Source organism: Canis lupus, chromosome 2 (genome assembly GCF_048164855.1).
Source record: "Canis lupus baileyi chromosome 2, mCanLup2.hap1, whole genome shotgun sequence".
Classification (NCBI taxonomy): Eukaryota; Metazoa; Chordata; class Mammalia; order Carnivora; family Canidae; genus Canis; species Canis lupus.
The window spans coordinates 33,041,864-33,163,759 of record NC_132839.1 but is presented as its reverse complement, the minus strand read 5'-3'; the positions used below and the strand labels follow the sequence as shown (position 1 = coordinate 33,163,759).

Genomic DNA, 121,896 nt, shown 5'->3' with positions numbered 1-121,896 from the left:
TATTTCTTTGGTGTTGGGTCTTTTTTTAAATCCATTCTGATACTCTCTGTCTTTTGATTAGAGGTTTAGCCCATTTACATTCAGAGTAATTATTTAAAGATATAAATTTAGTGCCATTGTATTGCCTGTAAAGTCACTGTTGCTATAGATTGCCTCTGTTCCTTTCTGATCTTTGTTACTTTTTGGGTCTCTCTTCATTCAAAGGATCCCGTTTGATATTTCTTTTTTTTTAAGATTTTATTTATTCATTCATGAGAGACAGAGAGAGAGGCAGAGACACAGGCAGAGGGAGAAGCAGGCTCCATGCAGGGAGCCCCATGTGCGACTTGATCCTGGGTCTCCAGGATCAGCCCTGGGCCAAAGTCAGGTGCCAAACCGCTGAGCCACCCAGGGATTCCCCCCTTTGATAATTCTTGCATGAGTGGTTTAGTGTTCACAAACTCCTTTAGTTTTTGTTTATCTTGGAAATAACCTTTCTCTCCTTCTATTCTGAATGACAGCCTTGCTGGATAAAGTATTCTTGGCAGCACATTTTCCCCATTTAGCATGTTAAATATATCATGCCAGCACTTTCTGTCCTGCCAGCTCTCTGTGGAAAGGTCTGCTGCCAGCCTTATGTGTCTACTCTTGTAGGTAAAGACTTCTTGTCCTGAGTGGCTTCCAGGATTTTCTCTTCATCTCTGAAATTTGGAAGCTTCACCATTGTATATTGAGATGTCCTATTTTTATTGGTTGGGGGGTTCTCTATGCCTCCTGGACTTGAATGCCTGTTTCCTTCCCCAGATTGGGGAAGTTCTTAGCTATGATTTGTTCAAATAACTCTTCTGCCCCGCCTCCCTTCATCTTCTGGGAGCCCTATATCTGGTTGTTATTTCAATTTATGGAATTGCTCATTTCTTGAAGTCTCCGTTCATGATACAGTAGTTGTTCTTTTATTTCTATAATAAGGGATTCTCTAATGTCTTCTATGCTTTTTCAAGCCCCACTAGTATCTTTATAATCATTGTTTTATTTTTTTAAGATTTTTATTTATTTATTCATGACAATACACATAGAGGAGAGAGAGAGGCAGAGACACAGGCAGAGGGAGAAGCAGGCTCTATGCAGGGAGCCTGACATGGGACTCGATCCCAGGTCTCTAGGATCATGCCCTGGGCTGAAAGCGGTGCTAAACCGCTGAGCCACCCGGGGCTGCCCTAATCATTGTTTTAAATTCTAGTTCAGTCATCCTATTTATATCCAAATTGATTAAATCCCTGGCAGAGTGTGCTCTCTCCTGTTCTTTCTTTGTGGTGAGCATATGGGGAATTTAAGAAACAAAACAGATAAACATAGAGAAAAGGACGAAAAAATAAAATAAGATGAAATAGAGATGGTAACAAACCATAAGAGATTCCTAAATATAGGAAACAAACAAGGTTGCTGGAGGGATAGTGGGTGGAGTGTGGTGTAACTAGGCGAGGAGCTTTAAGGAGAACACTTGAGGGAGTATATAAGAATCTGGCAGATACAAAAGAAAAGGGATGGTTTAAAAATTACCCGCACATCCTTGGACACTTGTCCCACTGGGGGTGAAGTTTAGTTTCCTTCTCCGTGAATATGAGACCTCAGTGACCTGCTCATGATGAAGGAAATGCAGGGAAGTGATACTCTGTGACTTCCGTGGCTGGCTTTCTGCTGTCTCTCTTGGGACACGTATCCTGGGAGCCCTGGGCCACTACCTGAGAAACCAGGCACTGCGAAGGCACCGTGCTGCAGAGACCGCGTAGAGGCCGCTATGCCTTGTGTCTCCCCAGCCCAGATGTCGGGCACGTGGACGAGCCTTCAGATGCATCCTGCCCCAGCTTCCAAAGGCTGAAGCCTAAAGCAGGGGGAGGCAGAGACAATCCTTGCCCCACCCCAGCCCTGCCCAGGAGATTGCGTCCTCAGAAACATAACAAATATTTTATTGTTGTTGTTTCAAGCCACTGAGTACTGCAGCGGGGAATCTGCAGTCCCCGTATTGGACCTCAGGGGAGTGTCATTAAATCAGCAAAGGTGCAGGGACGTGTTGGGATGATGAACCCTGATTCGAGATGATTTGGGTTTTTGTAGAGGTTCTGACATACTTCCACAGCTGACAGCAAGACTCTGGGGAAAAAAAAATATTACATGGCTTGTCCTTTTTTTCCCGGAATTTAAATATTATGTAGAACTTCAGAGAATAACATATTCCAGCACCTGGGGGGGAAAAAAAGGAGAACACTTGAAGTAATGAACATTTGGTGTTATGCAACTGGTGAATCACCAAATTCTACCTCTGAAACTAACAATACAGTATATGTTAATTAAATTGAATTAACTTCTAGAAAATATTTTATTTATAATGGGCAGCCTCGGTGGCTCAGCGGTTTAGCACCACCTTTGGCCCAGGGTGTGATCCTGGAGACCCGAGATGGAGTCCCACATCGGGCTCCCGGCATGGAGCCTGCTTCTCCCTCTGCCTGTGTCTCTGCCTCTCTGTGTGTGTGTGTGTGTCTGTCATGAATAAATAAATGAAATCTTAGAAAAAGAAAATATTTTATTTATATATTTTAGAGACAAAGAGTGAGAAAGAGTATGAGTTGGGGGTGGTGAGGGAAGTCAGTGGAAGAGGGAGAAGCAGATCCTCACTGAGGAGGGAGCCTGGTGTGGGACTTTATCCCAGGACCTGAGGTCATGACCCAAACCAAAGGCAGTGGCTTAACCAACTGAGCCACCCACATGCCCCAATGAAATTGAATTTAAGTCAAAAAATTAAAAAAACCTCAATTGAGGAATGGGCAAAGGAGTTGAATAAATATTCTCCAAAAAAAAAGATCTGCAAATGCATAATATGCACAGGAAAAGATGTTCAACATCACTAATCATTAGTGAGATGCAAATCAAAGCAACAATGAAATTACACCTTACACCCATTACCAAAATAACCACCTGCTCTTCCCACTCCATAACCCATAAAAAGAGAAAATAACAAGTTTTGTGAGGATGTGGAGAAATTGGAACTCTTGTGCACCATACGTGGGGATGTAAAATGGTACAAACACTGTAAAAACAATACGGAGGCTCTTCAAAAAATGAGTCATAAAATCATCATATGATCTAGCAATTTCACTTCTGTACATATATGCAAAATAATCGAAAACAGCGTCTCAAAGGGATAGTTGTACAACCACGTTTATATTAGCTTTTTTTTTTTTTTAACCATAGTCAAAAGGTGGAACTAACCCAACTATCCATTGACAGATGGATAAACAAAATGTGGTATGTATATACCATGGAATAATATTCATCCTTAAAAAGAAATGTGAATTCTGACACATGCTATGTGGATGAACCAGGAAGACAAAATTCTACATGAAATAAGCCAATCACAAAAAGACAAATATTGTATGATTCCACTTTCATGAGTTATCTAGAGTAGTCAAATCCATAGAGCTAGGAAGTAGAAGGGTGGGATAAATGGGATTTATCCTAGGAATGCAAATATTTAAACATACAAAAATCAACTAACATCACTATTGATAGATTAATACAAAAAATCACACAACCAACTCAATGATACAGAAAAAACATTTGATCAAGCCCAATAACCTTTCATGATAAAAAACATTTAACAAACTATGAATAGAAGTGAACTTCCTCAACACAATGAAAGGCATCTATAGACATCCCCATACAGACTGGATACTTTCCCTGTAAGATCACTTCTATTCAACATTGTACTTAAATTCTACCTAAGACAATTAGAAAAAAAGAAAAGGAATTCACATTGGAAAGGAAAAAATAAAAACCATCTCTCTTAGCAAATGACATAATCTTGTGCGTAGAAAATCTTAAAGACTCCACTAAAAAAATTACTAGAACTAGTAAATGAATTTAGCAAGGTTGCAAGATACAAAATCTGTATCTAAAAATTAATTGCATTTATATACGCTTGCAATGAACGATCTGGAAAGGAAGTGAAGAAAACAATTCCATTCACAATAGCATCAAAAAGAATAAAATACTTAGGAGTAAATGTAACAAAGAGGTTAAAGACTTGTACACTGAAAAGTTTAAAATGTTGATGAAATGAATTAAAAATAATCTAAGTAAATTCTATCAAGGCATCTGCTCTAGGATGATGGGCAACATGATAGAATCAGTTAAACCTATGAGCACAGGCACATTTTGTTTTTGTTGTTGTTCTAAAGTGAGTTCCTTGATCAGAAAGAATGCTGTGTGTAATACCATAATGTCAGATAAGGTGTGTCTATTGTGGAAAACTTTGGAAAAAAGACAATTTGCATCCAGAAAACATTTTCCTTATTGAAATATTTTTGCATCCTTTCCTTCTATTTCTCTTGGCCAGACCTGTGTCAAACTTACTCTTGTATATTTCTGTCTTGCAGGCACTGGACTCAAACATTCTTTAAAACTGTTTTCACCTCTGCCTCCCAAGCTCCAAATCTGCTCAGCCACTTTTATCACCATCTCATGGAAGGGTACCACTCTTCATCCAGTTGCTAAAGCCATATAATGAGGTCTTGTTCTTCTTCTTTTTTAAATGAAGACACATTCTTGACTCCTCTCCTCATCCTCCATTTGTAATCAAATTCTGCTGAGATTTGAGTCTAGTATATAGGTTTAGATGGAAAGAGCAGTTTGGGGGTGTAAGTCCTGACAAAGATCATCAGTGCCTCTCAACGCAACTATCTCAGGGGGGGACTATTACAGATGTCCCTTTGGCTCATTCTTTACTTTACTTTCCTCAATTTCTCTGTGCAGTTAGGAGCAATCATTTAACTCCATTTTATTCTTTATTTTTATTGAAATATTCTAACAAGCACTTGGGCACCTAGAAACTCACCTCCTAATGTTATTCAATTATAGATATCCAGCAGTGAAATTTGAGTAACTGTCCTGCCACATGATTCTATGGATTACAGAGTCATAATCAGGGTTATCAGTGCCTTTAAATCTAACCAGTGGATTGCCTGGGTGGCTCACTGGTTGAATGGTTGCCTTTGGCTCAGGGCATGATCCCGGGATCCGGAATCGAGTCCTGCATCAGGCTTCCTGCATGGAGTCTGCTTCTCCCTCTGCCTATGTCTCTGCCTCTCTCTCTCTCTGTGTCTCTCATGAATAAATAAATAAAATCTTTTAAAAAATCTAACCAGAGAACCAATTCCAGATAACCCAGAAAACAATTCAGAGAATTTAATCTTAAGATTCTGTTTCTTTGGAGCCATGTTTAGTATCAAAATATGTATCAATCAGAGTTAAATCAGAAAGGCAGAAACACTAGGAGATATATGTGCATATATAACACCTAGATTAAAAGATTCATTACAAGGAATTTGCTTACCTAATTGTTCAGACTGGAGCTAAACAAGTCCAAAATGTGTAGGACAGGCCATCAGGAGGGGAAGTTAGCTGGGAATTCTTGGGCATGGGCCAATGCTGTTGTTCACATACTGTCAGAAAGAGATGATTACAAGCAGACAAAAGCTGAATTTGGTGTTCACAGGTAATTGGCAAAGGAAGTGACAGCTAAGTAAGGGAGAACAAGTGCAGAGTTACATGCTAAGAGTCTAGTTCAGACACAGGGGAAGGGAAAATAACATAAGATGAAATCAGATAGAGACAAGCCTCAAGAGACTCATAACTATAGGGAACAAACTGAGGGTTGCTGTGGGGGAGGTGGGTGGGTGGTGGGGTAACTGGGTGATGGGCATTAAGGAGGGTACTTGATGTAATGACCCTGGGTGTTATATGCAAGTGATGAATCACTAAACTCTAATTCTGAAACTAATAATACACTATATGTTAATCAAATTTTATTTTATTATTTATTTATGTATTTTAAATATTTTATTTATTTATTCATGAGAGACACAGAGAGAGGCAGAGACACAGGCAGAGGGAGGAGAAGCAGGCTCCATGCAGGAAGCTCGATGTGGGACTCTATCCTGGGACTCTGGGATCACACCCTGAGCTGAAGGCAGACGCTCAACCACTGAGCCACCCAGGCGTCCCTCAAATTGAATTTTATTTTTTTTTTTTTTTTTTTTTTTTTTTATTTTTTTTTATTTTTTTTTTTTTTATTTTTTATTTTTTTTTTTTTTCAAATTGAATTTTATATACAAAACTAACAAAAAGAGTCTAGGTCAGAGAATGTCTAAGCGTCTTTTACAGGTCTCCCTCTGATTAAGTAACGCCCACAAAGATATTCTCCTTTACTTACAGTCAACTAACTAGGAACTTTAATTACATCTGCAAAATTATTTTCATCAAAATAAATTATTTACATCAAAACTCATCATACTAAAATACCCAGACTTGGGACCTTGGATTCAGCAACAGTAGAAAGGCTGAGCTCAAAGTTGAAAGGCACGGGCAAATTTTATTGGGGCAACAGCTACAGGTAAGGGGTGAGGCATAATCAGGACAGAGGTGTCAGACTCGCTCCTCCAAAAATAGCCACAGAAAGTTTTAAAGGGGCTGAGGTGGGAAAGGAGTGGTGTGTAAGCATGTAGGGGTGGGGAATACAGGAATTGGGCATACAGTTGTAGTTGACAGAACATGCTTCTTCATAAATTGTAGGTTTCATTTGCATGTTAACTCTCCACCTTTGGGTGTGATTTTTAACATTAAAATGAGAGGAAAATATCAGAAAGGGAGACAGAACATGAGAGACTCCTAACTCTGGGAAATGAACTAGGGGTGGTGGAAGGGGAGGAGGGCGGGGGGTGGGGGTGAATGGGTGATGGGCACTGAGGTGGGCACTTGACGGGATGAGCACTGGGTGTTATTCTATATGTTCGCAAATTGAACACCAATAAAAAATAAATTTATAAAAAATAAAGAAGAAAATAGAAATAGCCTATAATTCTATCACCCAATGCTAATCACTGTCAATGTTTTGATTTGGTATTATTTCATAACCATTTCTCTACTATATGTAAATGCTTTTCAAATATTTGGATCAAACTTGAAAAAAAAAAAAAAATGAGAGGAAAAATCAAAGAAACGTCAGATTTGGTGACCATCCTGTCTCAGATCACATAGAACTTGTCTGGGCTTGTTTCTTGGTTCCAGCTCTGCTCTGCCAGAAAAGCAGTAACAGCCAGCAGGGAATGCCCTGGGTATATAGAGGCTTGTTCTCAAGGTCCTTGACTATATCATTACCATCGTCAAAGTCTTTATTTCTTCATTCCAATCTCCATAACTGGAATAATCAGCTACATGAAATTTCTGTCTCTCCTTTTCATTAATTCTGCATGCTACTCCCAGATTAATCTTTCTGAAATGTTGCATTTCTGTGACTGTAGTTACAAGTCAAATTTCAATTTGAGATGTATAGACAATGAATAATGTAGCTTAAATATAAATATGCTTGGAAAATATTAATGAAAAAAATCAGAACTATCAATTAATAGAGCAGTTTTCTAAAACTTTGAATTAGTACTTTTTAAAATTTAGGATCAGTTTTTTTTAATTGGGTTGAAATTCACACAACATAAAATTTTTATCAAGAAAGAATGCTGTATTTTGTCAAATGCTTTTTCTGCATCTATTGAGAAGATTATATGGTTTTTATCTTTTCTTTTATTAATGTCGGTTATCACATTGATTGATTTATAGATGTCGAACCACCCCTGTGGCCCCAGGAATAAATCCCACTTGGTTGTGGTGGATAATCCTTTTAATGTTGGATCCAATTAACTTGTATCTTGGTGAGAATTTTTGCATCTAAGTTCATCAGAGATATTGGTCTGTAATTCTCCATGTTGGTGGACTCTTTGGTTTTGGGATCAAGGTAATGCTGGTCTCAGAGAATGACTTTGGAATTTTTCTTTCCGTTTCTATTTTAAAAAATATTTTCAAAAGAATAGGTATTAATTCTTCTTTACAAGTTTGGTAGAATTCCTGTGGGAAGCCATTTGGCCCTGGACTCTTGTTTGTTTGGAAATAGTTGAGTACTGATTCAATTTATTTGCTGATTATGGGTCTGTTCAGGTTTTATACTTTTTTTAGGGTGAAATGCACTGTTTCAATTTTGCTAGTTTGTAAGTTTCTAGGAATTTGTCCATTTCTTCCAGATTGTTAATTTGTTGGTATATAACTGCTCATAATATTCTCTCAAAATTGTTTCTTTTTCTTCAGGGTTGGTTGTGATTTCTATTCTTTTATTCATGATTTTTTACTTGGGTCCTTTCTCTTTTATTTTTGATAAGTTTGGCTAGGGGTTTATCAATCTTGTTAATTCCTTCAAAGAACCAGCTCCTAGTTTCATTGCTTTGTCTTATTGTTTTTTGTTTTTATATCATTGATTTCTGCTCTAATCTTTATTATTTCTCTTCTCCTGCTGGATTTAGGTTTTATTTACTGTTCTTTTTTCACCTCTTTTAAGTGTAAGATTAGGTTGTATATTTGAGACCTTTCTTATTTCTTGAGGAAAACCAGGATTACTACATACTTCTATCTTAGGATGGTCTTTGTTGCTTCCCAAAGGTTTTGGACTGTTATGTTTTCATTCTCATCTGCTTCCATGTATTTTAAAAATTCTTCTTTAGTTTCTTGGTTAACCCATTAATTCCTTAGTAGGATGTTCTTTAGCCTCCATATATTTGTGGTCTTTCCAAATTTTTTCTTATGGTTGACTTCAAGTTTCATAGTGCTGTGGTCTGAAAATATGTGTGGTATGATCTCAATCTTTTTGTATCAGTTGAATCCTGATTAGGTAACCCAGTTGTGATCTATTCTGAAGAATGTTCCATGTGCACTTGAGAAGAATGTGGCTTCTGCTGCTTTAGAGTGAAATGCACTGAATATGTCTGTGAAGCCTTCTGGTCTAATGTGTCATTCAAAGCCTTTGTTTCCCTGTAGATCTGCTTAGATGGTTTGTTTGGAAGATCTGTCCATTGTTATGAGTAAGGTGTTAAAAGATTATCAGAGTATTATTGTATTATTATCAATGTGTTTCTTTAATCTTATTATTAGTTGGTTTACATATTTGGGTGCTCCCAAGTTAGGGCCACAAATAGTTATAGTTCTTTGATCTTCTTGCTGGAGAGTCCCTTTTATTATGAAATAGTGTCCTTCTTTATTTCTTATTACACTCTTTGGTTTGAAATCTAGTTTGTCTAAGGATGGCTATTCTTTCTTTTGATGTCCATTAGCAAGGTAGATGGTTGTCCAACCCTCACTTTCAATCTGGAGGTGTTATTGGATCTAAAATGAGTCTTTTGTAAGCAGCATATTGATGGGCCTTTTTTTTTTTAATCCATTCTAATACCCTCTGTCTTTTTATTGGGACATTGAGTTCGTTTACATTCAGAGTAATTAATAAAAGATATGAATTTACTGCCATTGTATTACCTGTAAATTCATTGTTCCTAGAGATTGTCTCTCTTTTGGTCTTTGCTCCTTTTTGTCTCTTTCTGCTCAAAGGGTCCCCTTTTATATTTCTTGCAGGGCTGGGTTAGTGTTCAGGAATATCTTTATTTTTTGTTTGTCCTGGAAACTCTTTATCTCTCCTATTCTGAATGACAGACTTGCTAGATAAAATATTCTTGGCTGTATAAATTTCTCATTTAGCACATTGACTATATCATGCTAGTCTTCTCTGGCCTTCCAGGCCTCTGTGGACTGGCCTGCCACCAGCCTTACATGTCTACCCTTGTAGGTTAAGGACCTCTTGTATTAACCTTCTTTCTGAATTTTCTCTTTATCTTTGTGATTTCCAAGTTTCACTATTATATGTTGTGGCATCCAAGTTTCACTGTTATATGTTGTTAATTTTTAGGGGAGTTCTCTGTGCTTTTTGGACTTAAATGCTTGTCTCCTTTTCCAGATTAGGTAAGTTCTCAGCTATATAATTTGTTTAAGTAAAATTTCTGCCCTCTTTATTCCACTCTATTTTTTCTGGGACTCCTATAATATGGATATAGTTTTGCTTTATGGATTCACTGAGTTCCCACATCTACCTTCATGATCTAATAGTTTTCTTTCCTTCTTCTTTTCAGCATTATTTTCCATATTTTTATCTTCTATGTCAGTGATTCACTCTTCTGCTTCATTCATTTTATGGCCTCCACTTGAGACTGCATCTCAATTATAGCATTTTAAATTTTGGCCTGACTAGATTTTCATTCTCTAAGCTCTATAGTAAGGGATTCTCTAGTGTCTTTTATGCTTTTTTTTCCAAGCCCAGCTAATATCTGTATAATCATTGGTTTAAATTATTGTTCAGACATCTTACTTATATCTGTATTGATTAAATCCCTGGCAGTGAGTACTACGTCCTATTTCTTCTTTTGAGGTGAATTTCTCCATATTCTCAGTTTGTTCAGAAATTAAAAGAGGAGAGAAAAAAACAACAACTAAAACAAGAAGAAGAACAACAACAAAACACACATAGAAAAAGCTGGATCCTTGGGTATGTCTTGGTATGCTTGTTAAACAAAACTGGATATCATAAAGAAGATATAGATAGATAGATAGATAGATAGATAGATAGATAGATAGATATAATATTGCTTAGCCATTGAAAAGAATGAAATCTTTCCATTTGCAATGGATATGATGGAACCAGAGGATATTATGATAAGCGAAATAAGTCAGAGAGAGACAAATACCATATGTTTTCAGTCATAGTGGAATTTAAGAACAAAACAGATGAATACAGTGGAAATGAAAGAAAAATAAAATAATAGGAAGACAGAAAGGGAGGCAAACCATAAGAGAATCTTAACTATAGGAAACAAACCAAGGGTTGCTGGAGGGGAAGTGGGTGGCAAGATAGTGTAATTGGGTGATGAGCATTAAGGAGGGCACTTGAAGTAATGAACACTGGGTTTTGTATGAACTGATGAACCACTGAATTCTACCTCTGAAACTAATAATACAGTATATGTTAATTAAATGGGATTTGAATAAAAAATTAAAAGAAAAACTGAATCCCAAAATAAGAAAGAAAACTATATCTACATCTATATATAAAGAAAGAACAATGAAAGGAGACAAAATAGTAATAATGTATAAAGTATATATAAAATAAAAATTAAAAAAGAATAAAAAATGGATGAAATAAGAAAATAACTGAAATAATAATAAATGACTAAAGAATAAAAATACAAAGAATGCTAGATGCTGTTTCTCCCTAGAGCTGAATGTTTGCAAGCCTCTATGATCAGTAAACTCACTGGAAGTGAGTTGTTTGTGCTGGTCTGCTAGGAGAAGGGCCTGTTGTGCTGATTCTTGGGTGGCAGTGCACCTCCAGGTTGCAGGGAGGCATGACTTGGTGTAGGCAGCTCCAGATACCACTAGATAGTGATATTTTGCTCCCTGAAGGCTTTCAGCACTGATAGGTGAGATGAATCTAGTGGCACCTGCTTTCTAGCCCTGGAGTTGAAAATTTGCACTGCCCACTGTTCAGTGAACCCTCACAGAAGACCAGTCAATAACTCTTGTCTCCCCAGTTGCCATCAGAACTCTATGTTCACCCTGCATGTGTCTGAGCATTTTTATCTCAGGCATGCCACTGAGGTTCAAAACTCCAAGTTTTAGAGACTCTTCTGGCCAGTCCTGCACTGTTCCTTCTGGGGAAGTTCTTGCCATGCTTCTGCCTTTTGCTGGAGCCATCCATGTAAAACAGTCATGGGACCGTGCAGCAGTTCACAATTTATGGCAACATGGAGCAGAAAGCAGGCACCTAGACTTGCTGTTCTCAGCTGGCTTCTATGATCCTATGCTTGAGAACTGTGATGCACTTAGGCATCACCCTCTTCTTTCTGGCACCCAGGGAATCCTGAGACCACGCTGCCATACCTGGGATTTCACCACTCGAGCACCTTTAAGCCAGTCATCTCTCCTATTGTAGCAGACTTCTAAAAGTTCTGATTTTGTGCTCCATTGATTATAATACTTTGTGGTAGCCTCCTTAAGCAGTCCCCTTCCCCACCACTGTATCCTCAGCTGTATCACACTGGATTCAAGTCTCTGCACCTCCTGCCTTCCAAATGGTGATCACTTTTCTACTTGTAGACTTGCAACATTTTTCTGAAGCCTCTGATTTATCAGGTATTCAGAATGATTTGATAACTGGTTGTATTCAAAGGATGAATAAATGGATGGGTAAACTTATGGTCCCCCTATCCCTCCACCATCTAACTCCTACCCCTGTAAGTTAAGGACCTTTTGTCCCTAGCTGCTTACAGAATCCTCTCTTTATCTTTGTATTTTGCAATTTTCACTATGATATGTAATGGTGTTGATCTCTTTTTATTGGTTTTGAGAGGAGTTTTCTGTGCCTCTTGGACTTGAATGCCTGTTTCCTTTTCCAGATTAAGGACGTTTTCAGCTATAATTTATTGAAATGAACGTTTTTCAAGCCCAGCTAGTAGTCTCATGACTGTTGATCTGAATTCTTGGTTCAGATATGTTGCTTATATATGTTTTCAGCAAGTCCCTGGCTGTGATTTCTTCTTGACCTTTCATTTGGGGGAGAGTTCTTCCATCTTGTCATTTTGGCTAAATTTCTGTCTTTTGCTTGTCATGAAAACTTGTTACCTGCATCTGAGAGTAATACTATATTAAAATGGGGTTCGAGTATCTGAGTGGCTCCGTCTGTTAAGTGTCTGACTCTTGATTTCTGCTCAGATCATGATTTCAAGATCATGGGATTGAGCCACACGTTGGGCTCCCAGTGGGGAGTGTGCTCAAGATTTTCTCTCTCCTTTTGTCTCTCCCTCCTCTCTCTCTCTCAAATAAATCAATCAAACTTTTTAATAAGGGGGAATGGTGTCATACACTGTCCAGGGCCTGGTACTTTAGGAATTTCTGGTGTATGCTGCAAGCACTCTGCTGTTGCATTTTGGCTGTTATTTCTCACTGGTCAATACTCTGCATAGTTTCCCCTTGCTTGCACTGTGGAGTTTTTGGAATTTTAACTAGGTGTGCTTTATTTGTTGAAATAAGCCTGGAAAAAGAAAAGAAGGAAAAAAGCCTGATCCAAGAGAGAGAGAGAGAAAGGGAAAAGGAACAGCAGCAGCAGCAGCAGTAACAGTAACAACAACAACAACAACAAACCCTAAACTGACAATCAAAAAATAGCCTGATTCCAAGGAAAAAGAAATCTGATCCCTTATATATATGGTAATATATATATATATATATATTCTCTCTCTAGAAAGAGAGAGAGAAGGAAATGTAAAACTAACAAACAAAAAACTATAGCCTTATTTCAAAGCAAAAAAAAAAAAAAAAAAATACAGCTTGGTCCCACCAGAACTGCAGGTGATGATTTGAAGCACTGTATGATCAGTAGACTTGGTGCATGCAGGTTGCTGCCTGTGATGGTATTCTGAGGGAGAGGCCCACTTGCTGGTTCAGAGTTAGTCCTGCTCCAGTAAATATGCACTTTCCAGGCACTGGGGGATGAGGTTTGGTATAAGGAGCTCCCACTTCTATGGGGAGACACTGTGTAGTTCTCTATATTTGGACCATGTTGGTTGGGAGGGGAAAATGGTGCCACCCCACTCTTGTCCCTGGACCAGGGATCTCACACCTCTCTGCTGTACAGGAAGCCCTCCCAGAAAAGTGAATGCTGTTAGTGTACCTGGTGCCACACCTCTCGTGTGTTTTATCTTTAGCACGTTGTTGGATTCAAAACTCCAAGTCTTAAAGGACTGGCCACTTTGCAGATTTGCTCCTTTCTCTGGAGAACAGCTTCCCTGCCATGCTGTGTCTAGTGTCCTTTGTCCCAGAAAAACAGTCCCATGCCTGCATAATGCACAGAATGTATGTTGTAGCACTGCAAAAAGCATTGACCAGATTAGCCACCCTCTACGCACACCTCTGTCCACTGCCAATGAAAGGCTGTTTGCTGGCACCTGCGGGGTCTTTTGTCCTTGGAGGGGCAATATACCCTCTTCCAAATGTATTCCAGGAGGGGGAATGTTCTCTACTATGCAACTCAGGAGATCCCTGCATCACTTTGTGCAGGAGCCACAGCTCTGTTCCAGCAAAAGTTTAACACTTCCAAAATTCCAAAGTCTGAGCTCTACACACTATTTGCAAAAACCCTGTGACACTCAGTTCTTACCAGTTGGTGGTACAGACAGGTTTCCTCCTTATGTGGACCCAGTGCCATACTGTCTCAACTACTCTTTCTCTCCCTTTTCTCTCTGTGGAAAGGGCCCCATCCCTTCCATGGTGTGGCCGTTTTTCTCCACCTCAATTCACTTCTACATATCTCACACCTGTCACACTGTCTCCCTCCCACCAAGGAAATCTTTCTTCCAATCCTCAGAGTTATTTTCTGGGTGTTCCAAGTGATCTGACCTCAACACAGCTTTGTTCAAGGGGCAAGGAAAACCCAGGGTCCCCCTACTTCTCCACCATTGTAACTCCTCTCTCTTAAATAAAGTTTTACATGCTGTCTTCCCTAAAGGTTGACAGATTAGGCTGTCTGAAAAATGGATTTTTACGTACCTGGGAAGTTTAAAAATGGAAAATAACTTTAACCAATATCAATAAGTATAAAGTCAGATTTGACCTAGGTCAATTGTTGGTACATAACATTAGTTGACATTTCTGAGCAATTTTTGTGAGCTAGCCAGTAATATCTTAAGTAAAATTATGCTTCCTCTTTAAAATTTCCAAATTTTCTTTGTAGACTTCTTGGCATGTTTCTAGTACTAGTGACTCAACACTATTTATACCACTTACTTTTAAAAGAAACCATCGGACCCCCAAGTAAACTCAGAGCTGAGAACTAGGATTCCTGCCTACCTAAGATACAATCTCAGTCATCTCACAGCATCAGTATTTTCAGCATGCAGACAGCAAAGCCTGGGAACAACTCCTCCTGGGAGTCAACTAAGATATGGGGCTTTATTTACCCTGAGGTTTTGGAAGAAATTTGGTGGTGGGGGGGGGGGACCTCAGATGTCACAGAATGAACAACTACTTCCAGGTCTCAAGAAAATACTTCGTATAGCCTAGCAACTGTAAGGTATGTGAAGTTTCTTATGATCTGGTCCTATTAAGTAAAAATCTTCCATTTAGCAGTCATGATGGATTTGAGTTTTAAACGATGATAGGCTGACTCTTCCGGTAAAGTTCTTTTTATTATTTATTTATTTATTTATTTATTTATTTATTTATTTATTTATTTATTTATTCATTCATGAGAGAGAGAGAGAGAGATGCAGAGACAGGCAGAGGGAGAAACAGGCTCCATGCTATGCAAGGAGCCTGATGTGGGACTCGATTCCTGGTCTCCAGGATCACACCTTGGGCTGCAGGTGGCGCTAAACCACTGCGCCACCGGGGCTGCCCCTGGTAAAGTTCTTTATACAGACAAACCTCATAGATAATCACAGGTTTGGTTCAGTCCACAGCAATAAAGCAAATTTTGCAATAAAGCAAGGCAAATTAATTTTTATTTCCTAGTGAACATAAAAGTTATGTTTATACTATCCTGTATCTTTTAAGTGTGTAATAGTAATAGGATTGAGTCTAAAAAACCCAGTATAGAATATAAATAATAGTGAAAGGGAATATAAGGGAAGGGAGAAGAAATGTGTGGGAAATATCAGAAAGGGAGACAGAACATGAAGACTCCTAACTCTGGGAAACGAACTAGGGGTGGTGGAAGGGGAGGAGGGCGGGGGGTGGGGGTGAATGGGTGACGGGCACTGAGGGGGGCACTTGACGGGAGGAGCACTGGGTGTTATTCTGTATATTGGTAAATTGAACACCAATAAAAAATAAATTTATTAAAAAAATAAAAATAAAAAACCCAGTATATATGTTAAATTTATTTAATTTTAAAATTTAAGTTAAATTAATTAACATATAGTGTATTGTTAGTTTCAGTGTTAGAAGTCATTGTAAGAAGTCAGTGATTCATCAGTCTTATATAACACCCATGCTCATTACATACATGCCCTCCTTAATGTCCACCACCCAGTTACTCCTCTCCCCTCCATCAATACTCAATTGTTTCCTACTATTAAGAGTATCTTATAGTTTGCCTCCTTTTCGGATTTCATCTTGTTTTATTTTTTCCTCTCTCCCCCTATGATTGTTTTGTTACTTAAATTCCACATATGAGTGAGTGATTTCACATGATAATTGTTTTTCTCTGATTGACTTATTTCACTCTAATACCCTGTAGTTCTATCCACATCATTGCAAATGGCAAGATTTGATTTTTTTGATGTCTGAGTATTCCATTGTACATATATAACATATCTTCATTATCCATTCATCTGTTGATGGACATCTAGGCTTTGTCCATCATTGCTGCTATAAACATTGGGGTGCAGGTGTTCCTATGGAGCACGACATTTGTATCTTTGGGGTAAATACCCAGTTGTGCAATTGCTGGGTCATAGGGTAGCTCTATTTTCAACTTTTTGAGGAACCTCCAAAGTGGCTGTACCAGCTTGCACTCCCACCAACAGTGCACGAGGGTTCCCATCTCTGCATACTTACCCACAACTATTGTTTTCTGTCTTGTTAATTTTAGTCATTCTGATTGATGTGAGGTGTTATCTTATTTTTTTTTATTTGTATTTCCCTGATGCTGAGTGATGTAGAGCATAATTCATGGATCTGGTGGCCATTTCCATGTCTTTTTTGGAGAAATATCTGTCCATATCTTTTTTTTAAAATTTTTATTTATTTATGATAGTCACAGAGAGAGAGAGAGAGAGAGGCAGAGACACAGGCAGAGGGAGAAGCAGGCTCCATGCACCGGGAGCCCGACGTGGGACTCGATCCCGGGCCTCCAGGATCGTGCCCTGGGCCAAAGGCAGGCGCTAAACCGCTGCGCCACCCAGGGATCCCATCTGTCCATATCTTATGCCCATTTCATGACCGGATTGCTTGTTCTTTGGGTGTTGACCTTGATTACTTCTTTATACATTTTGGATACCAACCTTTTATCTGATATGTCATTTGCAAATATCTTCTCCCATTCAGTAAGTTGAATTTTAGTTTTGTTTACTGTTTCCTTTGCTGTGCAGAAGCTTTTTATCTTGATGAAGTCCCAATAGTTCATTTTTGCTTTTGTTTCCCTTGCCTTTACAAACTTGTCTCACAAAAAGTTACTATGACTGAAGTTGGAGAGGTTGCTGCCTCTGTTCTCTTCTAAGATTTTGATGGATTCCTGTTGTAGTTAGGCTTTTCATCCATTTAGAGTTTATTTTTGTGTATGGTGTAAGAGAATGGTCTAGTTTCATTCTTCTGCACGTGGCTGTCCAATTTTCCCAGCACCGTTTATTGAAGAGACTGTCCTTTTTTCCAGTGGATATTCTTTCCTGCTTTGTTGAAGATTAGTTGACCATAGAGTTGAGGGTCCATTTCTGGGTTCTCTCTTCTGTTCCATTGATCTATGTGTCTGTTTTTGTGCCAGTACCACACCGTCTTGATGATCACAGCTTTGTAATACAGCTTGAAATCCGGCATTGTGATGCCCTCAGTTTGGTTTTCTTTTTCAACATTCCTCTGGCTATTCGGGGTCTTTTCTGGTTCCATACAAACTTTACTATTATTATTATTATTATTATTATTATTATTAGTTCCACCTCTGTGAAAATGTCAATGGTATTTTGATAGGAATTGCATGGAACATGTAAATTGCCCTGGGTAGCATAGGCATTTCCACCATATTTATTCTTCCAATATGGATTGGAAGCATGGGATGTTTTTCCATCTTGCGTCTTCCTCGATTTCTTTCATAATTATTTTATAATTTTTAGTATACAGATCCTTTACTTCTTTGGCTAGGCTTATTCCTAGGTATCTTATGGTTTTGAGTGCAATTGTAAATGGGATTGATTCCTTAATTTCTCTTTCTTCTGTCTCATTGTTAGTGTTTAGAAATGCCACTGATTTCTGGGCATTGATTTTGTATCCTGCCACATTGCTGAATTGCTGTATGAGTTCTAGCAATCTTGAGGTGGAGTCTTTTGGGTTCTCCACATAAAATATCATGTCATCTGTGAAGAGGGAGAGTTTGACTTCTTTGCCGATTTGAATGCCTTTTATTTCTTTTTGTTTTCTGATTGTTGAGGCTAGGAACACAGGGGTGAGAATGGACGTCCCTGGAGTGTTCCTGATCTTAAGGGAAATGCTCTCAGTTTTTCTCCCTTGAGAATGACATTCGCTGTCGACTTTTCAGAAATGGCTTTTATCATACTGGGAAATTTTCCCTCTAACCCTACACTTTGAAAAGTTTTAATCAGGAATGCATGTTGTATTTTGTCAAATGCTTTCTTTGTACCTACTGAGAGGATCATATGGTTCTTGTCTTTTTTTTTATTGATGTCATCTATCATGTTGATTGTTTTATGAATGTTGAACCACCCTTGCACCCTTGCATAGGGTTGTGATGAATAATTCTCGTAATGTACTGTTGATCCTATTGGCTAGTGTCTTGGTGAGAATTTTTGCATCCATGTTCATCAGGGTCTGTAATTCTCCTTTTGTGGTGGGGCCTTTATCTGGTTTTGAGATCAAGGTAATCTTGATCTCTTGAGAGAGAAAGAGAGAGACAGAGACAGAGACATAGGCAGAGCGTGAAGCAAGCTCCCTGCGGGTAGCCTGATTCAGGACTCGATCCCAAGACCCCCAGATGAAGACCTGAGCCAAAGGCAAATGCTCAACCACTGAGCCACCCAAGTGCCCCAGTAGAATAGGTATTATTTCTTCTTTAAATGTTTGGCAAATTCCCCTGGGATGCCATTGGGCCCTGGACTTCTGTTTCTTGGGAGTTTTTTGATGAATGCTTCAATTTCCTTGCTGGTTACTGGTCTGTTCAGGTTTTCTATTTCTTCCTGTTACAGTTGTGGTAATTTGTATGTTTACAGGAATGCGTCCATTCTTTCAGATTACCTAATTTGTTGGCATATAGTTGTTCATAATACATTTTAAAAATCATTTGCATTTCTTTGGTATTGCTTGTGATCTTTCCTCTTTCATTCATGATTTAGTTAATTTGAGTCTTTTCTATTTTTAATAAATCTGGCTAGGGGTTTATCTATCCTATTAATTCCTTCAAAGAACCAACTCCTGTTTTCATTGATCTGCTCTACAGTTCTTCTGATCTCTATTTCATTGAGTTCTGCTCTAATATTATTATCTCTCTTCTGCTGGGTTGAGGCTTTATTTGCTCTTTACTCTGATTCCTTTAGGTGCGAGGTTAGCTTGTGTATTTGAGATTTTTCTAATTTTTTGCTTGTAATATATTTCCCACTTGGACCACCTTTGCTGTATCTCAAAGATTTTGAACAGCTGTGCTTTCCTTAGTTTCCATGAATCTTTTTAATTCTTCTCTAATTTCCTTGTTGACCCATTCATCTTTTAGTAGGATGCACTTTAACCTCCAGGTGTTTGAATTTCTTCCAAATTTCTTCTTGTGATTTGAGTTCTAGGTTCAAAGCATTGTGGTCTGAAAATATGCAGGGGACAATTCCAAACTTTGGTATTGATTGAGACCTGATTTGTGACCCCATATGTGTTCTATTCTGGAGAAAAGTTCCATGTGCACTTGAGAAGAATGTGTATTCTGCTGCATTAGGATGGAATGTTCTGCATATATCTGTGAAATCTATTTGGTCCAGTATGTCATTCAAAGCCCATGTTTCATTGGTGATGTTCTGCTTAGAAGATCTGTCCTTTGCTGGGTGTGCCTGCTGAGTGTGTTGAAGTCTCCTACTATTAATGTATTATTACCTATGTGTTTCTTTACTTTGGTTATTAATTGATTAATATACTTACTTGGCAGGTCCTACATTAGGGGATATATATTCATAATTTTTAGGTCTTCTTGTTGGATAGACCCTTTAAGTAAGATATAGTGGCCCTCTTCATCTTTTACCACAGTCTTTGGCTTAAAATATAATTTATCTGATATGAGGATTGCTACCCCAGCTTTCTTTTGAGGACCATTTACATGGTAAATGGTTCTCCACTCCCTCATTTTCAATCTGAAGGTGTCCTTAGGCCTAAAGTGAGTCTCTTGTAGACAGCAAATAGATGGGTCTTACTTTTTTGTCCATTTTAATACTTTGTGTCTTTTGATTAGATCATTCACATTCAGAGTAACTATTGAAATATATGAATTTAGTGCCATGGTATTACCTTATACAGTCCCTGTTTCTGCAGATTGTTTCTTTGGGCTCCCTTCTTCTCTTATAGGGTCCCCCCTTAATATTTCTTGCAGAGCTGGTTTGGTGGTCACATATGCTTTCAGTTTCTGTCTATCCTGGAAGCTTGTTATCTCTCCTATTCTGAATGAGTCTTGCTGGATAGAGTGTTCTTGGTTGCATTTTTTGTTTTGTTTTGTTTTAGGACCCTGAATGTATCATGTCAGCCCTTTCTGGTCTGCCACGTCTCTGTGAAGAGGTCTGCTGTTAATCTGATATTTTTCCCCATATAAGTTAGGAATCTCCTGTCTCAAGGTACTTTTAGGATTTTCTCTTTATCTTTGAAATTTGTGAGCTTCACTCTTATATGTTGGGGTGTTGATTGGTTTTTGATTTTGTGGGGGGCTCCTCTCTCTCTCTTGGATATGAATGTCTGTTTCCTTCCATTGATTATGATTTGTTCACATATACCTTGTGATCCTCTCTCTTTCTTTACCTCGTCTGGAATCCCAATAAGACGAATATTAATCCTTCTCAAGCTATCCTTTATTTCCTGAAGCCTTTCCTCATGGGTTATTAATCGTTTTTCTCTCTCAGTCATTTTTGAGAGACACAGACTGAGAGAGAGAGAGAGAGAGGCAGAGACATAAGCAGAGGGAGAAGCAGGCTCCTCACAGGGAGCCTGATGCAGGACTCAATCCTGGATCCTGAGATGATGACCTGAGCCAAAGACAGGCACCCAACTGCTGAGCCACCCACCCAAATAAAATCTTAAAAAAAAAATCAACCATGACTTAAGTAAACTATAACCTAGACAATTCTATAGGGGCCAGGGACAAGAAAATTAAAAAAATGAAAAAAAAAAAAAAAGACCATGAAAGTGAAAAACAAATTTTAAAAAAATAGTAGAAATTAATTTAAAAAAGGGTGGGGAGGAAGTGCTAGGGGAGAGAGAATATAGTCTCACAGAGTGGAACAAGGAGGTGATCCTCTTGATTCTGAGTGTATTTGGTTCTGTATGTTGGAAGGTGCTAAATTCCAAATTTATATAACCAGTAAGACTTACCTAGAGACACAACAGCAACCCTGAAACAGAAACAAGATAAAAGTGGGGGATGGAAATGGAAGGAAGAGAGAATATAATCTCACTGAATGGACCAATGTTGTGCTCCACTTGGTTCTGAGTGTAGTTTGGTCCATATGTTAGAAGATACTAAATTCCAGAATTATAAAACAACACAAGACAACCCCCCATAATTTATATATTTAGAAAAATTAGATTGAATACATTATCGGAATCCAAAAATGAAGAATATATCTAAGACACGTAATTGGAAATTATGGAAGTCAAAAAGGAAAAAATTTAAAACTGAAGAGTTGATAAAATACTATAGTTATGGCAGGCAAAGAGAAAAAATATTGGAAAATTTTAACCTGAAATATAAATGAAAAATAAGGAAAAAAAACTGGAGTTCTATATACTATTTTCCCTCAGTCCTGGAGCTTTCCAGTGCTGCTCAGTCAAGAACTTGCTCTTCCCCTGTCCTTCCAGCTCGTCTTCTGGGGAAGGGGCCTGCTGTGCTGATTCTCAGGTGTGTGTACCTGGAGATGCCCCGCCCCCTGCTGAGTGCCGGGCTCAGTGGGAGCTGTTTACTCCATGAGGCCCCTGTTCCCTGGTGGCCCTGCCTCTCCCAGGTGAAAAGAGAGAAGAAAGAAAATTAAAATGACTGTGGCCAGATCTCCAGCCTGGGAGCCAAGAGGTCCCTGCACGCACCAAACTGCAGTCTGTCAGTGCACACTGGCCTAGATCCTCCTGGGGGTGGGCACGGGGCATTGATCTGTACAGACTGAAGGGTGCCGAGCGGCATAACTTTCACTGTCTTGTGCCCTCCCTAGTTCCACCTGTCTCGGAGGGAACAGAGGGTAGTCCGCTTCTGGTCACTCTCTCTCTTGGGTAAAGAGAGCTCAGCTGCTGGCCCTCGAACCCAGCACACTTCTCCCAGATGCCCTGACGGGGTTGCCGTGTTTGAGCTCTTTAGGGAGATCTGACTGTGTTTTCCAGTGTGCTGTCTTCCTGGTGCCTCTATTCTTACTGTGTCTCTGGGAACATTGAAACCTCACTGCCCCTCCTAAGATTCTGCCCTATTTCCTCACTGAGCACTTTTCAGTCAGAAGACTTTCTTAGGTGCAGGTTTCTAAAGGTCCTGCTTGTGTGCTGCACTGCTTTCCTAGGTTCCCTCTTCCGCCATTTATCTTCTGATATATCCCCTCTGTTCCTCTTCTCCACCTTCCTACCCTGTCAGAAGCGATCACTCTTCTCTGTCGCATTCCAGCTGTTCTCTCTTTACATCTCAGATTGAATTTGTAGGTGTTTAGGATGGTTTGAAAGTTAAGAGGTAAGTTTGGGGGACCAGGTGAAACGAGGACCCTACTCCTCCACCATTTTGCCTCCATCTCTCTACCTCCTTTAGATGTAATGTTAGTTTGTGGTTTTGAGACCTTTCTTGTTTCTTGAGAAAGTCTTATATTGCTCTATTCTTCTCTCTTAGGACCTTTGCTATATCCCAAAAGTTTTGGACAGTTTTTTTTTTTTTTTTGACAGTTTTGTTTTTCATTTGTTTCCATGAATTTTTTAAAAAAAATCTTTAATTGGCTTTGTTGACCCATTCATTCTTCAGTAGAATGCTCTTTAACCTCCATGTACTTGAGTTTTTTTCTCAGGTCTGCTGCCAGTCTAATATTTCTATCCTTGTGTGCAATAGACATCTTGTCCCAAGCTGCTTTCAGGATTTTCTCTTTGTCTCTGAGACTTGCAGGTTTCACTATTATCCTTCAGGGTGTTCGCTTATTTTTATTGATTTTGAGGGAGGATTCTTGGTACCTCCTGGATTTGGATACCTGTTTCCTTTCCCAGATGAGGTAAATTCTCTGCTATAATTTGCTCCACTATACCTTCTGCCCCCATCTCTCTTTCCTCTTCTTTTGTGGTTTCAATTATCCTAATAACGTTTTCCTTTATGGCATCACTTAATCCTTCGAATTCTTCCATGATCCAGTAGTTATCTTTTTCTCAGCTTCTTTATTCTCCATCATTTTATTTTCTATATCACCCAGAATCATACATTACAGAGAAAACATTTTAATTTTTTTAATAAATTTATTTTTTATTGGTGTTCAATTTGCCAACATACAGAATAACACCAAGTGCTCATTCCGTCAAGTGCCCTCCTCAGTGGCCGTCACCCATTCACCCCCACCCCCCGCCCTCCTCCCCTTCTACCACCCCTGGTTCGTTTCCCAGAGTTAGGAGTCTTCATGTTCTGTCTCCCTTTCTGATATTTCCTACCCATTTCTTCTCCCTTCCCTTCTATTCCCTTTCACTATTATTTATATTCCTCAAATAAATGAGACCATATAATGAAAACATATTAATTTTAAAAGATTTTATTGCTGGGCAGCCCGGGTGGCCCAGTGGTTTAGCGTTACCTTCAGCCCAAAGCCTGATCCTGGGTTTTCTCTCTGGCCAGTCTACCTTTCCCCTCTTTCCACTGGTAGTCTGCATGTCTAACTCCATCTTGGAGGCTGCTTCCCAGAGAAACTAAGTGGTGATGGTTACGGTGTATTCTTCTAGTTTTATTTTTAAAAATATTTGTATTTATTTGAGAGAAAGAGAACATGTGCATGAGTATGAGCAGGGGAGGAACAGATGGAAAGGAAGAGGGACAAGCAGACTCCCTGATGATTGGGGAGCCTGATTCAGGGCTTGATCCCAGGGCCCTGAGATCATGACCTGAGCTAAAGTCAGACACTTAACCAACTGTGCCACACAGATACCCCTTTTTCTCCAATTTAAACTTGCTAATATTTCCTTGGAAACTCTTAAAATCATAAGAATAGGTCAAATATTACAAGTTTTGTAACAGACCAAAATCCATTTCTGTGAAGAAAGTAGTATATAGTGCAGAGATCAGAGGGTCGTTCAGGGTGGATCAACACCATGATGTTGTTCAGAATGCAGGTTCCTTATGGCTTGTCCTGCCACTGCCTTTGATGCTGCCTTGTTTCCATGATCAAACCTGGGTGGCGGGTCTGCCCACAGGAGGGAAGAAGAGAAGAGGCAGAGGGCAAGCAAATTTCTTACATGGTCATATCATAATCTAGTTGTTAAGAGGCTGAGAACTTGGTTAAGGTATTTGCAGTTCTAGCCTTTTTGAAATGCTGAGGTATAATATATCTACAATTACTCACTTAAAAAAATGATTTTATTTGAGAATGAGTGAGCCAGCATCGTGGGTGGGTGGGGGGGGGTGGGGAGGACAAGGGCAGAGGGAGAAGCAGGCTTCCTGTTCAGCAGGGACCCCTATAAGGGCCTCATTCTCAGGACCCTGGGATCATGACCTCAGCAGAAGGCAGATGCTTAAGCAACTGAGCTACCCAGGTGTCCTAGAATTACTTATTTTTATCAGAGATTTGTCTGAGACTTGATTCAAATTCTATCTAAGAAAAATTTCTACATTACTTCTCTACTTTGGGTTAGGATACAAAAGACACTAAAGACCTTCACTCCTGTGGTTACAAGAAAATACAAAATACAATTTATATTTTTCTGTGGGATTAGTGCAGACTGTCCATACAGAAAACTTGAACTGAATTCCAGAGAGAAATAAGTCCTTTATAAGAAAGTGAAAGGCTTTGCAACTTCCATACCCTAGGATGGATGAATGGTGAATGTGTGGGTTGGCAGTAGGACCTAGTCTGCCATCGGTGCAGGGAATATACTGGGATGAGAAGAAATCAGTTGAGCCTCTGACAAGCAATGTGTTCTGCTAGGATGGATTAGAATGTGAAAATTGCAAATACAAAATCAATCACTTGTTCCAACAATTCCACCCCACTCCCCCAATCCTCCCCAAATTTTGCTAAGGTGGCAGTAAATAGAAACCTGGGACTATAGTCCTGTGTGTTCTCAGAGTGATTGCATTCTGGAGCCCTAACAAACCTAAATCCAAAGGTTAACCAAAAGCATCTGAAAATGCAGCTTAATCCTTCCTACTTCAATTACTCATGAGATAAAAAGGTAGTGATAGTGGAGGTTAGAGTCTGGAAATCCAGGTCAATTCAATATAATTAAAGCTGAAGTCCAGCTGCAATTCAACCCAAGTCTAGAAGGAATCTGAGGAATCCTTTCCTGTCACAAACTACAGGATTCAGATTCTATATTCCAATTCTGATGTGTAAGTGTTTTTTCCCTAAATTAAGTAATTCTCCAACACCAGCTGGCTGCCCCCCAGTTCAATTCTGACACTATTTATCTGCAAGTAGTTTTTGTGGGGACTAAACCCCACAAGAATGCCTCCCCACTCCCACTTCAGACACCAATTGCAAGTCCAGATTGTCACTTCTTCTGACTCACCAGATATAGATCAGAAGTTCCAAAAACCCCCTCCCTATCTGGGTTTGGTTAGTTTGCTAGAGCAGCTCACGGAACTCAAGAGAAACATTTTCCTTTAGTAGGTTACCAATTTATTATGAAAGGATATAATTCCTCAACAGCCAGATGGAAGAGAGCACAAAAGATATATGGGACGGGGCAGAGTTTCTGTACCCTCTGGGCACTCCACATTCCTAGCACCTCCATATGTTCACCAACCCAAAAGCTCTCTCCGAACCCTGTTGGTTTTAGGTATTTAAGAAGGCTTTGTTACATAAGCATGATTGATTAAATCTTGGCCATTGGTATTTGAACTCAATATTCAGCCCCTCCCCCTGCCCAGAACTGGGAGGTGAGACTAAAAGTTCCAACCCTCTAATCACACCAGTTCCTAGGTAACTTACCTGGTTCCTCATCCTTAGGTAAGTTACCCAGGAACTTTACAAAAGTAATCTCATTAACATAACAAAAGACACATTTATTGCTCACATTACAGGAAATCCCAAGGGTTTTAGGACCTCTGTGCCAGGGATAGGACAAAGACCAAATATATGTATTTCTTGTTATAAATCACAATATTGCAAGGACAGACTTGTATTCTCTGGGAAAACAATCTTATACTACAGTGTCCAATGTTCTTTTATAGACATCTAGAATAAAATCTCAAAACCTAAAGACATGTAAGTATGACACATATAAAAAAAATGTCATAATTGAGGAAAAATAGCCAATAGAAGAAAACCAATAGTTGATTCAGAGTTAGCAGACAAGTACTTTGAAATAATTATAGGTGTGTTAGGACGCCTGGGTGGCTCAGCAGTTGAGCATCTGCCTTAGGCCTAGGACATGATCCTGGAAGTCCTGGGATTGAGTCCCACATAGGGCTCCCTGCATGGAGCCTGCTTCTCTCTCAGCCTATGTCTCTGCCTCTCTTTGTCTCTCATGAATAAATAAATAAAATTTATTTAAAAAAATTATAGGTGGGTTGAAGAATTTTCAGGAATAGATGGCATACATGGCAAAGAAAACAGTTATTTCAGGGGCATCTGAGTGGCTTGGTTGGTTAAGTGCCTGCCTTTGGCTCAGGTCATGATCCTGGGATCCTGGGATTGAGGACTGCACAGGGCTTCCTGCTCGGGCCTTCTCTACTCGCTTCTTCTACTCACTTTCTCAAATAAATAAACAAAATAGGTATTTCAGGACAGATATGAGAAATAAAAAAAAAAAGGAACCTTTAGAACTGCAAAAGAAATTCTAAAATTTAAAGCACCATTCTGACTAAAGGTTAATAAACTTGAAGACACGTTACTATAGACATGTTACTATAGACTTATAGTCTATACTATAGACTATAAGAAGAGAGAGACTGTAAATGAAAAAGTATCCATAGCATAGAGGATAAGTTGGTCTAAGGTATGTGTAACTGATAACCAGAAAGATAGGACAGAGTGAATGTGCCAGAAAAAATATCTTAAAAATAGTGGCCTAACCTCTGGGGCATGGGTTCTCAGTCCAAGCAAAGGGAAGACTCATCCAATAGAGAGTTAGTAACTGTAGAGCTTTTGCTACTGCTTTATTACTAAGGACCTGCTCAGGTTGGGTATGGGGAGGAGGACCATAATAAGGGCTGATCAGTGAGAAGCCAGAGAGCCTATTTGTATTCCCAGGAGCCAATCCTGTACTGTTTTGTAGTCAGGTGACTGTCAGGGGTGGAGGGGTGGGGGCTCTATTCACTCCACTGGAAGATGAATGTAACCTACATGGTAATAAAAACAATCATTTCCCCTCTGATCCCAGAAGAGCTGGCTCCAGAAAACTGGGATCATTCTGAATGGAAAATATGTTATGAGTCCAGCATAATGCTGATAACAGAAATTTATAGGGGATTGCAAGAAAATAAAATTACAGAAAAACATCTCTCATAAGATAGACCCCAATTCCCTAATGAAATCAAGTCTTTAAGTAAATTGAATTCACCACAGATTTATCCCAGATTTATCTATCTGGGATAGATAAATATCTATCTGGGATATTTATCCCAGATTTATTTATCTGATTTATCCCAGAAAAGCAGGTTTGGTTCAACATTTGAAAATCAGTTTAATCAACATATTAACAATGGACAAAAACCATCTAGTTGTCTCAATAGATGTAGTATATGAAAAAAAGCCAACGACCATTCACAATAAAAGCTCTCAACAAACTAGCAATAGAAAAGTACTTTCTCAACCTAATAAAAAACATCTTTAAAAAATCATACTTAATGGTAAAAGATCAAATGCTTTACCCCTAAGGTCAAGAACAAGGCAAACCTGTCTGCTCCCAACACTTCAATGCAATATTATACTGGAGGTTCCAGCCAGTGCATTAAACAGGAAAAAGAAATAAAAGACACAATGATTGGAAAATAAGAAGTAAAATGTATTTATTCCTAAGTGACATAATTGTGTATATTGTAGATACAAAGGAATCTCAAACTAGTAAAACTAATAGATGAATTTAATAAGTTCACAAGATTCAAGGTCAATATAAAAAGTATTTATTAGAAAAACAAACTGAAAAATTTTAATTAAGCAAATATAATAAAGTGGTTTATTTGTAGGATAAAACTAGGTGGTGGGTTCATTATAAAATTCTTTGAACTTTCCTGCATGTTTGAAATTTTATAGTATTAGAAGATAAAAGACCATAAAATATAACATTGAAAATATTAAAGGAATGCATTTAATACAAGATACATAAGACCTTTATATCGAAAACTATAAAGCATTGCTCAGAGAGATTAAGGGCCAAAATGAAGATATACCATATATATGAATTAGAAGAGTCTATGTGAATGTCAGTTCTTCCCACCTGACCTATAAAATCAGCACAACCCAAATTAATTCCAGCAGGCATTCTATGACAGGCTGATTCTAAAATTTATAGGAATATAAAAAGGGCCTAGAATAATCAAAGCGATCTTGAAAGACAATATTATAGGACTTTCATTACCTGATTTCAAGACTTTCTATAAAGCCACAGTCATCAAGATTAGTGTGGTACTAGCAAAAAGTACTGGCAAAAAGATAGACAAATAGATTAATGCTATAGAAGAGTCCAGAAATAGACTTATATTGTCTATTTTTTAAAAAACTAAAATATCAAAAAATGTAATGGGGAAAGGAAAGTTTTTAAACAAATGGTGTGAGAACAACTGGATGATTCGAACTATATGACATTCTGGAAAAGGCAAAACTGTGGAGACAATAAAAAGATTTGGGGTTGGAGAGAGGGGAATGAATAGATGGAACACTGGATTTTTAGGGCAGTGACACTATTCTGTAGGACCCTGTAATGGTGGGTACAAGTCATTAATACATTTGTCAAAAACCACAGAATGTATAACACCTAAAGTGAGGACGCCTGGGTGGCTCAATGGTTGAGCGTCTGCCTTTGGCTCAGATCATGATCCCAGAGTCCCAGGATTGAGTCCAACATCGGGCTCCCTGCATGGAGCCTGCTTCTCCTTCTGCCTGTGTCTCTGCCTCTCTCTGTGTGTCTCTCATGAATAAATAAATAAAATCTTAAAAACAAAACAAAACACCAAAAGTGAACCCTAATGTAAAGAATGGATTTTGGGTGGTAATATGTTAATACAAGTTCATCAACTATAGTAAATGTACATAGCTCTGTACATGATGTACAGATGTTGATAGTAGGGGAGAATGTGCATGTGTAGGGCCAGGGAGTATATGGGAAATCTCTGTACCTTCCTTAGTGAATTTTGCTGTGAACCCAAAACAGCCCTAAAAAATAAAAGTCCATTTTTTAAAAAGTAACACATTGCTGACACACATAATAAGCATTTCAAGATCTTTATGTTGAAAAAAAAGAAGCCAGACTTAAAAGGATTCATGATATATGATTCCATTTATATACAGTTAACAACAAACAATTAATGTATATTGATGACTGGAACGGTGGATGCCTCAGGCAGGCATAGTGCCTGAAAAGGGTAAGGGAGAGCTTTCTGGGGTAATGGAAATGTTCTGTAGCTTTTTTTGTTACACAAGTATCTACATTTGTCAAAACATATATAGCTTTAAGATCTGTGCAATTTACTGTGTAAATTATACCTCAATTCTAAAAAGTAAATATTTTAAAAAGTTCAACACAATTAGGGGCACTTGCTTGGCTCAGTTGGAATAGCATGTAACTCTTGATCTCAGGGTTGTGAGTTTGAGCTATACACCAAGTGTAGAGATTACTAAAAAACATTAATTTAAATTCAGCACAATTACATACCATTTGCACACTTATTAAAACAGCAAAATAAAACAAGAAAGTGATAATATTAAAACCTGACATAGATGTAAAGCAACTGGAATTTTCATACTTTGCTGGTGGGAATACAGAATGGTATAACCACTTTGGAAGAAGATTTTGTTGTCTTCTTTTTTATATAATATTATAAATATACTTTACATGGCCTAGCAATTCCAGCTCTAGCATTTACCCAAGAGAAATGAAATTATGTTCACACAAAAACCTGTACACAAATGTTTATAGCAGCTTTATTTGTAAAGGCCAAAAACAAGAGACACATGTCTATCACCTGGTCTATGAATTAACAGCGCCAATTCAAACAAGGAAATACTGTTCAGCAATGAAAAGACATAAACTTGTAACAACCTAGATGGATCTCAAAAACAGTGTTAGGTTAATCCATCCCTAAATGGCTACATATGTATGGTTCCTTATATTCTGGAAAATCAACATAATATGACAGAGAACAGATAAGGTGTTGCCAAGGGCTGGGGCTCAGGGAGGAGACTGACACAAAGGGGCCTGCATGAACTTCTGGAGATGACAAAATGGTTCTCTATTTTGAGGGAGTGGTGGGTACATCAGGATTCATAGACCTGCATATCTAAAAAGAATAACTTTTTTAAAATTACGTTTATTTATTTATCTATTTATTTAACTTATTTGAGAGAGAGAGAGAGAGAGCGCACAAATAGGAGGGAGGGGCGGAGTAGGATGGAGAAACGGACTCCCTGCTGAGCAGGGAGCCTGATGTGGGATTCAATTCCAGAACCCCCGGATCATGACCTGAGCTGAAAGTAGATGCTTAAACGACTGAGCCACCCAGGCATCCCTAAAAAGAATAACTTTTACCCCAAGTTTTACCTCAATAAATTTGACTTTAAAAATAGAAAGTAGGAAGCTCAGGGGGGCAAGATGGCAGAAGAGTAGGATCCCAAGTCACCTGTCCCCACCAACTTACCTAGGTAACTTTCAAATCATCTTGCAAACTTACGAACTCGGCCTGGGATTTAAAAGAGAACAGCTGGAATGCTACAGTGAGAAGAGTTCACGCTTCTATCAAGGTAGGAAGACAGAAAAAAAATAAATAAAAAAAGCATCCAGCGGGGGAGGGGCACTCGCAAGGACCCGGGCTAAGGCTGCAGGGCAAGAGCCCCCAGGACTAGAAAGCCCAGGCCTGGAGAAGCAGGAATTTTACCAAACTTCCCGGATGGAAAGGCGCTCGCAGAGATCTAGGTAAGGATCCCAGGAGGGGCAGTGGAGCCCCTAGGTTCCCAGGGTCACTAACAGAGGACCTGCGTCCTGGGGGAAAGCGCACCACACACTGAGGGCCGAGATCCATAAAGGGATGGAGCGCGCACCCGGCGGGGTCTTGGGAGCAGCTCACGTGGTGGCTCCTGCGGAAGAGGCTGCATAGTCCTGAGAGTAGTTCAGGCTGCGGCTACGCATGGAGGGGGCTATGCGGCCCCAGGAGCAGGATTCCAGCAGCACAGGCCCCAGAGCCCAAGGTACCGGGGGACACAGCCCAGGATCTGGCGCTCCCCTTGGGACAGGCAGAGGCCAGGAGGACACAGGACAGCAAGGACTCTCCTGCCACGGGCACCCTAAGTAAGCTGTGCAGGCCAGTGCCCTCCACCCCCAGGGGCATCCAGGCCAGTGTGGACTGGGAGCTGCAGTAGTTACTGCAGGAGCTGACTCCAGAACTGGAGAGCTGGCAGCCACCAGTGTTGTTATTCCTCCTGGGTCACCCTGTGCCTGGGAGGAGCAAGGCCACCAGGGAGCAGGGGCCTCACAGGCTAAACAGCTCCTACTGAACCTGGCAGGGGCGGGGCAGCTCCCCCAAGTGCACACACCTGAGAATTTGGCTGGAAGGACAGGGGAAGAGCAAGTTCTTAACCAAGCAGCGCTGGAAAGCTCCAGGGGAAGTCAAGGGACTTACAGTATCTAGAATCAGAGGATACCCCTCCTTGTTTTTTTTCCCCCTTTTTCCTTCCTTTTTCCAGTACAACTTGTTTCTAGCCATTCTGCCCTGAGGAAAATGACTAGAAAGAACTCACCACAAAAGAAGGAATCAGAAACAGCACTCTCTCCTATAGAGTTACAGAATTTCAATTACAATTCGATGTCAGAAAGCCAATTCAGAACCACAATTATAAAGCTACTGGTGGCTCTGGTAAAAGCATAAAGGATTCAAGAGACTTCACGATTGCAGAATTTAGATCTAACCAGGCCGAAATTAAAAATCAATTAAATGAGATGCAATCCAACCTGGAGGTCCTAACGTCGAGGGTTAATGAGATAGAAGAACGAGTGAATAACATAGAAGACAAGTTGATGGCTAGGAAGGAAGCTGAGGAAAAAAGAGAAAAAGAATTAAAAGACCATGAGAAAAGGTTAAGGGAATTAAATGACAGCCTCAGAAGGAAAAATCTACGTTTAATTGGGGTTCCAGAGGATGCCGAAAGAGACCGAGGATTAGAAAGTGTATTTGAACAAATCATAGCTGGGAACTTCCCTAATTTGGGGAGGGAAACAGGCATTCAGATCCAGAAGATAGAGAGATTTCCCCCCACCCCCATGAATGAAATAGAGACCAGAAGAACTGTGGAACAGATAAACAAAAACAGGAATTGGTTCTCTGAAAGAATTAATAAGATAGATAAACCATTAGCCAGCCTTATTAAAAGACAGAAAAGAGTCAAATTAATAAAATCACGAATGGAAAAGGAGAGATCACTACCAATACCGAGGAAATACAAACGATTTTAAAAACATATTATGAGCAGATATATATATATATATATATATATATATATATATATATAAATTAGGCAATCTAGAAGAAATGGACGCATTTCTGGAAAACCACAAACTACCAAAACTGAACAGGAAGAAACAGAAAACTAGAACAGGCTAATAATCAACAAAGAAATTGAAGCAGTCATCAAAAACTTCCCAAGACACAACAGTCCAGGGCCAATTGGCTTCCCAGGGGAATTCTATTAAACGTTTAAAGAAAAACCATACCTATTCTACTAAAACTGTTCCGAAGGATAGAAAGGGAGAGAATACTTCCAAACTTGTTCTTTTTTTAAAAAATAATTTATTTTTTATTGGTGTTCAATTTGCCAACATAAGAATAACACCCAGTGCTCATCCCGTCAAGTGCCACCCTCAGTGCCCGTCACCCATTCACCCCCACCCCCCGCCCTCCTCCCCTTCCACCACCCCTAGTTCGTTTCCCAGAGTTAGGAGTCTTTATGTTCTGTCTCCCTTTCTGATATTTCCTACCCATTTCTTTTCCCTTCCCTTCTATTCCCTTTCACTATTATTTATATTCCCCAAATGAATGAGACCATATAATGTTTGTCCTTCTCTGATTGACTTATTTCACTCAGCATAATACCCTCCAGTTCCATCCACGTTGAAGCAAATGGTGGGTATTTGTCATTTCTAATGGCTGAGTAATATTCCATTGTATACTTAAACCACATCTTTATCGATTCATCTTTCGATGGACACCGAGGCTCCTTCCACAGTTTGGCTATTGTGGACATTGCTGCTATAAACATCGGGGTGCAGGGGTCCTGGCGTTTCATTGCATCTGCATCTTTGGGGTAAATCCCCAGCGGTGCAATTGCTGGGTCGTAAGGCAGGTCTATTTTTAACTCTTTGAGGAACCTCCACACAGTTTTCCAGAGTGGCTGCACCATTTCACATTCCACCAACAGTGTAAAAGGGTTCCCCTTTCTCCGCATACTCTCCATTTGTGGTTTCCTCTCTTGTTAATTTTCCCCATTCTCACTCGTGTGAGGTGGTATCTCATTGTGCTTTGAAAGAATTAGTAAGATACATAAACCATTAGCCAGCCTTATTAAAAAGAAGAGAGAGAAAATTTCAAACTTGTTCTATGAGGCCAGTATCACCTTCATTCCAAAACCAAAGATCCCACCAAAAATGGAGAATTACAGCCCAATATCCCTGATGCAAAAATTCTCAACAAGATACTAGCCAATAGGATCCAACAGTACATTAAGAAGATGATCCACCATGACTAAGTGGGATTTATCCTCGGGATGCAAGGCTGGTTCAATATTTGTAAAGCAATCAATGTGATAGCTCATATCAACAAGAGAAAAAACAAGAACGATATGATCCTCTTAATAGATCAGAGAAGGCCTTTGACAAAATACAACATCCCTTCCTAATGAAAACTCTTCAGAGTGTAGGGATAGGGCAAACATTCCTCAGCATCTTAAAAGCCATCTAGGAAAAGCCCATAGCAAGTATCATTCTCAACGGGGAAACATTGGGAACCTTTCTCCTAAGATTCGGAACAAAACAGGGATGTCTACTCTCACCTCTGCTATTCAACATAGTACTAGAAGTCCTAGCCTCAGCAATCAGGCAACAAAAAGAAATGACAGGCATTCAAATTGGCAAAGAAGAAGTCAAACTCTCCCTCTTCACAGATGACATGATACTGTACATCGAAAACCCAAAAGACTCCACCCCAAGATTGCTAGAAGTCATATAGCAATTTGGCAGTGTGGCAGGATACAAAACCAATGCCCAGAAGTCAGTGGCATTTCTATACACTAACAATGAGACTGAAGAAAGAGGAATTAAGGAGTCACTCGCATTTACAATTGCATCCAAAAGTATAAGATACCTAGAAATAAACCTAACCAAAGAGGTAAAGGATCTATACCCTAAAAACTATAGAACACTTCTGAAAGAAATTGAGGAAGACACAAGAGATGGAAAAATATTCCATGATCATGGATTGGCAGAATTAATATTGTGAAAATGTCAATGTTACCCAGGGCAATATACACGTTTAATGCAATCCCTATCAAAATACCATGGACTTTCTTCAGAGAGTTAGAACAAATTATTTTAAGAATTCTGTAGAATCAGAAAAGACCCCGAATAGCCAGGGGAATATTAAAAAAGAAAACCATAGCTGGGGGCATCACAATGCCAGATTTCAGGTTGTATACAAAGCTGTGGTCATCAAGACAGTGTGGTACTGGCACAAAAACAGACACACAGATCAATGGAACAGAATAGAGAATCCAGAAGTGGACCCTGAACTTTATGGTCAACTAATATTCGATAAAAGAGGAAAGACTATCCACTGGAAGAAAGTCTCTTCAATAGATGGTGCTGGGAAAATTGGACATCCACATGCAGAAGAATGAAACTACACCACTCTCTTGCACCATACACAAAGATTAACTCAAAATGGATGAAAGATCTAAATGTGAGACAAGAGTCCATCAACATCCTAGAGGAGAACACAGGCAACACCCTTTTTGAACTCGGCCACAGTAACTTCTTACAAGATACATCCACAAAGACAAAAGAAACAAAAGCAAAAATGAACTATTGGGACTTCATCAAGATAAGAAGCTTTTGTACAGCAAGGGATACAGTCAACAAAACTCAAAGACAATCTACAGAATCGGAGAAGATATTTGCAAATGACGTATCAGATAAAGGGCTAGTTTCCAAGATCCATAAAGAACTTATTAAACTCAACAGCAAAGAAACAAACAATCCAATCATGAAATGGGCAAAAGACATGAAGAGAAATCTCACAGAGGAAGACATAGACATGGCCTGCATCAGGCCATGAGAAAATGCTCTGCATCACTTGCCATCAGGGAAATACAAATCAAAACCACAATGAGATACCACCTCACACCAGTGAGAATGGGGAAAATTAACAATACAGGGAACCACAAATGTTGGAGAGGATGCGGAGAAAAGGGAACCCTCTTACACTGTTGGTGGGAATGTGAACTGGTGCAACCACTCTGGAAAACTGTGTGGAGGTTCCTCAAAGAGTTAAAAATAGACCTGCCCTACGACCCAGCAATTGCACTGCTAGGGATTTACCCCAAAGATACAGATGCAATGAAATGCCAAGACACCTGCACCCCGATGTTTCTAGCAGCAATGTCCACAATCGCCAAACTGTGGAAGGAGCCTCGGTGTCCATCGAAAGATGAATGGATAAAGAAGATGTGGTCTATGTATTCAATGGAATGTTACTGAGCCATTAGAAACAACAAATACCCACCATTTGCTTCGACATGGATGGAACTGGAGTGTATTTTGCTGAGTGAAATAAGTCAATCGGAGAAGGACAAACATTATATGGTCTCATTCATTTGGGGAATATAAAATTAGTTAAAGGGAATAAAGGAAAGGAGAAAAAAATGAGTGGGAAATATCAGAATGGGAGACAGAACATGAGAGACTCCTAACTCTGGGAAACGAAATAGGGGTGGTAGAAAGGGAGACAGGCGGAGGGTGGGGGTGACTGGGTGATGTGCACTGAGGGGGCCACTGGATGGGATGAGCACTGCGTGTTATTCTGTATGTTGGCAAATTGAACTCCAATTAAAAAAAAAGTAAAATAAATAAAAACAAAAATAGAAATATGGATGCCTATCTGGCTCAGTTGGTACAGCATGTGGCTCTTGATTTCAGGGTTTTGAGTTTGAGTCCCACATTGGGTGTAGAGATTACTTAAAATTAAAATTAAAAAAAAATAAAAAGAGAAAGTCAATTTACAAGCCAGTAAATGGAAAACTTAATTTAAATTTAAGTTCAACATATGTCCTAATTCAATGCAAAGAAGCTGACTGACTTGTAAAAGCCAACATACAAAAACAAGGGCATAACTGCACTTCTTCTCATATGCTGGAATACAACATGGAACTCTGATCCTGGTTTATATGCAGATGTATAGGTTCATGACACAGATAATCTATTTTTCATTGTGCTAGGTACTCACTCATTCAACAAACACTGAGCACCTACTGTACACCTTGCCCCATGACAGATGCTGACCATAACGTGGTCATATACAGACGTGCTCCCAAGGATCTCACAGTGCAGTGAAGAGCACAAATAAGAAACAAATACATCATTAAAAGGGCATAATTATCAATAAATTAATTACACCTTGTCATCTTCACTATCAGACATAGGAATGTCCATGTTTATCATAATACATCCTAAATGGCATTTGATTATCTGAAGCCCTATCCTTTGTGTATTTCCTTTATTTTAGACAGCTTGCTTCTCCCTCTGCCTAGGTCTCTCATGAATAAATAAAAATATTAGAAAAGAAAATCCCTTTGCAGAGAGGAGTTAAGATGGTGGAGGAGTGGGGTGGGGAGCTAGACTTGCCTTATCTCTCGAACACAATTAGATAAATATAAAATCATTTAACATTTATTTATTTAAAATAAATAAAGATTATATTTATTTACTCATGAGAGACACAGAGAGAGGCAGAGACACAGGCAGAGGGAGAAACAGGGTCCCTGCAGGGAGTCCGATGCAGGACTCAATCCCAGGACCCTGGGATCATGACCTGATCCAAAGGCAGAGGCCCAACCACTGAGCCACCCAGGCATCCTGAACACCCAAGAAATTGATCTGAGGAGTGAGAGAGCCAAACTGCACTAGGGGTAGAAAATAACAAAAATCATAGAAGGTAGGAGCTGTGGAGAGTTGACTTGGGGGAGAAAAGAACTACAGGTGCTGCAATGGGAGGGGGGGCCTGATCATGGAGACTGGAGAGAGAGAGAGACAGAGACAGAGAGAAACAGTGATCAGCATGCATGGCATTGCACAAGAAAAACTCTTCCCCTAAACCATTGTGGGAGGAAAAGGAAAGGGGCTGACTACCACAAGTACTATTAAGCAGTAGAGCACAAACTCTAAAGTTTTGGATGTCTGTTACATTACCAGGGTTGTTCCTTATGGGTGGGAAGGAGGGTGGAGGCTTGGGAGCAGGCACCATGGTCTCAGGACTCAATTTCCCACTTCAATGCATTTGGGAGAGCGGGTACAACTGCTCCAAGGGCACCACTGGCTGTGCTATTCCCTTGCATGGGAACAAAGGCTGAGGGCAGCAAGCCATGTTGCTATCTATTTGCTGATCTTTACCATAAACTCCAAATGGCTGTGCTGTCACAACTGATTTCTGGGACAAACCGGCAGATGGCAAAAGTATGGGGAGACCCTTCTCCAGAGGAACAATGTGGGTCTGCACCTCAGGGATCTTTAAAGTTGGTGGAGTTTTGAAACCCAGCTCCATGCCTGAAATAAAATACAGAAGTGTTGTGCAACCTGGCAGGCAGACAGCTTGGATGCTGGCAGGGTGGAGCCAGGGATCTGATGGAAGCTGGGGACAGAAGAGAGGTGACTCTTTGCTCTTCTGTGAGAGCTTCCTCAGGAGTGGTGGGTGTGAACTCCCTGCTCAGGGATAGAGGGAGCAGGGCAACACCATTCTGCCCACTGTCCTCCTTTACCCCCGTACATCAGCACTGAATTCATATCGTTCAACAATCATTCTGAATGTAAAATGGACTAAATGCTCCAATCAAAAGACACAAGTATCAAAATGGATAAAAAACAAGACCCATCGATATGCTGTGTGGAAGAGACTAATTTTGGATCTAAAGATACCTCCAGATTGAAACTGAGGGGATGAAGAACCAACTGATCATACTAACAGATCTCAAAAGAAAGCCAGGGGTAGCCATGCTTACATCAGACAAACTACATTTTACTTTTTTTTTCAAACTACATTTTAAAACAAAGACAGTAAAAGCAGCCTTAAGAGGTAAGTACACTGTAATACAGGCCTTTCTCAAAAAGCAAGGAAGGTCTCAAATATACAACCTAATCCTAGAAAAGGATCAGCATATAAAGCATAAAGCCAGCAGAAGAGAATATAGAGCAGAAAGAAATGGTATAGAGGAGTGCATGGGTGGCACAGTTAAGCCAAAACTCTTGTTTTAGGCTAAGGTCCTGATCTCAGGGTCTTGAGATTGAGCCCTACATCAAGCTCCATGCTCAGTGCAGAGTCAGCTTAAGACTCTTTCTCTCTCTCTGCTCCTCCCCACTGTACTTTCTCTCTCAGATAAATACATAAATGTCTGGAAAAAAAGATATAGAAACAACAATAAAAACCAGTAGAACTGATCAATAAAACTAAAAGCTGGTCAGAATGGGTAAAATCAACAACTCAGGAAACAACATGTGTGGGCGAGGATGTGGAGAAAGGGGAACCCTCTTACACTTCTAGTGGGAATGCAAACTGGCGCAGCCAAATGTATAAAAACATGGCGTGTGTGTGTGCGCACACACGCACACATACTGGAATATTACTCAGCCATCAAAAAGAATGGCATCTTGCTATTTGCACCAATGTGGATAGAACTAGAAGGTATTATGCTGAGTGAAGTCAGTCAAAGAAAGACAAATACTATAAGATTTCACTTGTGGAATTTAAGAAACAAAAGCAAATAAACATAGGGGAAGGGAAGGAAAAATAAATAAGAGGGAAACAGAGAGGGAGGCAAACCATAAGAGACTCTTAACTATAGGGAACAAACTGAGGGTTGCTGGAGGGGAGGTAGTTGAGGGGGTTGGATAAGAGCTATTAGAAATGACAAATACCCACCATTTGCTTCAACGTGGATGGAACTGGAGGGTATTATGCTGAGTGAAGTAAGTCAGTCAGAGAAGGACAAACATTATATGTTCTCATTCATTTGGGGAATATAAATAATAGTGAAAGGGAAAATAAGGGAAGGGAGAAGAAATGTGTGGGAAATATCAGAAAGGGAGACAGAACATAAAGACTGCTAACTCTGGGAAACGAACTAGGGGTGGTAGAAGGGGAGGAGGGCGGGGGGTGGGAGTGAATGGGTGACGGGCACTGGGTGTTATTCTGTATGTTAGTAAATTGAACACCAATAAAAAAATAAATTAAAAAAAAAAAAAAAAAAAAGAGCATGATAGGTATTGAGGAGGGCACATGATGGAATGAGCCCTGGGTGTTAGAAGCAAGTGATACTACTTAGTCCTCTGTTTCTACAGATCAAACAGCTACCTTCTCCCTTTGATTTAGCCCATAAAACGTCTGTCTGCCTCACATGGTATTTTGAACTGTTACACCTGCACTTTCCTGGAAGCTTTTGAAATTGCTAAAAAACTCTATCCTCTGATAAGGAAGAGTTACAAAAGCTACACATAATAGTAGGGTATGACTGAGATCTATTCTGCCATCTACTTTACTTAATAATAGTTCTAAATTCTACTCCTGAGACTAGTAATACACTGTATGTTAACTAACTTGAATTTAAATAAGACGTAAAAAAATAACAGAAACAAAGAAAAACTATGTAAGAATTTCTGCAACCAAAAAAAAAAAAAAAAAAAAAAAAAAAAAAAAGAATTTCTGCAACCAAGCAAAAGGAGAATAGATTTTAAAATGTCCTCTTTTTAATAGCAGTAATTGCAAATGACATAATTCACATTTAAAGGTAAGATACCAACAATGTATCTTACAGTAGGAAATATATAAGTATAAACAGCTTATATACACTTTGCTTTATTGATAAAATTTTATATACATAACCTTGTATACTATCCAATAATTTCCAAAGAAAACATCTGCAAATCTACTTGTCTAGACAGTAGAGAATAGTTTTTAAAATGAATCAGAACAGAGATTCTGATTCCTCAGCTGCATGTGGTGGAATTATATTTGTATAAAGATCAATCTTAGGTATTTACTACATTAAAGATATTTAACTTTGTTCCATTCCAGCCATGAGTGACAGTGCAAGAGATTCCACTGTGGAAATAATACAAAATAAGGTTACAAAATAGGTTTAAATATTTGAAAATAAGGCTTATTAAATACAAATTGAAAAAGTAAGGTTTACTTCATTTTTAAGATTTTAATGCTGAAAACAAAACATCTTGCATTTCACTGAACAAATCACGATTGTCTCCTGTGTCATAGAATCTGGAGTCAGCTCATACAAAATGCTATGTTCTAACCTATGAATGGATCCTCTTTGTGAAACAATCACCCAATGCAAAATGGACAAATAGGTTAATGTTTGCTCTAACACGTGTTTTTAAAAATGTTCAGCTACTCTTAATTAGTACATCACAATTAGAATACACAAAAAAAGGGAAGAGATTAAACCCATACGTTTCTGGAAAAAAAAAAGCTGTGCAAAGATACTACTTAGTCCTGTTTCTACAGATGAAACGTACTACACATAATAGTAGGGTATGACTGAGATCTATTCTGGTTTACTTAATAATAGTTCTAAACCTTTAAAAAAATAAAAGCATCTGATATTCACTTACCACATTGTAATTCTGAAAAAATAAGTCAAAGCATGGCACAACTGCTGAGGGACTTTCCAAGTTTGAATAGATAAAAATTTCTAATTCTTCATGAGATTAGTACCAAAATAATAACATGCAGACTTAGCTACAAGAAAATACAAAAGTAGTAATAATTTAACATGGTATACTCACAATGGGGAAAGGATCCTCTACAGACAGCTTTGTTTAAAATGGTTACAAGAAACATATGGCAGTTTTTAAAATCAGACTCCATTTTCTCTATAGATTCCATTCTAGGAAAGAAAGTAAATTTCAATTTAAGTATATAAAGGGTTAATGAGTAGGTTACAAAATATCTTTAGAGGAATTCCAGATGTACTTCAGTTTAATTGCCAAAGTCTAAAGAAATACAAAATTTCCTGCCCAACCTTAAAATACAAGCTTTCCAAATGTTTGAAGAAAAAGTCATTAGGACATAAAGCTTCCTTTTAGGTGGTACTGAGTTCTGAAGCTGAGATGACTGGGGATGTTCCCTTTCCCATTACACATTTCTTTATTTTCATTTACATACCTTCTTTTGAAACAAAGACTACATTAAAGATATAAAACCCTACAAAAACGGGAGGGAAAAATAAGATAATCAGAGAGGGAGACAAACCATTAAGAGACAAACTGAGGGATGCTGGGGGGGGGATGGGGTCACTGGGTGCTGGGCATTAAGGAGGGCATGTGATATAATGAGCACTGAGTGTTATAGAGGATAATGAGTCACTAAATTCTACCACTGAAACTAATAATACACTATATGTTAATTGAATTTAAATAAAATAAATCATAAAGAATAAAATCTTTAAATTAAATAACAAAACTTTATTATGGGCAATATGCAACATACATAGAAAGAGAGCCCAGAGGACATTCACACATCCACATCCAGCTTCAGCAGGCATGTACCACCTAGGAGTTCTATGCACAGCCAGCCCTACCACACTTAGAAGCAAATTTGAGGCATGACAGCATACTGACGTAAGTATTTCAGTGTGTATACATTAAAGATAAAACCCTTTTTCAAACATAGCCACAATATCATTTGCTTGAAAATCCTTAATATTTTAATATAATTTTATATTTTATATATATTATATACATTTTAATATAATCAAAAAACCAGTCAGTACTCAAATTTCAAGTTGCTTTTGAAATTTTTCATTCTTTTGCTTTAAGTCTGTAAGTTAATTTCCATAAACTATAATGGCAAATAATGCTTCTTAAGCCCTCCTAACTCCTGTTATTTTTCTAACAATTTACTTTTGAAGAAATTGAAACAGTTCAATTTTAGACAAGCATATGCAGCAGTGTTATTTTCTCCTTTATCTCACAGTGATATGGAGAGAAAAAGGTGCTTTACACACTATGAGACAGTCATAACAAAGCAAGTAAGACTTTTATTTTTGCTGCAATTATGAATTTTATTATTTATTTATTTTTAAAAAAGATTTATTTACTTATTTATTTATGATAGACATAGAGAGAGAGAGAGAGAGAGGCAGAGACACAGGAGGAGGAGAAGCAGGCTCCATGCCGGGAGCCCGACGTGGGTCCCGGGATTCCAGGATTGCGCCCTGGGCCAAAGGCAGGCACTAAAACGCTGAGCCACTCAGGGATCCCCTATTTGTTTAAAAAAGGATGAATCTTTATTTAGACTCAGAGGGTTTAGTCCACTACAATACAGAAACATACGGCATTTAACAGTTATTTTGTAAAGGTATAAAATAGACCAATTCTATCTTTTAATTAGATTGTATTTATATTTTAATTGATGTCAATTTAAGCTTATTTTGCTAACAAAGGCCTGAGTTTTCATTCTAAGTCCACGAGTACATATTAGAGAGATCCCATCCTCTTTTTTTTTTAATATATATATATATATTTTTTCTTAATTTTATTTATTTATTCATGACAGATACAGAGAGAGAGGGGCAGAGACACAGGCAGAGGAAGAAGCAGGCTCCACGCAGGAAGCCTGACGTGGGACTCGATCCCGGGTCTCCAGGATCACACCCCAGGCCGAAGGCGGCTCTAAACCGCTGGGCCACTGGGGCTGCCCGTCCCATCCTCTTATTTATTTTTTTATTGGAGTTCAATTTGCCAACATATAGCATAACACCGAGTGCTCATCCCATCAAGTGTCCCCCTTAGTGCCGGTCACCCAGTCACCCCAATGCTCCGCCCACCTCCCTTTTCACCATCCCTTGTTCATTTCCCAGAGTTAGGTGTCTCTCATGTTCTGTCACCCTCACTGATAATTCCCACTCTTTCTCTCCTATCCCCTTTACTCCCTTCTATTTTTTTATATTCCCTAAATGAATGAGTCCATATGTTTGTTCATCTCCGATTGACTTATTTCACTCAGTGAAATAAGTATTTCACTTAATAACCTCCAGTTCCATCCATGTTGAAGCAAATGGTGGGTATTTATCATTTCTAATGGCTGAGTAATATTCCTTTTTTTAAAATTCCTTATTTACTTTTTAATAATAAGTTTATTTTTTATTGGTGTTCAATTTGCCAACATAAAGAATAACAGCCAGTGCTCATCCCATCAAGTGCCCCCCTCAGCGCCTGTCACCCATTCCCCCCACCCTGCCCTCCTCCCCTTCCACCACCCCTAGTTCGTTTCCCAGAGTTAGGAGTCTTTACGTTCTGTCTCCCTTTCTGATATTTTCCAAACATTTCTTCTCCCTTCCCTTCTATTCCCTTGCACTATTATTTATATTCCCCAAATGAATGAGAACATATGTTTGTCCTTCTCCGATTGACTTATTTCACTCAGCATAATACCCTCCAGTTCTATCCACGTTGAACCAAATGGTGGGTATCTGTCATTTCTAATGGCTGAGGAATATTCCATTGTATACATAAAACACATCTTCTTTATCCATTCCTCTTTCGATGGGCACCGAGGCTCCGTCCACATTTCGGCTATTGTGGACATTGCTGCTAGAAACATCAGGGTGCAGGTGTCCCGGCGTTTCATTGCATCTGCATCTTTGGGGTAAATCCCCAGCAGTGCAATTGCTGGGTCGTAGGGCAGGTCTATTTTTAACTCTTTGAGGAACCTCCACACAGTTTTCCAGAGTGGCTGCACCAGTTCACATTCCCACCAACAGTGTAAGAGGGTTCCCTTTTCTCCACATCCTCTCCAACATTTGTGGTTTCCTGCCTTGTTAATTTTTCCCATTCTCACTGGTGTGAGGTGGTATCTCATTGTGGTTTTGATTTGTATTTCCCTGATGGCAAGTGATGCAGAGCATTTTCTGATATGCATGTTGGCCATGTCTATGTCTTCCTCTGTGAGATTTCTCTTCATGTCTTTTGCCCATTTCATGATTGGTTTGTTTCTTTGGTGTTGAGTTGAATAAGTTCTTTATGGATCTTGGAAACTAGCCCTTTATCAGATACGTCATTTGCAAATATCTTCTCCCATTCTGTAGGTTGTCTTTGAGTTTTGTTGACTGTATCCTTTGCTGTGCAAAAGCTTCTTATCTTGATGAAGTCCCAATAGTTCATTTTTGCCTTCGTGGATGTATCTTGCAAGAAGTTACTGTGGCTGAGTTCAAAAAGGGTGTTGCCTGTGTTCTCCTCTAGGATGTTGATGGAATCTTGTGTCACATTTAGATCTTTCATCCATTTTGAGTTTATCTTTGTGTATGGTGCAAGAGAGTGGTCTAGTTTCATTCTTCTGCATGTGGATGTCCAATTTTCCCAGCACCATTTATTGAAGAGGCTGTCTTTCTTCCAGTGGATAGTCTTTCCTCTTTTATCGAATATTAGTTGACCATAAAGTTGAGAGTCTACTTCTGGATTCTCTATTGTGTTCCATTGATCTATGTGTCTGTTTTTGTGCCAGTACCACACTGTCTTGATGACCACAGCTTTGTAGTACAACCTTAAATCTGGCATTGTGATGCTCCCAGCTATGGTTTTCTTTTTTTTTTTTTTAATTTATTTATTTATGATAGTCACACAGAGAGAGAGAGAGAGAGAGAGAGAGAGAGAGAGAGAGAGGCAGAGACATAGGCAGAGGGAGAAGCAGGCTCCATGCACCGGAAGCCCGACGTGGGATTCGATCCCGGGTCTCCAGGATCGCGCCCTGGGCCAAAGGCAAGCGCTAAACCGCTGCGCCACCCAGGGATCCCTTTTTTTTTTTTTTTTTATGGTTTTCTTTTTTAAAATTCCCCTGGCTATTCGGGGTCTTTTCTGATTCCACACAGATCTTAAAATAATTTGCTCTAACTCTCTGAATAAAGTCCATGGTATTTTGATAGGGATTGTATTAAACGTGTAAATTGCCCTGGGTAACATTGACATTTTCACAATATTAATTCTGCCAATCCATCAGCATGCAATATTTTTCCACCTCTTTGTGTCTTCCTCAATTTCTTTCAGAAGTGTTCTATAGTTTTTAGGGTATATCCTTTACCTCTTTGGTTAAGTTTATTCCTAGGTATCTTATGCTTTTGGGTGCAATTGTAAATGGGATGGACTCTTTAATTTCTCTTTCTTCAGTCTCATTGTTAGTGTATAGAAATGCCACTGACTTCGGGGCATTGGTTTTGTATCCTGCCACACTGCCAAACTGCTGTATGAGTTCTAGCAATCTTGGGTGGAGTCTTGGGTTTTCTATGTAGTGTATCATGTCATCGGCGAAGAGGGAGAGTTTGACTTCTTTGCCAATTTGAATGCCTTTCATTTCTTTTTGTTGTCTGATTGCTGAAGCTAGGACTTCTAGTACTATGTTGAATAGCAGGGGTGAGAGTGGACATCCCTGTCTTGTTCCTGGTCTTAGGGGAAAGGCTCCCAGTGCTTCCTCATTGAGAATTATATTTGCTGTGGGCTTTTGGTAGATGGCATTAAGATGTTGAGGAATGTTCCCTCTATCCCTACGCTCTGAAGAGTTTTCATCAGGAATGGATGCTGTATTTTGTCAAATGCTTTCTCTGCATCTAATGAGAGGATCATATGGTGCTTGGTTTTTCTCTTGCTGATATGATGAATCACATTGATTGTTTTACGATTGTTGAACCAGCCTTGTGTCCCGGGGATAAATCATACTTGGTCATGGTGTATAATCTTAATGTACTATTGGATCCTATTGGCTAGTATCTTGTTGAGAGTTTTTGCAAGATTGGAAGTTTTCATTTTAAATTTCTGAAATAGCTTCAGAATATGTATTAATTCTTTAAATGTTTGGTAGAATTTTGCTGGGAGGCTTACCTCTTATTTGTTAGACTCTTGTTTGTTGGGAGATTTTTGATTACTACTTCAATTTCTTTCCTGGTTGTGGATCTGTTCAGTTTTCTATTTCTTTCTGTTTCAGTTTTGGTAGTTTATATGTTTCTAGGCATGCATCCATTTCTTCCAGATTGCCCAATATGTTGGCATATAGTTGCTCATAATATTCTCTTATAATTGCTTGTATTTCTTCAGTGTTGGTTAAGATTTCTCCTCTTTCATTCACGATTTTATTAATTTGGGTCCTTTCTCTTTCTATAATCTGGTTAGGTGTTTATCAATATTAATTCAAAGAACCAGCTCCTAGTTTCGTTGATGTGTTCTAATATGGTTTTTTAAAAAAACCTATAGATCATTGATTTCTGTTCTAATCTTTATTCTCTTCTGCTGGATTTACACTTTATTTGCTGTGCTTTCTCCAGTTCCTTTAGGTCTAAGTTTAGGTTGTGTATTGGAGACTTTTCTTGATTCTTGAGTACTGTCTTGCTATATACTTTCCTGTTATAATTATCTTTGTTTCATCCCAAAAGTTTTGAACTATCATGTTTTCATTTTCTTCCATGTTTTAAAAAAAATTCTTTAATTTCCTGGTTGACCCAGTTCTTTCTTAGTAGCAATGCCCCTTATCCTCCATGTATTTGTGTCACTTCCAAATTTTCTCTTGTGATGGAGTTCACGTTTTAAAGTGGTCTGAAAATAGGCATAGTATAGTCTTAATCTTTTGGTACCAGTTGATATTTAATTTGTGACCCAGTATGTGATCTATTCTGGAGAATGTTCCATGTGTACTTGAGTAGAATGTGTATTCTTTTGCCTCAGGATGAAATGCTCTGGATATAAACTGAAATCCATCTGGTCCAGTGTGTCATTTCAAAGCCCCTATTTTCTTGTTTGATCTTCTTAGATGATCTGTCCATTGCTGTGAGCAGGGTGTTAAAGTCCCCTACTATTATTGTATTATCAATGTGTTTAATACTGTTATTATTAACAGTATACTGTTTATATAATTGTCTGCTCCATAGTTAGGGGCATAAATATTTACAATTGTTAGATCTTGTTGGATAGACCCTTTAATTATGATATATAGTGTACCAATTCTTTTATTGAAGTCTTTGGTTTAAAATCTAGTTTGTTTGATAAAAGGATGGTTACTTCAGGTTTCTTTTTTTATGTCCACTGGCATGATAAATGGTTCTCCATGTTCACACTTTAAATCAGGAGGTATCTTTGGGTCTACAATAAGTCTCTCTTATAAGCAGCATATTGATGGGACTTATTTTTTTATCCATTCTGATACCATATGTCTTTTCATTGAAACATTTAGTTCATTTACATTCAGAATAATTACTGAAAGATTTGAACTTAATGCCACTGTATTACCTGTAAAGTCATTGTCCCTGTAGATTGTTCTTTTCTGGTCTTTGTTACTTTGGGGCTCTCTGCTCAAAGGATTCCCTTTAATATTTCTTCCAGGGCTGGTTTAGTGTTCACAAATTACTTTTGTTTGTTCTTTAAACTTTTTTTTTTTTTAAGTTTTATACATTTGACAGAAAAAGAGAGAACAAGCACAAGTAGGTGAAGTGGCAGGCAGAGGGGGAGGGAGAAGAGGCTCCCTGCTGAGCAGAGCCTCATGTGGAGCTCAATCCTAGGACCCCAATATTATGGTTGAATTGAAGGTAGATACTTAACCAACTGAACCACCCTGGTGCCCCCTTCCTGAAAACTCTTTTATCTCTCCTTCTATTCTGAATGACAAACCTTGAAATACTCTTAGCTGCATAGTTTTCCAATTTAGAACCCTGAATATATCATGACAGTCCTTTCTAGACTGCCAGGTCTTTGACCAGGTCTGTTGCCAGCCTTCTGTGTTTACCCTTGTAGATTAAGGACCTCTTATCCCAAATGGCTTTCAGGATTTTTATCTTTATCTCTGAAAGTTGCAAGCTTCACTATTTTACGTTGAAGTATTTGATATCTGACCTAATTTTATTGATTGGGGGGGGGAGTTCCTCTGTGCTTCCTGGATTAGGGAAGTTCTTAGCTAGAATTTGTTCAAATATACCTTCTGTCTGCCCCCCCTTATCTTCTGGGACCCCTATTATCTGGATGTTATGTTGCTTTATGGAATTGCTGAGTTCTCAAAGTCTCCCTTCATGATCCGGTAGCTTTCTCTCTTCTTTTCAGCTTTATTCTCCATCATTTTGTCTTCTGTGTCACTGACTTCTCTGGCTCATTCATCCTTGCTGTTAGAGCTCTATTTTTTACTGCATTTCAGTAATAGCATTTTAAGTTGGGCTGTTAGATTTTCACTTTTATTTCTCCATACAGGATTCCTGAATATCTTCTATAGTTTTTTCAAGCCCTGCTGGTATCTTTATAATCATTTTAAATTCTAGTTCAGTTATCCTATACTTATATTCATATTGATTAAATCCCTGGTAGTGAGTGGTATCCCCTGTTCTTTCTTTTGTGGTGAATTTCTCCATTTGATCATTATGTCCAGAAAAGAAGAAAACACAATACCAGAAAAACAATAAGAAAAATAACAAACCAGAAGAAAACAAAAAGAAGGCAAAATATGAAAAAAAATCATCAAACCAGACACAAACTGAACAAAACAAAATACTATCTCCTGGGATTATTTTGGTCTGCTTGTTAAAAGAAACTAGATCCTGGGCAGCCCGGGTGGCTCAGCGGTTTAGCGCCGCCTTCAGCCCAGGGTGTGATCCTGGAGACTCGGGATCGAGTCCCACATCAGGCTCCCTGCATAGAGCCTGCTTCTCCCTCTGCCTATGTCTCTGTGTCTCTTTCTCTCTGTGTCTTTCATGAATAAATAAATAAAATCTTTAAAAAACACAAAATGAAAAGAAACTAGATCCCAACATAAGAAACAAAAATGTATGTATATGAAAATAAAGTAAAATATACAATGAATGGAAAGCAAAGATAAAAAATATATACATATATAATGTATGTATAAAAAAAGAATTGAAAAAATAAGAAAATAGCTGTAAAAAAACAGAAAGACTAAATAAATAAAAAAATCACCAATGCTATATAGTGATTTCTCCAAGAGCTGAATTTTGTAGATCTCTATGGTTGGTGGACTCAGTGTTAACTGCTTGTTTCTGCTGCTTCTCTGGTGGAGCCACCTGCTATGCTGATGTTGAGGTGCCCTTATGGTGGTGGAATTCCACCTCCCTTGCCAGTGGGTTGAGATCAGGGTTAGGGGCTCCAGACGCCACCGGGTGGCGCTGTTTTGCTCCCTGAAGGCTTTCAGCCCTGATGAGGAGAATGAAAATGGCCAGGCCCCAGTCTCTAGCCCCAGATCTAAAGGATTGTGACCCCACTCTTCAGTGAGCCCTCATAGACAAGCAGTCATCATAAAGCCTGTTTTAAAAGGAAAGCTGAAATAGTCACAGTGCAGAGGTTCCACAAGCTACTTACTGCCACGTCCCCAGACCTGCTTGCCAACCATCTGCAAACATGAGAGCCAAATTCAATACCTTCATGATGGCTTCTTTCACAAAACTGACCTGGAGATGAAAACCACAGACAAAATACAGGCTCTATAACTATGTTTGGACATGGACACCAACACTTTCATTTAATCTACATGAGTCACAGAAAAAGCTCATCAGTGCAATGACAGCCTTCAGTATAATATGGAAGGGTGCCAGACTATGAATAAGTGCACTTGGAATCAGATACAGGGAATATTAGCAACAGAGCTGACCAATAGAGCAAGAGACCATTTCCTGGGATGGCAATTTAAGTTCATCCACAAAAGGGAGCAAGTAATCCAATGGACTTATCCCATATATTCTTGCTAGCTGGATGCACTTCCTGACTAAAGCACTGTATCATTCCACAACTGCAGACAGAATTTTCCAATTGAATACAAGCGCAGTGTGCAGATGATCACAATGCAGTTCTCATCTGCTTCTCTCAGACACAATTTCTAGTAATATGGCACAAATTTGTAACAAATTTGAAACTCTGCAGAACAGAGGCTTAGTAAGTGTTAAATTCCGAAGCAGATAGACAACTTCCCTCGGCCAGCTTCACTCCTGCCTCAGTGGCCAAATCTGCAGATGACATCTCACTTACCTTTTCTCTTAGCAAACATCGATCATGGATGGTTGACAAGTATCTATAGTGAATCTTAATCAATTGATCTAAATCCTTGGCTTCTTCAACTTGATGCTGAAACTCCAGTCCTGTACTGTGAAGAATCTTGAAAAGAAAGATGAAGTTTAATCAGCAGACTTCTTTGAGGACTTGTGTGCTAGACACAAAACTGTTTATCAACCTCTTCTACTCCTCTCAAATTTTCTTCAATAGTTACATCTGTAAAATTTACAAAGTACCTTTTTTAAAAAAGATTTTATTTATTAATTTGTGAGAGACAGAGAGAGAGAGGCAGAGACATAGGCAGAGGGAGAAGCAGGCTCCCTGTGGGGAGCCCAATGTGGGACCCCCTCCCAGAACCCTAGGTTCACAACCTGAGCCAAATTCAGTTCAAACACTGAGCCACGCAGGTGCTCCGAAGTACCTTCTTTAAAGGCTGGCATTCTTATCCTAGAATAATGGTGGAGGTCAGTTCTTTAGGAAATCCACTTGTACAGTAAATGAATGCCTTAGTTTGTACTAACAGGTTGCTCCTGGTGGCCAGGGGCAAGTACATCAAACCACATACAAAATGCATTGACTTTTTAAAAAACAATTATCAGGTAAATTAAACTTATGTGTTTTTTTTTAAATTTTTATTTATTTATGATAGTCACACACAGAGAGAGAGGGAGGCAAAAACATAGGCAGAGGGAGAAGCAGGCTCCATGCACCAGGAGCCCAACGTGGGATTCGATTCCGGGTCTCCAGGATTGCGCCCTGGGTCAAAGGCAGGTGCCAAACCGCTGCGCCACCCAGGGATCCCCAACTTATGTGTTTTTTTAAGTTCCACTGTTTTTATAATGATCTTTCTTTAAAAGGAAGATAGATGTTTAATGAGAAAACAAGAAACAAGTAAAAACTTAAAAACTCCTACCATTTACTCTCAGTAATTAAGGGTTTAAGGCTGCCTCTGAAGGCCAATATGTGGTAAGCAGAAAGCACCTCTGCCATATGCATCATGTCTAAAACACAGGCTTCAAAGCCTCACTTCTTCCAAATAAGTTGAATTTTCAGAACTTACGTTCAAATGAGTTTTTTTTTTTTAAAGCAGCCATTTTAAATCCCAAATAAGTACTGTCTTCCAAAATACTGCTATTGTTCAAATATCTGAACTCCTATTCCAAACTTCCTCTAGACCTGTTTTTAAGATGTATAAGGAAAGCAGTTTCAGGGGCAACTGGGTGGCTTAGTGGTTGAAAAGTCTGCCTTTGGCTCAGGTCATGATCCCGGGATCCTGGGATCGAATCCTACATCAGGCTCCCCGCAGGGAACCTGCTTCTCCCTTAGCCTATATCTCTGCCTCTCTCTTTCTGTCTCTCATGAATAAATAAATTAAAAATCTTGGGGAAAAAAAGGGAAGAAAGAAAAGCAGCTTCATTTACTTCATAATCAGTTGCTTCTTTTTTTAAAGAAAAAATACATAATCTGGCTGCATCTTCCTCTTTATACACCATACTAGCCTGACAGATTTTTGGCTGTTACTAAAATTTGAAGCCATTTTCCAGGGACAGATCTGTCACCACTGATAAAGCTTAAAAGGCTATATATTTCAAGTTCTGAAGATAATTACAAAAGAGGAGCTCTGGATATACCTGTCCCAAGAGGCTACTGGACAACATGGACAGGAGTCTCTGGTTACACATGTTGTGGCATGTTTAAAAAAAACATTTCCCCCCACTGCCTTGTTATTTTATGATCAAATATTTTATATGTGCTATTTTCTTACTTATAGTCTACAAGTATTCTCTGGGCTCTTTACTTATAAATATATCACAAGTAGTCCAGGTACAAACCCTGGTCATGATGTAGTTGTGTAAGCTGTTCACAAAGTGCATGAGCTTCACTCTCAAGAGGAACATACGATGAATTTGCTGTCTTACTGGCTCCTTTTGTGGTGCAAACCGAGCAGTTGTATCTTGTTCACATAAAAGTCCTTCTCTAAGTTGTGGTTTTCCAGCAGTACTTGCCAGTTCTATATAGGATTGAAAGAGCAGAGAAGGTGGCAAGAACATCTACTCAAGGCCCACCTGTGCCATTGCACAGGGATGGGACTTCTGATATGGTCACCAACCTGCAAAGGGCACTCTATAGGAGGCACACTAGTGTCTCTGGAAGGTAGGTAAGACAGTGAAAAGTTCCCCTTATCATCCTGATTACCACTGTCATTAAAATGTAAATGCAAAGTCCCAATATCTGGTCATTTTAAAGATTTTTGTATAATTAAAGAGTATTTATTCTAGCTAAATTCCTTTTTTTTTTAATTTATTTTTTATTGGTGTTCAATTTGCCAACATATAGAATAACACCCAGTGCTCATCCCAATTCTAGCTAAATTCCTAATCAAGCTGTTATAATTCAGATGGACTATAGTATAATTCTCTGGTATTTCATTCAGGGAAGTTAATCTTGACATCTATAAAACTGTTGCTGTAAATGCTTGTGATTTGGGCACTTATGTATACATAAAAAATGACCAAAGATCACCCCCTTCTTTATTTCAGGGTTAAAATTCAATTATAACTTATCTGTTGAAAACAAATCTTACCACCAAATAGTAAAACATCCAGACTATATTTTGCCCACTTTATTTGCAATAAGAGAAGGAACACCTGATTATAAATTTTTTGACATTCTAAACTTATAACAATATCCACAGGCCATGGGATCTATGAAAACAAAAACAAAAAATTAGAGTAGAAAGTAATCTATTACTTGCATGTTGTAATTTCAACAGAAAACAATGTTCTTATAAAGTGTATCAGCACATACCTTATAGCTCAGGGTCAGACCATCTAAGATATGAACAGGGAGTTTCTTCTTAGTTGTGTCAACATTTTCATAAGATATAGACAGACTAGAAAAAGAGATTTCAGCTTTAGTTTGTGAAAGTACTATGCTCAAATAAAAATACTCTTTAAAAACCATTAGCATTTTAACATTCACAGCAATTTCAAAGAAGACTCATTTCATAAAAGGAATGCAAATATTTCAATAAAGGTTTTCTAGCATATATTCCAGAATAGGAATTTGGTTTTAGAAGAGGAGCAAAGTTTTTAAATAATGGGTTTAGCTACGAAAGAGAAGAGACACTTAGATGTAGTAAGTTATTTAGGAAAAAGATGAAGTCAGGGAAGAAGATATAATGGTAATATGCTGGCTGGGTGCTTAATTTTTTAAAAGATTTTATTTATTTATTCATGAGAGACACAGAGAGAGAGAGATGCAGAGACACTGGCAGAGAGAGAAGTAGGCTCCACATAGGGAGCCTGATGTGGGACTCGACCCCGGGGGCTCAAGGATCAGGCCCTGGGCTGAAGGCGGTGCTAAATCGCTGAGCCACCCAGGATGCCCTGGGTGCTTAATTCTGATAAAATTCAGGCAACAGGCTCAGAAGATAGACTCTTTGCTGAGGGCAGTGGAGGCAGACTGCTCTCCTTGCCCTGGAGAGTGTATATACAAGTCTATTGATAGGAATGGGGTCTGTTTCTAAAGCAAAGATATATACACACTGTTTCATCCACTGTTTCCTAACATTGGTTTGAATGTGACTCTCAACTGAAAGCAACAAATGTACATGGAAATGTCCTTGCACCAGGCACCACATGGGCACTTAAGTGCCCTTACTCATTAAATCCTCAGAGTAGTTCTCTCAGTGGACTGGGAAATGATGCAACACTCCCACAATTACAGAGGCATCAGGTGATGAAACAAGGATGCAGACCATGGAAGGTTTAAGTGTAATACAGATGGGGAGGCAGCCTTACAACCAGAGATGGCAAGCACAGCGTGTGACTTATAAATTAGGCAATTCATTCCATGTCATAGGCACTAGTTAGAATTTTTTTTAGCTTTTAAGTCTATTACATGTGCATCCACTAAGTACTTAGTAGGCACTTACTGGATACCTTGACAGTCACCATGCCAAGCATGTGAAAGGAAAGTCAATCCCTTCCCTTCTACAGGCTCATAGCCCAGAGCAAATCCAGAGCAGACACAGGGTCAGGGTGCTACACCAATCCAGGCCAAGCAGGACTACGTAGAACAGGCCACTGCCAAGCCATGCAAATGGAAGAGCTCATAACTGGAGGAAGCTGTGAAGCAGGGAGAGTATACAGCTCTTTGGCAAACCAGAAATATTCTAAATCCCTGAAATGTATTGGAGATACATACATGGTAGTGTATGGAGAGAGGTAGGAGAGAGAACATGATGTGTCTATATGGGTACATGTAACTAGAAATGGGGTTAGGAAATGAGCCAGGTAGTAAAAGCTTGCCCTCTTATGAGAAGCTCAGCCCATCTGTTATGAGGCACCAATAAGGAGACTGAACATAACTGGTGGAGGGAACTGCTGGTTTACTGTAGTCACTCTGGTGACCCTGTTGGGGTTAAATGGAAGGGAGTGAAGCTTAGACACAGATAGTCAGGAGGTGTCAGAGAGGAGCTCTTGAGTGAGCACCCAGAGGTAAGGGGGAACGTTATCTAAGAGGCAGGACTGAACAATTAGGAAGCTGTAGGAGTTTTAGGAAAGAGGAAGGAATCTAGAGCAAGCCACACACTTCCTTTGGGCACTGGAATGAACAATGGTGCTCAACTAGAAGAGACAAGAGATGATTTGGGATGAGACAATGAAGTGCTCCGTTTTGGACACCAGACATTTGAGTGGAGTCACAAGCAGACACTTGAGCTAAAGGTACTGATCTGCAGGTCATAAGGCATTGCTGAAACCATTAAGAGGGACTGGAATTGCCCCTGGCAGGAGTGCTGAGGCAGTAGAGAAAGAAGCTATGCCAAGGACATGTGGAAAGCAAGGGGCCCAAGGGAGATTATAGAAAGAGTAGCAGTGATGTGTGAGAGTTGTAAGACAGAGGCACTGTGCAGGGCAGGGGAGTAGCACTGGCAATGACGCTGGAATTGAGAAGGAGACTCAGCAAGCCTGAGGAGGCAGACAGCTGCCTAGAACACATGGAAGCTTGGAAGCCATAGCAAAAGAGGTCCCCCAGGTGGCTCATTCCTCCTGAGTTAATCTATGACTAGAATGCAATCTCTTTATATTTGATATAAAAATACCATCAAATATTTTGTTTTGGTGGAGCTAGACAAGTTGATGATAAAGTACATTTGGGAAAACAAGCAAACAAGAATAGCCAGGAAAGCCTTTATTATTAAAACAGGATGCTATTAGCACATGATTAAATAGAACAAAGAAACAGAATGGAAAATCTAGAAAGATACTCAAGTACATATGAAAATTTAATGATAAAGGGCATGTCAAATAAATGTAGGAAAGATGGATTTTTTTTAATAACTGATGGGAACAAATTAATCATTTGGAAAAAGATAAAACTAGACCTATTTCTCATGTGTTTAGGGGGATAAATTCCAAATGGATCAATATCTAAATGTAAAAAAATCTAAGTATTAGGAGAAAAGATGGGTGATTTTCTTTGTAATCTGGAAAAAGTAAAACTTATCCTCTCAACTCAAAATCTAAAAGTAGGAAAAGACTGATAAATAATAAAACTAAAAAAAATCTACCTGACAAAACAATAATAAAAAAATTATTATAAATGTAAGCAGAATGAAAAGACAAATGTCATTTGGGAAACATATGTAATATGTTTCTAAAAATGGAGAGAATTAGAGACCAATAATCTGATACTAACAGAAATGGTGGGAAAAGATATATACAGTTTTTGTTTAAAAAAATTACAAACAGGGGATCCCTGGGTGGCTCAATGGTTTAGCACGTGCCTTTGGCCCAGGGTGTGATCCTGGAGTCCCAGGGATCGAGTCCCACATCAGGCTCCTTGCATGGGGCCTGCTTCTCCCTCTGCCTGTGTCTCTGCCTTTCTCTCTCTCTCTCTCTCTCTCTCTCTCTGTGTCTCTCATGAATAAATAAATAAAATCTTTAAAAAAAATTACAAATAAATATACGGAAAAATGATAAAAGTCACTCATAATTAGAAAAATGTAAATTAAAACTATACGGAGATACCATTTCTCATCAGATCAGCAAAATTCCAAAACTCTGGCAGCATAGTCTGTTGGAGAGGCTGTGGAGAAAGCTACTCTACATATTGCTGGTGGGAATCAGAAAAAATACAGCCCATATGAAGAGAAATTTGGAATAGCTAGCAGAATTGCACACACATTTACCCTTTTACCCAGCAATTCCATTCTAGGAATATACTCCAAAGTTACACTGGCAAAAATATGAAGCAAGATGTACAAGACTTGTTAGTCATTGCATATACGTACAGCAGAACAGAAACCCAAATGCCCACCAACAGGACAAATGACAGAATACAGTGGAAAGCCAGACAGCTGTAAAGGAGTAAGGACAAGCTCTCTAGCTTATAAATGGAGTGTATGTGAGACACATTAGTAACAGAAGAAAAATAAACCAGATGCCAGAGTGGGCAATGCATGCTACCTTTTGTATAGTAGGCAATGAGGAAATGGAATACAGACACATGTTTTTGATTCCAAAAAATAAATACCTGAAGGATAAAACAAAATCTAATAAAAACAGTTACTTAAAGGAAAGGGAGAAAAAGGGTGGGAACAGGACTAGAAGACAGTTCTCCCTAGAAGTGCACTGTACCAGTGATTTTAACTTAAGACATATACAGCTGTTTACATAATTAAGAAACAAAAGCCAATCAAGAAAAAAACAAAGCAATTCCTAAAAGTAGGAAATAAATGAAAACAAATGAACTTGAGAACTTGACCCTATATTAAGCTGGTGGCATAATCATATGAAGAATTATTCCAAGTGGCCTTGAAATACAGTATTCTGATGACAGTACAGGAAGAAAAGAATCACAAACCTTAATTTAAGCTCTCAGTGGGCTATTATTACTTTGGAACTATTACTTATTATAGAATTAAAAAACCATTCGTTACGTCAATGTGTTAGTAAGCACTCAAGAGACGAAGTACAAAGGAAAACCAAAGAGTTGAAAACTAATCTTTAATATAAATTGGAAATATCAATATGAAATTATGATTAGTTTTTTTCTTCCTACATATTTCATCGCTCTGTCCACTGAAAAACCCCAGAAGTACTAACAATCCAATACTGATGAATACTCTGGCACCCAGATAAAGGTGTTTTTAAGCTACCAAATAGATGGGCCCAGTGCTTCTGGGAGAGGTGCACAAGCCTAAGGCAGGAGGTGCACAGGACCAGCCTGCACATCCAATTAGCTCTGAAAGTAAAGATACTCTCTCAGATTACTAGGGTCATATGAAGGGGTGCCTTTGGGTAAAAAATGGGAGTCTGAGCAACAAAAAAAGAAAAGCTGCAATAGACTGTGACTTTAAATATAACAAATTTATGAGTTTCTGCTAATAGTGAAAAACAACTTTCCCTGTTTTCCATGGGGGTTGCTGGGCACATAACTCACGAAAATTGTTTTTATGGAGGAATTAAAGGTAATAAAAAAGAATGACACAAAAATAAAAGAAATTAGAATAATCTACTAAGTAGTAGCTTGGTAATCTAGCACGGCTATGAGGAAATGACATGTAATGTTAATTATTATGACTGCTATTCGTGAAGGACCTCTGAGGATGCGAAGAAAAGAAGCTAAGTAAGAGAACCGAGCAGGGATGTGGAAGAGAAAAAAGACTACCAAGCAGTGTATTAGATTCACAAAGATTTGGTGGTACCAACCCACAGACCTGGGTGAGCTGAACGTTCAGCAGACAGACCAAGAGGCACTGAGACAGGCTTGATCAGATCTACAGTTGAGGGTAAGAGAGAGCCGAATCTTAACCACTAGACCACCAGGGTTGCCATAACAGTTTGAAAACATGCAACTGTCTATTAAGTGGTAGAAACCATTTCCCAACCCTGAACGCAGGCTGACCCGTGACTAGGTTTGACCAACAGCCTGTGGTGGAAGTGAAAGTCTGTGATGCCTGAAGCTCAGGCGTCGGCAGGTCTCAGAACATCACCAAAGACTCCTGTGTAAGGAGGCCAAGCACAGCTGGCTGGAAAGTCTGTGATGCCTGGAGCTCGGGCGTCGGCAGGTCTCAGAACATCACCTAAGACTCCTGTGTAAGGAGGCCAAGCACAGCTGGCTGGAGGACAAGGACTTCAGGCCTGTGAGTGTAGGCCACCAGACTGACAGCCTACCTGGCTCCATCTCATCGTCTCCTTCTTAGTGGGCAAGTCATTTAGCTACCTTCTGCCTCAGTTTTCTAATATGAAAAATAATATTCATAAAATTCATAGCGTGAGGATTAAATAACATACCTAAGAATTCACAGCAGAAGTGTTGCACATGGATTATTTTATATTATTTAGACTAACAGGTCTTATGTTTTACCGTAAACTATCTTCAGGATAACGTTGTCCTACTGCTTCTTGAAGCTGCACATTAAGGAAAGACACATTCTGCCAGGTCTCCTTTTCTCTTATTTTATCAAAAATTGATGTGTAGAAGTCATACATGGTATCTCCACCTTCCATTAAGAAAAAATTTCTCATGGCTTGTAAGTATTCAACCAACCTAAACAGAAAATAAGCACACAAAGATCTTGCACTCCTGAGACTGAATTCTGGATTAGGACCAGGCTTTGTACACTACTAATTTTAAAACAGGTTTACAAAACCTACATTTACAAAAAATAGAAATGTTAACACCTTTTAAAGACTTTTTAAGTAACAAAAATAGTATATGTTTGTTTTTAATAGAAAGAAATAAATTACTTTCCTATTACATTGTAGAAAGATGGGAAAAGTCAAAAAACTGTAACAAACTGAAGTTAGTCCAAATCCTGCTATTCATAGTGAATTTCTACTGTTAATTCTTGGGGTATTTCTTTCTAGCTCTTTTTTCTATGCATTAAAAAAATATACTTCCCATCATATTATATATCCTGCATTTTAAGCTTTAAGAACATTTTATATTATTTCAAACTCTGGACAAACATAATTCTTTTTTAAAGATTTTATTTATTTATTTAAGACACACAAAGAGAGGCAGAGACAGAGGCAGATGGAGAAGCAGGCTCTCTGTGGGGAGCCCAATGTGGGACTTGATCTTGAGACTCTAGGATCATGACCTAAGCCAAAGGCAGACACTCAACCACTGAGCCACTCAGGCATCCCTGAACAAACATAATTTGTATGAAACAAAGTTTATATTTGACATGGATATGCCATAGTTTATACGGCTATATCATATTTATGGATGTACCATTATTTAAAGAACTAATCATCCATTACTAAGTAATTTCATGTTCTTCTCTCTGACAGCAAACTTTCTGATGGGCATTTTTGTGCAACAAGCTTTTTCTGTATTTCTTTCAGGACAGAGTCTCAGATACAAAGAATTAAATTTTGCAATATAATGGTATGAAACACTGATAGTTGATTCTCTCAGAAGAAAACTGTTTATCACGTACCCGTTAGTTACTCTATTAACTTGAAATACAGATTTCAAAATAATTTCAACTGTTTTAAAGTACAATAACCTATTTCCAACACAAAACTACTCCCTTAATACCTGTAATCCTTTTTTAGAGTTCGCATGAGGTTTCCACAGCACTCTAGATATTGCTTATCAATATGAGGATAGAGGCAAGATCTCAGCGTTAACTCAAAAGTCTGGCATGTCACAGATTCTGATGATCTATCCACACAAATATCTCCACCAGCAAACTTCTCATGAAAGTCACTCTGTTCCAAATATAACCTTTAAGATAAAAATGTGAATCTCTTTTTATGAGCTGTTGTCAACAGAATTCCCTTAATCAAAACTCCAGAGTCCCATTTTTACCTTTAAAGTTACCAAATATTACAGAAAGAAACTTCCCCCCAAAATATTCTTTACACAAAAACAGTTTTTTAGCCATTTCAACCCTTCTTCCTTAAGGGTCAAGTACTGAGTAGATCTTTTTAATCACTGGGCCGCAGGCAGTGAAAAATGGCCATTAGACAACAGGGTGCTAAAAATACATAAGGGTCAAGATGCATTTTAAGCAGGGTATGTGTGTGTGTGTTTGTGTCTGATGCCTGCACATGACCCAGACGTTCAGAAGTATCTTCTGTATGAGTGATGGCAACTCCCCATGGATATAGGGCACATCGAAAAGCCTGTGGACTTTCATAAACAAGGAGGCCAAACTGAATACAATGTCCTTTTGCATTTCAGTCATTAGAAAAGATGAGCTACAAAGGTTTTTAAGGGTGGAAAGCCCCACCTTGCAGAAATAAATGGTTACTAAATATTGCACAGATTCTATTTAAATCATCCAAAATCTTGCAGGTATGTATCACCTTGCAAAGTTAATTGCCAGCAGTGGATCGTGAACATCATCCAGTTCCAGATGCCTTTCAGCAATGGACTGCATCTTAATTAGGTTCTCTTTGGTTGCCTGCTGCTCAGTGAAGACCTGTGTAGTAGAATCTTCTCCATGTCGAAGGCGTGACTGTACAGATTCCAGAAACAGGGTATACAAGCTTTTTCTTTCTGCATCTGAAACATGAAGAAAGATGTATGGTGAACTATGTTCTGGTAAATGATAGTAACATTAAGAAATACTAAATAGTTCTATCCTTTTTTTTTTAAACATTTTATTTATTTATTCATGAGACAGAGTGAGGGAGGCAGACTCCCCACGGAGCAGGAAACCCAATGCAGGACTCGATTCCAGGACTCTGGGATCTGGGATTCCAGGACCTGAGCCAAAGGCAGATTCTTAACCAACTGAGCCACCTAGGGGCCCTAAATAGTTTTATCTTAATATAGCTTGGTATTTTTCCTTTGGCTTATGAGAGTCTATCCCTGTTTCTTTACTTCTACAGTATGGTAGAACTAAATAATTTTATATTCTATTAGACAACCGCAAAGCTCAGAAACATTCAAAGCAGAAGCTAATTTTTTCTGAAAGAGCAATACCATAAGCTGGATGCTTAACAGTTAAGTTAACCACCATAGTGGATAGCACTATGATAATACTAATTGGAGTCATAATTTCTTTGGGGAAAACACTTCTGACAGTGACCCTAGAAGCTCATTACATTTTATTATTGAGTTAAAAAGGAAATGTTCCACAAAGTGAAATATTACTTAAGTACAATAATACAAAGAAATGTAAAACTAAGATAATTTACAAACAATTAAGGTCACATACATACTTTCAAGTCTTTTTAAGTCAGTTGATAAAACCTGAAGTATTTCATTACTTAAATTATAAAAAAAAAAAAAAAAAAGGCCATAAATATATCAAGATTTTCTCAAGATCTATGATCATGTCTGAACCACTAAACCAGCAAATTCCTATCCACCGGGGTTTATATTTATGGTTTTCAACAGCTAAATGCTACACTGTATTAAGAAATGGAAGAAAATTAGAAACACAATGCTGAAAATTTCCATTGAGGATATTCTTCAATCAGGAGTAGTAATTTGATCAAAGTGGTAATTTCCACAAAAGTAAAAGGCTTTGATAATTTTCAAACTACAAAATAATTACATATCTATCTCAGGATGACAAGAGTGAAGAGAGAAGAGCTGCCTGAATGCTGAAAGATATATGAAGAAGGAAACTGCTACCTCTGGCTGTGTCCTGGCATGTGGTGCTCTCCACACACTGCAGGTTCTTCAGCAGCTGCATTGACTTGCCAGCCATAATTATCTGCTTAAGGACAGGTTTGAGGAAGGACACCATGGTATGCTGCCTGCTGGAGGGCCCCTGGTCACTTCCAGAACTTGCACTAGCATTATCACTCATTTTTTCTTCATTTTCTGTCTTTTCCGATACGCTGTATAGTGTATAAGTGGCATACCAAAAATCTCTGTGATTTACCGGAACGTTTTTGTTTCTATAGAGATTCAAAAGAATTTTAAATTTCAACTTTTCAGCCTTAAAAACAAGAGTATATCTATTCTAGCTTAGGCATGTTTTCCAGACATTCCAAAACAGTTTTATCAATTATTAGTAAAATGAAGCACAAAATGGGGCAGAGGTTTATCCGACTTCAGTTTAACATAGAAAAGTAGATAAATACTCTTAATGGCATAGGTAAAATTTAACTAACTAGAAAGTTTCTTAAATTGGAATGCAATGGTCAGTCACTCATCACCCTCTAAGAACAGCCAGAATCCTATTTTCGCAAAATTATCATGCAAGATCAATGAAAAAACAAAATGACAGACGTGACTTAGTTAGAGAAGTTCTGCTTATTTATATGAGCACTGCATAAACAAGGTTACCTTTTCAGAGCTGTAAGAACTTAATGCTCTCCTTCTTGATGAGTTAAATGGATAGCTATCCATAAAAATCATACATCTAAACAGAGTGCATTAATTTAAAACTGAGTTAAGAGAGTTGTATATAGCAGTGTGTATGATTCTGTTCAGAAAAATCAATTAACTGAGGGAAATCGTAACAAGTGACTTATGATTTTCCTTGCTTTATTAAATATTATATGAAGGAGGGTAATCAAAGAAACCCCTAGCTAATTTGGATAAATACCATATTAGAGGCATATTCTGTAATATTTTCATATCTTTTATCCTACAGATAATTTATAATGGGAATTAATTGAAGCCATTTGATATTACCTAAATTCATTTTATGGGAAGCAATGTGCCTTTTACAGTATCAGCCAATCATAAGCACTATCATTTAAAAAACAGAATTTGCTAAGAAAAGGTATAAATTTACATAAAACTTGGAACTTTTTTTGGGTACCTAACATCTACAAAAATGCAAAAGAACTTGTTTATGATAAAAACATAGCTCTGTCACTTGCACTAGTCTCCCTCAGCATCACCTGAACCAACAAAAGTGTATGATTTTCCTGTGAGAGAAAAGAGGTGCAAGCATTTCCCCACATCTCCCGAGCTGTGTGGAGGACCTGACCTTTGGATGATGAACTCCCTAGCACCGTCACATAGATGTCCATGCACGATCCACTCATCCACAATCTGCAGGTAGGGTCGTACTGTTTCAACCCAGAGAGAGAACAGAAGCGAGACCTGAGGGCAGAGTGTACAGTCAATTCTCAGAACTTCCTTGTCCCTGGATAAAATGAAGTTTAAATATTTCTAATACTTTTCTTTTTCTTTTCTAGAAAGGGAAAGAGAGTGCACACACAAGGGTGGGTCCAGGGAGAGAGGGGAGAGAGAATCTTTAGCTACCTCCACACCCAGCATAGAGCTCAACGTGGGGCTTGATCTCATGATCTTGAGATCATGATCTGAGCTGAAATCAAGTCACATGCTTAACCAACTAAACCACCCAGGCACCCCTCTGAAATACCTTTTAAAAAGTGATGGGATTTCTGCTTTTTGACAGAAATTAAGAAATTAAAAATCTAAAACATACTTTATAAAAATCCTTATGAAAACTCACCTAAAGATAAGATGACCATATCATCTGTAGTCCATACCAGGACTCTCTTGGGAATTAAAGTTACAAGAGGGTTACAAGAGCAGTCTTAAGTTGGATAGTACAAACTGAGGAACAGCTACCCTATCTAAAACATATTAGCAAAATGTCCATTAAGAATGAAGAAATGAGGGATGCCTGGGTGGCTCCGCGTTCGGCTCAGGGCATGATTCTGGAGTTCCGGAATTGAGTCCCACTTCAGGCTCCCTGCAGGGAGCCTGTTTCTCCCTCTACCTATGTTTCTGCCTCTGTCTCTGTGTCTCTCATGAATAAATAAATAAAAATCTTAAAAAAAAAAAAAAAAGAATGAAGAAATGATTTCATTCTACTATACTTCCCAGTAGGAAAAAAATTGCATAGCTGAAAGAAATAAAACTTTTATACTGAACTGCAGGACCAAAATGGTGAGAAAACAAAGTTACATCAACGTACTAGGAAACAACACCTAAAATGTGTATCCAAAGAAATCTGCAGCTTTCTAAACTATAGTTTCCGTTAGATTTGTATTTTTTTAAGTTGTATTTTTTAAAATTTAAAAAAATTTTAAAATGGTATGTATTAAAATTTTAAATTAAAAAAATTTTAAATTAAAACATGTAACACAAAAAATACTATCTTAGGCATTTTTGAAAGGCTTTATTTATTTGAGAGAGAGAGAGCACTAGAGAGACAGAGCAAGGACAAGGTGGGAGGCAGAGGGAAAAGGAGAAGCAGACTCCCCTGAGTAGGGAGCCCAACCCAGGGCTCATGACCTGAGCTGAAGGCAGATAATCAACTGCTACTCAGGTGCCCCTGTCTTAAGCATTTTTAAGTGTACAGTTCAGTAGTGTTAAATATATTCATATTGTTGTGAATGTTTTTCTTGGGTATGCTGCGGAACTGAAACTCTGCACCCATTAAACATCTTCCCGCTTCTCCCTTCCCAGTTTGTGGCAACCACCATTCTGTTTTGTTTCTATGAATTTGACTACTCTAGATACCTTATATAATCTGTATTTTTATTGAAGAGTAATTGCAAATATCTATATAAGTCAGCTAGATGTTTTTCACATCTTGCTTTTTACGTTTTGCTTTCTCCTTGCCGCATCCTCCCCATAATCTCTGTGATTAAAGCCAAGAAGCCAGTTTCCTGTAGCGCTGATTTTAGAAGCTTATTTAAAAACTCTGAACAGGGACGTCTGGGTCTGGGTGGCTCAGTGGTTTAGCACCTGCCTTTGGCCCAGGGCGTGATCTTGGAGTCCCGGGATTGAGTCCCACATCAGGCTCCCTGCATAGAGCCTGCTTCTCCTTCTGCCTGTGTCTCTGCCTATCTCTCTCTCTGTGTCTCTCATGAATAAATCTTTAAAACAAAACAAAACAAAACAAAACTCTGAACAACTGTATGACACACCATGATTTAAGCAGTATTTTTACAAAGAGCTATGACAGGCTATCTACCACTACTTTGGCTGAACAGAAGGGAGTCACACAACTTAGGATAAAGGTCTTACATACAGTTTGCTCAGAGGCTTCTCCAACATTGTCATATTCAAGAATGGCCTTGTACAGGGTGTTGAGCAGATGAGATGCCCGAACAACATTTCGAGTGTCAGGTGGAACTTCTGCTACTCCAGTACTAAATACTTTGTGAAGAACTTTGAGTTGAGCCAGTCGAGGTGACAACTTGTCCACCACTATTGCAAGAGTTATTGTAGTGTCTGCAAAATATCAAAAAATCAAACCCTTTAGCAAGGAAGAATATCTGCATTCAGAAAAGGATATAAATGCTAAGTCACTTATGGAAAGACATGGCAAACTAGGGCATGGTGGATTTTTTTTTTTTTTTTAAAGAAAGCACTTTATTTTTTTTAAGATTTTCTTTTTTAATCTATTCATGAGAGACACACAGAGAGGCAGAGGCACAGGCAGAGGGAGAAGCAGGTTCCATGCAGGGAGCCCGACGTGGGACTCAATCCTGGGACCCCAGGATCACACCCTGGGCCGAAGGCGGCACTAAACCGCTGAGCCACTGGGGCTGCCCGGGCGTGGTGGATTTTAATCTCCCATCATAAGGAGCTAATTTCTCTAAAGAAAGAAAACTCAGAAGATAAATAATATATAAAGGAACTCACAGTTCAAGGGAAAGGAAAGGAAATAAAAGTGATTCCTAAATATATAGAGATATTCAACCTCAATTATAACAAAAGAATACAAATTAAAACTACACTGGGCAAATAAAAAAGACTTCAGTGGGCTATTATATTAATGAGGAGATGGTTCCTACGAAGGGGAGCAAGAATAAGTTTTTTCATGGAGATGGAAGAGCTCTGTATCCTGAAGATGGAAGTGGATTTACAAATATATGTGATATTTGTCACATGTGATAAAGTGTCACAGAACTATACACGAAGATACCACTCCCTTCCCCACAAAATAGCAAGTGCCTGCAAAACTGCTGAAACTCATGCCAGGTCTGCAGAACAATAAATGTATTGTTCCAATGTCAATTTCCTAGTTTTGATAATTATTATAATTATCATATATATATAATATATATAATTATCATATACATATCATATATATAATTATCATATCATATTATAATTATTATAATTATTATAATTATTATATACCATTATTATGGTAAGGTGGGAATTATTGGAGGAAGTTGGGTGATGGGAACCTGGGATGTCTGGGTACTATATTTTTGCAGTAGTTGAAAATAAAAGTAGAGGGTGGGGGGGGAAGCTAAAAATGCTGGTTACCATTTTAAATCTGTTTGATAACACACTGTTGATAACACACTGTTAACAAGACTGTGAGGACACAGATACTCATATATATTGCTCGTTTAACAACACACTGTTGGCAAGGGTAATCATACATTGCAGGCAACCATGTGGAATACGTATCAAAATCACATATGCCATCACATTCTCTTTAACCTAGGAATTCCATTAAGAATTTATGCTACAGGGATGCCTCAGTAGTTGAGCATTTATTTGCCTTTGGCTCAGTAGTTGAGCATTTATTTGCCTTTGGCTCAGGTATGATCCCGTGGTACTGGGATTGAGTTCTGCATTAGGGTCCCTGTGGGAAGTCTGCTTCTCCCTCTGCCTATGTCTCTGCCTCTCTGTCTCTCATGAATAAATAAAATCTTAAAAAAAAAATTTATACTATAGCTTGCTTCATATTAAGTAAGCAGTTATCACTATAGCACTATTGACAATAGCAGATCAGAAACAACCTAAATGTATATTCACACAACTAAATACTCAATTTGTAAAAAAGAATGAGGAAGCTCTTCACATTTTTGTATGGTATAATCCTCAAAACCCAAATTAGGAAACAATTTGAAGAGAGGGACGCCTGGGTGGCTCAGTGGTTGAGCGTCTGCCTTCATGCCCAGGGCATGATCCTGGAGTCCCTGATCGAGTTCTACATCGGGCTCCCTGCATGGAGCCTGCTTCTCCCTCTGCCTAGGTCTCTGCCTCTCTCTCTGTGTCTCTCATGAATAAATAAATTAAAAAAAAAATCTAAAAAAAAGAAAAAATAATAATTTGAAGGGAGAAGTTAACAGACTAGTAGGTATGTATATATGAATATGTATTGCTTGCATGTATTTAAATTATTTCTGGGGATGCCTGGGTGGCTCAGTGGTTGAGAGCCTGCCTTCAGCCCAGGGCATGATCTTGGAATCCCAGGATGGAGTCCCACATCGGGCTCCCTACATGGAGCCTGCTTCTCCCTCTCCCTGTGTCTCTGTCTCTCTCTCTGTGTCTCTCATGATAAATAAATAAAATCTCAAAAAATATATATTATTTCTGGAAGAATGCAAAAGAAACCTATGACTTGGTTGTCTCTGGGGAAGGGAACTGAGTACTTGGCTAGAGAACTTGCACAGGAAGAATAATTTTCACTGTAAACTTTCTGTACTATTTGGATTTTTAGAGAATGAATGGTTTAATACAAATTTAAAATGATTTAAAATGATCATGAATATTACTTGTCATAGAATTTACAAACTTTGTAATAATTTAATAACCTAGATGGCATTCTAAATATGACTTATGTGTCTTAGAAGTAAAAAGGAAGGATATTTAAATACCATTATTGATGATGTACTTCTCAATGTCTGTAAGTTCCTTTTTGAAACTAATGAAGTATTTGTATAGGGCCCACATGAAAGCCTGGTATGTCCTAAAGGGAGCTTCAGTCAACTTCTTGGGAAGAGAACCATTTCCAGGTAACATGCCTTCGGAGCTATGCCCCATGACTTCATCGATGAACTCTTGGAGTCGAAATACAACCTGGCCATATGCTGCTATTTGTTCTAGCACTGATCGTAAACAACTCTATAATAGAAGCAAACCGCAAACATTTGAAGTCCTTAATAAACATTCAAATACATATTCGTTCACTAAAATATTTATTTCACGACTGGTTTTTTTGGGTCACTGTTTTAAACAGTGTGCTTAGTAGACAACAATGAATAACAAAATGAATAACAATGTAAGCATTAATTTCTACAGAATACAGAATTGTGGCTTACACTTTTTAAAAACACATATAATGTAAGTAAATGTACTACAAATAAAAAATTTATAGTACACAGCTTCCCAATACAGAATTGACAGAAATAAAAAGGAGAAAACATAAATTGAAACTAAATGTGAATATAACAAACTATTAAAGAATTCTCTAGCACTGTAAACATGCACAATTTAATTTTGCCTTTTGGATCTCAAGTACATTTAATAATTAATTTTGATACTGCAAAATGGTTTAAAGTTACAGAACTATGGTTTACATAAACTCTATTATTTGGGCAGCCCGGGTGGCTCAGTGGTTTAGTGCCGCCTTCAGCCCAGGGCATAATCCTGGAGACCGGGGATCAAGTCCCACGTCAGGCTCCCTGCATGGAGCCTGCTTCTCTCTCTGCCTGTGTCTCTGTCTCTCTCTCCTCTCTGCCTATGTCTCTGCCCCTCTCTCTCTCTGTCTCTCATGAATAAATAAATTTTAAAAATCTTAAAAAAAAGATTTAAATCCTATTATTTAATTTTAATTACAATAAATACAAATAACTTACATGTGTCAAATGAGTTACTGTAACACTGTTTCTCACAGTTACTTTTCCATCTATCAACTGAAATATAAAGAGCTTTTTCACCCCTGAAAGTAACCTAAAATGAAATAAAAGAGATAAGCCTACAAAAATATTCATTACAGTAATGCCTAAAAAAATATTTTCTTCTAAATTTTTATTTAAATTTTAATTAGCTGACATATAGTATAATATTGGTTTCAGGAGTAAAATTTAGTGATTCATTACTTGCATATAATAACCAGCACTCATCATAACAAGTGCCTTCCTTATTAGCCCATCCCCACCCACATCCCTCCATCAATCCTGTTTGTTCTCTACTGTTAAGAATTCTTTTGGTTTGCCTCCCCCTTTCTCCTTCTCTTATTTTCTCACTTCCCACACATTCATCTGTTTTGTTTCCTAAATTTCCCCAAATGAATGACATCATATGGTATTTGTCTTTCTCTGACTGACTTACTCACTTAGCCTAATACACTCGAGCTCCATCCTTGTCATTGCAAACACTGCTTAAAAAATTTTAATGAAAGATTCAGAATTGGGGGTTTGGGGCAAAGAGAGCAGATAATTAGAAAACAGAAGGCATCAATCTTTTTATCTGATTACCATAAGACTCAAGATATTTCAACATCATCTTAGAAGTCAAGACAGCGTTGTCAAAGCATTTCCTCATCTGTGTGATGGCCTAAATAAGTCTTCCCATTTTTAAGAATGTCAATATTATACTTTGTGGCAGAGGATCAAAACCTGAAAATCTCAGTAGTATCAGCACTACATGCTGCATTTCTCATTTTCATTTTTATGGGAACACAATCTAAATTCTTTTTTTTTTCCACAATCTAAATTCTTAGGTTCCTGGTTTCCAGGTAGAAGAAACAGGATCTCACTGACATACTCTGCCTATTAAGAGCAGTTAGCAGCAAACTAGGAGCCTTTCTTTGAACTCAGTAATTAAAAAAAGACGGTTTAATCTAATTAAATAGCATACTAAATGATTTAAGATAAAAAAAAAAAAAACATATCAAATTCCCACAATCTCCACAATCAAATTTGAAGTTTGGGTTTCCTGAGTCCCCCCATTTACACTTAGGTGCCTCCTAGAAACAGTTTTGGGTTAAACCTAATGGCCTGTTTCTAGTATGAATGTGAAAAAAACCATGAATACTTTTCCTTAAAAAACCAAAATTCTGCTTCTCAGTAACAAAGTCTTCTACACTATTAATTAGTTTAATAGGTCTTACCATAAGGTTTCCCGAATAACCTGTGTCTCAGTAACAAAAACTCTGTCATCTGGAACATATAACGGGTCACTGCTATACAAGTGTTGGTCCCTATTAGATAGCAAACATCAAATGTTAATGTAAACGTTTCTCATGAAGTAAAATTATGTTTAGTAACATATGCATTAGGTGGTAATTTAACCAGTAATCAATAAACAAAAAACATGCTTTAAATGCCCTCCATACTCATTTCTACATGTCAATTATAATTCTTTCATAAGTATTTTCAGAACAATTCCAATTATTATATTCATTATTGATTTAACCAAGTGTTTAAAACTATGCACTGTTTTAGAAAAATAGTAACTGTACTTTTGCAATAAGTGCATTAAAACAGAAATCAAATGGGCTAATTCATACCAATCCATTAGCTTTGAAAATAAATAAAAAAAACCAGACTATAATTAAATAATAACTTCATTTTTAAAATAAATAACTGAAAACTATGTTCAATTAGAATTGTTAAAAAAAAACAAGTTTAAATTTCAGGGAAGTATTTGATATAAACCACAAATCAACAGCAAATATTAAAAAATCAAAGTTTCTCCAATTAACACATTAAGTGAAAAACTTAGCTTCTTACCAGACAGCGGCTAAATTGGAGTACAAATGTAAACTATGAGGAAATCTTGAGGATCTGGCTGTCCAGTATTGATGAACCACATGCTGTTCCAGCCAACTCTGGCCATCTATCTCATCTACTAGAAGAATATTTAATAAGTTTAAGTTATGAGAGTTAACAAAAAATACTTGAGCAGCTATCCCAAAATTCTGGATTTACGACTCCATTCAAATATGCAGTTTAAAAAAGCCCTTTAACTTACCAAACTCAACACCCAAAAAACCAAATAATCCAGTTAAGAAATGGGCAGAAGACATGAATAGACACATTTCCACAAAAAAACACATCCAGACAGCTAACAGCCTCATGAAAAGATGCTCAACGTCACTCACCATCAGGGAAATACAAATCAAAACCACAACACAATACCACCTCACACCTGTCAGAATGGCTAAAATTAACAAAACAAGAAACAACAGGTGTTGATGAGGATGCAGAGAAAGGGGAACCCTGCTACACTGTTGGTGGGAATGCAAACTGGTGCAACCACTCTGGAGAACAGTATGGAGGTTCCTCAAAAAGTTAAAAACAGAACTACTCTGATCCAGCAATTGCACTATTAGGTATTTGACCAAAGGATATAAAAATACAGATTCAAAGGGATAGATATACTCCAGTGTTTATAGCAGCATTATCAACAACAGCCAAACCATGGAGAGGGCCCGAATGTCCATCGACTGATGAACAGATAAAGAAGATATGGTATACATACACAATGGAGTATTACTCAGTAATCAAAAAGAATGAAACCTTGTCATTTGCAGCCACATAAATGGAGCCAGAGTGCATTATGCTGAGTGAAATAAATCAGAGAAAGACAAATATCATATGATCTCACTCTTATGAAGCAAAACAGATGAGCATATGGGAAGGGGGAAAAGAAAAAAAGGAGAGAGGGGAAACAAGCCATAAGAGACTTAATGATAGAGAATAAACTGAGGACTGATGAAAGGAGTTGGGGATGGGCTCTATAGAAGGGTGATGGGTATTAAAAAGGGCACTCGTGATGAGCACTGGGTGTTGTATGTAAGTAATGAATCACTGAATTCTACTCCTGAAACCAATATTGCACTGTATGTTAACAAAAGTTAAATTAAAAGAATCCTTAAGAACAGAAAAAAGCTCTTTAGAATGTGTGTGTATACACACACACACATAAAATGTATATTCAAAATTTAAATATCATTGGCTATAAAGAAAAAATTACTCTATTTTAAATGATCTATGAATAAGAAAACACAGACAGTATATTCAAGTAGTTCAATAATCATTAAAGAAATTGAAATGGTAATCAAAGATGTTCTCATGAATCCCCCCAAACCCTTAGGACTGGGACGAAGCTTTAAAGAACTAAATGAATTATAAAGCTAATATAAATTTGCTTCTAAACCAGATAAGAAGCAGTAATAAATGACATAAAAATGAAAAATCCTAAATTAAAAACAGCTAACCTAGGGGCACCTGACTGGCTCAGTTTGTTGATCATGTGACTCTCGATCTCAGGGTCGTGAGTTCGCACGAGCCCTACATTAAGCATAGAGCTTATTTTTTTTAAAAAAGAAGTTTTTACTACTTTAATAAGAGAATCATTAATTCATTAATCATTAATAAGAGAATCATTATTCAGGAATTCAAAGATGATTCACTATCACAAAATCTATCAATGTAGAAATAGAACAAAAAAGAAAAAGTATAGGATTATCTCACAGAGAAGAATATATGATAAAGTTTAATATTCATGACTAAAGACTCTTGGAAAAACAGGAATAGAACTGTCTTAACTCAATAAAGGCCACATACCCAGAACCTATAACAAAACCCATCACACTTAATGGAGGAATTTCAGGTGTAACCCTCTCAGAAGAACAAATCCAGGAAACCTGCTCTCACTGCTGATGCTTTCTCTTCAGACTAAAGGCCTGGCCAGAACAGACACTATTAATGTGTTGCGAAGAAAATACAAGATACAAGAATTGACAGGACTGGGATGCCTGGGTAGCTCAGCAGTTGAGCATCTGCCATCCGCTCAGCATGTGATCCCAGGATCTGAGATAGAATCCCACAATGGGCTCCCTGCAGGGAGCCTGCTTCTTCCTCTGCCTGTATCTCCTCTCTGTGTCTCTCATGAATACATAAATAACTCTTAAAAAAAAAAAAATTTGACAGGAGATAAAACTGTTTGCAAATAATGATCATCTATATAAATAAGAAGCTTTTGCACAGCAAAGGATACAGTCAACAAAACTAAAAGACCTACAGAATGGGAGAAGATATTTGCAAATGACATATCAGATAAAGGGCTAGTTTCCAAGATCTATAAAGAACTTATTAAACTCAACACCAAAGAAACAATCCAATCATGAAATGGGAAAAAGACATGAACAGAAATCTCACAGAGGAAGACATGGACATGGCCAACACGCACGTGAGAAAATGCTCCGCATCACTTGCCATCAGGGAGATACAAATCAAAACCACAATGATACCACCTCACACCAGTGAGAATGGGGAAAATTAAGGCAGGAAACCACAAATATTGGAGAGGATGCGGAGAAAAGGGAACCCTCTTACACTGTTGGTGGGAATGTGAACTGGTGCAGCCACTCTGGAAAACTGTGTGGAGGTTCCTCAAAGAGTTAAAAATAGACCTGCCCTACAGCCCAGCATTGCACTGCTGGGGATTTACCCCAAAGATGCAGATGCAATGAAACGCCGGGACACCTGCACCCCGATGTTTTTAGCAGCAATGTCCACAATAGCCAAACTGTGGAAGGAGCCTCGGTGTCCACTGAAAGATGAATGGATAAAGAAGATGTGGTTTATGTATACAATGGAATATTCCTCAGCCATTAGAAATGACAAATACCCACCATTTGCTTCAACGTGGATGGAACTGGAGGGTATTATGCTGAGTGAAATAAGTCAATCGGAGATGGACAAACATTATATGTTGTCATTCATTTGGGGAATATAAATAATAGTGAAAGGGAATAGAAGGGAAGGGAGAAGAAATGGGTAGGAAATATCAGAAAGGGAGACAGAACATGAAGACTCCTAACTCTGGGAAACGAATTAGGGGTGGTGGAAGGGGAGGAGGGCGGGGGTTGGGGGTGACTGGGTGACAGGCACTGAGGGGGGCACTTGACGGGATGAGCACTGGGTGTTATTCTGTATGTTGGCAAATTGAACACCAATAAAAAATAAATTTATTATTAAAAAAAAAAAAACTAAAGGGGAGAGGCATCCAAGATGGTGGTATAGGATGACTCTGAACTTCCCTCCTCCCACAAACACACCAAAAGTACACCTACATATGGAGCACTTCCTCCTGACAAACAACTGAGGGCTGACTGAACAACAAACAACAGAGGAACCATACAGAGAGGGGTAGGAGAGACAGAAACATGGTCATGACAGGAACCTGACTCCAAATGCTGTGCAGTGGGGAGACAGAGTACTGAGGGACCAATTTGGTCCCTCAAGATTTGCCAGCCGTAGGACACAGAAAAAAGCTGCAGATACAAGGACAACTAGACTAAAATTGATGGAAACCCATTCACTACCCTAGAAGGTCCACCAAATGGCAGAGGAATACCTAAAACTCCCTCCAGGTCAGAGGTGTTGCTGAATACCATTGTTTTTTTGTTTGTTTTTTTAATTTTTTAATTGGAGTTCAATTTGCCAACATACTGCATAATACCCAGTGCTTATCTCGTCAAGTGGCCCCCTCAGTGCCGGTCACCCAGTCACCACAACCCACCACCCACCTCCTTTTCTACAACCCCCTGCTCGTTTCTCAGAGTTAGGTGTCTCTCATGTTGTCACCCTCACTGATGTTTTCACTCATTTTCTCTCCTTCCCCTTTATTCCCTTTCACTATTTTTTATATTCTCCAAATGAGTAAGACCATGTTTTCCTTTTCCAACTGACTTACTCCACTGGAATACCCTCCAGTTCCATCCACACTGAAGCAAAAGGAGAGTATTTATATTTTTTCTTTTTTTTTTATAAATTTATATTTTATTGGTGTTCAATTTGCCTACATATAGAATAACACCCAGTGCTCATCCCATCAAGTGCCCCCCTCAGTGCCTGTCACCCAGTCACCCCCAACCCCCACCCACCTCCCTTTCTACCACCCCTAGTTCATTTTCCAGAGTTAGGAGTCTCTCATGTTCTGTCTCCCTTTCTGATATTTCCCACTCATTTTTTTCTCCTTTCCCCTTTATTCCGTTTCGCTATTTTTTATATTCCCCAAATGAATAAAACCATATGTTTTCCTTATCCGATTGACTTATTTCACTCAGAATAATCCCCTCCAGTTCCATCCACACTGAAGCAAATGGAGAGTATTTATCTTTTCTAATGGCTCAGTAATAGTCCATTGTATACATAGACCACATCTCTTTTTTTAAGATTCTTTATATATATATATATTTTTTTATTGGATTTCACTTTACCAACATATAGCATAACACCCAGTGCTCATCCCATCATGTGTCCCCCTCAGTCCTGACACCCAGTAACCCCCACCCCCTGCCCACTTCCCTTTCCACAACCCCTTGTTCCCTTCCCAGAGTTAGGAGTCTCTCATGTTTCGTCTCCCTCTCTGATATTTCCTACTCATTTTCTCTCCTTTCCCCTTTATTCCCTTTCACTATTTTTTATATTCCCAAAATGAATGAGACCATATAATGTTTGCCCTTCTCCGACTGACTTATTTCACTCAGCATAATACTCTCCAGTTCCATCCACATTGAAACAAATAGTGCGTATTTGTCGTTTCTAATGGCTGAGTAATATTCCATTGTATACACAGACCACAGCTTTTTTTTTGTAATAAATTTATTTTTTATTGGTATTCAATGCTTGCCAACATACAGAATAACACCCAGGGCTCATGCCGTCAAGTGCCCCCCTCAGTGCCTGTCACCCATTCACCCCCACCCCCTACCCTCCTCCCCTTCCACTGCCCCTAGTTCATTTCCCAGAGTTAGGCGTCTTCATGTTCTGTCTCCCTTTCTGATATTTCCCACACATTTCTTCTCCCTTCCCTTATAATTATTTTCACTATTATTTATATTCCCCAAATGAATGAGAACATACAATGTTTGTCCTTCTCCGATTGACTTACTTCACTCAGCATAATACCCTCCAGTTCCATCCACGTTGAAGCAAATGGTGGGTATTTGTGTATTTGTCATTTCTAATGGCTGAGTAATATTCCATTGTCCACATCTTCTTTATTCATTCATCTTTGGATAGACACTGAGGCTCCTTCCACAGTTTGGCTATTGTGGACAGTGCTGCTAGAAACATCGGGGTGCAGGGGTCCCCACGTTTCACTGCATCTGTATCTTTGGGGTAAATCCCCAGCAGTGCAATTGCTGGGTCATAGGGTAGATCTATTTTTAACTCTTTGAGGAACCTCCACACAGTTTTCCAGAGTGGCTGCACCAGTTCACATTCCCACCAACAGTGCAAGAGGGTTCCCCTTTCTCCACATCCTCTCCAACATTTGTGGTTTCCTGCCTTGTTACTTTGCCCCATTCTCACTGGTGTGAGGTGGTATCTCATTGTGGTTTTGGTTGTATTTTCCTCAGGGCCAGTGATGTGGAGAATTTTCTCCTGTGCTTCTTGGCCATGTCTAAGTCTTCCTGTGTGAGATTTCTATTCATGTCTTTTGCCAACTTCAGGATTGGAATGTTTGTTTCTTTGGTGTTCAGTTTTATAAGTTCTTTATAGATCTTGGAAACTAGCCCTTTAGCTTATACATCATTTGCAAATATCTTCTCCCATTCTGTATGTTGTCTTTTAGTTTTGTTGACTGTATCTTTTGCTGTGCAAAAGCTTCTCATCTTGATGAAGTCCCGATAGTTCATTTTTGCTTTTGTTTCTCTTGCCTTCATGGATATTTCTTCAAGAAGTTACTGTGGCCAAGTTCAAAAAGGGTGTTACCTATGTTCTCCTCTAGGACTTTGATGGAATCTTGCCTCACATTTAGATCTTTCATCCACTTTGACTTTATCTTTGTGTATGGTGTAACAGAATGGTCCAGTTTCATTCTTCTGCATGTGGATGTCCAATTTTCCCAGAACCATTTATTGAAGAGACTGTCTTTTTTCCCGTGGATAGTCTTTCCTGATTTGTCAAACATTAGTTGGCCATAAAGTTGTGGGTCCACTTCTGAATTCTCTATTCTGTTTCATTGGTCTATGTGTCTGTTTTTGTGCCAGTACCACACATGACCACAGCTTTGTAGTACAACTTGAAATCTGGCATTGTGATAACCCCAGCTACGGTTTTCTTTTTTAATATTCCCCCTGACTATTCGGGATCTTTTATGATTCCACACCAATCTTTTTTTGTGTGTGTGTGCATATAAGAATAGTTTTTTTTTTTTTCCATGAAACAAATTATCAAGTGAGACACTGCATTGGTACACACAGAATCTGGTGTGAACAGAGGCCCCCTGAGCACTGGGTGATATATGTTGCCAAATTGAACTGCAATAAAAATATAATCCAAAAAATAGAGGCTCCCTGGGGGAAACTGCTCGATGTAGAGGAAACCCAGGCCCTGACAGAAAACATGCCCAGAACTTCCATCTGCACTTGCTCCTGGGCCTTCAAGACAGAAGTGATGAGTGTGCATGCCCTGGTGGTCCTGATCCCCTTCTACACGGAGGTTTGTTCTGGGCTCACACTGAGGTCGCCTCACTGTGTCACTTGCACAGTAATACACGGCCGTGTCCTCGGCTCTCAGGCTGTTCATCTGCAGATACAGTGTGTTCTTGGCATTGTCTCTGGAGATGGTGTGATTCCAAACCAATCTTAAGATAATTTGTTCCAAATATCTGAAGAGGGTCCATGGTATTTTGATAGGGATTGCATGAAATGTGTAAATTGTCCTGGGTAACATTGACATTTTCACCATATTCATTCTTCCAAATGATGAGCACGGAATATTTTTCCATCTCTTTGTGTCTTCCACAATTTCATTCAGAAGTGTTCTGTAATTTTTAGGGTATAGATCCTTTACCTCTTTGATGAGGTTTATTCCTAGGTATCTTATGCATTTGAGTGTAATTGTAAATGGGACTGACTCCTTAATTTCTCTTTCTTCAGTCTCATTGTTAGGGTATAGAAATGCCACTGACTTCTGGGCATTGATTTTGTATCCTGCCACACTGCCGAATAGCTATATGAGTTCTAGCAATCTTGGGGTGGAGGCTTTTGGGTTTTCTATGTAGAGTATCATGTCATCAGCGAAGAGGGAGAGTTTGACTTCTTTGCCAATTCGAATGCCTTTAATGTCTTTTTGTTGTCTGATTGCTGAGGCTAGGACTTCCAGTACTATGTTGAATAGCAGTGGTGAGAGTGGACATCCCTGTCTTGTTCCTGATCTTAGGGGAAAGGCTCCCAGTGCTTCCCCATTGAGAATGATATTTGCTGTGGGCTTTTCGTAGATGCCTTTTAAGATGTCAAGGAATGTTCCCTCTAACCCTACACTCTGAAGAGTTTTGATCAGGAATGGATGCTGTATTTTGTCAAATGCTTTCTCTGCATCTAATGAGAGGATCATATGGTTCTTGGTTTTTCTCTTGCTGATATGATGAATCACACAGATTGTTTTACGAGTGTTGAACCAGCCTTGTGTCCCGGGGATAAATCCTACTTGGTCATGGTGAATAATTTTCTTAATGTATTGTTGGATCCTATTGGTTAGTTTCTTGTTGAGAATTTTTCCATCCATGTTCATCAGGGATATTGGTCTATAATTCTCCTTTTTGGTGGGGTCTTTGTCTGGTTTTGTAATTAAGGTGATGCTGGCCTCATAGAACAAGTTTGGAAGTATTCTGTCTCTTTCTATCTTGCCAAACACCTTAGTAGAATAGGTATGGTTTCTTTTTTAAATGTTTGACAGAATTCCCCTGAGAAGCCATCTGGCCCTGGACTGTTGTTTTGGGGGGTTTTTGATGACTGCTGCAATTTCCTCCCTGGTTATTGCCTGTTCAGGTTTTCTATCTCTTCCTGTTCCAGTTTCGGTAGTTTGTGGTTTTCCAGAAATGCGTCCATTTCTTCTAGATTGCCTAATTTATTGGCGTAAAGCTGCTCATAATAAGTTTTTAAGATCATTTGTATTTCTTTGGTATTCGTGGTGATCTGTCCTTTCTCATTCATGATTTTATTACTTTGAGACTTTTCTCTCTTCTTTTTAATAAGGCTGGCTAATGGTTTATCTATCTTATTAATTCTTTCAAAGAACTAACTCCTGGTTTTGTTGAACTGTTCCACAGTTCTTCTGGTCTGTATTTCATTGAGTTCTGCTCAAATATTTATTAACTCTCTTCTTATGCTGGGTGTAAGATCTATTTGCTGTTTTTTCTCCAGCTCCTTTAGGTGCAAGGTTAGCTTGTGTATTGGAGTTCTTTTAGTTTTTCGATGAATGCTTGTATTGCGATCTATTTCACCCTCAGGACTGCTTTTGCGGCATCCCAAAGATTCTGAACAGTTGTATCTTTATTCTCATTAGTTTCCATGAATCTTTTTAATTCTTCTCTAATTTCCTGGTTGACCCTGTCATCTTTTAGCAGGATGGTCCTTAACCTCCACGTGCTTGAAATCCTTCCAAACTTCTTCTTGTAATTTAGTTCTAATTTCAAAGCTTTATGGCCTGAGAATATGCAGGGGATGATCCCAATCTTTTGGTATCAATTAAGACCTGATTTGTGTCCCAGTATGTGGTCTATTCTGGAGAAAGTTCCATGTGCACTTGAGAAGAATGTGTATTCAGTTGCGTTTGGATGTAAAGTTCTGTAAATATCTGTGAAATCTGTCTGGTCCAGTGTATGACTGAAAGCTCTTATTTCTTTGGAGGTGTTTTGCTTAGAAGATCTGTCGATTGCAGAAAGCGCTACATTCAAGTCACCAAGTACATGTGTATTATTATCTAAGAATGTCTTAACTTTCGCTATTAATTGACTGATATACTTGGCAGCTCCAACATTCAAGGTATAAATATTGATGATTGTTAGGTCCTATTGTTGGATAGATCCTTTAGGTATGATATGGTGCCCCTCTTCATGTCTCAGTACAGTCTTCGGGATAAACTTTAATTTATCTGATATAAGGAAGGCTACCCTGGCTTTCTTTTGAGGACCATTTGAATGGTAAATGGTTCTCCAACCTTTTATTTTCAGGCTTAGGTTTAAAATGAGTCTCTTGTAGACAGCAAATAGATGGGTCTTGCTTTTTTATCCAGTCTGAAACCCTGCGCCTTTTGATGGGGTCATTAAGCACATTCACGTTCAGAGTTACTATTGAGAGGTGTGAATTTAGTGTCCTCATGATACCTATTCAGTCCCTGTTTTTGTGGATTGTTCCCTTGGACTTCTTCTTTCTGTTACAGAATCCTCCTTAATATTTCTTGCAGAGCTGGCTTGGTGGTCACATATTCTTTCAGTTTCTGCCTATCTTGGAAGCTCTTTATCTCTTCTATTCTGAATGAGAGCCTTGCTGGATAAAGTATTCTTGGCTACAGGTTCTTCTCATTTAGGACCCTGACTATATCCTGCCAGCCCTTTTTGGCCTGCCAGGTCTCTGTGGAGAGGTCTGCTGTTAATCTAATAGTTCTCCCCATAAGAGTTAGAGATTTCTTGTCTCTTGCTGCCTTAAGGATCCTCTTTTTATCTTTGGAATTTGCAAGTTTCACTATTAAATGTCGAGGTGTTGAGTGTTTTTTATTGATTTTATGGGGGGAATCTATTTCCTGGATCTGAATGCCTGTTTCCCTCCCCAAAGTAGGGAAGTCTCAGCTATGACTTGTTTAAATACATTTTCTGGCCCTCTGTCTTTCTTGGTGATTCTGGAACACCAATTATATGTAGATTCTTCCTTCTGAGACTATCATTTATTTCCCTAAGCCTTTCCTCATGAGCTCTTAGTAGTTTTTCTCTTTTTTCCTCTGCTTCCTTCCGTTCCATCAACTTGTCTTCTATGTCGCTCACTCTTTCTTCCACCTCATTAACCCTATTCGTTAGGACATCCAGTTTGGATTGCATCTCATTTAATCTATTTTTAATTTTGGCCTGATTAGATCTAATTTCTGCAGTAACAAAGTCTCTAGAGTCCTTTATGCTTTTTTCCAGAGCCACCAGTAGCTTTATAATTGTGCTTCTAAATTGGCTTTCTGACATCGAATCATATTCTATAGCTCTATGGCAAAGAGTACTGTTTCCAGTTCTTTCTTTTGTGGTGAATTCTTCCTTCTAGTCATTTTGCTCAGTGCAGACTGGCTGTATGAGTGAGCTGAGTCAAGAAAATCAACCATGACCTAAGTAAATTTCACCCTAGATGATTCTAACGAGGTCAGAGACCCGAAAAAGAAAACAAAGACCAGAACCAAATAAAACAAAAGGACCACTAAGGTGAAAAACAAATTTTAAAACAATGTAGTAAAAAACAATATGCCAAAAATCCCAAAGAACAGAAAAAAAAAAAAAGATAATTAAAAAGGAAAAAGAGAGAAAGAAAAATAAAGAGAATAAAAAACGAAGGGGGGTACTGGGAATTTGTGGTATTTAAGTTGTAGTGGACGGAGAATGTAGTCTACTGAGGTGATCCTCTTGGTTCTGAGTGTATTAAGTTCTGTATGTCCAAAGATGTTCAGTCCCAAATTTGTATAAACCAGCAATACTTGTAGAAAGGCCCAACATTGACCACCAACACAGAAACAATATATGTGAGAGGGGCAGAAGAGGAATTAAGAGAGAATATAATCTCACAGAATGAACCAGCACGGTATTCCACTTGGTTCTGGGTGCATGCTGGTCATGGTTTAGAAGGTATTAACTTCCACTATTGTAGAACAAAATGAGGCAAAGAAAACAAAAAACACAAAACAAAATCGTATCTTGTATATCTCCCAAAATTAAATTGAATATGTTGAAGGGAATCTGGAAGTGAAAAATACATCTAAGACATGTTATTGTAGAAACATGAAAGTCAGAAAGGAAGAAACTTAGAAATGAAAAGATGGTAAAATATTGTAGTTAAGGTAGGAAAAGAGAAAAAATACTGGAAAATTTTAGTCTGATATAAAAACGAGTTCTACTAGAAAAAATAAGGAAAAAAAAAAAAAAAAGAAGGTACCCTCTACTTTATATACTATAAATCCCTCGACTTCCCCAGGAGCTTTCCAGTGCTGCTTGGTCAAGAACGTGCTCTTCCCCAGTCCTTCCAGGTGGTTTTTGAGGTGGGGCCTGCTGTGCTGACTCTCAGGTGTGTGCACCTGGGGCAGATGTCCTGCCTCCAGCTGGGTGCTGGGCTCAGTGGGAGCGGTTTACCTCCTGAGGTCTCTGTTCCCTGGTGGCCCCACCTCTCCCGGGCACAAGGTGACACCGGGAAGAACAATAACACTGGCGGTGGCCAGGTCTCCAGTTCTGGAGTCAGCTCCCCACAGTAACTACCGCAGTCCCAGTCCGCACTGGCCTAGATGCTCCTGGGGCGGGGGGCGGGGGGGGGGGGGCGCTGACCTACACAGCTTGGGGGCTCCTGCTATCCTATGCCCTCCCCAGCAACCTGAGATCTGGGGCCTGTTCTGTTGGGATTGCACTCCTGGGCCGCAGCTCTTGAAAGCAGCAGGGCACAGACCCCTCCGTCCAGAGCTGCCACCTGACCCAATAGCTTTTCCCCGAGGCCCCACCGGCTGCGTACTCCAGCCCTTTACCGAGATTGGCCTCGGTGTGCAGTGCTCTCTATTAGTGACTCTGGGAGAATGGAGGCATCCCTGGCCCTCCTGCGGTTCTGCCCAATTTCCCTGCTGAGGACTTCTCCGTCTGGGAAGAATTTGGTGAGGATTTTTAAGATTCCCGCTTCTCCAGGGCTGGACTTTCCTGTCTCAGTTGTAATCGCTGCCCAGCCTTAGCCCGGCTCCTGGTGGGGCCCCTCCCCGTGATTCTTTTTTTTTCCCCCCACCTCCCTACCTTGTTAGAAGCAAATACCCTTTTCTCTGTAGGGTTCCAGCCATTCTCTCTTTAAATCTGAGGTCGAATTCGTAGGTGTTCAGGATGGTTTGAAAGTTATCCAGGTAAGTTGGTGGGGCCAGGTGAGGTGAGGACTCCTACTCTTCCACCATCTTGCCTCTAAACTGCGTCCAGTCCTTTCTAGAGTCTACTCATTCATAGTCTTCACTAAAACTTAAGCATTTCAATTTAAAATTCAATCATATAGATCTTTTTTCCTTTTATTTAGCTAACTTTAGCAAAGTCAACCCTTTTCCAATAAAAAACAAACTGAAACATTTAGGGCTACTAAAGTTCTTAGAACTATAAAAAAGAGAACAGATTTTACTCTAAATCTCTTTTCATATTAATTCTGTAGTATCATAGTATCACTTCTTAGACACTATAGGTCTACTAATGGTTTAAAGATTATGAGGATGGCAGAACTTACCAATACCTTAAATTACATAGAACTGATTCCCAAAATGAGCCTATCCTACTACAAGAAAATGATGCCAACATCTGAGAATACACAGTACCTTTCCAGCTGATATGAGGCCCCAGTTTTCTGTTTTGATCTTGTTCTTCTAACGGTGTCCTGTCCACCTGAATCCCAGAGTCTTCTCTACTTAATGGCTGTTGATCATCTTCGTCTTCACTTTCTTCAGACCAATTCTGATACAAAATGGAAATATATTTTACCCTTACGAGTGTACGGTGACTAGAACTATTTAGATGAAAAGATTATCTGTCTCTGTATCTCTCATAAATAAATAAAATCTTAAAAAAAAAAAAAAGGATGCCTGGGTGGCTCACTGGTTGAGCATCTGCCTTCGGCTCAGGGCGTGATCCTGGGGTCCTGGGATCGAGTCCCACATCGGGCTCCCTGCATGGAGCCTGCTCCTCTCTCTGCCTGTGTCTCTGCCTCTCTGTGTCTCTCATGAATAAATAAAATCTTAAAAAAAAAAAATAAGAAAAGATTAAGAAAACTTCCAAAGAAGAGCAAAAAGTATATCTAATGACACTTTTTTCTAAATGTCTTCAAAGTTACTATTATAACATGAAATTATTTTTGATGGCAAAACCCCCAAGATTCACAGCTCTATAAAGGATACTTAACATTCATTCTATTCAACTTCCTAGTACTATTGACTCACTGCAAAATCTCAATAAATCTTTGAATATAAACTACTCTCATTTAGTGAACAGTGTTCTTGTTTTGGTTAAGTTGCTCTAAGGTGAAAGGAATCATAAAAAACGTATCACTTGACATATATGCATATTTTCAATAGTAAAACTATTGCCACTTACTGGTGTGTCTACATTTGGACCAAGGTCAATTTCTTCACCTTCCATCAAGTATTTTCCCCAGTCAAAATCATCTTTCTTTTCTAAAATGTAACAGAAGAATTTAATCAGCTTTATCAAAATTATGTGGGAGAAATCCCCAAAATTATGTGGGAGAAATCCCCAAAACTATAAGAAAAAAGTCTAACAAAACTCAAAATAGGTGGGACGCCTGGGTGGCTCAGCGGTGTAGCATCTGCCTTCAGCTCAGAGTGTGATCCCAGGTCCTGGGATTGAGTCCCACATCAGGCTCCCTGCATGGAGCCTCCTTCTCCCTTGCCTGTGTGTCTCTGCCTCTCTCTGTCTCTCATGAATAAATAAATGAGCTCTTAAAAAAATAATAATAAAATGCACTCAGGAGATGGAAATTCAAAAATACTGAAACACTCAATTAATTGATATTCTAACACATTTTAAAATTTAACTTATTGTCAAAAGTGACTTTTCTCTTTAAATAATTGAAAGTTAACTAAGTCAGAATTTAAATTTTAACAGAGGAATTGCAATTGTATTCAAACCAACAGAAATGTTTTAGTCTCATAGATTTTTACAACTTTTTAAAAATCTTAATGTCACCAATCTTGCTTTTGTTATATATTAAACATTTGGCAACGTACCCACTTCTTTATCTCTTGGTGTTTCCACATAATTGCTGTTTGAAGGTGAATCAGATAGACACAGAAGAAGTGACAGTATGGAATAATGTGCATCTGTCTTGAAAACAAAATATAAATATTATCAATCACTGAGGTTGGTGAGAACTTTCAAAACTAGTTTAAGAAAAGAAAACCCCATGTCAGTTATGTCCCCAATATTTTTTCTAGTTTTAGAAAACATGAATTATATCTAAATATATTCTAATCTCGAAGTCTCTTTTATAGTTCAAATGTGTACGTATAAAGAACTTGTCAAAAATGCATTACCTGAATCATAATGAGGAATTGTCAAAAATACCAAAACTGAGGACAAGTCACCAAATAATTGGCCTGTGCTCTTAAAATATGTCAAGATCAAGGGGGGAGGTTGGGGAGAAGCTGAGGAAGTATTCCAGATTAAAAGAGACTGATTAGTGAACCTGAGCAAAGAATACACTGGAGTTTACTTACTATTCTTCAACTTCTCTTTAAGTTGTTTTTTTTTTTTAATTATATTTAAAAGACCATATTTGTGGTGCCTGGATGGCTTAGTTGGATAAGCATCTGACTCTTGATTTTGGCTCAGGTCATGATCTCAGGGTTGTGGAATCAAGCCCTATATCTGGATCCACATTTGGTACAGAGTCTGCTTGTTCCCCTTGGTCTGCTCTTCTCCCTACTTACACTGTCTCTAAAATAAACACATAAAAATAAAATCTTAAAAAACAAAATAAAACAAAACCATGTTTAAAAGTTACCAAAAAATAAAAACACCCCAAATGGAAAAAACAAAATAAAACAAAACCATGTTTAAAAGTTACCAAAAAATAAAAACACCCCAAATGGGCTGTCATAAACTATGCTGGAAAGAAGAGATGGGTTAAATTCAAGGAGGTAAGTGTCTGATGCTGAAAGACCAGGTGAACTCTTCCTATTCTGCTCTTTTTTTTTTTTCTTTTTCCTATTCTATGTTGTATTCAAGTCTTCTTCCACACTTACAATAGGGTTACATCCCAAGAAAGTCATTGTAAGCTGAAAATATTTTAAGTCCAAAATGTACTTAATATATCTAACTTACTGAACATCATAGCTTGGCCTACACTATTTTTAAGTAATCTCTACACCCAACATGAGGCTTGGATGCAGAACCCCAAGATCAAAAGTCCCATACTCTACCAACAGAGCCAGCCAGGCACCCTTGGCCTATTCTATCATAAACATGCTCATAACACTTATATTAGCCTACTTTTGGGCAAAATCATCTAACACAATGCTTATTTAATAATAAAGTACTGAATATCTCATGTAACTTATTGAATACTGTACTGAAGGTGAAAAACAGAATGGTTGTATAGGTATAAAATGGCTATTAAGTGTATTGGTCATTTACCCTCATGAACACCTGGGTGACTGGGGGCTGTGGCTTGTTATCACTGTCCAGCATTACAAGAGTCCTGGGATCCAGTCCCATGTCAGGCTCCTTGCTTAGTGGGGAGTTTGCTTGTCCCTTTCTCTCTCCCCCTGCATATCACTAACCTGAGAAATGATCAAAATTCAAAATCTGAATTTCTACGGAATGTGAATTGCCTGTATACCACTGAAAGTCAGGGACCATCTGTACCACCTTATATAAGTATCCATAATGTTTATCATAATTAAATAACTATTAAAAAACTATCTGAAAAGATAAATAAATAAAAAATAAAAAACTATCTGGGCAGTGATTATCATGTCCTGTTTATTCTGTATTCCTATCACCTTGTATGATGCCAGGGACACACTAAACACTTGCTAAACTTTCCTAGGAATGTTTAGGAAATATATCACTAATAAGAGTGCAAGGAGTTGCCCTTTTCTTATAATTTCTCACCTGCTTAGATGACTGAAATTTAAAGTTCTTTAACAAAGAACTTTTATTCCACAGAGAAAAGTGGAATAAAAAGTGAAAAGAGAGGGGAGGGCTCAAGATGGTGGAAGAATAGGGGTCCCCAAGTCACCAGTCCGGATCAATTTACCTAGATAACTTTCAAATCATCCTGAAAGCCAATGAATTTGGTCTGAGATTTAAAGAGAGAACAGCTGGAATGCTACAGTGAGAAGAGTTCGCACTCCTATCAAGGTAGGAAGATGGAAAAAAATAAGTTAATTAATTAAAGAGCATCCAAGGGGGAGGGGCCCCGCGAGGAGCCGGGCTAAGGCCGCACTGCGAGTGCTCCCACAGGACAGGAAAGCCCAGGCCCGGAGAAGCAAGAGCTTTACCAACCTTCCCGGGTGGAAAGGTGCTCCCAGGGAGTTGGAGCAGGATCCCAGGAGGGGCGGGGGTGCCCTCAGGCTCCCAGGGGCACTAATAGAGGACCTGTGCCCTCGGGGAGAGTGGACAACACACCGTAGGTCGAGCTCCCTAAAGGGCTGCAGTGCACGCCTGCGGGGTGGCGGGGGACGGGGGGGTGCCGAGAGCGTGATTCCAGTGGCGCAGGCCCAGGAGCCCAGGGCACTGGGGGACACAGCCCAAGGTAAGGTGCTCCAACCTGCAGAGGCCGGGAGGGCCCAGGACAGCAAGGATGCTCCTGCCACCAAGCGGCCTAAGCTGTGTAAATCAGTGGCCCTCACCCCCGGAGCATCCAGGCCCCTGCAGACTGAGAGCTGTGGTAGTTACTGCAGGATCTGACTCCAGGGCTGGAAAGCTGGCCACCGCCACTGTTGTTGTTCCTCCTGGGGCCTCACAAGATAAACAACTCCTACTGAGCCCTGCACCAGGCAGGAACTGAGCAGCTCTCCCAGGTGCTCACACCTGAGAATCAGTACAGCAGGCCCCTCCCCAGGAAGACCAGCTAGACGGACAGGGGAAAAGCAAGTTGTTGACCAAGCAGCACTGGAAAATTCCAGGGGAAGTCGAGGGATTACAGTATATAGAATAAGAGGATACTCCCCCTTGTTTTTTGTTTTCTGTTTGCTTCCCATACTTTTACTTTTTTTTTTTTTCTCTCTTCTCTCTTTTTCTCCTTCTTCTAGTACAACTTGTTTTTGGCCACTCTGCACTGAGCAAAATGACTAGAAGGAACACCTCACCTCAAAAGAAAGAATCACAAAATCCTCTCTCCCACAGAGTTACAAAATTTGGATTAGAATTCAATGTCAGAAAGCCAATTCAGAAGCACTATTATACAGCTACTGGTGGCTCTAGAAAAAAGCATAAAGGACTCAAGAGACTTCATGACTACAGATTTTAGATCCAATCAGGCAGAAATTAAAAATCAATTGAATGAGATGCAATCCAAACTAGAAAACCTAACGATGAGGGTTAACGAGGTGGAAGAACTAGTGAATGACATAGAAGACAAGTTGATGGCAAAGAGGGAAACTGAGAAAAAAGAGACAATTAAAAGACCATGAAGATAGATAAAGGGAAATAAATGACAGCCTCAGAAGGAAAAATCTACGTTTAATTGGGCTTCCCGGGGGCACCGAAAGGGCCAGAGGTCCAGAATATGTATTTGAACAAATCCTAGCTGAGAACTTTCCTAACCTGGGAAGGGAAACAGGCATTCAGATCCAGGAAATAGAGAGATCCCCCTCTAAAATCAATAAAAACCACTCAACACCTCGACATTTAATAGGGAAACTTGCAATTTCCAAAGATAAAGAGAAGGTCCTTAAGCAGCAAGAGACAAGAAATTTCTAACTCTTATGGGAAGAACTATTAGATTAACAGCAGACCTCTCCACAGAGACCTGGCAGGCCAGAAAGGGCTGGCAGGATATAGTCAGGGTCCTAAATGAGAAGAACCTGTAGCCAAGAATACTTTATCCAGCAAGGCTCTCATTCAGAATAGAAGAGATAAAGAGCTTCCAAGATAGGCAGAAACTGAAAGAATATGTGACCACCAAGCCAGCTCTGCAAGAAATATTAAGGAGGATTCTGTAACAGAAAGAAGAAGTCCAAGGGAACAATCCACAAAAACAGGGACTGAATAGGTATCATGAGGACACTAAATTCACACCTCTCAATAGTAACTCTGAACGTGAATGTGCTTAATGACCCCATCAAAAGGCGCAGGGTTTCAGACTGGATAAAAAAGCAAGACCCATCTATTTGCTGTCTACAAGAGACTCATTTTAAACCTAAGCCTGAAAATAAAAGGTTGGAGAACCATTTACCATTCAAATGGTCCTCAAAAGAAAGCCAGGGTAGCCTTCCTTATATCAGATAAATTAAAGTTTATCCCGAAGACTGTACTGAGACATGAAGAGGGGCACCATATCATACCTAAAGGATCTATCCAACAATAGGACCTAACAATCATCAATATTTATACCTTGAATGTTGGAGCTGCCAAGTATATCAGTCAATTAATAGCGAAAGTTAAGACATTCTTAGATAATAATACACATGTACTTGGTGACTTGAATGTAGCGCTTTCTGCAATCGACAGATCTTCTAAGCAAAACACCTCCAAAGAAATAAGAGCTTTCAGTCATACACTGGACCAGACAGATTTCACAGATATTTACAGAACTTTACATCCAAACGCAACTGAATACACATTCTTCTCAAGTGCACATGGAACTTTCTCCAGAATAGACCACATACTGGGACACAAATCAGGTCTTAATTGATACCAAAAGATTGGGATCATCCCCTGCATATTCTCAGGCCATAAAGCTTTGAAATTAGAACAAAATCACAAGAAGAAGCTTGGAAGAATTTCAAACATGTGGAGGTAAAGGACCATCCTGCTAAAAGATGACAGGGTCAACCATGAAATTAGAGAAGAATTAAAAAGATTCATGGAAACTAATGAGAATGAAGATACAACTGTTCAAAATCTTTGAGATACAGCAAAAGCAGTTCTGAGGGGGAAATACATCTCAATACAAGCATCCATCCAAAAATTGGAAAGAACTCAAATACAAAAGCTAACCTTGCACCTAAAGGAGCTGGAGAAAAAACAGCAAATAAATCCTAACCCAGCAGAAGAAGAGAGTTAATAAAGATTTGAGTAGAACTCAATGAAATACAGACCAGAAGAACTTGGAACAGATCAACAAAAGCAGGAGATCAACAAAACCAGGAAAGAATTAATAAGATAGATAAACCATTAGCCAGCATTATTAAAAAGAAGAGAGAAAAGACTCAAATTAATAAAATCGTGAAGGAGAAAGATCACCACCAATACCAAGGAAATACAAATGATCTTAAAACCTTATTATGAGCAGCTTTACGCCAAAAAATTAGGCAGTCTAGAAGAAATGGATGCATTTCTGGAAAACCACAAACTACCAAAGCTGGAACAGGAAGAAAGAGAAAATCTGAACAGGCCAATACCAGGGAGGAAATTGAAGCAGTCATCAAAAACCTCCCAAGACACAATTGTCCAAGGCCAGACGCCTTGCCAGGGGAATTCTATCAAAGGTTTAAAGAAGAAACCATACCAATTCTACTAAAGCTGTTCGGCAAGACAGAAAGAGACGGAATACTTCCAAACTCGTTCTATGAGGCCAGTATCACCTTAATTCCAAAACCAGACAACAACCCCACCAAAAGGAGAATTACAGACCAACATCCCTGATGAACCTGGATGCAAAAATTCTCAACAAGATACTAGCCAGTAGGATCCAAAAATACATTAAGAAGACTATTCACCATGACCAAGTGGGATTTATTCCCAGGATGCAAGCTGGTTCAACACTCGGTAAAGCAATCAATGTGATTGATCATATCAGCAAGAGAAAAAACAAGAACCATATGATCCTCTCATTCGATGCAGAGAAAGCATTTGACAAAATACAGCATCCATTCCTGATCAAAACTCTTCAGATTGTAGGGATAGTGGGAACTTTCCTCAGCATCTTAAAAGCCATCTACGAAAAGCCCACAGCAAATATCATTCTCAATGGGGGAAACACTGGGAGCCTTTCCCGTAAGATCAGGAACAAGACAGGGATGTCCACCTTCACCCCTCTATTCAACATAGTTCTAGAAGCCCTAGCCTCAGCAATCAGGCAACAAAAAGACATTAAAGGCATTCAAATTGGCAAAGAAGAAACCAAGCTCTCCCTCTTCCCTGATGACATGATACTCTACATAGAAAACCCAAAAGACTCCACCCCAAGATTGCTAGAACTCATATAGCAATTCGGCAGTGTGGCAGGATACAAAATCAATGCCCAAAAGTCAGTGGCATTTCTATACACTAACAATGAGACTGAAGAAAGAGGAATTAAGGAGTCAATCCCGTTTACAATTGCACCCAAAAGCATAAGATACCTAGGAATAAACCTAACCAAAGAGGTAAAGGATCTATACCCTAAAACCTACAGAAAACTTCTGAAAGAAATTGAGGAAGACACAAAGAGATGGAAAAATATTCCATGCTCATGGATTGGAAGAATGAATATGGTGAAAACGTCAATGCTACCCAGGGCAATTTACACATTTAATGCAATCCCTATCAAAATACCATGGACTTTCTTCAGAGAGTTATAAGATTCGTGCGGAATCAGAGAAGATCCCGAATAATCAGGGGAATATTAAAAAAGAAACCATATCTGGGGGCATCACAATGCCAGATTTATTTCAGGTTGTACTACAAAGCTTGGTCAACAAGACAGTGTGGTACTGGCACAAAAACAGACACATAGATCAATGGAACAGAACAGAGAATCCAGAAGTGGATCCTTAACTTTATGTTCAACTAATGTTCGACAAAGCCTTTCCTGCTATCCACTGGAAAAAAGACGGTCTCTTCAAAAAATGGTGCTGGGAAAATTGGACATCCACATACAGAAGAATGAAACTGGACCATTCTCTTACATCATACACAAAGATAAACTCAAAATGGATGAAAGATTTAAATGTGAGACAAGATTCCATCAAAATCCTAGAGAACACAGGCCACATCCTTTTTGAACTTGGCCACAGTAACTTCTTGCAAGATACAACCATGAAGGCTAGAGAAACAAAAGCAAAAATGAATTATTGGGACTTCAAGATAAGAGGCTTCTGTACAGCACAAGAAACAGTCAACAAAACAAAAAGACAACCTACAGAATGGGAGAAGATATTTGCAAATGATTTATCAGAAAAAGGGCTAGTTTCCAAGAACTATAAACAACTTATTCAACTCAACAGCAAAGAAACAAACAATCCAATCCTGAAATGGTCAAAAGACATGAACAGAAAACTCACAGACGAAGACATAGACATGGCCAACAAGCACATGAGAAAATGCTCCGCATCACTTGCCCTCTGGGAAATACAAATGAAAACCATAATGAGATTCCACCTCACACCAGTGAGAATGGGGCAAAGTAACAAGGCAGGAAACCACAAATGTTGGAGAGGATGTGGAGAAAGGGGAACCGTCTTGCACTGTTGGTGGGAATGTGAACTGGTGCAGCCACTCTGGAAAACTGTGTGGAGGTTCCTCGAAGAGTTAAAAATAGATCTGCCCTAAGACCCAGCAATTGCACTGCTAGGGAATGACCCCAAAGATACAGATGCCGTGAAATTCCGGAACACCTGCACCCCGATGTTTATAGCAGGAATGTCCACAATAGCCAAACTGTGGAAGGAGCTTCAGTGTCCATCAAAAGATGAATGGATAAAGAAGCTGTGGTCTATGTATACGATGGAATATTACTCAGCCATTAGAAACGACAAATACCCACCATTTGCTTTGACATGGATCGAACTGGAGGGTATTATGCTGAGTGAATGAAGTCAATCAGAGAATGGCAAACATTATATGGTCTCATTCATTTGGGGAATATAAAAAATAGGGAATGGAATAAAGGGGAAAGGAGAAAAAATGAATGGGAAATATCAGGGAGGGAGACAGAACATGAGAGACTCCTAACTCTGGGAAAGGAACTATGGGGGTTGGAAGGGGAGGTGGGCGGGGGGTGAGGGTGACTCTGTGACGGGCTCTGAGGGGGGCAGTTGATGGGATGAGCGCTGGGTGTTATTCTATATGTTGGCAAAATGAACACCAATAAAAAAATAAATTTTTATATAAAAAATAGTGAAGGTAATAAAGGGGAAAGGAGATAAAATGAGTGGGAAATATCAGAGAGGGAGATAGTGCAGGAGAGACTTCTAAATCTGGGAAACGAACAAGGGGTGGTAAAGGGAGGTGGGCGAAGTGTGGGGGTGACTGGGTGACGGGCAGTGAGGGGGGCACTTGATGGGATGATCACTGGGTGTTATGCTGTATATTGGCAAATTGAACTCCAATAATAACTAACTAAATAAATAAATAAAAGTATAAAAATAAATTTAAAAAGTGGAAAGAAAAATGAAGTCTAAAATATAAATACTTAAAGAAAATATCTCTCAGTATAGAAACCTATTATGTTCAGTAAGAATTGGAAGTATCAGATTATTATCTATTTTGGATTCTGTGTACCTGAATGAGGTGAAAGGTGAATGACGAATAAAGTGTGTACAGGGAAAGGGCACACAATGCACCTTTGCAGACCTCCCTACCTGGCCAAGGTTTATAACTATTGCCCTGTAGCACTGTAGGGATGCACAAAAGCAGCTCTTGGTCATGGGAGGAGGACATGAATGATGCCATTTCCCCACTCCTATACCTTATTCATTTTTTGAGTAACTTCTATAAAGGAGCTTGAGCCTGAGACACTCATCAATTGGGTTATCACTGAACTACAAATCAGCACTAATGGTTTAAACACAGCCTACCAACCAGCTATATACATCATGCTTTGACCAAAATTACTAATTGTAGTAAAGAAAAAGAACACTGCTTAGAGTTAGGATTCTGGCACTTACATTTAGAAGATATGAACAATTTTACTTAACGTTAAAAATATAAGTTGGGATGCCTGGGTAGCTCAGTAGTTGAGTGTCTGCTTTTGGCTCAGGGCGTGATCCCAGGATCCTGGGATTAAGTCCCGCATCAGGCTCCCCACAGGAAGCCTGCTTCTCCATCTGACTATGTCTCTGCCTCTTTGTAGCTCTCATGAATAAATAAATAAAATCTTTTAAAAAAATATATGTTAATTTGATTTTTTATGTCATCTTTTCACATAATTTTTATTTATGTTCAATTTAGTTAACATATAGTGTACTATTAGTTTCAGGGGGTAGAATTTAGTGATTTATTAGTCGCATGTAACACTCAGTGCTCATTATATCACGTGCCCATCACCAAGTTACCTCATCCCCCCACCCATCTCCCCGCCAGCAGCCCTTGGTTTGTTCCCTATAGTTAAGAGTCTTTTATGGTTTATCTCCCTTTCCACTTTTATCTTATTTTACTTTTCCTTCCCTTCTCTTATTTTCACGTTTTCTCTTTCTCTTACTGACTTATTTTGCTTAGCATAATACCCTGTAGTTCCATCCACATCATTACAAGATTTCATTCTTTTTTGATGGTTGAATGATAATCCATTGTATATATACCACATCTTCTATATCTACTCACCTGTCAATGGACATCTGGGCTTTTTCCACAGTATGGCTATTGTGGACATTGCTGCTATTAACAGTGGGGTGCAGGTGCCCCTTCAGATCACTATGTTTGTATCCTTTGGATAAATACCTAGTAGTACACTTGCTAGGTTGTATAGTAATTCTATTTTTAAGTTTTTGAAGAATTTCCATACTGTTTTCCCTAGTGGCTGCACCAGTTTCTTTTGTTGTTGTTGTTGAAGTAGGCTCCATGCCTGGGGCACCTGGTTGGCTCAGTCAGTTAAGCATGACTTCAGCTCAGGTCATGATTCCAAAGTCCTGGGATTGAGCCCCATATCAGGCTCCTTGCTTGTGGAGAGTCTGCTTGTCCCTTTCTCCCCCTATCCATACTCCTGCGGTCTCTCTCTCTCTCTAAAATAAATAAAATCTTAAAAAAATAAAAGTAGGCTCCATGCCTAGTGTGGAGCCCAACACAGGGCCTGAACCCATGACCCTGAGATCAAGATCTGAGCTGAGATTAAGAGTTGGATGCTTAGGGCAGCCCCAGTGGCTTAGTGGTTTAGCACCGCCTTCCGCCCAGAGCGTGATCCTGGAGACCCGGGATCGAGACCCACATCAGGCACCCTGCATGGAGCCTACTTCTCCCTCTGCCTGTTTCTCTTTCTCTCCCTTAAAAAAAAAAAAAAAAAGAGTCGGATGCTTAATTGACTGAGTCACCGAGGTGCCCTGCCATTGGATCTAGATTATTAAATTCTACAGTCTATACAAGAAGCTATATAAAAAAAAAATCAAGAAAAGATCTAAAAAAAGATTTACTTACTTCCTCTCTTTCAAAATGGTCCTTTCAGGAATAATATACAGAAGTGTGTTTTTAATCCTTAGGGCATGGATTCAAAGTACTGTGGAGCTCTCGTTTCCAGAAATACTTTTTATAGCCTTTCCTTAAATTGATAGTTTCAAAAATTATCTAAAATTCTCTTCCTTATGAGGAAGGAAGCTCTCTTCCTTACCACTTCCCACAGTGTAGATAAAGAGGAAGCCTAACAATTACAGAATATCTCGTAGTGCTTATTGTGAGGGTGAATTAATATATATGTGAAATAAAGGATATACTCAGGAAGCCTGAGTTGCCCAAACTCTAATCATCTCAGACTGGCCCTTTACTAGCTCCTGAGAGAATCTCTGAGCCCTTGGAATATCCTGCTAAGATAGTGTTTCTGTATGCTTTGGGTCATGCAGTATCAGTTTGATTCCTTTGGTCATGTAGTATCAGTTTGATTAGTTAGTTTATGCTAACAATGTGACTTATGGTGAATGCATTTTCTTATGCCTGAGGTCCTTAGTTTGACCTCAGAGGGACTGGAGACTGAAGAACTATGGTCAAGCACATGTGTACTGCACATCCATGTGACTGACCCCCAACTAAATGCTAGACACCAAGGCTCAGGTGAACTTCCTTGGTTTGCAAACACTTTGCATATGTTGTCATACATTGCCACTGTTAGAATTAAGTGCACTCTCATACAATTCCAATAGGAAGGCACACCTGGTTTCTTCTGAACTTTATTCAATGTATCTTTTCCCTCTGTTCATTTTAAATCTGTATCCTTTTACTATAATAAACCTAACAGTGAGGATAGCAGTGTTTTAAAAGTTCTGTGAATCCCTCTAGTGAATCATCAAGTCTATGGGTGATCTTAGAGACCCTCAGCTGAATATATGAATGTGCTTAGAACAGCACCTGGTATCTAATTAGCAATACATAAGTAGCTATTATTACCTAGTGCTGAAAAGCCATTTAAAAGTTTTAAGACAGCCAGACAGTGCTATTATTTGTGCCAGTCGATTTCAATTTCCATAGTAGGTTCAGCTTAGAAGACAAACAAGAACATGCCTTTTCACTGATCACAAGCCTGAGGCACACTGGATTTGATGACAATGCTTAAGTCAATTTCCAGAAGGTTCTGCTCCAATTAGCAGATGATTATAAAACAGAATGTTCAAACAGTAACAGAAACAAGCTGATGATAATAGATTGGAAACAATAAAATATACATGAAATGTCACAATATAAGGCTTACCTTTATTTCCTTTATGCTCAGTAGTGATGCATTTAGAAACTCTTCAGTTAATCTCTTCCAACTAGCAGCTTTGCTGAGATCAGAATGAATGATGAATTTTTCATATATTCTAAAATATAAAGAATAAACTGATAGTTACAATAAAAATATCTACAAGAATATACATAAATTTCTGAATATGTACATATATACACACACATATATGAAACTAACTTACCCTTCTATTGTCTTTTCTACTTTGTGGCTGTTAACATCCAAGAAACGATGAAATCTAAAAGATAAAATGCAATTCTTATATGAATCTTGCCATATACCTAAAGAAGTTTCAGAGCCCTCCATAGCCCTACAGATACCCTATATTCAGCAATATATTTCCAGGACTGCATCCCTGTCAAGTCATCTCTATCATCCAAGCAAATAGCCATTCAGTAGTCTAAGGAGGCTGCTCAAGCACAGGTCAGCCTTAGCCTCTTTTGTCCTCTGATTCCTTCATCTTCCCATAATACTCTAGGGCAGGGTTCCTAATCTTTTTATACCATAGTGAATGAAGCCCAGTGAAATTTAGGGATCTCTTCTCTGAATAACGCTTTTAAACCATAAATTGAAATACAAAGAAAACCAAGTATACTGAAATGTGGTTGTGAATTTTTCTAATGTTTGTGATATAATAAGAGACCTATTTATTAAAGCATTAAATAACAAGATCTAGCAGTGGATCCATAACTCACATTAAAGAATAAAAAATATTTAGAAAAATCTGCCATAACTTTATGATGTAAACTATGTGATTTCTACCTTTGACATAGTCATAGGTAAACCAGTATTGCTTGTTGCTTTCATTTGTAATTTAAGAAAATGCTACTTTTTAGTTAGAGGTTAGTGTAATTTTTTTTCTTGTCCAAATTCTTAACACCTGAATTCTATCTTCAGGCTCTCAGGTTAAAAACTCCTATCCTACATCATATGTAATTAACTTTTGTCTCTTTTCCTTTAGGATAGAGGCTATGTCTCACTGACCTGAATTTCTAGGGCCTAGAACATGGCCACAATTAAAAAAAAAAAAAAAAAAAAAAGGCAGCAGACATGAATTATTCATTTTTCTGATAAAGTATTATAAAATTGTAGAAGAGCTCACTCAACTCTTGTTTTCCATGTTTTAGTGTCAAAGACAACAATTTGTATTTAAAAGAAATAATTTATGGTACTAAATAATATATCTAATTCTTTTTTTTTTTTTTTTTTTTTTTTTTTTTTTTTTTAATATATCTAATTCTAAATGGCTGAGTAGAACACCAGTTTACCTATTACCATTTAGGTGTTGGGGTAAGAAATGAACAAAACAGACCAAGATCCCTACCCTTGTGGAACTTAGATTGTAGCTGAAAGTAAGGTTAGAGGAAAGAAACAGTCAACAACATAAAAGCTATCCATTATGTATTATGCTGTGCATTTTGGGGAGAGAGAAAAAAAAAGAAGACCAAGGTAAGAGAAATCTGGCTTAGCTCAAGGAGAGAGGAATCCGTAAGAACACTTCTGCCTCACAACCTCACTGCCCTGTCCGGTCCGACACAGCCGCCCTTGCAGGCGTGCGCGTACCAGACGACAGGGAAGCAGAAGGCCTCAGGGCACCAAGCTGCCCCAGCAAAGGGAGCGCCAGAGCTCCGCCGGGGCGGGGACCGGGCCGCGCGCCCCGGGCACTGCGAGACCCCTTCCTGTCGCCGGCCTCGCCCAGGAGCCGCACCCCATTACCTGAAGTTGGACCAAGCAAAGTGCAGGGCCAGCTGGAAGTTGGGGTCTGCCTCGTCCTGAAGGCCTGCCACATGGCGAACGAGCTGGCGAACATCGCGCTCCTGCTGTGCGTCCTGCGGGCCCCATGACAGCGCGGGCCGAGACATACCGCGCAGCCCCAGCGGCAACTCGCCTGGGGAGTGAGCCTGCTCTCGCGAGAGTTACACCCGCCGAAACACACCGCTCCAGCTCCGACCACTACCGGTCTTCGCGAGGTTGCGCCGACTCTCGCGAGAGTTCACACTCCCGCGGCTTGACGCTCCCGAGAGGCTCAGGATGCTGTCGCGAGAACTCGCACTCCTGCCACCTTGAGATTCAGAGCCGGTGATTCCTGTGTGTTCCAGGTTGGGTTTTCCTTTCCTTCCTGGGTGCTTTTAGGAGCGTCCTCAGAAACTTAGCCTTTATTGTCTATCACATTAATAACCTCTCCCTGGACGCCTGGGTGGCTCAGTGGTTGAGCGTCTGCCCTCAGCTCAGGTGGTGATCCCGCTGTGCTGGGATCCAGTACCGCCTTGGGCTCTCTGCAGGGAGCCTGCTCCTCGCTCTGCCTCTGTCTTTGCCCCTGTCTCTCTGTCTCTCAGGAATAAATAAATAAAATATTTTAAAAAATACTCTTTGCCTAACTTTGGTTGGTGGTTTAACTTCTGATATTTGGAGAGCACTACTTTTCATCCTCTTTGCACCTGCCTTTTCAGGTACCGTTGACCCCTTATTGTCTATCCTTATCCCAGCTTCAGGTTCTCCTAGAGCTGATCTTAATTATCTCTATTTCACTCTGTCTACCCAGGTCACACTACGCGGTCCACACTGCAGGAAGTGTCAGCAGAGAGGCTTGTCTGGCAGAGGCACACAGGCTGAGCGCTGCTCCTGCTCCTCTCTGGGAACAGCCAAAGGCGGCTTTATAATCCCTGTTGACCAAATGGCGTATTGTCTTTATTATTCATAATTAAATCTGTACCTTTGAACTAACTTTAAAAAAAAAAAGACTTTATTTATTTGACAGAGAATGAGACAGCACAAGCAGAGGGAGCAGCAGAGGGACTGGGAGAAGCAGGCTTTCTCCTACCCAGGGAGCTAGATGTGGGGCTGGATCCCAGAACCCTGGGACAATGACCTGAAGCCAAAGCCAGATGCTTAACTGACTGAGCGACCCAGGCGCTCCTGAACTAACTTTCTGCCTGGTGTTGTATATAACCATTCCAGAAACCTAGATCTCTGTATTTTTCTTTTAGTGATCTGCTAGGTTTTCATGTGGTTTATTACATTGCACTACTGTAGTAATAGCCGATACATCATTGTCAGTCCATTTGGGCAGTTGTAACAAAATACTACAAAACAGATGGCTTCTAAACAACAAAAATTTATTTCTTACAATTCTAGATGCTGAAATTCAAGATGAGGGTGCCAGCATGGGGTTTGTGAAGGGCTTCTTCCTAGAGCAGACTTCGGATTGTGTCCTATATGGTGAAAGGGGCAAGGGAGTTCACTGGGGCCTGTTTTATAAGGGCACTAATCCCATTCATGAGGGCTACCATTTAGTACCTGATCACCTCCCAAGGGCTCAACCTGCTAATACATTGGGGGTTAGGGTTAGGGTTAGGGTTAGGGTTAGTGGTGGGGTAGGGTTATGGTTAGGGCTAGGGTTTGGGTTAGGTTATTGTTAGGGGTGTTAGGGAAGGATTAGGTGCAGGGGTATGGTTAGGGGGTGGCGTAGGGGTACAGGTAGGATTAGGGGTAGGAGTAGGGGCAGGAAAATGGTTAGGGATAGGGTTAGGATAAGGGTTAGGGTTAGGCGTACAGGTAGATATAGGAGTAGGGTTAGGGTAGGGGTAGGTTAGGGCTTGGTGTAGGTGTAGGCATGGGGTAGGGTTAGAGGTAGGGATAGGGGTATGTGTAGTCATAGGGTCAGGTTTAGGGTGACGATTAGGACTGGGGTACGGATAGGGGTAGGGCTAGGGTTAGAGTAGGGTTTCTTTTAGGAATAGGGTTATGATTGGGAAGCGGTAAGGGTAGGGTTAGAGTTAGGATAAGGGCAGATGTAGGAGCATGAGTATGGTTAGGGTTAGTGTTAGGGGTCGGTGTTGGTGTAGGGGTAGGTTTAGGGTTAAGATTAGGTGTAGGGCTTAGGGGAAGGCGTAGGGTAGGATTAGCATTAGGGAATGGGTATGCATAGTGGTAGGGTTAGGGTTATGGTTACATTAGGGTTAGGTTTCGTGTTAGGTTTAGGGGTAGGGATGGGGTAAAGGTATGGTTAGGGTTAGGGGTAGGTGTAGGTATAGGGTTAGTGTTTGGGTTAGGGCTAAGGTTAGGAATAGGATTAGAATTAGTGTTAGTGTTTGGGTATGTTTAGGGGAGAGAGAGGAGTAGCAGTAGAGGGAGGGATGGTGTTAGTTTAGGGTTAATGTTAGGTTAGTGGTAGGGTTAGGGGGGTAGGGACAGGTAAAGGGGTAGGGTTATAGTATTCTTAGGTTTAGGATTATGTTTAGGGTTAGTGTTAGTGTTAGTGGTAGGATTAGGGGTAGGGATAGGTTTAGGATTAGTGTTTGGGGTAGGGGCAGGTGTAGGGTTAGGGATGGGTTAGAGGTTGGGTTTGGGTTAGTATTAGGGTTATAGTTAGGGCTAGATGTAGTGTTAGGAGTAGGGGTAGGGGTAGGGATGTGGTTAGGTTAGGGTTAGTGTTATGTTTAGGGTTGGTTTAGGTAGTGGTAATGTTAAGGTTAGGGAGTAGGGTTAGTGTCAGGGTTAGGGGTAGGGATAGGGGTATTGGTGGGTGTAAAGATATGGGGATGGGTAGGGGTAGGGTTAGGGGTATGTTTAGGTGCAGGTTAGGGTTAGTGTTAGGGGTAGTGGTAGATGTTGGATTAGTAGTAGGGTTAGATTAGGGGTAGGGGTAGAGGTGGTGTAGGAGTAGGATTAGGGTTAGGAGTAGGGATAAGGGTAGGTGTCAGGTTAGGGTTAGGGTTATGGTTAGATTTGGTTTAGTTTAGGGTTGGGTAGGGGTAGGACTAGGGTAGAGTTTGGGTTAGGGATTAGGGTTAGGGTTAGTGGGAGGGTTAGTGGTAGGATTAGGGTAGGGTTATGGGTAGTCATAGGGGTAAGGTTAGGGTTATGGTAAGGTTAAGTTTAGATGTAAGGTTTTTTTTTTAAGATTTTATTTATTTATTCATGAGACACACACACACACACACAGAGAGGCAGAGACACATGCAGGGAGCCTGATGTGGGACTAGATCCCGGGTCTCTAGGATCACGGCCTGGGCTGAAGGCAGTGCTAAACCCCTGATCCACCCGGGCTGCCCTAGGTGTAAATTTTGATGTGTAGTGGGTGTAGGTGTAGGTGTAGGTGTAGGGTTAAGGTTAGGAGTGCAGTAGTGTTAGGGGTAGGAGTAGGGTTATGGGTAGTGGTAGTGCTAGGGTTAGAGATAGGATTAGGGTTGTGGGTACTTTGAGGGGGATGGGGATGGGTAGCTGTTGGGGGAGGGGTGGTGGTAGTTTAGGGTTAGGATTATGTTAGGGGTATGGGTAGAGTTAGGGTTAGGGATAGTGGTACGGTTTTGGTAGCATTAGGGTTAGGATTAGGTTTAGATTTAGGGTTAAGGCTAGGGTTAGGGCTAGGGGTTGGAGTATCAGTGGTGGTGGGTCAAGTGTTAGGTTGGTACAGGTTAGGGGTAGGTATAGCAGTAGGTTACAGTTAGGGAGAAGAGTAGCATTAGGAGTAGGTGTTCAGGTAGGGTTAGGGTTAGTGTTAGGGGTGGGGGTAGTGGTAGGTGTAGGATTAGTGGTAGGGCTAGATTAGGGTTAGGGTTATGGTTAAGGGCAGAGGTTGGTGTAGGGGTAGAATTAGGGTAAGGTTAAGGATAGCTGTAGGGATAGGGGTAGGATTAGTGGTAAAGTTAGTTTAGGGGCAGGGTTAGGGATTATGGGTAGAGTTACAGTTATGGATAGGGTTAGGGTTAGGGGTACGATTACAGTAGTGTTATTGGTAGGCATAGGCATAGGGTTAGGGGTAGGGTTAGGGTTAGAATTAGAGTTAGGAGTAGGGGTAGGAGTAGGTTTAAGTTTAGGGTGAGGGTTAGGGTTGGGGTAGGGGTAGTGTCAGGGTTAGGGTGTGGTTTTGGTTAGGATTAGGATTAGGATAAGGGTAGGGGTAGGTGTAGGGTTAAGGTTAGCAGTAGAGTGGGTTACAGTTAGAATTAAGGGTGAGGTAGTAGTAGGGGTATTGTTGGGGCTAGTGTTAGAGGTAGGGGTAGGATAGGTGTAAGGATAGGTTTAGATTTACATTTTGGGGTAGAGTTAGATGTAGGGGTAGCAGTAGGGGTAGTGTTAGTGTTAGTGTTAGCTGTAGGGTTAGGATTAGGGTTAGGGTTAGGCTTAGAGAATGGGTAGAGGTAGTGTTAGGGTTAGGGTTAGGGTTAGGTATTGGGGTTAGTGTTAAGAGTCTTGGCAGGGGTATCGGTGGTAGGGGTAGGGATAGCTTTAGGGGTAGGATTATGGGTAGGGGGAAGGTGTACAGGTAGAGGTAGGGTTAGTTTTAGGGTCGGGGTAGGGGTAGTGGTATGTGTATGGGTAGTTGTAGCGGTAGGTATGGGGGTAGGTGTACGGGTAATGGTAGGGGTATGTTTAGGGCTAGGCATAGTGTTGGGGAGAGGTAGGACCCAGTGTAGGTGTAGGCTTAGGGGATGGGTTAGTAGGTGTAGGATTAGGGATATGAGTAGGGGTCAGGATAGGTGTAGGGTTAGGGCTATGTGTAGGGTTAGGAAGAGGGTTAGTGTTGGGGTAAGGTTAGGAGTAGGGGTAAGAGTAGGGTTTTGTGTAGGGGTCGGAGTAGGGTTAGTTGTACAGGGAAGGCTAGGGGTAGGGACAGGGTAGGGTTAGGGGTGGGGGATTTGGGGTAGGATTAGGCTTATGGATAGGGGTAGGGGTAGTGTTAGGTGTAGGGCAGTGGTAGGGGTAGAGTTAAGGGTAGGGGTAAGAGTATGGTTAGGGGTAGGTGTAGGGTTAGAGGGACTTATAGGGAGTAGGAGTAAGGATAGATATAGTGTTTGGGGGTAGGGATAGGGGTAATGGTAGAGACAGGAGTAGGAGTTGGTGTAAGGGTAGGGGTAGATGTAGCTGAGGAGTAGGTTAGGAGTAGGGGGTAGAGTTAGGGATAGGGGAAGGGTTAGGGTTAAGGTTAAGGTTAAGGTTAGTGCTAGCTTGAGGGTTGGCATAGGGTTAGGTGTTTGATTAGTGGTAGGGGTATTGGTAGGATGAGGGGTAGGGGTAGGGTTAGGGTTAAGTGTAGAGGTACAGGTAGGTTTAGGGGTAGGGGTAGAAGTATGGGGCAGGGGTAGGTATAGGGTAAGTGTATGGGTGGGGTAAGGCTAGAGGTCCGTGTTAGGGTGGGTGTAGGGCTATGACTATGATTAGTGGTAGGGGTAGCAGTAATAGTAGTAGTGGTTGAGGTAGCAGAAGAGTTAGGAGTAGGTGAAGGGCTGGGGTGGAGGATGGATAGTGGCAGGCATAGGGTTAGGTGTAGGGCCCAGGAGTAGGGGTAGGGTAGATGTTAGGGTAGATTTAGGGGTAGGTAGGGTTAGGTGTAGGAGTAGGATTAAAGGTAGCTCTGAGAAACAATTATTTCTTTTTTTTTTTTTTTTTGGAAACTACTAATTTTATAATAGATTCAGAAAAATCAAGATTAAAAGTATATTCAATGACAAAGCATTGCCTAAATTATGCAGACAGTATTGTGACATATGGTCTTCTTGGCTACTTGGTCCACTTATACACAGTCTGAGTTCTAGTATTTGTTGGTAGATCTGTGAGTTGCATATATCCAACACTGGTCAATCTGTCTCATCCTCCTGGTTCTCACTCCTACTATATTATTTCAATCTCTGGTCACATTTTACTAATTTCAACAATTTATCATTTTCTAGAATTAACCCTGAAAGTCCATTGTTTATAAAGTTTCTGAAGAGATCTTTTAAAAATGAACCTGCCCATGTTCTTTTATTTATTTATTTATTTATTTTTTTATTGGTGTTCAATTTACTAACATACAGAATAACACCCAGTGCCCGTCACCCATTCACTCCCATCCCCCGCCATCCTCCCCTTCTACCACCCCTAGTTCGTTTCCCAGAGTTAGCAGTCTTTATGTTCTGTCTCCCTTTCTGATATTTCCCACACATTTCTTCTCCCTTCCCTTATTTTCCCTTTCACTATTATTTATATTCCCCAAATGAATGAGAACATATAATGTTTGTCCTTCTCTGACTGACTTACTTCACTCAGCATAATACCCTCCAGTTCCATCCACGTTGAAGCAAATGGTGGGTATTTGTCATTTCTAATAGCTGAGTAATATTCCATTGTATACATAAACCACATCTTCTTTATCCATTCATCTTTCGTTGGACACCGAGGCTCCTTCCACAGTTTGGCTATCGTGGCCATTGCTGCTAGAAACATCGGGGTGCAGGTGTCCCGGCGTTTCATTGCATTTGTATCTTTGGGGTAAATCCCCAACAGTGCAATTGCTGGGTCGTAGGGCAGGTATATTTTTAACTGTTTGAGGAACCTCCACACAGTTTTCCAGAGTGGCTGCACCAGTTCACATTCCCACCAACAGTGTAAGAGGGTTACCTTTTCTCCGCATCCTCTCCAACATTTGTTGTTTCCTGCCTTGTTAATTTTCCCCATTCTCACTGGTGTGAGGTGGTATCTCATTGTAGTTTTCATTTGTATTTCCCTGATGGCAAGTGATGCAGAGCATTTTCTCATATGCATGTTGGCCATGTCTATGTCTTCCTCTGTGAGATTTCTGTTCATGTCTTTTGCCCATTTCATGATTGGATTGTTTGTTTCTTTGGTGTTGAGTTTAATAAGTTCTTTATAGATCTTGGAAACTAGCCCTTTATCTGATATGTCATTTGCAAATATCTTCTCCCATTCTGTAGGTTGTCTTTGAGTTTTGTTGACTGTATCCTTTGCTGTGCAAAAGCTTCTTATCTTGATGAAGTCCCAATAGTTCATTTTTGCTTTTGTTTCTTTTGCCTTCGTGGATGTATCTTGCAAGAAGTTACTATGGCCGAGTTCAAAAAGGGTGTTGCCTGTGTTCTTCTCTAGGATTTTGATGGAATCTTGTCTCACATTTAGATCTTTCATCCATTTTGAGTTTATCTTTGTGTATGGTGAAAGAGAGTGGTCTAGTTTCATTCTTCTGCATGTGGATGTCCAATTTTCCCAGCACCATTTATTGAAGAGACTGTCTTTCTTCCAATGGATAGTCTTTCCTCCTTTATCGAATATTAGTTGCCCATAAAGTTCAGGGTCCACTTCTGGATTCTCTATTCTGTTCCACTGATCTATGTGTCTGTTTTTGTGCCAGTACCACACTGTCTTGATGACCACAGCTTTGTAGTACAACCTGAAATCTGGCATTGTGATGCCCCCAGATATGGTTTTCTTTTTTAAAATTCCCCTGGCTATTCGGGGTCTTTTCTGATTCCACACAAATCTTAAAATAATTTGTTCTAACTCTCTGAAGAAAGTCCATGGTATTTTGATAGGGATTGCATTAAACGTGTATATTGCCCTGGGTAACATTGACATTTTCACAATATTAATTCTGCCAATCCATGAGCATGGAATATTTTTCCATCTCTTTGTGTCTTCCTCAATTTCTTTCAGAAGTGTTCTATAGTTTTGAGGGTATAGATCCTTTACATCTTTGGTGAGGTTTATTCCTAGGTATCTTATGCTTTTGGGTGCAATTGTAAATGGGATTGACTCCTTAATTTCTCTTTCTTCAGTCTCATTGTTAGTGTATAGAAATGCCACTGACTTCTGGGCATTGATTTTGTATCCTGCCACGCTACCGAATTGCTGTATGAGTTCTAGCAATCTTGGGGTGGAGACTTTTGGGTTTTCTATGTAGAGTATCATGTCATCGGCGAAGAGAGAGAGTTTGACTTCTTCTTTGCCAATTTGAATGCCTTTAATGTCTTTTTGTTGTCTGATTGCTGAGGCTAGGACTTCCAGTACTATGTTGAATAGCAGTGGTGAGAATGGACATCCCTGTCTTGTTCCTGATCTTAGGGGAAAGGCTCCCAGTGCTTCCCCATTGAGAATGATATTTGCTGTGGGCTTTTCATAGATGGCTTTTAAGATGTCGAGGAATGTTCCCTCTATCCCTACACTCTGAAGAGTTTTGATCAGGAATGGATGCTGTATTTTGTCAAATGCTTTCTCTGCATCCAATGAGAGGATCATATGGTTCTTGGTTTTTCTCTTGCTGATATGATGAATCACATTGATTGTTTTACGGGTGTTGAACCAGCCTTGTGTCCCAGGGATAAATCCTACTTGGTCATGGTGAATAATTTTCTTAATGTACTGTTGGATCCTATTGGCCAGTATCTTGTTGAGAATTTTTGCATCCATGTTCATCAGGGATATTGGTCTGTAATTCTCCTTTTTGGCGGGGTCTTTGTCTGGCTTTGGAATTAAGGTGATGCTGGCTTCATAGAACGAATTTGGAAGTACTCCATCTCTTTCTATCTTTCCAAACAGCTTTAGGAGAATAGGTATGATTTCTTCTTTAAACGTTTGATAAAATTCTCCTGGGAAGCCATCTGGCCCTGGACTCTTGTGTCTTGGGAGGTTTTTGATGACTGCTTCAATTTCCTCCCTGGTTATTGGCCTGTTCAGGTTTTCTATTTCTTCCTGTTCCAGTTTTGGTAGTTTGTGGCTTTCCAGGAATGCGTCCATTTCTTCTAGATTGCTTAATTTATTGGCGTATAGCTGTTCATAATATGTTTTTAAAATCGTTTGTATTTCCTTGGTGTTGGTAGTGATCTCTCCTTTCTCATTCATGATTTTATTAATTTGAGTCTTCTCTCTCTTCCTTTTAATAAGGCTGGCTAATGGTTTATCTATCTTATTAATTCTTTCAAAGAACCAACTCCTGGTTCTGTTGATCTGTTCCACAGTTCTTCTGGTCTCGATTTCGTTGAGTTCTGCTCGAATCTTTATTAACTCCCTTCTTCTCTTGGGTGTAGGATCTATTTGCTGTTTTTTCTCTAGCTCCTTTATGTGTAAGGTTAGCTTTTGTATTTGAGTTCTTTCCAGTTTTTGAATGGATGCTTGTATTGCGATGTATTTCCCCCTTAGGACTGCTTTTGCTGCATCCCAAAGATTTTGAACGGTTGTATCTTCATTCTCATTAGTTTCCATGAATCTTTTTAATTCTTCCTTAATTTCCTGGTTGACCCTTTTATCTTTTAGCAGGATGGTCCTTAACCTCCATGTGTTTGAGGTCCTTCCAAACTTCTTGTTGTGATTTAGTTCTAATTTCAAGGCATTATGGTCCGAGAATATGCAGGGGACAATCCCAATCTTTTGGTATCGGTTCAGACCCGATTTGTGACCCAATATGTGGTCTATTCTGGAGAAAGTTCCATGTGCGCTTGAGAAGAATGTGTATTCGGTTGAGTTTGGATGTAAAGTTCTGTAGATATCTGTGAAATCCATCTGGTCCAGTGTATCATTTAAAGCTCTCGTTTCTTTGGAGATGTTTTGCTTAGAAGACCTATCGAGTATAGAAAGAGCTAGATTGAAGTCACCAAGTATAAGTGTATTATTATCTAAGTATTTCTTCACTTTGGTTAATAATTGATTTATATATTTGGCAGCTCCCACATTCGGAGCATATATATTGAGGATTGTTAAGTCCTCTTGTTGAATAGATCCTTTAAGTATGATATAGTGTCCCTCTTCATCTCTCACTACAGTCTTTGGGGTAAATTTTAGTTTATCTGATATAAGGATGGCTACCCCTGCTTTCTTTTGAGGACCATTCGAATGGTACATGGTTCTCCAACCTTTTATTTTCAGGCTGTAGGTGTCCTTCTGTCTAAAATGAGTCTCTTGTAGACAGCAAATAGATGGGTCCTGCTTTTTTATCCAGTCTGAAACCCTGCGCCTTTTGATGGGGTCATTAAGCCCGTTCACATTCAGAGTTACTATTGAGAGATATGAGTTTAGTGTCATCATGATATCTATTCAGTCTTTGTTTTTGTGGACTGTTCCACTGAACTTCTTCTTAAAGGGGAATTTTAAGAGTCCCCCTTAAAATTTCTTGCAGAGCTGGTTTGGAGGTCACATATTCTTTTAGTTGCTGCCTGTCTTGGAAGCTCTTTATCTCTCCTTCCATTTTGAATGAGAGCCTTGCTGGATAAAGTATTCTTGGTTGCATGTTCTTCTCATTTAGGACCCTGAATATATCCTGCCAGCCCTTTCTGGCCTGCCAGGTCTCTGTGGAGAGGTCTGCTGTTACCCTAATACTCCTCCCCATAAAAGTCAGGGATTTCTTGTCTCTTGCTGCTTTAAGGATCTTCTCCTTATCTTTGGAATTTGCAAGCTTCACAATTAAATGTCGAGGTGTTGAACGGTTTTTATTGATTTTAGGGGGGGATCTCTCTATTTCCTGGATCTGAATGCCTGTTTCCCTTCCCAGATTAGGAAAGTTTTCAGCTAGAATTTGTTCAAATACATATTCTGGCCCTCTGTCCCTTTCGGCGCCCTCGGGAACCCCAATTAAACGTAGGTTTTTCTTCCTCAGGCTGTCGTTTATTTCCCTTAATCTATCTTCATGTTCTTTTAATTGTTTGTCTCTTTTTTCCTCAGTTTCCCTCATTGCTATCAACTTGTCTTCTATGTCACTCACTCGTTCTTCCACCTCGTTAACCCTCGTCGTTAGGACTTCTAGTTTGGATTGCATCTCATTCAATTGATTTTTAATTTCTGCCTGATTAGCTCTAAATTCTGCAGTCATGAAGTCTCTTGAGTCCTTTATACTTTTTTCTAGAGCCACCAGTAGCTGTATAATAGTGCTTCTGAATTGGCTTTCTGACATTGAATTGTAATCCAGATTTTGTAACTCTGTGGGAGAGAGGACTGTTTCTGATTCTTTCTTTTGAGGTGAGGTTTTCCTTCTAGTCATTTTGCTCAGTGCAGAGTGGCCAAAAGCAAATTGTATTGGGAAAAAGAGAAAAAGAGAGGAGAGAAAGAAGGAAAGAAAAGAGAAAGAGAAAAAAAAAGGGAAGAAAAGAAAAAAAACGAGAAAAAAAAAAAAGAAGAAAAAGAGAAAGAAAAAGAAAGGAGAAAAAAAGGGGGTGGGGGAAGGAAACAAATCAAAAAGCAAAACAAAACAAAAACAAAACAAAAAAAAAGAATCACAGGGGAGTATCTTCTGATTCTGTGTTCTTTAAGTCCCTTGGCTTCTCCTGGAAGTTGTCAGTCTAGCTGATCTTCTGGGGGAGGGGCCTGTTGTGCTGATTTTCAGGTGTTAGCAGTTGGGGGAGCTGCTGTGCCCCTGCCTGGTGCAGGGCTCAGTGGGGGTTGTTTACCCCCTGAGGCCGCAGGAGGAACAGCCCCAGTGGCGGGGCAGCTCTGGAAACCTGGATTCAGCTCCGGAGCTCTCCGTCTGCAGGGCCTGGAGGCTCCGGGGCGGGGCCGCTGATCTGCTCAACTGGGGCAGGAGCTTCCTCGCTGTCCTGGGCCCTCCCGGCCTCTGCCTGTCCCGGGGGAGGCGGGATCCTGGGCTGTGTCCCGGCGCCCTGTGCTCCGGAGCTTGCGCTGGTGGATTCGCGCTCCCGGGCCGCGCAACCCCGTCCGCGGAGCCGCCGCCCGAGCCCCTCCGAGCTGCTCCTGGAACCGCGCAGCCCCCTCCGCACGGAGCCTCTTCCTCTGCCCGAGCCCCTCCGAGCTGCTCCCGGGGCCGTGCAGCCCCCTCCGCGGAGCCGCCGCCCGAGCCCCTTCAGCTGCTCCGGGTCCCGCCGGGTCCCGCCGTGCGCGCTGCAGCCCTTAGGGAGCTCGGCGCACTCTCCTGGGCGCGCAGTTGCTCTGTTACTGTCCCGGGGAGCCCGAGGGTATCCCCGCCCTCCTGGGTCCTGCTCCAACTCCCCGCGAGCCCCTTTCCCCCGGGAAGGTCGGTGCAGCTCCTGCGTCTCCGGGACGGGGCTCTCCTGTCCTGGGGACACTCGCCCCGGCCTCAGCCCGGCTCCTCGCGGGGCCCCTCCCCCGTGGAGGCCTTTGTTTCTTTACTTCTTTTTCCCCGTCTTCCTACCTTGATAGAAGCGCGAACTCTTCTCACTCGAAACAATTATTTCTTGAATGCAGCATTCAAGTAACCTCTCACCTTTCTCAATGGTACAGGTAGAGGCACATTGGGAATGCAAAGTACTGAAGTCTGAGAAACAAGCATTCCTTGAACGCAACATTCAACTACCCTCTCAATAAGGGAGTTAAAACCTACCTCAACAGTCAAGGTGGAGGTACAATGGAATTGAAATGTACTGGGGCAGCCCCGGTGGCTCAGCGGTTTAGCGCTGCCTGCAGCCCAGGGCGTGATCCTGGAGACCCTGGATCGAGTCCCACGTCAGGCTCCCTGCATGGAGCCTGCTTCTCCCTCTGCCTGTGTGTCTCTGCCTCTCTCTCTCTCTGTCTCTATGAATAAATAAATAAAATCTTTAAAAAAAAAGAAATGTACTTAACTCTGAGAACCAAGCTTTCATAGAATGCATCCTTCAAAAGCCTATTACATAAGGGAGATGGAATTTAACTCAATAGCAGGCATAGAGATGCAATGGATGCAATATACTTAACTCCGTGAAACAAGAATTCCTTGAATGCAGTGTTCAACTAGACTGGAATTGAGCTATACTTAATTGTCAGAAGCAAGTGTTCCTATAATGCAGCCTTCAACTAGCCTTTCATATAAGTGAGTTACAACCAATCTCAGAAGTACGTGTGGAGGCCTATTGGAAATGTGCTGTAGGGAACACTGAGAAATAAACTTTCTTTGATTGTGTTTTCAACTAGCACCTCACATAAGGGAAATAGAAACTATTTCAACAGTAGGTGTGGAGGTGTAATGGATATGTGCTATAGTTAACTCTCCGAAACAAGAATTCCATGAATGAAAGCATATGAAACCAGCCTTTCATATAAGTGAGTTAGTACCTACCTCAGAAGGACGTGAGGAGGCCCATTGGAAAGGTGCTTCATGTTACTCTGAGAAACAAGCCTTCCTTGAGAGCAGTGTTCAACTAATTTCTCACATAAGAGAGTTAGACTGTATTAGAGCAGTAGGTGTGGAGGTGCAATGGAAGTGTGATATACATAAATCTGAGAAACCAAATAATGGTGAATGCAGATTTAACTAGCCTCTCACATAAGAGAGTTAGAACCTATCTCAAAAATTGGTGTGGACGTTCAATGGAAATGTGATATTTTGAATTCTGAGAAACAAGCCTTCCTTGAATACAGCTTTCCCCTAAACTCTCTTAGAACCTACCTCAGAAGTAGGTGTGGAAGCCCATTGGAGCTGTGCTCAAAGGAATTCTGAGAAACAAGCCTTCCTTGAATGCAGTTTTTAACTAGCCTCTCATGGAAGGGAGTTAGACTCTATCTGAGCAGTATGTGTGGAGGTGCAATGGAAAGGTGATACACTCAAGTTTGTGTAACAGTTTCCTTGAAGGCAGGTGTAACTAGCCTCTGACTTACACAAAAGAGTTAGAGCCTATCTCCACAGTACTTGTGGAAGTGCTATGGAAATGTAATATACTTAACTCTCTGAAACAAGCATCCTAAACTTAGCTTGCTAACCAGTCTCTCACATAAGAGAGTTAGAACCTCTCTCAACAGTAGGTGTGGATGTTCAATGGATATGTGATATATTGAATTCTGAGAAACAAGTCTTCCTTGAATGCAGCTTTCAACTAGCCTTACACATCAGGGTGTTAGAACCTATCTCAACAGTAGGCATTAACTTTCAATGGAAATTCCATATACTAATCTCTGAGAAACAAGCGATCCCTGAATGCAGCTTTCAACTTGCCTCTATGAAAAAGGAGCTTGAGTCTATCTCAACAGTAGGTGTGGATGCTCAATAGAAGTCAGCTGTACTTAACTCTGAGAAAGAAGCATTCTCTGAATGCAGCTTTCAACTAGCTTCTCATGTGAGGGAGTTAGAAACTATCTCAACAGTAGGTTAATTGGAAATGTCCTGTCTCACCTCTGAGAATCAACCATTCCCTGTCTGCAATTTCAACTAGCCTCTCGCATACTGGTTATGAACTTATCTGAACAAGTAAGTGTGGAGATGCAATGGAAATGAACTGTGCTTAACTCTCATAAACAAGCATTCCTTGAATGCAGCTTTCAACTATCCTGTCACAACTGGGATTTAGAACCCATCTCAACTGTAGGTAAGGAGGTGCAATGGAAATGCTAATGTTAACTCTGAGAAACAAGCGTTCCTTGAATTCAGCTTTCCACTATCATCTCCCATAAGGGAGTTAGGACATATCTCAACAGTCGTCGTGGAATTGCAATGAAAAACTCTGTACCTACCTCTGAGAATCCAGCGTTTCTTGAATGCAGCTTCATAACTAGCCTCTCACATAAAGGAGTTAGAACCAATCTCAACAGTAGGTTTGGAGGTGCAATGGAAACATAAGTGCTGTACTTAACTCTCAGAAACAAGCTTTCCTTGAATGTAACTTTCAACTGCTGAATAGCCTCTCATGTAAACGAGATAGAACCTACCTCAATAGCAAGTGTGGAGGCACAATGGAAATGTGCTGTACTAAACTCTCAGCAACAAACAGTTCTCGAATGCAGCTTTCAACTCGCCTCTCACATAAGGGAGGTAGAACCTATCTCAAAGTAGATGTGGAGACACATTTGAAATGCGCTGTACCTAACCCTCTGTAACAAGCATTCCTTGATTTTTAGTTTTCAACTAAGCTCTCACATACATGAGTTAGAAGCTATCTCAACAGTAGGTGTGGAGTCTCAATGGAAAGGTGATGATCTACTTAACTCCAAGAGAAAAGCATTTTGTGAATGAAGCTTCAACTGGCATCTCACATATGGGATTTATTTTTTTAAAATATTTTTATTTATTCACAAAGACACACACACACACACACAGAGGGGGGGAGCAGAGACACAGGCAGAGGGAGAAGCAGGCACCACACAGGGAGCCCAACATGGGACTCGATCCCAGGTCTCCAGGATCACACTCTGGGCTGCAGGCAGTGCTAAACCACTGTGCCACCGGGGCTGCCCTCCAGTATGGGATTTAGAAGTTATCTCATCTTTAGGTGTGTAGGCACAATGGAAATGTGATGTAGTTAACTCAGAGAAACAAGCATTCCTTGAATGAGGCTTGAAACTAGACTCTCATGTAAGGGAGTTGGAAACCATGTCTAAAGTCAGTGTGGAAGTTAAATGTAAATCCGTTGTACTTATTTGTGAAAAAAATCATGCCTTGAATGAGCTTTACTAGCCTCTCCCATAAGGGAGTTAGAATCTATCTCAACAGTAAGTGTGAAGGCACATTGGAAATGTGATGTTCTTAACTCTGAGAAACAAGCATTCTTTTTTTTCATTTATTTTTTATTGGTGTTCAATTTGCCAACATATAGCATAACACCCAGTGCTCATCCCATCAAGTGCCCCCCTCAGTGCCCGTCACCCAGTCACCCCCACCCCCCATCCACCTCCCTTTCTACCACCCCTTGTTCGTTTCCCAGAGTTAGGAGTATTTCATGTTCTGTCTCCCTTTCTGATATTTCCCACTCATTTTTTATCCTTTCCCCTTTATTACCTTTCACTAAGAAACAAGCATTCTTGAATTCAGCTTTTTTATTTAAGATTTTATTTATTTATTCATGAGAATACACAGAGAAGAGAGAGAGAGAGAGACAGGCAGAGGGAGAAGCAGGCTCAATGCAGGGAGCCCGATGTGGGAATCAATCCCGGGTCTCCAGGATCACACCCTGGGCTGAAGGCAGTGCCAAACCGCTGAGCCACCCGGGCTGCCCTGAATGCAGCTTTCTACTAGGGTCCCACATGAGGGAGTTAGAACCAAGCTCAACAGGAGGTGTGTAGGCACCTTGGAAATGCAATCTACTTACTCTGAGAAACAAGCATTGCTTGAATGCAGCTTTCAACTAGCCTCTCACATAAGGGAGTTAGATACCATGTCACCAGTAGGTGTGACACTAAAATTGAAAAGCGCTATACAGTAGGCATAGTATAGGAGTATTGCCAGGAGTAGGTTTAAAGTTGTGATTAGGGGTAGTGTTACATTTAGGGTTACAGATGGGTTTAGTGATAGGTTTAGAGGTAGGGTTAAGCATAGGGGTATTGGTAGGGATAGGGATAATTGTACAGATAAGGTTAGGTGTAGGGTTACAGATGGTGTAGAAATAGAGGTGGGAGTAAGTTTAGATGTAAGGGTACGGATAGGTCCTGGGGTAGTGGAAGTGGTAGTGGTATGGGTAGGGTTCGAGGTAGGGGTACAGTTAGGTGTAGAGGTAGTTGTAGGGTAAGAGTAGGTTTATGGGTAGATGTAGAGATAGCGGTAGGTGTAGTGGTTGGGTTAAGGGAAGGGGAAGTGTGAGGGTTAGGTGTGGAGGTTGGATCAGCCATAAGGATAAAGTTAGGGTTAGGTTTAGGTGTAGGGGTAGTGTTAGGTGTCAGGGTAGGGCAAGCATAGGGTTAGGGGGTAGGATTAGTAGTATGGTTAGGGGAAGCTGTAGGGTTGGGTTTAGGGGTAGGTCCAGGTGTAGGAGTGAGTTTATGGATTGGGGCAGGGGTTAGGGGTAGGTTTTGGGGTAAGAGTTGGGGTATTGATAGGTGTAGTAGAAGTGGTAGGTGTAGATGTAGGTATTGGGGAGTAGGTGTAGAGGTAGGGCTAAGGGTAGGAGTAGGAGTAGTGATGGGGTAGGGATATACATAGAGTTAGTGGTAGGTGTAGGGGTCAGGGTAGGAGTACAGGTATGGGTAGGGGCAGGGATAGATGTAGGTTTTGGGGGCAGGGTAGAGTTACAGGTAGGGTTAGGGGAAGGGGTAGGGTGGGGGTATGGGTTGGGATAGTATGGGTAGGGTTAAGGTATGGGAAAATGTAGTGTTAGGGGTAGGGGTAGGGCAAGTTGTTAGGAAGGAGTGTGACTGTAGGGGCAAGAGTCGATAAGTCATAAGGGTCATGTAGTGGAAGAAATGGGGTATGTGTAGGAGTATTGCTAGGGGTAGGTGTAGTGGTAGGAGTAGGAGTAGGTATAGGGGTAGGAGTGAGTGTAGGGGAAGGGGTAAGGTTAGTGGTAGGGGTAGGGATGGGGTAAGGGTAGATTAAGGAGTGTGTAGAGGTAGGTGTAGGGTTAGGGGTAGGAGTAGGTTTAGGGATAAGGGTGAAGGAGCAGTAGTTGTACATGTATGGGTAGGGTTAGGGTTATGGATAGGGTTGGGGTACTTTGGGTTAGGGTTGGGGTTAAGGGTACAACTAGCTGTTGGGCTTGAGTAAGGAGTAGAGGTAAGTGTAGCAGAAAGGAATAGTGTAGCAGTAAGTATAAGGGTAGGGGTAGGATTAGCTTTAGGGGTTGGGATAGGGATGGAGGATCCCTAAACATAGGGATAGGGTTTGGGGTAGTTTTAGGTGTTGCAGGAGAGTTGAGTTAGGTGTAGATGTAGGGTTAGGAGTAGGTTTAGGGTTATGCAGAGCTGAAGGTGTAGGGTCAGGGCTTGGGTTAGGGTAAGTGTTAGGTGTACGGGTAGGGGAAGGGGTATGGGTAGGGGTAAGTTAAACCATAATGGTAGGAGTAAGGTTAGGGTAGGGCTATGTGTAGTGCTAAGGGAGGAGTAGGGTGTGTGTACGGGGTAGGGGTAGGGGTATTGGTAGTTGTAGGGTTAGGGATAGTTGTATGCGTTGGTTTGTGGGAGGTGTACGGGAAGAGTTAGCTATAGGAAGATCTACTCCTACAGGGTTAGGGGGAGGGGTAAGTGTGTGGTAAGGGTGGTGTTAGGAGCAGGTATAGAGGTAGGTGTAGGGTTGGGGTAGGTGTAAGTTTAGAATCAGGGGTAGGGGGAGCAGTAGGTGTACTGGTATGAGTAGGGTTGGGAGAGGGTTAGGGTTAGTGGTAAAGCTAGCAGTTTAGTTTGAGGTAGGAGTAGAGGTAAGGATGGGGTAATAAATAATATAGCAGGGGATACCTGGGTGGCTCAGCAGTTTAGTGCCTGCCTTCAGGCCAGGGCATGATCCTAGAGTCCTGGGATTGAGTCCCACATCATGCTCCCTGCATGGAGCCTGTTTCTTCCTCTGCCTCTTCCTCTGCCTCTTTCTCTGCCTCTCTCTCTCTCTCCCTCAGAATAAATGAATAAAATCTTTAAGAAATAGTTTAGCAGTAAGGGTAAGGGTAGGGGTAGGAGTAGGATTAGCTTTAAGTGTAGGGGTAGATGTACGTTTAGGGATAGGATTCAGGGTAGTCGTAAGTGTTGGGGGAGAGTTGAGTTAGGTGTAAAGGTAGGGTTAGGAATAGGTTTAGGTTTATGGGTAGCTGTATGTATAGGGGCAGTGTTAGGGTTAGGTGAACATATAGAGGAAGGGGTAGGGATAGCTTTAGGGGTGTGGATAGGAGTAAGCTTTGGGGTAGGGCTAGGTGTAGTTTTAGGGTAGGAGTAGGTAGTGTGTGTAGGGATAGGAGTAGGGGTAGTGGTAGTTGTAGGGATAAGGGTAGGTGCATGTGTAGGTTTGTGGGAGGTGTAGGGGAAGGGTTAGCTGTAGGAGTACCTACTCCTACAGGTTAACAGGTAGGGTCAGGAGCCAAGGTAGATGATTGATTAGTCCTTCAGCTACTGTTACAGGTAGGGATGTTTTAAGAGTAGTATTAAGGGTAGAGGTAGGAGTAGGGGTGAGTAGGGGTAGGAGAGGTTTTGGAGTAGGGATATGATTAGTGTTAGTGTTAGAGTTACGGTTTGGAGTAGGGTTAGGGGTAGGTTAGGGTAGGTATAGGATTAGGTTATTGGTGGGAGTACATTTAGGACTAGGGGTAAGGCTAAGTGTAGGTGTTGGGTCAGGTGTATAGGTAGGGGTAGGTTTAGGAGTAGATGTAGGAGTAGGGGTAGGGTTGAGGTAGGGCTAGTGATAGGAGTAAGAATGGGATTAAGGGTAAGTGTAATTGTGGAGTTAGGTGATATGGTAGGAGTAGGAGTAGGGTTAAGGTTAAGGATAGGGATGGGGTTAGGTGTAGAAGTAGGAGTAAGGGTAAGGATAGGATTTGGGATAAGGGTAGTTGTAGTTTAGGGTTAGCTTTAATTGTAGTGGTAGGGTTACACGTAGGGTAGGGATAGGGTTAAGGAATGAAGTAGTGGTAGGGGTAAGCTTAGGGGTAGGGATAGCACTTAGTGTATGGGTGGGGTGGGGAAAGGGATGTGGGTAGTGTTAGGGATTGGGGTAGGAGTAGGGGTAGGGGTAGGTGGCAGGGTAGTGGTAGGGAAGTTTTATGGGTAGTGTTATGGGTAGGGTTAGGGTTAGGGAGGGGTTTGTGAAGGTTTATGCTTGGCGGTTGGAATGAGGTTAGTGTGTGGGATGGGGGAGGGATGGGTATGTTTAGGGATACAGGTAGGAGTATTTGTAGGGGTAGTCATAAGGTTATTTATAGGGGTTTTTTTTGTTTGAATATTTTTTTATTGGAGTTCAATTTGCCAACATATAGTGTAACACCCAGTGCTCATCCCATCAAGTGCCCCCCTCAGTGACCATCACCCAGTCACCCCATCCCCCCTGCCCACCTCCCCTTCCACTATGTAGGGGTAGTTTTAATGGTAAGGGTATTAGTAGGGGTAAGGGTAGGAGTAGAGTTAAGGGTAGGGGTAGGGGTAGGGGTATAGTTAGGTATAAATTTAGGGGTAGTATTTGGAGTACGTTAGAGGTAGGGATAAGGTTAGGTTTATGGGTTGGTGTAGGAGTAGGGTTAGGTGTAGGTGTTAGGGTAAGGGTAGTCATAGGGATACAAATAGGGGTAGGGGTAAACATATATATAGTGGTAGGGGTGGGATTAGGATTAGGTGTAGGGGTAGTTTTAGCCATAGGGGCATGGCTACATAGGTGTAGCGGAAGGGATAGTGTAGGGTTATGGGTAAAAGTAGTTATAGAGTTAGAGTGATGGGTATGGGAAGTAGTAGGGTTAGGGTTATGGGTAAGGGTAGACATGGGGATAAGGTTAGGGGTAGTTGTAGAGCTAGGGATAAGTTAGGTATAGAGTTAGGGGTAGGGTTTGGAGTACCATTAGGGGTAGGTATAGGGTTAAGTTTAGGGGTAAGGTTAGGAGTAGGGTTGGGGGTAGTTGCTGGGGTAAGAGTAGTCAAAGGGTTATGTTTAGGTGTACAGTTATGGGTATGGTAGTGGTGGTGGTGGTGGTGGTGGTAAGAGTAGGTGTAGATTAAGATGTAGGGGTAGTTTTAGGGGTAGGGGTATGTCCAGGTTTATGGGTAGGGGAAGGGGAAGTGTAGGGTTATGGGTAGAAATAGTTGTAGAGTTAAAGCTAGGGGTATGGGAGGTGGTAGGGTTAGGGTTAGAGGTAGGGTAGGTACAGTGGTAAGGTTGGGGTAGGAATAGGGGTAGGTATAGTACTAGGGATAGGGGGGATGATAGGGTTGTTGTAGGATTAGGATTAGCAGTATAGGGTTATTGATAGGGGTAGGCATAGGGATAGGCATAGGGTTAGGGGTAGGTGTAGGAGTAGGGGCACAGGTAGGGCTATGGATAGAGGTATTGTTAAGGATAGATCTAGGGTTGGGGTAGTGGCAGGGGTTAGGGCTAGGACAATGGGTATGTTAGAGGTAGGGAAAGGGTTAAGTGTAGGGCTAAGGTTACTGGTGGGTTAGGGGTATGGTTAAGGGTAGAAGTATAGATATGTGTAGGGTTCAGGGTAGAAATAGAGGTTGTGGTATGGTGATGAGCAGGGTTAGGGGAATGTATAGGTGTAGTGTTAGGAGTAGGGGGATGGGCAAGGGTAGGGATAGATGGTGGATTAGGATGTAGTAGAAGGTGTAGGGACAGGGTTATGGGTAAGGTTAGTGGTATGGAAAGGACAGTGTATGGTTAGGGGTAGGGGTAGTTGTAGGAATAGTGTTGAGGTTAAGGATGGGGAAAGGATAAGGATAGGGTTAGGTGTAGGGATACTGGTAGCAATAGGGATAGTGGTAGGCATCAGGTTATGTGTAGGGTTAGGTTTAAGGATACGGGTAGGGTTAGGGTTAGGAGTAGGGGTAGGGGTAGGATCTATGTTAGTTTTAGTTATAAGGAGAGGGGTAGGGTTATGAGTTCCATCGGGTAGGTATAGGTGTAGTGGTAGGGGTAGGGATTGGAAAGAGTAGGGGTAGTGGTAGGTTAGGGTTATGGTTATGGAGGGGTAGATGTAGGTGTAAGGATCAAGTAGAGGTTTAAGGGTATGGATAGGGGTAGGGATAGTTTAGGTGCAATGCTATGGGTAGGTGTAGGAGTGAATTTACGGTGGTGTAGGGATAGGATTATTGCTTAGTGTATGGGTAGGCATAGGGATAGCAATAGTTGTAGGTTAGGTTAGGGGTTTGAGGGTGAAGGATTAGGGGAAGGGTTATGGGTAGGTGTAGGGCTAGGGGTTGGAGTAGGGTTAGGAGTAGGGGTAGAGCTACAGGTAGTGGTTGGGTTATGAGTAGATTTAAGGGTATGGGCATTAGGGGTAGCATTAGGGGTAGGTGATGAGGTAAGGTTAGAGGTAGCCATTGGAGTAGGTTATGGTGAGGGTACTGGTAAGGTTAGTCTTATACTTAGGAGTACTGTTAGGGGTAGGGGTAGTAGGAGGGTTAAGGGTAAAAGTAAAGGTAGGGATACTGTTAGGTAAGAGTAGGGTTAGTGATACATAAGGGTAGGAGTAGGGATGGGTGTAGGGGTAGGAGTACTTAGGGGTACTGTTAGGGTAAGTCATAGGATTATGTTTAAATGTAGGGGCAGGTAAATTTTATGGGTAGGTGCAGGAGTAGTTAGGGGTACTGTTAGGGTTAGCCATAGGAGTAAGTTGAAGAGTAGGGGTAGGGTTAAGGTTAAAGGTAGGGGTGGGAGTAGGTTTAGGGTTAGCTATAAGGGTAGTGGTAGGGATAGGTTTAGGAATATGGTTAGGGGGATCCCTGGGTGGCGCAGCGGTTTGGCGCCTGCCTTTGGCCCAGGGCGCGATCCTGGAGACCCGGGATCGAATCCCACGTCGGGCTCCCGGTGCATGGAGCCTGCTTCTCCCTCTGCCTATGTCTCTGCCTCTCTCTCTCTCTCTCTCTCTCTCTGTGTGACTATCATAAATAAATAAAAATTAAAAAAAAAAAAGGAATATGGTTAGGGCTAGGATTAGGGGTAGATGTGGGAGTAAGGGTATGAATATAAGTACGGGTAGAGTTAGAGTTATGGGTTAGGGTTATGGGTATGGTTGGGGTAGGATTAGGGTTAGATTAGGGCTAGTAGTTGGGTTAGAGGTAGGAGTAGAAGGGTAGGAGTAAGGTATAGTGTAGCTGTAAGTGTAACCGCAAGGGTAGGAGCTGGATAAGCTTTAGGGTAGGGGTAAGTGCATAAGTATGTTTAGGGGTAGGGGTTAGTGTAGTAGTAGGTGTTGGGGGAGGGTTTAGAGGTACAGGTAGGAGTAGTTGTAGTGGTAGGCATAATGTTGGGTGTAGGGGTGGGTTTAATCATATTGGTGGGGTAAGGGTAGGAGGAGGGTTAGGCGTAGGTATAGGTCTAAGGGTACAGTTAGATATAGAGTTAGGGGTAGAGTTCGGAATATCATTAGGGGTAGGGGTAGGGATAGGGGTTGAGTTAGGAGTAGGATTAGGGTTAGGTTTTGGGGTTAGAGTAGTGGTAGGGGTATGTGTAGGGGTAGGGATAGATGTATGGTTAGTGGTAGGGGTAGGATTTGGTTTAGGTGTAGGTGTAGTTTTACGGATAGGGGTATGGCTAGTTTTAGGTACAGGGGAAGGGGCAGTGTAGGGTTACGGGTAGAAGTATTTGTAGAGTTAGAGCTATGGGTTAGAGCTATGGGTATGGAAAGCAGCAGGGTTAGGGTATGGGTAAGTGTAGACATAGGGATAGGTTAGGGGTAGGTTTAAGGTTAGAGGTAGGGTTAGTGTTACAGGTAGGTGCTTGTGTAGAGGTAGGTTTAGGATAGGGTTAGGGGTAAGGAAAGGGCTGTGTATGTTTAGAGGTAGGGGAAATTGTAGGTATATGGTTAGGGTTAGAGATAAAGGAGATGTTAGTGATTGGGTTAGCTGAAGGTGTATGGGTAGGAGTAGCCATACGTATAGGCCTAGGGTTATGTGTAGGGATAATTTTAAGGGTAATGGTAGGGTTAGGGCTTAGAGTAGGGTTAGAGGTAGGGTTAGGACAGGTATAGGGGTAGGCTTAGGTGGTAGGTGTAGTGGTAGTGGTAGTGGTAGTGGTAGAGATATTGTAAGAGTAGAAGTAGTGGTTATTAGGGTTAGAGATGCAGAGGGGTAGACATAAGTGTAAGGATCAGATAGGGATCGATGTAGAGTTAGGTAAGGGGTAAGGTTAGGGTTAGGGGTAGTGGTAGGAATATGGGTATAGGTAATGATATGGGTAGCTGTAGTGGTTTGGGTAGGGGTAGGGTTACAGTAGGTTTAAGGTGGGCTAAGAGTAGTATTATTTCTTGGGTTAAGGGTAAGAGTAAGGATAGGGATAGGTGTAGGTTAGTGTTAGGTGTTGGGGATGTAGTGTTCGTGGTAGGCTCAAGGATAGGTGTAGGGCTATTGTTTGGAGTAGAGGTAGGGTTACAGGTAGCTGT

At 40.1% G+C, this 121,896-nt stretch overlaps 1 protein-coding gene across 15 annotated transcripts; it reads right to left on the bottom strand.

Annotated features, from left to right (window-relative positions):
• Positions 1–1,969: 1,969 nt before the first annotated feature.
• TUBGCP5 (tubulin gamma complex component 5) lies at positions 1,970–98,469 on the bottom strand. Of its 15 annotated transcripts, XM_072795182.1 has the most exons (24): positions 98,201–98,431; positions 96,669–96,722; positions 96,452–96,560; positions 84,918–85,014; positions 84,265–84,344; positions 83,493–83,628; positions 70,911–71,028; positions 70,289–70,378; positions 69,033–69,126; positions 68,052–68,298; positions 65,459–65,661; positions 63,437–63,552; positions 62,122–62,393; positions 60,846–61,044; positions 60,073–60,261; positions 58,891–59,073; positions 53,323–53,407; positions 53,099–53,219; positions 52,347–52,525; positions 50,491–50,616; positions 49,828–49,916; positions 41,278–41,378; positions 5,369–5,477; positions 2,109–2,220 (listed from the first exon to the last, which is right to left on the bottom strand). In XM_072795182.1, exons 1-23 carry the CDS (start codon positions 98,344–98,346, stop codon positions 5,377–5,379), a joined length of 3,135 nt encoding a protein of 1,044 aa, XP_072651283.1. In that variant the 5' UTR covers positions 98,347–98,431; the 3' UTR covers positions 2,109–2,220; positions 5,369–5,376. The 15 variants fall into 15 exon arrangements, 13 of the variants coding, with proteins under 13 accessions (XP_072651312.1, XP_072651276.1, XP_072651316.1 ...); XM_072795175.1 differs by lacking the exon at positions 5,369–5,477 and having other exon boundaries at positions 1,972–2,220; positions 62,122–62,333; positions 98,201–98,433; XM_072795152.1 differs by lacking the exon at positions 5,369–5,477 and having other exon boundaries at positions 1,973–2,220; positions 98,201–98,432.
• Between the last annotated feature and the right edge of the window lie 23,427 nt (positions 98,470–121,896).

Excerpts from the sequence above, each read along its gene's own strand:
- TUBGCP5 (XM_072795152.1), bottom strand. The coding sequence starts at position 98,346 with ATGTCTCGGCCCGCGCTGTCATGGGGCCCGCAGGACGCACAGCAGGAG. Across the intron at positions 83,629-84,264 it reads GTCCAAATGTAGACACACCA|AATTGGTCTGAAGAAAGTGA; the intron begins GTAAGTGGCAAT and ends ATTTTGTATCAG. Across the intron at positions 70,379-70,910 it reads TCCAATTTAGCCGCTGTCTG|GGACCAACACTTGTATAGCA; the intron begins GTAAGAAGCTAA and ends GCTATCTAATAG.